Raw genomic sequence first — 144,179 nt, forward strand, 5'->3', positions numbered from 1 at the left:
GCATTTAGCAAAGCTGCAAAGCTGGTCACATATATTCAGTGAGCAAATATGTATTGACTGCATTTTGCCATTGTATATGGTATCAGCGGTTTCAATGGAAGTCTATATATCATTTGTTTAAGCATCTCCTGAGAAGCTTGTTAAAAATACAAATTTCAGGATTTTACCTACTGAAACTCTGAATCAGGTTGTACAGGGTGGTAGAATTTCTATTTTTAAAGGCTCCACTAGGCCCTTCTGTTCAATAGCCTGGTTTGGAAATATGGTTCAAAAATGACTAAGTCCTGGACTACTTTTCAGTGTTTATAGAGACATGAAATTATCTAACATGCTCTTTAAGTTAAACTTCTTCTCAATGAAAACAAATTAGTGATGATAAATGTATTCCTAAAGACCATAGCAGTTAATTCCACGCCTTCATAACCATTTCAAACATTTGTTCTGGGCAGAATAATTTATGGTAGTTTTTAGCAATAATGAAGGAACCATTACGAAGTGAACTACTGACTGAAGAAATAATACTGTAATACTAAAACAAAATCCAGTTTTCAGAGAATAGCACACTGATGTTCATAATTCTTCTGATGGGAAAATATGACAGAAATTAATATTGTAAAGACTTTTAAGAATCAGCTCTACTAATCAAATACTTAATATTGGGGAAATACAGTATTACGCATATGTGTTGTGTAAATTTGTAGATGCTTTCTCCTCTCCATCTATTCCACTTGTAAAATATTTTAATATGAATTTGATGTTGTTTTATATTCCTCACTTCTCTGCCTCATAATTTGTTTCAGAGATTAATTGTCCATACTCCTGTTCTACCCTGGATATCCGGACAAATATATTCCTCTCTTTTACCCATGAGATATGACATAATTTACCTGATTAACTTTTTAAGTCTTGTTTTGATCAGCAAAAATTAACTTGCACCAGATCCTTGCACCATCTCAATTTCTGCTGAGAAACCTTTCCCCATATTAACCCTGACATCCCATCCTGTGTACCCAAATTTGTGACAAGTCTTCAATTCTTGATTATGTTTTCATGACTTAAATGCTGGTCTTATTTCTACAGCAGGTTATCTAAATAGATAGACAGACTGAGTGACAGATAATTCACAAATTCACTCTTTTTCATCCAACAATTACAGTGTACCTACTATAGCTAGGTATTATTAGGGACACAAAGACAAGAGAGAGAGTCCCAGCTACAGAGAGTGTGCCATATGGTGTTATGACAAACACCATAATATAAAATACTTACTGCTATAAATGGAACACATATACAGTGTAGAAATACAGAAAAATAGATGTCAATATCTGATGATGATTGTGTATATGTAGAATCTGTCCAAAAAGATTTAATGTAAAAATACATTTTACATTGTGAATCAACACATTAGGCCATATTTATTCTCCCAAATTTAGACACTAATATTCTTGGAGACTTTGTAATTTGGACTTCTCTCAGACCACCCTTTTGTTCAAAATGAGTCAGACTTCTATAGAATTTCATGGGTGGTGGTTGGTGATAAATGGCTATAGGTCAGCAGGGGTAGCAGTTGTGGAAGAAAGCTGGCTGTGAAAGGATAGAGAGCAAGGAAAAACTAGAAACTGGGGTGTTTCTCACAACCTCCAATCTTGACAACTCAGGTAATTTGCAGAAGAAAATGGCATCCATGGAAGGGTCCAATTCAGTCCACCTGCTACCAGGTGGCTAATTAATGCCCTTGTGCAATGGTGTCATATTTGGAGCTAGGTGTTAGTATCTGTTATTGACTGGTTGGAAATTTGCCAAGTCAGACCATACTTGGTGAATCTATATTACTGACTCTATGTATAACATTCATCACTTGTTGTAAAAGGACAGTCTATAAGGACATGGGTGGCTGGAGAAAGAGGGTAACTGATAGTCACACAGCACATCATCTTGTTCACTTGAATACAAAGGTCTTGTTGTGGTGAGGCTATCTTTGGTGAGAATCATAGATGGAATGAAAAATATGTCGACATTCTGTGTTTCTTCAGAGAGGTCTATTCAAATATTTCTTCCCCATTCTCTTGCCACCAATTTTCCAAGTGTGTCTCTTCCAAGTCTCTGACATTTAGACACGAACTATAAATCAATGAAGATTCTACTTCTGACAATCTCTCATTAAAAAAAAAAGAATTCAACAAAACAGTTATACTACTCAAAGTTCTGCCTAATGGGAGTTTTCTTCACTTTATTCTGGAGGTCCTGGAGTAAGCTGAAGTTGTCTACTTTTGTCTACAGAATCATTTGTAAATAAGGCCTGATTTTTTTTTTCATCTTGTTAACTACTCATAGGAAATTCCTAATGAGACTCTAGGTGAAGATTGAGAGAGATGGGCAAAGGAGCTGGAGTAAGGGCCATAGGCATTTTAGCTATTTGCTTGTGTGCCTCAGTCTATGCCTCACTCAAGTCTGATCGCTTATGTGTTGCTATCATTTGACTATGGACTTCTGCCCATGCCAAAAATACCAGTTCATGAAAGGTAACTCAGGTTGTATGGTAACTTGGTGGCTCATGTGAAGTGTTCAGTCTCTACTAGAGACCTGTAGCAAGCCAGAATCTATTTCTTAAAAGGAGGATAATAATCTGAAGAGGATGGCACAGCTTTGCTCTAAAATTTTAAAAGTCTTCTTTGTGATTCATTAACAGGAGTCTGTTCATAAGTGCCACACAGCATCCCTATATGCTACAATCATTTCAAACATAATTGGATTAGTATTCTCTTTTGGCCCAAGTGGTAGAGGCTCTTATGCAGTAGTCTAAACCTATTGCAGAGGTTTTTTCTTTTTCTGAGTCCTAATAAAAATAATAAAAGCCCTAATAAAAAACAGACCTTAAGGTTACTCAGTAAATGGGTTGGAGTAATGAACCTAAACAAGGGGTATGTTGTTTCTACAATCCAAAGAGACATAATGCTCCTTCTTTAATGATAGGAAGGACCCGATGCATCAAATTTTCCTTCACCTTCACAGGAATATCTCCACGCCCAGGTCACTGAACCCCTAGTAATTTCATCAATGTGTAAACAAGGCCCTGAATTTTTGTGGAATTCTTTTCCCGCATTTTGGTAAGTGTGTGTCTTACCAAGGTGTCTAGAGTAGTTTCTTCTTCCTGTCCGCCAGATCCAATCAGAACGGTGTCGTCAACTTAATGGAAGAGCATGATGTCTTATAAGATAAAAAGACAGTCAAGGTCCATTTAGACTAGACTATGTCACTGGCTGGATGTTTGATTTAGCCCTGAGGTAAGTCAGCAACAGTGTATCCTGACCCTCTCCTCTGAAAGTAAATGTCTAATGAGTTTCACCACTGAAATGTTTGCTACACATCAGGTATCAAGAGACTCTGGGAACTACAGTAATAAAAACACATCTGGGATAACAGCTGCAATTGGAATCATTACCTAATTAAATTTTTGATAATCTACTCTTATTCTCTTATACCCATCTGCATTGTGTATAAGCCTAATAGACAAACTAAATGTATCTTTAGTAAGAAGTACCACTCCTTCATCTTTTACGTCCTTGGTGTGGCAGAGATGTAGCATTACATTTTGTTTATTATATTGGTACGCAAAGAGAGTCCTGGGGCTTTTCTTGGGTTTTTTCCCCACAGGTCAAAGAATTAATTTGGTATTCTACAAGTTGCTGAGTATGTCCCTCACAACTATGCATTGTATACCTGGGATAAAATCACATGATGGGTTCAGGTGCACGCAGGCCTACCTTGGAATCACCCCAAACCATAAATCATCTCATCTCTATAGATGTCTACTATGGCTACACTGGACCACAGTGGCATTTTGGATCTCCAGGAATTGCTGTAAATTAAAACCAGGGCCTTATAATCTCAAAGAATCTGGTTATTCAGCTTCTACAGTCACTCTGATAAATGGTGGCAGGACTTCTTGGAGGAAGGATAGGACATAAATTTACAGAATAAATTTTTGTCTGTGTAGCTACAATCTTCCTTAAGCAAAACCCATCTCCCCTTCATTAAGAGGCTCTAGACTCAAGACTAGAAACTGGTTTGAGGGGCTTGAACTCTTTTGTGATAATGCAAATCACATCTTTCTTCACTAGACCTAATGCTTTCCTGACTATACACATCAGTAAGGTTCTGTAGGCTGATCATCTACTTCAGTTCCAAGGACACCATTATCATTTAACAAACACCAAAGATCTCTGCAGCTCAGACTATGCTGATTACTGTGCTTCCTCTGGTGTACATTTCTGTACCCATGCCCATCATTACTCTGGTGATTAAGTGCCGCCACTTGACCCCTGATATTCTAGGATTTTATCATGCCCATTGAATACAGAGAATCCCTGAGATCCCATTATCTCCATTGGATCTGGGAATCCAGTTTGATGGCAGCATTTCCCACTATCATCTCTGGCCTACAGACAATAGCCACCCAAGAGCTCTTCAAGGCTGCTGGAGGTTCCCTGATGAATACATTAAGGGAGTGTGCTTGGACAAATGTAGGGGCATAGATTGGAGTTGGCGAGCAGGACAAATCCATGCCAACATCTATTTATTCTTAAAACTTCGGATACCTACTTTTCAGTATCATGGATGTTTTAACTTCATAACTTGCTACTTTTGGGTAAAGGATCAGTCAGCCATTAAAGCAAACTGCTAGAAATACTCTTGATTAAACATATTGAATCCAGAATCTTCGCTTAGTGGAATGTACCCATTTCAACGCATTTTGACCCACCCAGCATTATAATCCTTCTACCCTGATCCAATATACTTAGAATTTATTTTCATAAAGGCTCCCCAGATTTCTGTCAATAAGAACAATTCTTTTGGTGTTCATGACACCTCCTTGTGGTCTAAAAGGAGACTTGAGGACTATAAATGCTTTTCTGGTACATACATGTTGTCACTGCATACTTTGTTGGACCAAGAGCTATTGTAAGACAAATTAGGGAGGAAATATGCAAGTAGAAGGACGTTCTCTCTCTGTGGAGCTTAAATGGCCATGGGAAACTATATTATTCTTTAGCTGCTAGTCAAAACCATATAAATAGACATATTGCAGGCTATTAACTAGATGAGTAGGGAGTTAGGTACTAGATAGGACCCATTCAAAGATGCCCTTGGGGCTGGGGCATTTCAATGCCAGTCCTGCTAGTGAGACTTTTTAAAAATAAAATATATTAGGCCATATACAAGGTGAATGAGTAATTGATATAAAGCTCCATCAAGATCTTTAAGGTTTTCATTAAATGTCAGGCTTTGATATATCTCCAAGTGCTGTACCTTTTCCTGTAAGTGTCTCATATTCTGAACAGGACTGTATTCCTTTGAATCATGGCTGCTAAAGGGTCATTCTTCAAAAACTCTTTCCCACCTTTGACATTTTTATGGGATGGCCCTTTAAAGTAAAATATGGAAGGTTTTCATGACAGTGATGCCCTGGTATGTAGTCACTAAAATAACAGTGTTGGTTAACCTGAGGTGGGAAAAGGTGTCCTGGGCAGAAATATAAATTATCTTCTTTAAAGCAGAGATCATGACTCATCTGTCATCGTAAAGACAATATCACGTAGCAGCTCAAACATGGGCTCTGAACCCTGACTCCCTAGATTCAAATCCCAGCTCTGCCACTTACTTGCTGTGTGACCTGGGAAAGTTACTAAATCTACTAGATCAATTTCCTCATCTATAAAATAAAGGGATTATAATAGTAACTGTCTCACAGAATTGTTTTAGGCTTTTAATAAGTTAAGATATCCAAATCAATTAAGATATCCAATGTTTAGAAAACTATGAGGACTATAAAATGGTTAGTTCTTGATATTTTGTATTTCCCTGTCATACCTTCTTTAATTACTATACTTTTGTACTGATCATCAAAAAGTAATAACAGTGATATCAACAACTAATATTTCTATGTTGTTTAATAATTTACAAAGAGTTATAATAAGGTTATTGTATTTGATTTTCATACCTATTTTGATAGGGGTTGTCATCTCCATTTTGTAACTGAGAAATCTGAGGTTCAGAGAGATGTGGTTTGCCAAAGGTCAGAAAAATAATTAGTGTAGACAGGATTTAAATTTATGTTAGCTGACTCTACATTCCTTACTTTTCCAAATATAATTTAATCATATACTTCCTGATGTTTACAAGAGTTTACCCACCTGATTCCAAATCTTTTCCATATATTGAGGCCTATTATGTGCTAGGCATTTTTGTTTTATCTAATACTATTACATCAACACTGCAAACTGTATATGCAATATATATATTGTATATATAGCTTAGGAAATAGACAAGATTACCCAATGTGAAAGTGTGGTGCAAAAAGAAAAGAAGTTGAACTCATATTTGAGGAGCTTAAAAATGTTAGGGTCTGGTAGAACAAGCATGCAAAGAAGTCTAAAAAGAGTTAGCAAAAGGTTCATAAGAAAAACCAGGAAAGCATGGTATCCTGATATTGAGTGTTTTGATAAAGAGAGTCAACTGGATCCAACACAGATGAAAGATCATACAAGGTGATTATGGGAAACATCTACCGGATTTAGCAACCTGGAGCCATCAGTGTCATGGCACAGAGGCCACACCCCTAAGTTTGGTGAGTGAATGGATGGTGATGAAATAGAGAAGAATGGCTATTAGTGGGAGTAAGGAATAGGCATAGAAGACAGAGGGGGTAATAAGGTTAATGTAGTATATGTGTAAGGTTTAATGTTATACATGAACATATTTGTATGTTGGAGAGGAAATCAGCTAGAAAAGAAAGCATGAAAGATACAAGAAAGAACAGAGATAACCAGTGGCAAAAGGTCAGATTCAGAAAGTACTATACAGAAACCAAAAAATGGGATGGACTTAGATGCTTTAGATCCATGGCTGCCTGCCACCAACGATCAGTACTCCCTCTCTTTGCTGTACTCTAGAGGCCAGGTACAGGATTAAGGAGATTGAACAAAGAAAGGGTGTGTGTCTTCAGTTTTGTGAAATCTCTTTGAGCTGGACCTCTCTTTTGTTTGATTTAAATAATAATCTTATTGCATAAATTAAAGTGCTTGGGTTTGTTAATTTTTATCATGGCAATATGTAAATAGGAAAAATAGTTAATTCCCATGGTGTGATAAGAAGGAATAAGTCAAGCAACAAGGTCTGGATTTTGTCTAATTAGAGATGGGCACTTGGAATCTATGCTGTTGAAAGAGATCCCTTAATGGCTCCAGAAGTATATAAAAGGAATAAAGCTATGCATGTGTTTATTTATTTAATTATACACTGAATACTTATTCATTCTACAGATATTTATCGAGTACCTATTACTTGCTAGCCATTGCTTTGGACAAAAGGGGTGAGTGGATGAAAACAAATGAAATCCTTGACTTCACAGAGCTAGATTATAGGGACAGAAAGGTACTGACCAAATGTACACGTAATATTAAATATAGACAAGCTATAATAACAGTAAATATATACATAACAATACACGGTTTGCTAAGTACTATAAATTTTTAATATATAAAATTTTAAAACACAGAACTGATAATTTGGGTAGAAATACAGATACTTTTAAAAAATGTGTTATGTTCTATGATACAAATATGAAATGGTTGCTTTAAGTGGAGAGAGTATTACATGCACCTATAATGTAGAACCATTAAGAATAATGCCTGGTGACACATAGTCAGAACTCAATAAATATTAACTATTATTATAGGACAGACTGTACCACAGACTAGCATGCAGTGAACAAGCAATAAAGGCTCCTTGGGGGAAAAAATGACACCTAAACTTAATCAGAAAGAATGAAGAGAGACGAGGCAGATGAAGAAGAGGGCAGGGCCTTCTAAACTGAAGGAATAGCATATGACAGGACAAAACAAACAAACACACAAAAGTATGATATTGAGTGATAAGTTTAGGAACCTACAATTGGGATTTTGACTGAAGTATAGAGTTTGTGGAGAACTAGAAAATGACTCCAAATGTCCTCTGGAGAAGCCGGGTTTCAGGACAATGTTGAGGGTGGGGTGAGAACATCAGTGTCTCCTAATCTTCTCCATTCTCCCTGTTAGACTGTACATTCTAGAAATTACTACTCTGTGCCAGATTCTGTAACCAAGCACTGGAGTGAATGAATTAGATTTGAAACCTACTCTCAACAAGTAAACAACAATGACAAATAACATTTTTTGAGTGATCTCTATTATCCATGTACTGTTTAAAGCAATCCCCATGTCTTCATCCATTTGATCTTTAAAACAACTCAGTAAACTAAAAATTCTTATAACCTTTCTATAGATGAAGAAAGCAAGGCAAAGAGTGGTAAGTCTTGTTCACCATTGTATTCTCAGTGCCTGGTACAGTGTCAGACATCATAATTTATTCATAAATATTTGAATGAATACATTAATAATGGACAAGTGAATCATATTGAAATCTAGCTTTGCTAGGCCAGGGTTGCACATTCATAATCAGGTCACTGTCTCACTGGTCATTTTGTGGGACAATTATAGGACAATGGTTTTCAAATGTTTTGATGCATGAGAACCTCCAGAGGTTCTTGCTAAAGATTCTAATTCATTTGGTCTGGGGAGAAGCCCATGTCTTTGCATTTTTAATAGATACTCCAAGCATTTTATTCTAAGGTGATACTTGGATACGTTTTGAAAAAAATGCTGTGAAATACGAGTTGATAATCATTACAACTAGGTATGAAATTAATGAATAATGGTTATGGCTCAGCCTGTCAAAGGAAGGAGAAGGGGTATGGTGACTTCAATGACAATATGAAGAAATCATCAGCTGCAATGGAATCATTCTACTGATCCTTTTCATCCATATTGCAGGGCTTCTCATTTTGGGCACTATTGAGAGTTTGGACTCGATAATTCTTTGTTGTGGGATGGCTTTCTTTTGCATTTTAGAATGTGTAGCAGCAACTCTGGACTCTACTTACTAGATGCCAATAGCTCGTCCATCCTCCAAGTTGTGACAACTGAAAATATCTCCAGACATTGAAAAATGTCTCATGAGGTCAAATTGCCTAGAATTGGAAACCACTGCCATAGTGGAAGACAGAGAGCTGTCTCCAGACACTTTCCTACAGCAACTTCTGGCCTTCTAATCTAGATTTGTATACAGTATAAGACACCTGATCTGTTTCTCCATAAGTGTTCCTCTGTGAGACACTATGGCTTGTTTGATGAGCACAGTGTACCTTCTTGGCTTTTTTTCAGAGCTCACACTATGTGTCACCCCCCCTCCCACCATACACACACACACACACAACTGATTTAGTAAATCAAGTGAGACAGACTGTCAGCGTCAAGACATGGCTGATATACAAAATCATCATTCCTTCTTCAGGTTCCAGAGGGCTCAGATCCCTTTAACATAGTTTACAGGGAATTATAGTTAACTACGACAGCAGAATAGGATCAGTTTCCCAGAAGACAAATATTATAAGAAGGAAAAATAAATCAAAGGAAGAGACACAGAAATAAAAAGTCAGATAAAATTTCTTGAAAGAAAGAATTTAAATAAGTTTGAACAATTTCAGCCCCAAATTGGCAAAAACATATATTTCAGAAAATACAGAAACTTTCCCAGTTTGGAAATTACTCCTGTCCTTTATTTTTACAAGAATAAACAGACAATGTGTAACTGCCTAAGGATATATCCTTCACCTTTTCTCTTCATTAATTTCTCTTAACAGTTCTCAGCATCTTTCAGTTATGTATGAGAACAATAAGAGTAAAACCTTGTTAACAATTTTTGATGGGAGAACTATAAACTACTGTTGTATAAAAATATGCAGTATCATATTGCCACTGATTAGATGCAGAAAACTTACCTAATCTTAGCAAAATGCAAAGAGTACCTAGACGAGTATTTGTTATTCACTACATACGTCTAGTGAATTCATTCCTAGTTCACTGGCTAATCAGAACGGTGATTTAGTGTGTGCACCCAGTGAAACAGTTAAATAGCTATGCAAAGCATATTCTTAATTGGCCAGAAAAAAAAACAACTATCCAGATTCATATTGAAATCAACTTTAAATTTATTCACTTCAAAATCTATCATAATGAAACTTTATTGTTATACAAATTATTTGGTATGAGCTACCTTGACTAACATACTTTGTGTAAGAGAATAATGCTTCCTAATTAACTGGTAGTAGAAGAAAAACAAGGAAGTCAATACCTATTTTCAGAGAAGACTAAAAAGATGCAGAATCAAAGAGAGGGGAGAAAAGCCCAGCACTGCACCATCTGTTATTCTGGGCAAGAAAATACCTGTAACCTTGTTACCTCCATCCAGTTCCTTTAAGTGATTTCAGACGGCAGGGTAGCAACAACTACTCATGCACAAACACTGTTACTTCTACCTTGAACTACTTCCTGGGAGACAAGTACTCTAAGGTAACTCGCTGGTAAATTGCAGTTCACCCCTGAATCTGGTCAATTCCAGGTGGTTGTGAGATGATTAATGACAGCCAAAGACCCCAACCCCAGGGCTTCGGTGGGAAGCAGCGATTTAGGAGGGCATAGAGGCGGAAGATGGCTGGGCAGAGCAAGCCTGTTTCCACCACCACCACCACTGTCTTAGCCTGTACAGTTTGTTCGAGCTGCCAGAGGCTTTCTAGTTGCCATGGCAACTGTTGGGCTCTGCTGCAAACTCAAAGCATAGCCTCTGAAGTTAGGTACCAAACGCTGGAGCTCAACAAACGCAAAGGGGAGAACAAGGATTACACATGTAATCGATCTCCAGCTCCTATGACTAAAATAACCTTTTTAAAATCGGATTTTTGTTTATGTTTTTGTAAAAGGAGATTATTCTTGTCTGGTATTGTTCATTAGTATCATCTTCTGGTGCCCAGAGAGAGGAGACTGCAAATCCTCTCTTATAAGACAGCGGAAGGGGGGTGGGTAGGAAACGTGATTACCAGGAATGCACCCAGCCCGCTCATTCATTCATTCAGTCATATATTTCAGCATCTCCCGAGAGCATATTTGTGCTGGGCATCGTGCCAGGTGCTGGGTCTGCAAAGAGAAATGAGACACCGCTCCCTCTCCCCCCCACACACAAAATTAACAATAATTAACAAAACTTAGCAGAACCTTCGAGAGCCTGGGGAAAACCAATTAGGCACGGCAGGCTCCCCACGGATCCCTCTTGGAAGACAGATTCAGAATACAAACACGGGAGAGGAAACAGATCCCCGAAATAGAGTCAGGCAGGAGGGAAGGCTAGAGGGAAGAGGGAAGCCGTCTTTCCCTAGGGAGGGAAATCTGTCAGGGCCACTCAACTGTTTCTCTGAGGCTGCCAGGGAGAAGAGGTTTGTTTTTCTTTCAGAAAGACAGAGCCCTTTTCCCTACTGGGCTCGATTTCTAGTAGGGGAAGCCCCGCCCTTTTGGGCCGTTGATTGGCCCAACTTCTTTTCGGATAATTTATGCCAGCATCCTCTCGGAATGATTGGCTCCCTTGCTCAGTTCCCCTGGGAGTCGCATCCTACCTGGTTGGGAGGTGTACTGCCTTCCCACACTCTCCCTTCTGTACTCACCAGGCTGCAGCTAAGGTGGGAGAAAAAGTCCTGGCTTGGAGAACTGAGCGGAAAAAGCGATCCCAATGGGTTCTTGGAAAACTCTTCTCTTCTCCCCTTTTCTTCTGTGGAGTCAAAGGAAAGGGTTGAGGTTGATGTTCCTGTTACTGACCCTGCACCTGGGAAACTGGTGAGTAAATTCAAGGACTCAAAACTATTCTTTGGTATCTACCCACTCCCCCCTCATTTCTCTTTTCTTTAAAAAATCATTCTAGGTTAAATAATTTGCATTTCCCTGGGCACACGTGCAACATTTTGCCATCAGTTTATTTTTTGATTAGATCTACTCTTTTTCTGATAGAATGAAATTAGCCTATGTGTGAAGTATGGAGATTAGCTCAGTTGTTTTTGACTTGAAGCACAGTAGAAACTAGTAAAGATTCAGTTACTGGAAGTGGGGAGGGGAGTAGAAATGTTTTCGCTATTACATTTAGTGAATGAATGCCACTGATGAACTTTCTGGATGATTCTGCATTTTAAAGACAAAGTTATTTTAGAAACTTGTTACAGAACATGGCATGTATGATGCTTTTTATACACTAATATTGCCTTTTCCCTTACCTTTTTGCTATTCTAAAAAAAAAAAATCAAAGTTTTACATCAAGAAAGATCATAAATATGGCTAAAAATCCATCAGGGTTGAAACTATGTTACATTTAAGTTAGAAGTAACCATGTATATTTTACTGAGCCGGCTTTGAATTTCTTTTTTTTAACTTGGCTGTGTACAAGTAAATAAATATTGTAAGGTGATGTGAATGTCCCGTGTGTGTGTGTGTGTGTGTGTGTGTGTGTGTGTGACAGAGAGGGGGAGAGAGAGGGAGTGCTTAGAACTCAAGAGTAAAATGTAATCACTATAGAGATGGAAACATGCCTTTTTAAGTACTTGCATCACTGCTAAAATTTATTATTATGACGATTATTTTTAGCATATAGCTAGAGTGGATTTTTGCCATTACTAACAGATAGAACAACTGTATTTTCTCTCCAAAAATAGAGAATAAAGTATGCTAATTAATATTAGACTTGCCAGAATATGTTTGACACCCAATGTTTTTTAAGTATTAACAGTTTTAGTTTATTTACCCTTTTCCCTTAGAAACGTAAATGTTCTGCATGAGCACAAACATTCTACTTGATTAATTATTTCTTATATTTAAGAGCATCGTAATGGTTTATTTCTTTGAATATATTATAAAATTATGGAAGATATTTTGGTAGGCCATGTATTAGTGCTCTCATGCATCTTCATAATATCGCAAATGAATCTGTGTTCTCATAAGTAAAAACAGACTAACCCAGTGATTTTCTGAAATAACAACCTGTAAGCTGATTTATCACTGTAAGTGCAAGTTTCTCTTGCAATCTAATAGACAAGCTGCTTACTAAAGGGCATACTGTCTACTTAAAGAAATGTTTGGTTTTAAATAATACATTTTCTTCTTGAGGATATTTACATTATGAGAATCATGATGGGTCTCAGACTCTCTTCAAGCTGCTCAGAATTAACAAGTTGTGTGGTGTAGTGGACAGAGATGGGCTCTGGCAGTCTGGAGACATGATTCTATGTGTCAAGGGTCCTTAACCGCTCTGAACACAGTTCCTTCATCTAGGAAATGAAGGGCAGTAGTAGATCACTTATGATTTCTTCCAGTTTTCATATTCAATATTTCTAAGATTTGAACGGAAACATAAAATAACTCAATAGCTGCGTCACTGGCTTTTCATAGCAGTTTTCAAGAGAGAAATTCTAATTGGAAATGCCGTGTACTTTTTTTTGTCATATGTATGAGTGAGAGAGAGAGAGATGCGTTATGCAGCTAAAATAAATAAATCATTTTATCATAGTACTATAGAGAATATGGATTATTCTGGCCAGTGAAAAAATACATATTAAAAAATAAAGCTGTATGTTGCTGTTGTAATTAACTCTTAGGGCCTCAGTTATGAGAGTGTATGTCTTCACTTTTCAAAGTTAGCTACAGTTGTGATGAACTTTTTATCCTTTTAATATTTAGTTGAAGATAATTGATGTCAACATGTATAAACCATTTACATTCAAAATTTCTTCTTCCTTTCTTCTCCTTTTGAGGGACCTTTCTAAAACTAATCACAGATGGTTCTATTTGTAAGAATTTTGATGTCTGATGCCAGTTTCTAAATTAAAATTTCAAAGTCACCTATTTTGGGATTTACCGAATTGGAAGCTATTATTTTTTGTATCTAATCAAAGACAGTAGCTTGTTTACTCATTAGTTTTCATCAAGAGCATAAAGGAGAGACACTTTATTGATTTTTACATTGCTGAACTATGAAAACCAATCCTGTTGTTGTAACTAAAAGCTGTAGTCATGGTTCCTATGTTTCATTCTCTGTGAGGCTCTATGGCATCTTGGCAAGTTGGTTAAGATCTCTCAAGCTTGATTTGACTTATTTGAAAAATAATGTTTTGAATTTAATGTTGAAAGAAATATAATTATAATCAGACTTTTGAAAAGAATTGAAAAAATGCTTTGAGATTTTACATAGTCTAAAATGTAATTTACGGTAAGCTTTGACTAAGAAGTTGTACGTTGAGAGAGCTAAAGGAAGATAACTCATTTTTATTTCTAAAAACAATCTCGAGTCAATAATCATACAATTTAGCAGTCAGTTGCCCAAATGACAATATTCAAGTACAATTACATTATAAAATATATTATTTTTAAATAATTTCAGTAATATATTTTGTGGAGATGGTAATGCATGATTTTTCTTTAGGCATTCAGAGCTTTGGCTTCATTTTCTAATAAAATATAGATGTAAACGAGTACAAAATGACTAATGAAGCTCCATGATAATTAAATATTCAAAGAAGAACTGAGAGACAAAATGATTTTGAAGTTAAAATGCAAATGCTATAATTGATAAATCCCCTGTGTATAGAGTCTTTTTGGTATACTTTTCTTCCTTTTTATCCCATTATATACTATGAGTCACATTTTTGGCTTATCAACAAAAGGAAATGCTTGATTTTTTCATCTTAAAAATGAAAGAGACAAATCTAGTATTTTATATTTATATATTTATATAAAGGTGATTAAAATTTGTCTAAGAAAATAATAATGAAGGTGGGGTCCCAAAGAAGAGGAGACAGGCAGGGTGAAAAACTGAAAAAAAGGGCTCTTGAGATATTGTCAAAATATGATGAAATGACTGCCACAGGCCTCAGGAGAATAATTCACATATATGCATGCTACCAATTGAGAATCCTGGACTTGACCATTAGATGTAAATTCTAGTTTCAGCTCCAGCACTTCCCACTAGGCTGATTTCAGGCAAATCTTTGAGGCAGAGAGTCCTCGTTTGTGAAAAGTAGAACTGACACCTACCTTTCCAGCTTGTTTCAAGACCAAGAGAGAAAATTTTTGCAAAGTACATGGCAGTTAAAGTTTTAAATGAAAAGTCATAACAACAGATATTCTTGGAATCACAGTTATTCTAGAATTTTTTATTCTAGTAAAATTTAAGTGCAGTAAACTCCTTGAATCGTTTGTGCATTATTAAATATCTTTTGGATTATGGGAGAGATCATTCAACGAACATTTATTGAATGCCTGCTATGTGCTCTACACAGTGCAACTTGCTGGGTTTACAGTGGTGAATAAACTAGACATGAGAACTAACCATATGGATAGTACTTGTGTCTAGTGTTCTACATGAGTACTACCATTATGCACACTGCTAAGGCTGAGGTTTATGGTATTAACCAAAGGAAAACATCTTGTAGTCAAAATAAGGAAATATACCTTCACAACTCCAAAGATAAACAGAGGAGTCTAAATTTTTAAGGTTAGTGGGTACTGATAGAAAAGATCACAATCAGGGAAAGAGAATTAGAACACCATGAGATTACTCATCTACAATACCAGAAAACCATGGAGGAAATGTCTCCAAAATTCTAAAGATAAATGTTCAACCTCAAGGTTATACTTAGCCGAACTACCAATCAAAAATGAAGGGAAAATAAAGCCTAGATACTGTTATTCTCCCCATTTCACAGATGGAAAAACCAGGGCACAGCAATTTTTACTAACTCACTAAAGATCATCTTACTGATAATGCTGAATCCAAGACTCAGATCCCATGTGCTCTATGCCCAGAGCCTGCATTTTTAATCACCTTTCCTCTAAGATTACAAACGCCATATAAATCAAAGCAATTAACATAACTGTGGATGAGGGGGTTGGAAAGTAAGGGAGGGAGGGATAAAAGGAAGAAAGGAAAGGAAAGAAAGGAAAGGAAAGGAAAGGAAAGGAAAGGAAAGGAAAGGAAAGGGGAAAGGAGGAGAGGAGAGACAGTAAAATTGACAGAAGCACAGTAAGTTACAGTCCGCTGTGTATTTATCACATAATCTAGAATATTATGTGTAGTGCTGGATTAATTATTTTAGGAAAAACTTAAACGAACTGGAGTTCTTGATCTAGAAAAAACACCACTGGATAGAGAGTTAAAAGCAAGAATTTTGAATTCAGGTAAATTTTGTTGAGGAATCATATATTCTTAAGGATGCTAGAGGAAATCATTGTTGAATTTATTATGTATAGATGTTACAGACAAACCATAAACAAGTAGTGAAAGCTATGTGAAGCCAGATTTTCATCAATACAAAAGCACTCTAACAAAATAATGAATGTCTTGTCACTGAACTTCAAGCAGAAGCTTGTTAGAGTTCTTGTACTCTGTGAGAGCCAGATGAAATTTATGTTTTTTTCTACTTTTAAATATCTCAGAATCTAATTCTATCTGTACTAAAATGGTTTAACCAACTGAAGCCCCATGTTTCAGGAAATAGTCTTAGCTATTAATTCATTCAATAAACAGTTATTAAGCATTAGCATTCATTCAACAAATATTTACTCAGTGCCTACCATGTATTAAGCAGAGGTCTGGGAACTGGAGATACAGTGGTAAGCAAGACATAATCTTTGCCCTACTAGTGTTTGTATAGTTTATACAGGACACATATGTGATAGTATACGTGCTGGACAAAGAAGGCAGAGCCCCTGACCCCAGTGAACTTAAACTCTAGTAGTTAATGTTGAGACGGCCTATCAATATAAACAAGTAAAGACAATAAGTTGGTATAACAGCTACTTGCAATTCTAGATGAGCTCTAGTGGGGACACTAAGGAGACTGGCATCAATTGTAACTCTGGGAAAAGACTGAATGCTCTTAGCTGTCATAGGCATAAGTTCAGGTCAGTGTTAGTGAAAAATATACATAGGAAGATAACACTACTATTCTGTGGCCAGAGGTATGGTCTCACGGTTTGGTGGGCCTTTTGAAAACTATATTCCTAGGATATCCTTTACTTTGGTCATCTAACATATGACATTAAGATAGCAACGTCCTATTAAAACCTATATAACTTAGTTTAGTAGTAAATTTTTGAACTGTAGGAATTCTTTCCTTACAAATACAATTCATTTAGAGATTTAACATTTCTCCCTATTTTTAGACAAATATATTGAGTGACAAATATTTTGAGTAACACAGTGGTAGAGACTGTGCTAAATATTAGGGATATAGAAAGGAAGTTAACATAGACCCTGCACTCCAACCTGTAGGTAGATGAGCATATCAGAAGATCTATGATTAGAGTATAATGGGTTAAATATGAAAATTTTAATATTGTTGTGATCAGGGTGTGATGTGGTTCTCCACATAGCTGTAGGGCTGCTAGAATCAAGGGTTCTGGAAAACAAGTTAATCTTTGGGTAGATTGCTAGGACCATGACTTGTGGTTGCAGAATTTGTGATCCATTTCAATATAGGCAGGTCATTTACCTCTCAGTCGGCCTAGATGTGTACCACTATTAGAATAATTTTCCAACACATGCAGTAGAGTGTTTTGAGCAGGGATTACTTTTCTACTAAATAGCCACATTGACTAGAACAACGTAGCCCTATTGGTTGGATTAAATTTAAGTTTTAATCAGACATCTGTGTTCTATAAACTAATTTGTTACTCTGTGCAGGTGTCTTATGAGTGTATATTTGTTTCTGTCATTTCCTTAGTAACAATTCTTTCTGAAAAACCTGCAAATTATCATAACTGGAGTTGACTAGAAAGAGTGTTTTGTTGTTTCTGTTCTACTCATTTGTATTCTCTCCCTTTTGAAGTGAAAGTTCTGAGAGGATACTTATGTCAATGAAACTATTTTACCTCTCACTTTATGGTCCCAAGACTTAGGGAAAAGGTATATCTTTTTGCATTCAAAAGAACAGACTCCCATTTCTTTCTTCCATTTAATTTTAAGATCTTTTCATATTGTTTATAATTTAATAAGTCTCAATATTTGCCTTAATTCTGCAAAAATTTTAGCAGCCTGATAGAATTTATCTGATGCATAAGTGCATCAAAGGCTTAGAGAATGTGAATGTCATGAAGTGTTATATGTTTCTAAGTCTAATTTATGTTCCGTTATGTTCTATGAATATAAAGTGGAACAATGGAAAATTTGGTGTTCATTTTAATATACTTTCAATCCAGCGGTAATTTTTTAATGGACTGTGAAGAAAATTATGGTTTCTTTCCCTTCCTCCAAAAAATATTCACATGGAAACAGTTTCAAAAGAACATTTATAATCTCTGTGTATTCATCATCCCCCTAAAGACTATTCTTTGGAAGCACGGTTCCCAATTTTCTAAACTCTGTTTTAACAAAATAACGTTGGCCTGCCAAAAAAGCAAATAAAAAACTCCAAAAACTGGCAAAATATATTGTTTTATTATTAGTACTAGTTGTTATTTTAAGGATCAATCACTAAGCTATGAGCAAAGATGTTACAAAAAAATAATCTGCTATATTTTATATTTTTCTGTTTTTGTTTTCTTTCTAAAAATATGTCACTATACTAATTTTTAAAAATCGATTCTGATATCAGTCTGTCCCTTTTCTCATTAACTAATATAACCCTACACTCCTATATCCTATCTAACCAGATCAAACTATGTTCTACTAGATTTAGGAATTGGCCATACCCCTTTTGAAACTAACAGTGAAGATCTCTGTGCCCAAAGTAATCTCTATTGCCATTAATTTCCTAACATTAGTGTAATTTTAAAGATGCTATGTATTCTACCTTACCAAGGAAGCTACATAAAAATCACAGTGGATGAAGATGTCACATTTTATTTTTTCTCTGAGACTAATATTCCACGTCTCAAACTGTAGAATCAATATATAATCCAATTTCTGTTCTATTCTGTGGACATAAAATATTTTAAATTTTAAGTTTTTTACCACAAATAGTTTAGACCTTATTTTTCTTTACTTGTTTTCTTAAACAAACAATTTAAGTAATCTCTAAGTGATATACATATATATGTTGTTGAAATATATGGGAAAAACAAAACTTTTTCCCCTAATGTCATAATCGTTTTGATCATATAATGTAAATAATAATGGAGTAATACTTAGTCCATTCTACTCCTCAAAATTACTTAGCAATTTGGAGCCTATACTTCCAGATTTTTCCATAAGTTTAAACAAATATGTATATACACATTTGTGTGTACATTTTTTATACAAATGAAATCTAACACTTGTTTTTGTCACACAGCTAATATCAAAGATATTTTTCTAGATTTGTACACATACTTAGTTGTACCTCCTTTTTAATGATGATATGGCATTCTATATTAAGGAAGTGTTATAATTTATTAAATTATTCTATTACAGATTCTCTGTCTTTTTTTGTTTATTATGAATATTGTTACTGTGTATATATATACATATGTACATGCTTTTAATTTCAATATTTCATCAATGTTGCCAAATTACTCAATTTATTCTATTAGAGCAATTTATTCTATTAATGGTTATAAAAATGTCATTTATCTATATTATCAATAGTACTGAATGTAATGAATCTTTTAATATTTTGCCAATGTGATGGCTAAAATTTGTCACATTTTAAAGTTATTTTCCCTTGCTACCAGTAAATGTTAGCAAGGTTTGTTATTTTTATTAGTCTTTTTTTCCCTCTGAAATTTCTGTATACCAGTTACATTGTAAATATCTTTGTCTCAATCTATCCTTTGTCTCCAGTCTTTGTCTAAACTGTCTTATGTCCTCCATGAGTTATTTTTCCTTTTTTTGTCATTTTTTTTTTTTTCCTTTCCTGGTTTGGTTACGTGTTGCATAGAAAGACCTCCTCATCTCAAAAGTTAAAAAACGTTTTCAACATTTTCTTTAATAGTTTTATACTTTATTATATTTTGATCTTTAATATATCTGCAATTATTGTCTAAGTAGTAATCTAATTTATTTTTTCTAAATGGCTTGATAAACCTTTCAATCTAATTTACTGAATAATTCATCCTTTCATTTCTAAACTGACTAGTCACGTTTGTTGTATACTGAATTTCTAGACACTTGGGATCTGAATTTGAAGGTTTGATTTTGTTTTCACTGATTTCTTTATGTGTTATCACAATATGGTTTTGATTACAGTGACTTTATTTTGTTTTCTTTTTATTCTGGCAGGGCAAATTTCATCTAACAATCTATTTTTCAATAATTTCTTGTAATTATTATATTGATTCTTCTACTTAATTACAGTATAATGATTTTAATCTGTTACATAGGAACTGTGGATTTTAATTAAAACTTTATTAAATTTAGAAACTAATTTGAGAATTATGTATTAATAATATTGTTTTATAGCCAAAATATTTATTTGCCTTTATTTTGTTCTATTCTTATATTCTTTAATTGGTGTTTTAGTTTCTTCACATAAGACAGATCTTCCCTGCTATATTTTTTGTAATTGTTTTATAGATTGTATTGTCATTGTGAAAGAAGTCAGTTTTTTTTTTTAAGTTTATGATGGATGAGTACTAGAATCAGAAAGCTACTGCTACTATGTTTTAAAATTTATATTAGGTTAACTACAATCAATTCTCTGATTAAGACCAATAATTACAGTTTTTAGTTGTTTATTTTCTTTATTCACTGTAATTTTACCTGTAAACAGCAAGATGATTTCTAATATTCGGTCCATTTATTCATTTACTTAGTGAATTTTTTTTTTATTTTATACCTACTATATGTCAGGCTAAGTGCCAATGGTATCACATTGAAAACCTTAACCCTGGCTTTCAAGGAGCTTACAGAGGGTCATAAATAAATAAAGTAAATAGCTAATTAAGATGCAGTGTGATCAATTTTATGGTAACGTTAAGCACTGGACAGACTGGAACACACTTATTTAATATTCTAGGCATGCTTCCCTTCCCCCTCCTCAAATTTTCAAAGCATTCCTCTCTGTGCCTCACGTGATGGGTCCCAAATTCTTTTGTGTTAAGAGGATAATCACAGAATTGAGTGGACTATCACTTCACCTCTCTAAAACTCTGGAAGTTCAAACCTGTAACTCTATTATCTATCACCTTTTACTTGTTTCGCTTCCCTACCAACTTTTATGAGCAATAAAAATGATTCAGCATTACTACCCTAAAAAGAGCTTTGTACAAAAGAATTAAGCAAGTAGAATATAAAGGCAAAAAGAAAATAAGAAAGTTTTTTAATTTTAATTTTATTTTCTTTGACTTTCAGATCTAAATTCAGTGCCTATACATACTCTTTAAAAGTTAGCTCCTGTAGGCTTTGACATTAAAATATAGTCTACTCAGAAACATTAGAACAGGTATGTTTCTTCCCTGGAACTTGTCATTTGACTTATAGAAATGTATCTGATGTTCATAAACAAACACTAATTTGTCATGAGCAACAGATCACAGATGAGGCCTTGTTTGGAGCTTCAGCTGCACTTTTTTATTTAAATAACCCATTTTATTTATCCATTCCACTACTGATGCATATTTGGATTTTTTTTCTGAATTGATGGTACATCCACTAATGCTTCTCTGAACATTGTGGAACAAGCGTTTTGGTGAACATACTATGCAACTGTGTTGAGTATGCACCTGGGGGTGCAATTACTGGGTCATAGAGTGTGTGCACGTCCATCTTTAGGAGATAACACCAAGGAGTTTTCTAAGTGGTTTTAACAGTTTGCCCTCACAGTCCTGTACAAGAGTTCCAGTTGCTCCACAACCTCATCAACACTTGGTGTTGTCAAGGTTTTTTATTTTAACCATTGTGGTTTATGTATAGTGGTATCTCGTGTTTTTAATTTATGTTTTCCTCATGAGTAATGATGTGGAGTGTCTGTTCATGTACTCATTCTCATTTGGTTATCTTTGTGAAATGCCTAATCAAATCTCTGCCCATTTTTTTTTTTCTGATGGATCATCCATCTTTTTCTAAATAATTTATGGGAGTTTGTTACAATCTTAGAGATGAGTCTTTTTTTTTTAAGTTTTGCTATATGATTTAATATTATTTATTGCCTTGTCCTAAACAGCTTGAAATTCAATTTTGTAATCATAGCATCAGCAATATGTATTGTATTTTTTTTTACATCTTTATTGGAGTATAATTGGTTTACAATGTTGTGTTAGTTTCTGCTGTATAACAAAGTGAATCAGCTATACATATATCCCCATATCCCCTCCCTTTTGCTTCTCCCTCCCATGCTCCCTATCCCACCCCTCTATGTGGTCACAAAGCACCGAGCTGATCTCCCTGTGCTATGTAGCTGCTTCCCACTAGCTATCGGTTTTACATTTGGTAGTGTATATATGTCCATGCCACTCTCTCACGTTGTCCCAGCTTACCCTTCCCCTTCCCGGTGTCCTCAAGTCCATTTTCTACGTCTGCATCTTTATTCCTTGTTAGGATACGGTATTTGTTTTTCTTTTCTTTTTTTTTAACATCTTTATTGGAGTATAATTGCTTTACAATGGTGTGTTAGTTTCTGCTTTGTAACAAAGTGAATCAGTTATACATATACATATGTTCCCATATCTCTTACCTCTTGCATCTCCCTCCCTCCCACCCTCCCCATCCCACCCCTCCAGGTGGTCGCAAAGCACCGAGCTGATCTCCCTGTGCTATGTGGTTGCTTCCCACTAGCTATCTATTTTACGTTTGGTAGTGTATATATGTCCATGCCACTCTCTGACTTTGTCCCAGCTTACCCCTCCCCCTCCCCATATCCTCAAGTCCATTCTCTAGTAGGTCTGAGTCTTTATTCCTGTCTTGCCACTAGGTTCTTCATGACCTTTTTTTTCCCCCTTAGATTCCATATATATGTGTTAGCATACTGTATTGGTTTTTCTCTTTCTGACTTACTTCACTCTGTATGACAGACTCTAGGTCTATCCACCTCACTACAAATAACTCAATTTTGTTTCTTTTTATGGCTGAGTAATATTGCATTTTATATATATATATATATATATATATATATATATATATATATATACACACCACATCTTCTTTATCCATTTATCTGTTGATGGACACCTAGGTTGCTTCCATGTCCTGGCTATTGTAAATAGTGCTGTAATGAACATTGTGGTACATGACTCTTTGAATTATGGTTTTCTCAGTGTATATGCCCAGTAGTGGGATTGCTGGGTCATATGGTAGTTCTATTTTTAGTTTTTTAAGGAATCTCCATACTTTTTTCCATAGTAGCTGTATCAATTCACATTCCCACCAACAGTGCAAGAGGGTTCTCTTTTCTCCACACCCTCTCCAGCATTTATTGTTTATAGACTTTTTGATGATGGCCATTCTTATTGACCAGTGTGAGGTGATACCTCATTGTAGTTTTGATTTGCATTTCTCTAATGATTAGTGATGTTGAGCATCCTTTCATGTGTTTGCTGGCAATCTGGATATCTTCTTTGGAGAAATGTCTATTTAGGTCTTCTGCCCATTTTTGGATTGGGTTATTTGTTTTTTTGATATTGAGCTGCATGAGGGGCTTGTATATTTTGGAGATTAATCCTTTGTCAGTTGCTTCATTTGCAAATATTTTCTCCCATTCTGAGGGTTGTCTTTTCATCTTGTTTATGGTTTCCTTTGCTGTCATCTGCACTGCCTTAATAGATTGATGGAAGAGTCTTCCCTAGGTGTCAGAACAAGGGCATTTTCATTGCAGTAAACTTTATATGAACTATATCCAGTGACTTTACAATTTATCATCCAAATTAGGCCATTTTGTGAGTGAAAGAGGTTACTATTAATATTGTAATTATTCTAGGACAACAGGTGTAAATCAAGATTGTCCTGGGAAAATCTTGATGAATATTTACCCTATGTATGAAAAATAGTTTATATTGATTGATTGACTTGCTATAGACATATATATATATATTTTCTAGCTGTAAAGATGAATTCTCCTCATGATTATATGGCTTAGCATGCCTTGTCTTCACTTAACCTATCTCTTAGTTACCATTAGTTTAAAACTTTTGCTTGTTATATTCAGAAGTGTAATACAATCTTTAAAGTACTCTTTTACATACAATAATTTACTATGTAATCAGATGGATTTGTCAAGGTATTAAAATAAGTTAGTAAGACAAAAAAAAAAAAAAAACCAACACTGATACAGGTGACTCAGAAATTTTCTTTAGTAACAAGTTACAAGTGTCAATTAAAGAATATGAGAAGCAAAAGCCTCAGAGAAACAGATGCCAAGTTGGGATTGGACATGTAAGAGATTTTCGAGAGAAATGCCTGCGCAGGGTAAACGAGAGGAAGTGGAAGTAAGCAGAGAGAGCCTTCAGATAATAATGGAGGTCTGATCCCTGTGCAAGTATAAGCAAAGAGGATGTTTGGGTTAAAAGAGTCTCAGACTAGAGAGCCTTACTAAACAGGCTTTGGCCAGGCCAGCAGGATTCATCCAACACAAGTTGCCCTGTAGAGGAGGCCCTAGTCTTGCAGGAACGGGTCTGTACTACCATTGCCACAATGTTCATTTATTGCCTGAAAGCAGCCTGGGGAAGCTTGGATCTGGTACAGATGCAGTGCTGGTCCAGAGGGCTGGCGCCTGGGCTGTCAGTCAACCATGTTCTTACCCAAGGAGAATCGAGTGCCAACTTTTTAAGACTGCCAATTTCATTTTCTTGGCAGAGTGTAAAGCTCTACTTGTCTCTATAAAAACCTCTACTTAATTACTTATTTTTTATGATTAGAAATTTATTTCAGGGCACTATCTGGTGTATAGGAAGAGGCAGTTCATTTTTAGGTAGGCATTAATGTCAAATTAACTCCTTTTCATGTAGTTATGTTACAAAATTATGCAGAAAAATTGTAGTATACTATTAATATACAGAAAAAAATTTTCTGTAGCTCCACTAGCATAGAATACTTAGTGTATTCATTATACTGCTTTCCGGTTAAATCTTTAGCCATTTATACCTAGGTTTTGATCAAGGCAAATTATTATATGTTACTTTGCATACAACATTAAATTATGAAAATAATTTAATATTTTTACAGACTTTTCATAATCACCAATTGAATGGATGCATCAATCACACCATATGGACATATAATACTTTACTTAAACGTGCTCTTTTGTTTAAAATTTGTGCTACTATAGAAAACGCTGTGATAAGCATCTTTGTACATGACGGTTTTTTGTATCATTTGAATAGTTTTCTCCTTCATTAGAAAATAAGATCAAATAGATCAGGAATACAATTTTACTTATCTTTTTGTTTTCAGCAATTAGCATATTTGTAATACATGGTATTTCCTCTATAAATGAATTAAAGCATTGGACTGAAGATTGAGCACACACTTCAGAAAGTCTTTTTTATCAGAGAGAGTGTGTGTGTGATTCCTTGAAATTATTATTCTAACTTCTCAGAACTCAAAGGCAGAGACTAAGCATTCTACCCATGCACAACCCAAATGCACTTGCTAACTACTTACCAAAATGTTGTTATGTTCTTATAAATTAGAAAACTCAAAATCTAACTACCCCGGATTGTTTAACAAAGATAAAGTAAGATACCATGGAAACTTCAAAGAGAAAAGGAGTCTTCAAGCTAAATCAATCTTGTTTCAAATCCTGGCTCTATTATTTAATAGTGTGGGTCCTGCAAATTCTATAAATCTATTTTTTTCTAATTTGTAAAACAGGAAAAGTAATGTTTATTTCATGGGATTACTCTGGATTAAATGACATACCTTAATATGGAAGAAACCTAGCACTCAGTTCATGAAACATGGTAGGAAATTACTCAACAGCTGATAAGAACAATAAAAACATCAATCATCAAAATAAACATTTAGTAAAATTATATACCAAGGAGTATATTTATTTCCAATAATGATAAAATTATACTCATTCAAATTATTTAAGAGAAGCGCTCGCAAATGTCTACAAATTCCCAGAATATTGCCTAAGAAAATAATACTTGTTTCCTCCAAATGAATGTTCACTCAACATAGGTAAATGTTACAAAACTTCCAGTCTATGAATGATAGTGAAACATCAGATATGCTATATGAACTATCTTTAAGATTATAAGTGTTTTTTAATCACCAAGATAATACCAATATGAAATTAAGGTAGTTAATGAATATTCTGAAGGTAATTCAGAAAGTGTGGAGGAAAAATGAAGAAAATTAACTATAATGAAATTTCCTTTCTGTTATTGCCAAAAATGAGGAAAGTTAGTTTGTGATGTCATTGAGGTCAATTTTTATGTTACGTCTGAGATAGCTGGGAAAAGGGGGATATAAGTCAATATAAGCATGTGCTTCCTATTTTTTCTGGGAACTTCCATTTGACTACAGTTGTATTTCAAAGCTAGACGGATGCCCTAAATTTTGGTTGTTGACAATATCTCAGCAGTTCTAATTAGATAAAATTTTCCTGGAAGACACATGAGCAGGATTCTTAATATTTCAGTACTTTTAACGCTTTAGTTTATAAATGAATGTATGTATGTACATATGTATATATATTATTGAGAGAAAATAAGAAATTAATTAAAGGAAATCATACAACTGTATTTCAGTAGTATATATTTTTGAAGTTAAATACAGCAAAACAATTAATATAAATGAGCACTTCATTAAAAATCTGTTAAATAAATGTACTCCAGGAGTTCACATATGGATAAAATTTGTATACTGTGGTAATAAACTACCCACAAATCTCAGTGGCTTACAATACTAAATGTTTATTTCTCTCTCAGGCTACATGTCCATTGTAGGTCAATTGTGGCTACGTTCATGTTGCCTTCACCCTGAAAGTGAAGTCATGGAGTAGTAGCCTCTGTCTGAGTATGGCTGGTCTTCTGGCAGAAGGACAGAGAGATATGGTGAACCATGCACTGACAATAAATCTTCTGCTTGGTAGTGATCTATGTTACATGTATTCCATTAACCAAAGCAAATTTCAGGGCCAAACCTGAGTTTAATGGGACAGGGATGCATTGCAGAAAGGAGTATTTCAGGTCACATGACCAAGTTAGAAGTCAGTGGAGTGAAAAGAATAGTTCTCTGACAGGAGAAGAGGGAAAATATTGAGAAGAATAATGTACTCCATTATCCGTGAACTCTCCGTTAATAACTATCAATACAATTATTGTAAAGATAAAATGAGGTACAAATACTTAAAGGTTAAGTTTTAATTTACAATGTTAATTTATACTCTTTAAAAGGATAAAGAGAGTGGATGTTAACTAAACTTATTGTGGCAATCATTTCACTATATATACATAGACCAAATCATTACGTTGTACACCTTAAACATGTACAATGTTATATGTCAATTATATCTCAATAAAACTGAAAAATAATTTGAAAGGATAAAGTGGGTAAAGGCTGCATTAGCTAAGATGTTTAGGTTCACAGCAAAAGAGATTTGAATGAATAGTGTAGAAATATCAACTAAGGCTGTTAAGATAAACTTGAATATCTACTGTGGGAGGGAAGCTCATCTCTCAAATAAATATATGTAAATAAATAATATATTATAGATTTACCTGATTTTACCAGTATAAAAGTTTATATATACTTTTTCAGTGGAGGACTAATATTTACTAAAGTTGGGTGTAAGTCTAGGTTGATCTCACTCAGATGAAGGGGGGTTACTTACGGGTAATAAAGTAGTTTGTTACTTTTGGTGAATTATAGATGAATATCTATATTACTATATGTTTCTACCACAATTCATAAGTAAGCTGAAACTTTATGCTTGTTAAACACACAGGCGTAGCAGGAAGCATTAGCTATAGGACCAGGGTTTGAGTCTCAGTTTTGAAAATAAATGAGTTTGTGCTTTGGTTGATTCCCTACTGACTTGTTTCCTCATTTACAAAATAAAGGCAGTGGGTTATTTGATCCCTAAAGTCTAACTTCTAGTCCTAAAATGTGATAATCATGCTTTCCATATATATATACACATATATATATATATGGAAAGCATGATTTTATATATATATGTGTATATATATAGACATGTATATATAGATACATATGTGTATGTATATATAATATGTATATATATGTATACATGATTATATATATATGTATATATATGAAGAGTGAGTCATCCACTCATGATTTGGTAAGACAATCTTTGACAGACTTCTTGGAATAGATGTCTGGGGTCTCGGTTCTTCTGACTTAAAAGGAAGAAGCATAGGTGTGTTCAATACCTTTTCCTTTTTTCTTTGAACACTTCCTCACTCATCTTTCATTAAGTCTTCTTTTCTACACGTGCATTTAAAAATACATTTTACCAGACTAATGATTACGACTTTTCCTGCACTTATTTACTTCTTAATTTTTAGTTTAGGGTGTGGTGGTATAGAGTCACTTACGTATGGTTGTGCAGATTGTGTACCGCACAAATCTAGGGCCACTCCTCACATTATCAGTGCATAATCTCTATGGCCTTAAATGACAGTTGTGGGAGTGGCAAAACTTTATTACATTAATATTATACGATATTTCCTTGCACTGGATTCTTCATTTTTGAGTATTATTAAAACAGGACAGTTCATATGATGTAGGCGTTAGTCTAACCGAATGTAAAATATTTCTAATGCTTTTTTCCCCCTATTATTATTCTCTTACACAATTAGAATAATCTTAAACTATTTTTAAAAATACACTACTTGGTTGAACTTTCTATCATACAATTTTCGTTTTTGAATTCTTTAGTGTTGATAAAGCAGATGATGAAGATGATGAGGATTTAACAGTGAACAAAACTTGGGTCTTGGCACCAAAGATTCATGAAGGAGATATAACACAAATTCTCAACTCCTTGCTTCAAGGCTATGACAATAAACTTCGCCCAGACATAGGAGGTAAGTTCGAGTAATCATTCTGGGATTTTGGTGACTGTGAAAGCCACATTTGCTGATGTTATTTTATCATATTTCATATTCCTTGAGTGTCCGATGCGTGTTAGAGACTGCGGGTTTGGCAATTATTATTTGGAATGGTACTGTTTTGAAAGCTTCACAGTTTGACTTGGGAAGAAAGACATCTAAACATTTTCGATGTAATTATTTTACAATTGCTACAACAGAGCAATTTTTGATAAAACTGCCTGAAAAACTAAGAGATATTTCATAAAAGGGAATATTTGAAAGGTATGTAGGCGTTCCAATTTTGTGCAGTGCTGCACTGTTTTAGTTAATGTAGAATTATAAGCCTTGAGAGTATATTTAGTGTAGACAATCCAACATTGTTCTTCTTGGTCAAAATTGTTATTCTCAGTTTTGAGCATTTATGTATACATTTTATAACATAAATAACCTCAAAGTTTCCCACTGCAACACTTTAAAACAAACAAAATATGTCAGCCAGATTTTTATTGGGATTGCATTAAATCTATAATCAATATAGGGAAATTGAAATGTTTACCATAGTGAATTTTTACTGTACCAAATTCATGATCATCATATATTCTTCCACATATGTTCAATTTTTTATTAATGTCTTCTGTAAAGAAGTGCTGAATATATTTTACTAGATTTAATTTTCTACATTTGAAGTTTTAATGTAAGTATAAATAGATTTTTTTAGTTTTACTTTCTAAGTTTTTATTAGCAGTGTATAGAAATACAATAGATATTTTGTTAATTTACTCTGTCCTCAGCAGCCTTGCTAAATTTATCAACTTTATTTATTGTTATATTAATGTAGATTTTCTATAAACACAGAGAGTAATGACTATTACCAATAATGACTACTTTGCCAATAGAGTTTATTTTGCAAATAATGAACATTCTAATTAATTTTCAAAATTATACTTTTTTCATGACATTGCACTAAGACTAGAGATCAGTGTTGAATAGTCCTGGTTTGTTCCTGATATCAGGGAAAACAGTCTATATTTCACTATTAATTATGATGTTTGATGTAAGCTTCTTTTTTTTTTAAGATGCTCTTTGTAGTTCCTTTACCTTCTTATTTTGCTAGGGTTCTTTTTGCCTCCCTACTGGTTCAAATGACTTCTGTTCACCTATTGAAACAATCATATTGATCATATTTTGCCCTTTATTCTACTAACGTTTTTTCTGTAACTAACTTTGGCTGATTTTTAAAACTTAAACAAAATTTGCGTGTCTGTAATAAATGTTACTTAGTTGTGACATGGTAATATTTTAAAAATATCACTAGATTCAGTTTGATAATATTTAGTTTTGGAATTTTATATCTATGTTCATAAAGGGCATTAGCCTGTTATTTTACTTTCTGTAATGTCTTTTTCAGTTTTGGCGTCAATATTATGCTAGCATCTACAAATGAGCTATATTTCCCTCTCTTTTCATCTCTGAAAGAGTTATCTAAAATGGATACTATTTCTCCCGTAAATATTTGGAAGAATTACTTGGTGAAGTCATGTTGGCCTAGAGTTTGTATTTTGGGAAAAAATTTTAGCAGTTCAATTACTTTATTAGTTTTGGTTAGTTTTCAAGGAATTTAAATTTTAAAATTTACTTGAGTTAGATTGTTTCATAACATCTCTTATGATATTTTTAATGTTTTTCGGATCTGAGGGCTTTTCTCCTCCGCCATTCCTGATATTAGTAATCTATTCTTTCATTTATGAATAAATCTTGAAGGGCTTTAAAATTTTTATTAGTTTGTCATAAAATCAAATTTTAGCTTTGTCAAATTTCTTTGTTGAAAATTTTCTTAAATTTTATTATTTTACACTATTTTGTTTATTGTTAATCTATTTTCCATGATTTAGTTTTCTGTTTTCCTAGATTATTTTAATTATTTTTTCAAAATAAAATTTAGACTTAATAAAATATTATCTATCCATGAAATTCCCAGAAATCTTTCAGCCATAATGTTAATATTTACATAATCATAGACTCATTACCTAAATCAATAAATTAATATTGATACAATACTATTAACTAATCTACAGACCTTATTCAAATTATGGCAGATACCTCACTGATGTCCTTTTCTTCTGTTCAGAATCCCAACCAAGATCACACATTGCATTTTGTTCTCATGCCTCCATACTCTCCTCCAACCTCGTATAGTTTCTCAGTTTTTCTGTTTGTTTCATGAACATGATAATTTTAAAGTATACTGGCCAGTGGAACGCCCCTCAATTTGTCTGATATTTTCATTATTGGGCTGTGTTTGTGCATTTTTGCCAAGAACACCGCAAAAGTGATATTTTGTGCTTTCAGTGTATTGTTAGGAGGTATGTGATGTTTATATATCTTATTACTGGTGATGTAAACCACACTTTCGTTAAGTGTGGTTTCTTCCACGTTTCCTCACTGTGAAGTTATTATCTTTCTTTTTTTTTTTTTTTTTTTAACTTCTAGCCCCAAACTGTGAAAAGTCCGATTTAGCAACTCAGTTTTCCTTCTCTTCTTTTTACATCAAACAGAATTATTTCACACTACCGGGCAGTTTTTTGTTTTTTGTTTTTTGTTTTTTTTTTTTTGGCTGTGTTGGGTCTTCGCCTCCGTGCGAGGGCCCTCTCCAGTTGTGGCAAGCGGGGGCCACTCTTCATCGCTGTGCGCGGGCCTCTCACCGTCGCAGCCTCTCCCGTTGTAGAGCACAGGCTCCAGACGCGCAGGCTCAGTAGTTGTGGCTCACGGGCCCAGCCGCTGCGCGGCATGTGGGATCTTCCCGGACCAGGGCGTGAACCCGTGTCCCCTTCACTGGCAGGCGGACTCCCAACCACTGCGCCACCAGGGAAGCCCCTTATCTTTCTTTTTGATGAATAAATATGTTGTGAGGAGATACTGCACTGGGGAGAAATATGCAGATATTTCTCAGCACACTTTTGTCCATTCCTCTGGTCTCTATCAATGATTCTTACTTGCAAGAGTATTACTGTGATGTTTGTCAAGTGGTAAGTCAATATTATCATCATTCCTTCTACACAAATTAATTGTAATTCTGCAGTAAGGAGGATCTATTACTTGTCCAATTGTTTATCTATTCACTTATTTATTTACTCAGCGTAGACCTCTAGATATATGTCTTATCTTATAGTTTATTATCCTTTACCATCATTATTTATTTTATTGCTCAAAATGAAAACTTGACAACTGGTACGTCCTATAATTTTATTTCTCTGTTCTTTTATGTTTCTATCATTTTCTGAGCATATCCTTACTTTCTAGCACATAAAATTTTCCAGGGTCCTCTTGATCCAGCAATGGAATTCATCATTTCTCCAAGAACCCTGGTTCCTCTTTTTGTAGAATGGTATTTAGAAACCAAGATGTGAGCACCAGGTGTATTTCTTAATATTGGGTGTCATTGCTTCTTGACCTTCTCATTGCGCAGAAGGAGAAAATATATGTTCTACACATACATTCACAGGCATCTATATTTCTATGTCTATCCCTGTGTATACGTATTATAAACCAGAAGTCGATACTGACAACCCTGATTCCAGTCCAAACACCATAGGGTTCATTCTAACCTTTCCCTTTTCCTTATCTGTAATTTATTTTTCCATCAGGGAGACACCTGGCTCTCATTTACCCATAGTATATGTTATTATTTGTTCAATTCCAGTAAATACATAAAGTAATTCTATAACTTTAACACATCTATAAAAAATTAACTAGAATAAAATATTCATATACAATTTTTTTTGCCTTTATCTTTGCAGTATGTAATCAAAATACTGTTCCTCAAAGTAACTTAGGTTAGTTCTTTTCTTCCCTATCCCCATTCAATGTGGTTATGTTAACCATTTTTTGACAGTTTCATTTCCATGTTACTGGTTATATTCCACTTTGAATGGAATTCATCTATGTTTACTTTTAGCATTTGTATGATTTTATTTCTTTTATTTAATTCCCTGATGCATTTGAATTTTATTCCTGTGTATGGTGTAAAGTATGAATCTAATTTTTATCTTTTTCAAATGGCTTTTCTGTTGACTCAGCATGAGTTTTTAAAAAGTCAATCTTTGCTTCCATTATTTGAGATGTCAACTTTATCATATATTACATTTCCTTATGTACTTTTGTGATTTCTGTCCTTTCTATCCCATTCTTTTATTTGTTTTTCTATTTATTTGCCACCACACTATATTAACAGTAGAGATTCAACAGTATTTTGAGACTAAAACATTTAGTATTAATATCTTATAGAGCTGGCCCCACCTTATATTTTCATTTTCTTTTGGTTTTCCTTTTCAGTTTTCCTGGCTATTGCGTGTCATTTTTTAAAAAAAAAGGAGCTTTATTATCAACAAGTTTAGTTACATTTAAAAAAGAACTGTTGGTATTTTTATTGGGATTGTGTTAAATTTGTAAATTAACTTTGGGAAAACTAACATCTTTATAACATTGTATCATCTAATATGGGAACATGGGCTGCCTTTCTAAATCTTCATGTTAATTTTGTATCTCTCTGGAATGTTTTAAGATTTACTCATAGATTTTTCACATTTCTTAAATTGAATCCTAAGTATTTAATTTTTTCTCCTGTAAATATTTCCTCAACTGTAATGTCCTCTACCTGATTTCTGGTTTTGTATATCAATGTCATTGATTTATGAATGTTCATTTTATATCTTACTACCTTCCTGCTGCCTTCTGATTTTTTGGTTAGTTTAAGCATCATTTGTTTTCAAAATATGCTATCATACCATATACAAAAAGTTATTTATTTTATTTACCAACTCATATGCAACTAATCGAATTTTCTTGTCTAAAAGCGTTATGATGTTTCATTGTCTAATAAGTCTAACATAATAATGAATAGTAGTGGAGATAATGGGTAATTTTGCCTCATTTTAGTTCTCATGGAAATGACTCTAGTGTTTCTTCATATGAATATTCACATTAAGAACTTATCCCTTGATTTGCTTGATTTAGTTTTAAAATCAGGAATTGGTATTGAAATTTTTCAAAGCCTTTTTCAACATTTCTGGAAATAATTTTGAGTTTTATCCTCTTTAAATCTATTAGTATGGTGTATAGTATTAATTGAAACAATCTGCATTCTGAACTAAAGCTCTCTTGGTCATGATATATTATAAACTTAATGAGGTATTGGATTATGCTTGCTAATATATTATTTAGTATTTTGTATTGGTATTTATAAGTGATATTCATCTTCTATTTTATTTTTGAGTACTGTCTTCATTTGTTTTAGCCATCCTTTTACATTTGTTTCATGAAAAGGTATTTTCCTTCATTCTCAAAGGTCTAGCACTTTATCCAGGTGTTAGCATCATCTGACTTTTGGAGGTTTGATGGAATTCCATTATAAATTCATCCAGGTGTTGTGCTTTTTGGAAATAGTTAGTCACTTTGATCACTTTTTTTTCCTATGAAAATTGGTCTGTTTGTGCTTTCTACTCATTTTTGGTAATCTGTATTTGCCTAGGAAAACTGTCTCTTTTATTTAGGTTTTCAAGTTTACTTGCAAAGAAGTCTTCAAAGTAATTTCTTAGGATTAAAAAAGCAAACTTTTTCTGTTTCAATGTTTAGTTCCCATTTGTTATTTCCTATTTTATATTTTGTATTATTACCCCCTTTTTTCTGATCAAGAAAATTAAGAGAAGTGGATTTTTTCAGAATTTCCATTATTAACGAATGAGCTCTACTGTTTTTCTATTAACTACCTTGTAATTTCTACTTTGTCTTTATTATAACCTTCATTATATTTTATTTTGTTTTGCTTTTTTTTTTTTGAGTTGGAAATTTAATGATTTCTTTTCCCTCTTCAATTTTTGGTGTGTTACTCTCTGTATTTCCCTTTTTCTCCTGTAGATTTTGCCTCATAAAGGTAAATGCATTGTTATTTGGTGTATAAATATTTTGTGTTATATCTTCATAATGACTCTCAAGGCTTTAAACATTAAAAAGTTGTTTTTATTGAGATGGTTAAATTGATGCCAATTACTTATCACAAGAAACAGAAATCTGTACTTCCATTTTACTCGTCATATTTCACTATTATTATTTGACACTCTCTTTTCTTTCAATTAATGTCAGTTCCCTGAAGGTAGAAAGCACCCTATCCCTCGTTGCTAAAACAATGTCTGAAACATAAATTATGTTCATTTAATACTTACTGAGTGAACTTTTCTGAATAGAATCTAGCGTGTATAATCTTTTAATTTCATGTGTAAGTATTTTGACAGTTGTCCTACTTCATGAATTTAGCATTTTACCTAAATTATTTCAGATCAAGATTTGGACTTTCAAATGCTATATACATCTGTGACATCACATCGTTTAATAGATTAGACAAAACATGTCCTAAGTACCTTGATAATTATACCATGCATAGCAGCATTTGTATCTGTGCATCTCAGATTATACAAAATGAATTATTTAATTGTTCACATGATTTGTAGGCATTCCTTTCTGTCCAAAATTTGTGTTAACATCTTTCTTCTTCATTAATTATGAAAATAAATTTAATGAATTTACTGAGGACTTCTGAAATTAATAAGGAATTAATATTAAAAGGCTTTGTAATTCTAGTAAAGCTTTAATTACTTTATGTTGAATTTTGTTTTTTATTTCTTAACAACTTTTCCGGTAGAGTCTACGGCTTTTCAAACAATTTCAGTGATTTAGATAGTTTGATTTAATCTAAAAAATTACTATCCCAATAGATTTAAAGCTATCCCTCTCCCAGAATAGATGATAGACATGTACCACTAGACAGGGACTTGGGGTGAGAAGGGGAGGATCTGCTTTTTTATTCCATCTGTTTAATTCTTCTAAGTTTCTAGTGATGGTAACATGCAGGAGATATGAGGAGTTAACTAGGTGCAGTTTGAAACTTTTGTCTTCTTAGTTTTTATTTCTTTTTGGGTTAACACCAAATGGCCCTTAGTACACTTTGAGAGGCAAACATATAAATAGTGAGGGTAGGAGGGTAGGAATAGAGTAGAAATGCTTTATGTTGTTGTTCATAGGCATTTTATACTGCTCACTTCCTTGACCTGGGGAATCTAGAGGCTTCTCTATATCTTCCACCTGCCTTAGCTCCTTTCATCAACAATCTAGTCTGGAGATATGTGCTGCTGGTGGCCAAAAAACTGGTAAGATGCCTCTGGTCCAGTTATTTTCTTTTGATGTGAATTGTACCCACAAGAAAATAAAATATCCTAGACATTCCAAAGAGTGGGTGTGCAGATACTCCATTGCTTCTCTTTCTTTAAATCTCCTCTCCAACTTTCTTTTCCCCTGATCAGGTGTAGGAGCAGGAGCAGGTTGCTAAGTCTGCTGTCTAAAGAGACATTGAACTACAGAATAAGAGATCAGTCTTTCATTCTCCTAAGAAGAAATTCGAAATAATTAAATTTACATATATTTAATATATGTTATATATACTAAAAGCAGTCATACATTTGTGAGTATTGAATACTTGAAATTGGTTATTGACTATTGAGTACTTGAAATGTGGTTAGTATGGCTAAATTTCAATTAAATTTAATTAATTTCTATTTAAATATAAGTAGTAATATGTACTGTGCAGAGTAGCATTTTATCTGTTCATCTCAGAGTATACATAATAAATGACTTAAGTCTCTTCAAAAAGTGATGTTGGGAAAGCTGGACAGCTACATGTAAGTCAATGAAATTTGAACACTCCCTCATACCATATACAAAAATAAACTCAAAATGGCTTAAAGACCTAAATATAAGACATGACAACATAAAACTCTTAGAAGAGAACATAGGCAAAACATTCTCTGACATAAGTTGTAGCAATATTTTCTTAGATCAGTGTCCCGAGGAAAAATAAATAAAAGCAAAAATAAACAAATGGGACCTAATTAAACTCAAAAGCTTTCGCACAGCAAAGGAAATCATCAACAAAACGAAAAGACAGCTTATGGGATGGGAGAAAATATTTGCAAACGATGCGACCAACAAGGAGTTAATATCCAAAATATACAAACGGCACATACAACTCAATATCGAAAAAACAAACAACCCAATCAAAATGGGCAGAAGACCTATATAGACATTTTTCCAAAGAAGACATACAGATGGCCTAGAGGCAGATGAAAAGATGCTCATATCACTAATTATTAGAGAAATGCAAATCAAAACTACAATGAGGTATCACCTCACACTGGTCAGAATGGTTATTATCAAAAAGTTTACAAATAATAAATGCTGGAGAAGGTGTGGAGAAAAGGAATCTCTTGTACACTGTTGTTGGGAATGCAAATTGGTGCCTCCACTATGGAAAATAGTACGGAGTTTCCTTAAAAAAAAAAAAATAGAGCTACCATATGATCCAGCAATCCCACTCCCTGGTACATACCCAGAAAAAACAAAAACCTAATTCAAAAAGATACATGTACCCCAGTGTTCACAGCAGCACTATTTATAATAGCCAAGACATAGACACAACCCAAGCGCCCATCAACAGATCGGTTAAAGAAGATAAGATATATATATATATATATATATATAAATATATACAAAGGAATATTACTCAGCCATAAAAAGGAACAAAATATTGCCATTTGCAGCAACATGGATGGACCTAGAGAATATTATACTTAGTGAAGTATGTAAGACAGAGAAAGACAAATACTATGTGATATCACTTATATGTGGAATCTAAAAAATAATACAAAGACTCTATATACAAAACAGAAAAAGACTCACAGGCATAGAAAACAAACTTATGGTTACCAAAGGGGAGAGAGAGGGGAGGAGGGACAAATTAGGAGTATGGGATTAACAGATACAAAGTACTATATATAAAATGCATAAAATAGTTAAGCAACAAGGATTTACTATATAGCACAGGGAATTGTAATCAATATCTTGTAATAATCTGTAATGGAATATAATCAGAAAAAAGTAACTGAATCACTATGCTGAACACCTGAAACTAACACAAATACTATTGTGATTTATAGTATGATTTATACTAAATCAAATATACTTCAATAAAAAATTTGAAAACAAACAAATATGAATAATTATTAAAGTGATCTTTTTAGGCATTCTTTTCTGTCCAAAATTTATGTTAGTATCTTTTCTAGGTGTCTGTGTTAGTATCTACTAGCTAAGGTATTAGACAGCACAGTCTTAAGTATCTATTTATCCATATCTACCTTTTCTTCCATGTGTATCCAAGTGTCTATTTGTCCATATGTAACCTGGGGAAGGAGATGGCAAATGTTAGTTGACATTCCTTGTTAGTAAGGCCTGGGAAGAAGTATCTGGACCCAAATATAACATCTTTGTGTTGAGAACCCCTGCTGTCTGTTCTAGGGCAATAAGACATATTAGTCATAGTTCTTTCAAAATCTGTATATTATAACTGCAATATCCAGATCAGTGGGACTATTTCTTTTTTAATACCATTTAGGGGCAATAAGAAAAGACCATTAATCTTATTTTCCAGGATTAGAGTTTTTGACTGACTTAAATTAATTTTAATATCCAAAGTGACCCAAAAGCTACATATTATGCTAAAGATATCTTAGACAATTGGAATACAGCATGGTTAAAAATAAGTATGAAGAAAATATTTTTAAAATTCATTTTAGTTTATATCTTCTGATTGATAACCAATTACTCACCCAGAGTGGGCTCTCTTCAGTTTTGCCTTAACTGCCTGGAAACTCGATGTTGAGCTCCCTGTTTTTTTCTTTCTTTCTCTTTTCCTTCCTCTTTGTATTTGCTGGATTACTAAGTTGCCCGGAATGTCTATTTCTATATACTCACTTCCACTAGGAGTCTACTTATATTCTGGTGAGATACTTAAAGCAAAGTACTTAGAAGTCACAGCACAGAAAGAGGCCTTGCAAAAATAATTCAGTGTCATCTTTACCTGTCTTCCCTTTATCTATCAAAAATGTAATTTGCTGTGGCAGTACATGCTTTTCTCAGTCATTGTTGTACTATCACAAAAAACAGATCTTTGTTCTCTGTGTGTATTGATGAATTAAACATAGTGTGCCCACTTTCTAAATATCATTTAATAAGCTTGGAATAGCAATTTTCTTTTAGTTTCATTTTTCTACTTTTGAATTGAAGTATGGTGTTTTCCTTTAAAATATCACTGAAATTCTGCAATTGGACAAACCTTCTACTGAGAAAATCATAAAGCCAAGAAAGTACTTACTCAATTACTAAGAATCCTGTATTTTAAGTGATTTCACCCAAAAGTATTGTTCATAGCATAAATCAATGAAAGCAGTAATAAGTCATTATTAAGGAACAATTACAGATTTCCATTGTTTTCCTTTTTATATTTTGAAGCATATAAGCACTAGCTGTAGTTTCAAAATTAATCTGAAATATTTTAATTCACTTTCAGGTTTATTCTACTTCGTGTTTTGGGGATGAAGTTTAAAGGATTGGATCAAATGAAAGCATCTCAAAGTTATAAAATGATATACATAATAACTCAAAAAATGCTCATAGTTTGCAAATATATAATCATTGTGTAATTTATTGAATATCTTCTCTGTGAATAGCAATGTTCTACGTTGGACTTACTGATGTAATATATCTTTTGTCCCCTCTCAGAAGGACTTGATGTATGCGCATCATGAAATATCTCAGTATGGCTCAAGCCCTAATGCCAGAGTTAATATTTTTGTAACATACATATATTTGCCTTATAGTTAGCTAAGGAAATGTTGATATCAAGAAACCAGGACAGATCACTCATATCTACAGCTTTCTCTACTGTAAAATGTGAAATGTATGTCCTCTAAATAAAAATGTCCTCAAGAATATTACTCAGCCATAAAAAGAAACGAAATTGAGTTATTTGTAGTGAGGTGGATGGACTTAGAGCCTGTCATACAGAGTGAAGTAAGTCAGAAAGAGAAAATCAAATACCATATGCTAACACATATATATGGAATCCAAAAAAAAAACAAAAACAAAAACAAATGGTTCTGAAGAACCTAGGGGCAGGACAGGAATAAAGATGCAGACGTAGAGAATGGACTTGAGGACACGGGGAGGAGGAAAGGTAAGCGGGGACGAAGTGAGAGAGTGGCATGGACTTATATATACTACCAAATGTAAAACAGATAGCTAGTGGGAAGCAGCCACATAGCACAGGGAGATCAGCTCAGTGCTTTGTGACCACCTAGAGGGGTGGGATAGGGAGGGTTGGAGGGAGACAAAAGAGGGAGGAGACATGGGGATATATGTATATGTATAGCTGATTCACTTTGTTATAAAGCAGAAACTAACACATCATTGTGAAGCAATTATACTCCAATAAAGATGTTAAAAAAAAATCATTTAGTTCTTGGCATAAGCAGTGTTCAGCCCCAAGTATCATGCAATAGAGAGCAGGCACTCAGCTTTTGTTGATTTATCAGATGAACTGAAAAAATCTAATCAGATAAGACTGGTACGTTGCACTTAATTGCTTATAACTGGTAATAAATATACTAAATGATACTAATAAACCTATTGTTATTAATTGACTTTCATAAAAACCACTCTGTAAATCTAGTTATAATTAGCTTAATTATATGATATTTATTGGTTACAATTCATAGCTAGTCAAACATAAATGGCAAATGATTAAAGCAACTCATCTCAGAAGTCGTCAGCTTAGGTTAAGCTATATAACCTTCTATAAGTCATAGAAGCTACTTTTATTTAAGAAATCTAATTGTTGGCTACTAGATCGAATTACATTGTCATGTATCATGTAAATCTAGAAACCTATAGTTTTGCATACTAAAACTATTTCTAACAAATCCCATTTATTTTTCTAGCTAAGAAAATATGTATGTCATGTAATAAAATATTTGCTTGAGGAAAAACAAACTAAATAAATACTGTATGTTTTTCTAAGTGTAGGGCTTTTTATAATTTCAAAGATTAAAAATAAATATGGTTTTAAAATAATACAGGCACTGTTTTCCAAAATGCCCCAAGTTTTCCATGGAAGCTTACCAGCCTGGAAGCTCTGACAGACTAAGTTACTAAGATAGGGAGACTTGAGACAGGATAGGGACTCAGACAGGCAGATTCAGCTATGTACTAGAGGAGGGGGTTCATCCTGCGAGGTCTAATATAGCGCCTGCATTGTAAGAGTGGTAAGTACTGGGTCAGAAAGGGAAATCACATAAACTTAGCCAGAAAGGATAACTGAGTATACAGTACTGGAAACATGCTTACTTTAGCACAGAAACTTTCAGTGTACAAGGTGGTTTTTCTGCTTTATTTTATTTGCATTATCTCTATGTAAATCTCCATGAGATCTATGACAGATTTTCTTCTCACAATGTCTTTTTCCCTTCTTGTCTACTTTATGAAACCTTTATATGCATTCCTCAACAAGTATTTGCTGAATCAATAAATGAACCCTTTACGCTTTATATGGCAGGGGGGTAGGGAGTAAAAAGAAACTATGTGAAAATGTTTTTCATAGTGAACAAAAAAATCTCATGACTATAAGTTATCATCATTATGGTAAATCTCATTATAGCATGCCAAAAATACCTGACAAAGGTTCAAAGCCCAAATCACAAATATGCACTATTGCAGATATTAGTTAATCATATCATTCGATTAACATTTAAAAGGCTGACCTGTGCTGCACATTTTGATAGAATATAAGAATACAGCATATACCATTTAAACACTAACTTGGAAAACACAAATGGTTATGTACAAAACACAACAGATGAAGTCCACAGGGATGGCTGTACAATATACTCTGAGAATTAGATGAAAATACACCTTTCACTGGAACCAGCTATAAACAACCCAAAGGAATTTTGTTAACAAGAGAGGAAGGAGGTGTGAACAAATTTAGTGAAGCTCCTCACAAGAATCAGATCTGGATGTAGACGCTTCAGATCTATCACCTCCTTTAATCATCATAACTATGCTTCAAGCTCTAGTGTGTGCCGGAACTAGCTTATACTGGCTCACAATAACGACACATTATATATTGTCCCGACTCTGTATTCAGTGACTTCACACTGGTATCTTTAAATCATTCATTGTGGGAGTATTTACAACATTGAAATCAGCAAAAGGTACAAATTGGGGCTTTTTTTCTCCCAGTCCAAGAGCAAGTTTGTTAATATTTGCTAGCGCATCATGATATGCACTAAGTAGGATAACACAACAATGTTTAGGCTCTAAAATCCATCTAATCCTAAAATTCTATGACTATTGCAGAGCAAATTACCTAGCATTTTTAACTGAATAAACTTCCTTAGTTTTAATGGATGACTTAGACAGTTTTAGGCTGTACACTGGGAGGTTTTTAGTCAAAAATGGTAATTTTTAGTTACACAATTTATTTGTAAAATGAAAAGGTTTTTGTGTTTATATAATGGGCCATGCTTCCTCATTTAATAATGAGAATGTTTTATTATTGAAAGTGTAAAATAGTAATAGTTATTAAGATTTATTTAAATAAGATTTATTTAAGACAACCTATGATTATATCTTTGACCATTCTTTTTCTTTTTTTTAACATCTTTATGTTATGGTTTTCTCAGGGTATATGCCCAGTAGTGGGATTGCTGGGTCGTATGGTAGTTCTATTTTCAGTTGACCATTCTTTATATTGGTATTTTGCAGTGAGGCCCACAGTAATTGAAACTGATGTTTATGTAAACAGCATTGGACCAGTTGATCCCATAAATATGGTGAGTAACGAATATTAAAAATAGGTATCTGGCGTAGAGTTCTGGAGTATATATATACCACAATAATGGAAAGAATACGTGAATAATTTCTGATAACTAATTCTGAATGAGTTCAGGGCAACAGGTGCAATTAGTGATTCGTTGGTTGTGCATAGTCTGACTCCAAGATATAGAGATGACTTTGCAAATGGCAGAGTCATTTTCTGAGATAGGGAATATAGCCATATGTGCCCTCAGATGCTGAAGGCACATTCAGGAGGAACTGTCCAGTAATGATTTGGATTTTAATTTCCAGGAAGAAGTTAGGACTGGAAATAGATGTAAATTGGGGAGGGAAGAGGGACAAGCAGCATAAAATATAGCTTAAAGCCTCAAGAAATGATCCAAGGAAGATGCAGATTAAGAGGAACACAGATCTGAGAATCAGATGGTATTTATAATGAGGTCAATGCATGTAAAATACAGGTGGAAGAAAGAGAAATGCAGAAAAGGGACATACTCAGAAAAGTCAGAGGGCAGGAGAAGAACCAGGGAGAAGATGATATTGTATAATCTGAGGAAGAAAAGAGGATGGAAAAGAAGGAACTAATAATCAGTTGTCAACATACATCAGAATCCAGTGATAAATGGAATAAATTGGGCCCACTGGTGTTGGTTATATGGTACTGGTTATCTCTGCTAGATGAAATTCAGTGGAAAAGTGAAAGAAAGAAAAGAAACAGCTGAATCGTATGTCTCTCCTCCATCCTCAAAATCGGTCTCCTATCCAACTTCTTGTCACAGAGCTAGAAATAAGGGTTCTGCAGTGATAGACAAGCAATCATGTGTGGATTTCAAGGTGATGGTGAGTAAGTGGGAATGCAGGTTAATTTTATGAACTACTATTTTGAGAAATTTGACTTAGAAGAGAATGAGATAAGAGTTTGGTGGTAGAGAGGGAAGAAAGAGAGTAAAAGAGAAATATGAGCAAGAGAGAATATGAGAAAATGTCAAGGAAAGGTCATTTAGGATGGAAAATGGAAAAGTTTGTAACTATGCTTTACCTCTTATACACAGAATAGTTTTCATTACCATTTGAAAGACATAATTAATAACTCCAATATAACCCACAGACATTATTTAAAATAGGATGAAAATGTGCTGTTCCAAACCCTAATGATCCCATTTCTGTGAGTCAAACTACTTGGTCCCATTCAATGAGCTCAATCATGTGTTATGTTCATCTCCTTTGATTTGGCCACCTGTGTTACTCTCTCAGGCTGCCATAACAAAGTGCCAGAGACTGCTGGCTCAAACAACAGAAATTTCAGACATTTATGTCTCCAGTTTTTAAGGACAGAAGTCCAAATCAAGGTGTCAGCAACTTTGCTTTCTTCTCAGGCCTTTCTCCTTGGTTTGCAGATGGCCACCTTCTCACTGTGTCATCACATGGGCTTTCTTCAGTGCATGTGTTTCCCTGGTGCTTTTTGTGTAACCAAATTTTCCCTTCTATAAGGACAGCAGTCAGATTGGATTTGGGTCCACCCTAAAGATCTCATTTTAACTTAATCATCTATTTAACTTTAATCATCTAAATCATCTATTTTAACTTAATCATCATTTTAACTTAATCATCTATTTAAAGGCCCTATCTTCAAATACAGTCACATTCTGAGGTACTGGGGGTTAGGGCTTCAACATATGAATTTTGGGAGGACACCATTTAGCCCATAACATCATGCAAAGATAATTCTCTAACACTTTGATGATTTTTCTCCCTAACTTCATTTATTCATTATTACAACAAATTGTCTCTTTATTACTGAGCTTAACCACTTTATGCCTGAATAACCATTATTATGTACTTGTCTGTGTCTGCTTATTCTTATAGTATTACAGTCATGCTCAGTTTTTCTCTTACTCAATATGATGTTCACATGATTGTCATTAACTTTCACAGCTGCCTATATTGATTACCGTACTGACAGCATTTTGGCCACACCATAATGGACATCTTTGTTGCCTTAGTGCAAATGATATGAACTGGCTTGGGATAAGTTGAATTTGAGAGTCTGAAAATAGGAGCCAACTGCTCCAGGAGGAAGGGCTGGAGCAAATATTTATCAGGGATTAGCTAAACCTCTGAGGAATTGGAAAAACAGTGTTAAAGAAAGAAGGAAAAAGAAACAAATATCAGACCTTGAGGAACATATATTGGGTTGGCCAAAATGTTCATTCGTTTTTTCCTGTAAGATGGCTCTAGTAGCTCTTAGTTGTCTTTAACTTAATTTGAAACAATTTTGTTAGATTGTATTGTGACAACTGTCATATCAGCATGCATTAAAAAAAAAAAAAACTTACCAAACTGAGGAATTTTTGTGTAGCCATTTTAATACTGAAGATGGAAGAAAAAAAGCAACATTTTCAGCATATTACGCTTTATTATTTCAAGAAAGGTAAAAACGCAACTGAAACGCAAAAAAAGATTTGTGCAGTGTATGGAGAAGGTGCTGTGACTGATCAAACCTGTCAGAAGTGGTTTGCGAAGTTTCGTGCTGGAGATTTCTCTCTGGACAATGCCCCACGGTCGGGTAGACCAGTTGAAGTTGATAGGGATCAAATCAAGACATTCATTGAGAACAATCAACGTTATACCACGTGAGAGATAGCTGACATACTCAAAATATCCAAATCAAGCATTGAAAATCATTTGCACCAGCTTGGTTATGTTAATCACTTCGATGTTTGGGTTCCACATAAGTTAAGTAAAAAAACCTTCTTGACCGTATTTCCGCGTGTGATTCTCTACTGAAACGTAATGAAAACATTCCGTTTTAAAAACAAATTGTTGCGGGCGATGAAAAGTGGGTACTGTACAATAATGTGGGACGGAAGAGATCGTGGGGCAAGCGAAATGAACCACCACCAACCACACCAAAGGCCGGTCTTCATCCAAAGAAGGTGATGTGTATATGGTGGGATTGGAAGGGAGTCCTCTAGTATGAGCTCCTTCTGGAAAACCAAACAATTAATTCCAACAAGTACTGCTCCCAATTAGATCAAAGCAGCACTTGATGAAAAGCATCCAGAATTAGTCAACAGAAAATGCATAATCTTCCATCAGGATAACACAAGACCACATGTTTCTTTGATGACCAGGCAAAAACTGTTACAGCTTGGCTGGGAAGTTCTGATTCTTCTGCTGTATTCACCAGAGACTGCACCTTCAGATTTCCATTTATTTCAGTCTTTACAAAATTCTGGAAAAAATTTCAATTCCCTGTAAGACTGTAAAAGGCACCTGGAACAGTTCTTTGCTCAAAAAGATTAAAAGTTTTGGGAAGATGGAATTATGAAGTTGCCTGAAAAATGGCAGAAGGTAGTGGAACAAAAGGGCAAACACGTTGTTCAATAAAGTTCTTGGTGAAAATGAAAAATGTGCCTTTTATTTTTACTTAAAAAACCAAAGGCACTTTTTGGCCAACCCAATATATTTAAGGACCTGAAAGATGAAATTGAGGTAGTAAATTAAACAGGATAGTTGGCAAGAAAATGAAGATAAAGCAAGGGAAGAGAAAGTTTCAAAGAGTGTTTTAGTATTACTTCTACCCCAAACAAATTTGTATACAACCTCTTGGTTTTTGTAAAGATAAAACATTCTATATACCTGTGTGTATTGATTTAACATTATGCAAATATAAGATTTCATAAAGTAATGCCTTACTAAAATGTTAATTTTCTCTTTAAAAAAATCATAAAATATTCAGTCTCTAATTAACCAATACTTAGATAAGCCCATTTGGGCATGTGGAAGTCTAAATTTTCCTGCATTGTATGTTTTATTTGGGGCTTTCGTTTTCAATTTGAATGAATTCATTAAAGAAAAATGTGGTCATTAAAGAAGAAGTAGAATTCAAGACTGAATTAGTGTTCCAGAAATATTTTGACAAGAATGGCTATCAAGAGGCTTCTATGATGATCTTCCTATATAAAAGTTTCATGGTATTAAATATTTAGTTTTCCCAGTGGGGCAAATTACACACTTGTAACCTTGGACAGTGATAGTTTTTTAAAAAGCTAATTAAGTGAAATTACTATTAAAATTGGTGATACTAAAGCACATATAGGAAAAAAAACTGTGGAATATTTGATAGTGTTTATTAAAAGAGAAGCATTGTCATACTAGGGATTAAGGAACAGTTTACAGAGAGGACTATTTTAACTAAACAATGCAGGAAAATTAGAATTCAGTTATTATAAAATGAACAAAATTGCTTTGACTGTGAGTGTAATAAAGCAAGCAGACTTGAGTTTAATTAAGCAAGCAAGTGTTTTTTTCCTCTTTACACAGACAACTTAAGTTACTGATAAGGAACAAAATTAATACATAGGTTTAATGTTTTTATTTTTTCAAATGAGGCAAAATTTTGTTTGGTGCAAAATGGTTGTTTCATTTTAAGCTTGGCTACATAGAATAGTATCTGTAGATTACTGATAAGACTTAAAGCAATATCATTCTACAATAGGATATGTCTTTCTTTTCTTTTCTTTTTAAATCCAGGGTTAGATGAATGGCTTCAATCCTGGTATCACTGTCAAAAATTAGATATTTAATAATTGCATGTTGAAAGAATGAATAAATCAGTCAATAAATAGATCGTTCCTATAATTTCTATTTTGGGAATTTAAGTGCAAAGTGAATAACAGATGCACTAATGAAGATTGAAAAACTAACTTGGAAAGAGGCTGTTCAACTATGCATCTCTAAATAAAACTATCTAAATGTAAACAGAACAGAAATATACAATCAAAACTGAAGGCAAAAAATGTTAATAGAGGTTATTAGACTGGAATTAAAGTATTTTAACCTCTTAATTTTTCAGGTTTTGAGGAGATTATGTATTTTCACTCTTTCAAGTAGATGTCTCAGGATAATTAAACAATTGCACTTATCCTCTGGTAGCAAATACAACATTCAAGGGTTATAGTGATTCTCTGAATCAAGTCAAAATCAATGAAAGCTCCAGAGAATCCAAGATGATATTATAGGTATATAACACAAGGGTAGTAAGTAGAAAACAGTTATAATTGAAAATTCCAGGTATAATTTGGACATGGGTTTACTCATAGGAACTGGTACACCGTTATATAGTCCAATACTTAAGAGGTTATCAATATACGCATTTTGAAAGTGTCAGACCAGAGAGAAAAACAGCTATAAAAAGCTGTTCAAGAACAAGATTCCATTTCATGTCTGTAGGACTTAAGTTTATATCATCCTAACTGCCAGGGTCAGAGGTCACATGGTCTTAGAATATGCTTCCGAAGCTGAATAGATTCTTCCAGCGTGAAATTGCGATTGGTTTTGGTAATGGAGACAGGGCTGAAGAATGAAAACACAGGTTATGAGGAAGGCAACTTAGAAAGGAGCCAGGGCACAAGCTGGGCTAGGCTCCAACGTAACTACCTGCTGGAGATGACAATGCTGGGGAGAGCAGTACACAAATAGGATTAAATTAATTTAGCAAAAGACAAGTTGTTTTCTTTCTGTCCAGTATAGAAATATTTAACAATAATGCCCCTTTTCAGACTCCTTTTACCAGAAAAGGAAAAACCAACTGCTCCCTATAAAAGAAAAAATATTCTTTAAAAGCGTAGATGGAACTATGAAAGCTATAACACTAATCGTTATTGTATGGAAATACAGTATGGGATATGAGAGATTTTCCCAGAAACCAAATTTTGTTCCATCATTCAAATGGAATGGCCAAGCATCAAATGTGTGTATAGGGGGTGAGGTATAGTTAAATAATCTATTTGAGAATGGTGAGAACTGAAGTTTAATATTTTTTTATTTTCCCTTATTTTATCAGACTTGTTTTTGATAATAAACTCCCTAGACATATAACTTGGATTTAAACTTTCTAGATATATTGAGAAAGCTGGTGCTCAGAGAGAACTTTTTTCTCCATGAATTTCTTGCAAGGAGCACATTTCTTCAGCATGGTTCATACAATCGGTGCTAATGTTCATAGGTTCATCTTTCCATCTCTCTTTGTCTCTGTCTCTGCCTTTCTCTCTCTCTCTCTCTCTTCCCTCTCATTCCTCTCCTTCCTTTTCTCTCTTTTTTGTTTCTGCTGCTTCCAGATTTAAGGAAATAAAGCCTCAAGCATAGCTTCTACATATCAAATTAACCGTGTTTTTTCCTCTTACTATATTAACAGGAAACATTCATTCCTTGCCAGCTATATTATTTTTAGGAATTATGAAACAGCAAACACATTAAGTTTATTTGTTTGGTTTGTACAATATTTTAAAGTTTGTTGCCATAGTTTTAATTTCTTTTCTTTTGCATATTATGTTAAGATTTATTGTTTTCATTAAATACTCTAAAACCTCTTTCTTTTCACAGGCTTTATTTTAAAATAAAATAGAATTTAGGTAAGTTTTGATTCAACACTAGCAGAGATAAAATTAACAATTATAAATAAATGTTATTTTCAACTCTGTGCTTCTTTGATCCAGAATGCTCACTTGCCCCATGAATAGGAAGTTAAAGCTCTTAGAATAAAGAAATTAAAATAACCTCTGAACCTCCAAAAATTATTAAAATAATTTTACTATTTCTTGAGTTGAAAAAAACACATTTAAATTTTTATTTTATGGTCTTATTTGTCTTTTATTTATGTAAGACTTGTATTGTGAAAGTTGGTACATTGGCTACTAGTTAGAATATATATGGCCTCTTTCCTTTGGAGAAGTATAAAACCTAGTGGGGAAGACGTTTAAAAAATAACAAGTTAGATCGATACAGAAGAGGAAGGGCCAGAAAAATTCTGTGTATGAACCCATACATATTTTAAGTTGCAAATGGTGACCCTATGCTATTTTTTTTCTAAAAATCTTTCATTAAAATAGGATTTTTTCCTTATTTTAAAAGAAATACATGACAAATATTGGAAAATTAGAAATTCCATTTAGGCAAAAGAAAAAATTAATATTCTAGATTATGATTATCCAGTGGTCACTATTGTTAACTACCATTTTAATAACTTCATGTACATAGTTTTCCCAAATGTTATACTATTAATATTATACATATTTTTATAACATTGTCTTTCTACTTATTATATCATGACTGTTATTCCACTTAATTACTTTTTAAAAATATCATTAAATGTTGCATGATATTAGGGGATGTATTTGTACCATAATCTATCTAATAATCCATTATCTAACATCTTGGTCAGATTTTGGAGGAGTCTATATTGAACTCTTCTTTAATGATCTGCCTCCCGGGTTAGTTACAATTTTGAGTCCTTCATGAATTGGTAAATAGAGAATGTTGTAGAATGGGCCTGTACTGCTTGGTAGTTCTGGCCTCAGGCTAGGATTAGGGAGAAAGTTCTGCCAGAATAAGGACCTAATCATACATGTGATTAAAAGGTAGGTAGCCTTGCTTCCTGCCTAGCTGATTCAAGGCACTATTTCATTTGTCAAATGTTATAGATGATATAACTATATCTTATGAGTATACATTTTTCACCTTTTTGTTTAAAATCAAATTATTTGAGTTATATGGTACCTACCAATGGCTTTCAATGATAAACTCAAAGTTATTAGGCAACCGCTTTGATTGCTTCACTTCTTAATAGAAAATTTATTTACACGAGGAGAATGACAAACGTTAATACGTTGCTAATAATACTCTTAAAAAAAAAAAAGAAAAACAATGAATATCTAAGTAAAAGCAGTTTAGCACATATGGTGATAATTAACATGGCCTAAGATAACTTCAGAGGGATAATATTTCACCATTTTTGAAGATTACATTTAAAATTCTGTTGCGGTACATTTATTAGTTGAATGTTAAAGTTTTCTTAAATACACACACACATAAACACATGTTCTCATAGTGTTTATATATAGAAATTACATTTAAAGAGATGACAGGTTATACTGTACAGTTTGAGGAATTCTGTACAAATCTCATCTGTGGATTTCTCTCTCTCTCTCTCTAACTCTCTTTATTTCTTTTACTTTTACCTTTATTTGGTCAGAAACCTAGTTATTGGATATAAATGCCTTGAGGAAGTGATAGAATTTTAAGTTGAAATTTTCCAAACTTTTAGAAACCCAAACTGCATTTAAGAAAAATGCAGTTTTTCAGTATTGCTTTGTGAGATTCTGATTCAGTAATCTGGGATGGGAACCTAGAATCAGAATTTTGAAAATGCTCTTTGGGGACTTCTGGTCAACCAGTTTTGGCAGCCACTGGCTTGAGCCATTTTCAACTACAAATTTAGCAGGAATTAGGTGGGATTAAATTAAAATAACAAAGATGCCTATAGATCAGAAGTATTTTTATGAGAATGGGTCACTGGACAACACCATGTCCATTGTAGCCTTTATTCTTGTTTATGTTTAGAACAAGATCACCAAACCTTAGAGATGGGAAAGATCAGAATGATAATTTCACGTAGTGCCCTGATTTTTCCAGTGAGAGAGAGTAAAGGACTTGGTCAGCACCCTACTCTAAGAAGTCACATAACTGGGACTCTGACATGATTTCCTGACTCCACCCAACCAGTAATTCTTTAGATTACATCATAACGTCTCACTACACACACTAACTACAACACACTTTTGATGTATAAGTATTAGTCATTGTTTACCTGAAAAGTATTTACAATTATGTATACAATTAAAGACAATGCCCTACCTCCTACTCAGTTGTGTTATTTTTATATTTGTTTCAGCCCAAAGGCTTTAAATAATATACTAAAGTTTTAGGTTTTAGATTGGCAATGAATTTGAACTCACATCAGTTACCCTGCAGTTTAATTAAAATCTGAAGTAGAGAAAACTTGTTAAATGTCTCCACTTTTAACATCTTGCTATAATGGAAATCATGACAAATCTCTATAATGGAAATTGTGCAAATCCTGCCACAGGCTTTGGCTTATCTGGGTAGAGCACTCAGCTTTGTGATATGCACAACTTGATCTAACCTACCGAAGTAAACGTCGGAAGCCAGCACTTCCAATAATAGTGTGAAAAATGCCATCCTAGTAGCATACTGATATGTCAGAAAATCCTCTGATTCTATTTTTGTGTTAGGATTTGAACTTGTAACAAAGAGTGGACCACAAAATTAACTTACATTTTAGAGATAAAGATCTCTCTTTAATTTTAGTATTCAGCTGTGTTTGAAAGTCAGTTCAGGTTAAATACAACTTCTGTCATGAAGTCTTTCTTAATTTCCCATAGCTGAAAATGATCTCTATTGTTTCTATTTCTGTCTCTAACTCTATCTCCCCTAAGCATTATTAATTTCCAATTTTATTATTTATATATTCATAACAGGAAGTCTTCATGTTCATCTTTGTAAACTGAGAACAATACAGAAGTAACTCGAACACTGAAAAATATTTGTTAAAAAGTTAAGTGATGAATGCACATGGTGTTATGTACCTTTGGAAATCTAAATTTAGAGACATAAAAATAGAACCCAAAGGGTTGATAACTGAACTCAGGATTTATGTCTGCTTTTGTAATATCTCTCAATGTACTACTGACTGATTTCAATGATTTAAGTACCTGACATAACCTCCTTCCTTATTTCTTTTTCATTTGAAAAAATAGAATAACACCAAGTTATTTTACTTATCTTGTGATAGTATCAAGAAGTTGGTGCTTTTACAATAATTGAGCAAAGTGGGGCAGAATCCTATGAAGTTTTATCACTAAAGCTATTTGTGCTGGGGATTAACTACACTTGTACCTTTTCTCTACATGTTTATAGCCTTAGTATCTGGTTTATTGCTAACCATTGGCCCATCATATTTTGGCCGTGTGAATAGATACTTTAGGGAGAGATAATGCCAAGGTGCTAAGATCAGATCAGGATCAACCCAACTTCATGATGTAATTATGCACCTAAATTAATTATTTAGGTCTGTATTTTGAGTGATGCTAATTCCATTACTAAAAAAAAAGTATTAAATTAACCAGTGCTTTTAAATGTTAGACACAGCACATAATTGCAAATCTGACAGTGAAGTAGAAGAATGCACTACATGAACTTTCATCAGTTATGGTTTGACTGATTGAGTTAGAAATCAAGGTGGCTCACTTCTTCACCTTTATTCACTAATGCTATTTTCTGGGCTAACTTGCAAGGAGGCAAAGTTTCATAGTGTACGTTGGATCTCAAATGTTAAATGCACTGTTCCTCATCTCAAAATGTTTATCCTAGAAGCTATTCTACTTGTTCTCAGTGAATGGAAGTTCCTTTTCATGTTTCTTTTGCTTATTTATTATGCAGGTAATTATAACCTCTAAATAGGAACATGAAGTACAAGAACACAGTTTGATTATTTTCTCGAAATTACACTAATACAAATGAGCAAACAAAATAGGATTTTTCAATTATGTATAAAATGGCACAGACTTTAATAACTTTTCATCTCAATGAGGCATTTATTAAGGATTAGTAATTTAAAAGAGCTTGGAAGTATTAGCCTTTGCAAAAAGTTTAGGAAGGGTGGATAATCAAGACAGGCTCTGTATCTTTCTCTTCTTGAACATAGATTGAGGGACTTGTGAGCAGAAAAAAACTTCACATTTTCCCAAAAATCTCTGCTTGGAAGAATTTGGCCCTTTGGAAGTTATAACTCTTCCAACAGTGATTAGCACATTTATAAACAGGTGCGCTAAAGAAGATCCTGCCAGCTGCTAAGCAGGATTCAGATGCTTGCTATATCCCAGCCCTATATGTTAGTTCTCAAGTGTAATCTTTAATGCCTTGTTAGTCAGGAATACTGAAGCCAAGTATACCTACTAAGTAGCTTGAGGTTTCCTCTACCAACCAATGTTGGATCTTTGCCAAGCCATAAACCTGGTGGGTATGTTAGCTTATTCCTTTATCTTAAGCAGTTTCTGCTGTTCAATCCCATACAAAAGTACAGTGTAATTCTGGTGTAGAATGTTGTTTAAATGGCAACCAAGACTATGTGAAGAGGGGGTCATGATGCAATGTTTTTGTGTACAGGGACCTCATGTCTTCACATCTATGCAAAACAATGAACAACACACTGTAGACGTTAAATATACGAATGATCACTAATTACATTATTATATGGGACAAATTATCCATAATACTTTATCTATGCATATTAGTCCCTTTATAAAACATACATTTCATACTCAATTACATAATGTCTAGGCCTGTGTTGGATTTTAAATAATTATTAATATGTATGTGGCTTTCCCAAATTGCAATAGTGTTCATACGAAATAGATAAAATAATGGTGTTTAAAGGTATAAACTTATAAGGAGTATTAACTAATCCATAGAAATCTAATGTACAGTATAATGAACATAGATAATAATATTGTACTATAATTAGATACTGTGATAAATATTACTATAATGGTAATCATATAACAATATATAAATGTACTAAAGTAACCTTAAACTTACACAAAGTTACATGTCAAATTTATTCAATTAAAAAAACCCACCAAAATAGATAAAAGGAGGTTTTCCACTCACTTTACTCTCTGTATTCTAGTCAAGTAAATTGTAATTATAAATATCCTGCCTGGAAATTAGGATTTGATCCAACTTCTCTATTGACAAGTTGACTCCTAATCTGTTTACTTATTATTCTCTCTACCATTTAAACATTTTTTTCATTCATTAGTCAAGCTCCCAATTATAATTCCATTTATTATAAATATTTCTCTCCAGGTAAATTGGACAAGAGCTAGTATTACATCAAGAGTGAGTAACCAATCTCTCCCATCTCAAGTGACTCATGTAAAACTTCATATCTTTCAATTTACTCTCTTCCTCCTCTTTTAATATCAAAGTTACACACACATACATATAATCACTTTCTTTTCTCAGTAGCATGGAATATGCATTCTTATTCATTAATTTTATCAAATAAATTTTAATGCTTATAATATGGTAGATATTCTGTCAGGATATAAAGGTAGATTATACCTAATCACCTACTCCTAAGAATTCTCTCATAACCATGCAATTTCCTACTTACAGTCACTTGATGATTATGGGCAGAGCCTTTGCTCTAATTATGGCATCATCAGGCCTCACTGTGACCACCATTATATGTGGTTGTTAGGTATGTGGATTTGGGATTCAACCTACAGTGTCTCAGTTTTCATATCATCTGCTCTTTGATGTGGGGAGAATTATTTTATTTCTCTATTAATAAATGTTCCTTAAAAATAAAGATTATAGTAGTAATTATTCACAGGGCTGTAGTAAGGATTTAATGACATGACACTTGCAAAACTCAACAGAATACTTGGCATATTATAAGTGCTTAATATGGTGTGTGTGTGTGTGTGTGTGTCTGTGTGTGTGTCTGTGTATGTGTGTGTGTATGATTGCTTTAAAATATTTGAAAACTGTGGATCTAAATAATTGAAATTAATTTTTTGGACAAAGGACAAGATAAGGGTTTTTAGATAATTTGGCGAGTGTTTGCATTTTGATTTTGTAGCTTGTGACTTTTTGTGTGACTTAAGCATTTGTAAATACCACAAAATTTAATATAATTGTTAACATGAAAATGATTGGCCTTTATGTTTAATAACTATATCCTACCTATTATAAAATCTTGAATACAATTTACAAAAAAATATGTAAAGCCACACTGGACAGCAGTAATTACGAGGAATCTTGGATTTTAGTTTACATGACTCATGTAAACAATGAAAAAAAAAAGGTTAACATAATGGCATACTTTTTTTCTACAAAAAAGACTGAGTTTAAGTGCTATTTACTTACAGAAACTTTATAAAAATTCAACCTGAAGAAAATATCTAAAATAGTGGCTTAACTATTATAAGTCATTACTCTTCTTTTTATCTTTTAGGAATACACAATAGATATAATTTTTGCCCAAACCTGGTTTGATAGTCGTCTAAAATTCAATAGTACCATGAAAGTGCTTATGCTTAACAGTAATATGGTTGGAAAAATCTGGATTCCTGACACTTTCTTCAGAAACTCAAGAAAATCTGATGCTCATTGGATAACAACTCCTAATCGTCTTCTTCGAATTTGGAATGATGGACGAGTTCTATATACTCTAAGGTACTACTGTTTAAAAAAACTTGTAGTTGCTCTAATTTATTTTCCATACTAATATTTGATCAACTCATAAATTTCCATTTTTCAAACTTGCAAAGTAAGAAATATGAAGTTTCTTTTATACACTAAAATCTAAAATGGTGAACTATTATGGAAACACTTGTTTAAGCTCGGAGTTACTAGTATGTGAAAAGGACTGAAAGCAAAGAGGAAAAACTCTTCGATTTCCCCTCTTTGAAGCAGATAGATTGTGGTACAAACATTATGTTTTTTTTAATCTATAGGGCAAGTGATTGACAGAGATTTTTCTCTAGGAGTTCATCCTGCTATAACATTTTAAAATACTCTGATTTTCAGTGGTGTAGTAAAACATCCCTAACATAAGATTAAATGAGGGTCGATGTATAAGATTCAAGTTTATTTAATTCATTGTCTTGAACATATCGACTCATTAAGAATCATCCCTTTAACGGAAAGATGTTTATGGTCAAAAGAAAAAAATTCACCATACTTAACCAGGTACACTCTGTTAATCTGCATGTGTGTGCACGTATATGTGTTTGTTGAGATCCTGAAGTATGAATTTTTAACTGTAAACACAGAGATCATACTTGGGCTAATTATGAGGCATCTTAGTTGGCTGGAGAGAAAAATGTCAAAATTTTCTTATTCATTTATGAATGTTATTATATTACTACTTAAGACTTTGAGACTTCAGAATTATTATTATTTTCTATATCACAGTCCATTATTGTAGGCCAAAATCACGTTTAAAAATTAGACAAAAGATTTTTAATGCCTGAAATTATTTCTCATTATTTAATATTTATTTTTCCATCTAAATAGATTGACAATTAATGCAGAATGTTACCTTCAGCTTCATAACTTTCCTATGGATGAACATTCATGTCCATTGGAATTTTCAAGTTGTAAGTGATAAAATACTTGATTTTTCATAGAATTTTATAGCCTCTGATCCTGTTTATTTAAAAATGTAAAATAAAATGAGATAAACTGCAATTTATACAATTTTCAGAAGTGTGGACTATGTTTAACAGTCTTAGATAAAATTACAAATGACATATTTGTTTTTGGCTTTAAATTTAAAAGTGGCAATAAATCCATAGTAAATATATATATTTTATCATTCTTTACAAATCTTAGTTATATCCATGTCCTTTTCTTATTTTGATTAAATAAGGGACTACTGAAGATAGATTTGTATTCAGATGTTTTTACACTGCCATGAATAAAAAGTTGATTCGAATTTTATTCATCTTTCTAGAGGCCAGATTTAACTTTATTACATTGTACTTTAAAATATATTTAATTGGTCTGGTGAAGAACATTTACTATATGGTAGCAAATATTTGAGAAAACTTTAATGAGTTGGAAAAACCAAGGTATAAATAAATGTATTCAAAAGAATGAATGAAACACAGAGAAATGATTAGAGAGAAATAATTTAGATACAAACACTTAGTATTTTGTTGCAAAGAAATAGTTATAATCTTTCTATACCAATATCAGTTTTGTTTTATATTTACTAACATATTTATCCTCACATATATCTTTATAAACATGTTTTTCTACATAATATATAATTGAGCGTCTTGAAAACCCATAAAATGACTTTAAAAATATTGCTTATGTCTATGAATTGTATAATGCTTTTTCCTTTTTTAAAATTCAATTTTTTTCAGATATCACATTCTAGAATTTATTCACAGTAGATTATAAGTATTTATAAGTATTATCCTGCTTCTTCACTTTAAAAATTCCCATATATCTCTTGCTGTCATTTATTAAGGATTTTCTTGACTTTCTTAATAATTTTAATCTCACTAAAATGTCCTTTTTAATTCATAGTCTCATCTCTCACTGCTCTGATTTTCTAACATTGACTTCTCAATGAATAAAACAGCCAAATAACAGCAAAGACTTGATTAAAAGGAACATTCAAGGACTAGTTGATATGCAAATATTTAAAGATGTAGCAATTACTGTATTCTCCTCTAGATATCATGCCTGAATTCTTGGTGTGATATCTCTTTAGCTTTGATTGTCATTATTGGGAATATCCTATCCCTGTTAGTGCAATTGGGTGTTACTGACATAAATATAATAATCATAGCTATCTTTTTTCAGGCACTCTATAGGGGTCCAGTAGAGGATACAGCCTTCTCCATCTAATATTTCACAACAAATGTATTTGGAAGATTTCATTATGGCTCCCATTTTACAAGTCAACATCATGAGATTTAGAGTGGTTAAGTAACTAGCTCCCTGTTTCTATTTGTGCCCACATTCCTATGTATTATGATTATACTCTATTACTTCTACAATTCCAATGAAAAAGAATGGGAAATATGGAAAAACAAGATGCTATACCTTTAGAACAAGAGAGAGAAGATGGAGAAAAGAAAGAGGAAACACATCCTTACACAGGCCAACAAAGATGAGAGCAATTTCATTGCATGGCTGATTAGGGGATCCTGGTGGGAAATGATACTCTGTTTTGGAACTTTTTAAAGTTGATAGTGAATTTCATTCCGGTAATATGGTAGATTAACCTTTGTGTCTAAAACAACTTAAAACATTTTATTATTAAAATCGTCTCAAAAACCTTTAAGTGATCACTAGGAAAGAATTTTCAGCCACAAAAATTCACATTACAAGTTGAAACCAGAAAGGCAAGAAGGTTTGTAGCCTGAGGACATTTGCCAAAAAAAGATAAAATTGAGCTTCGATTTTGACAGCCTTGTGGATTGGAAATGTAGTAAAACATGATCGCTACATACATCTGAGTTACAAAAGGCTGGACACTTAAAGTAACAAGAAGGAGCGCCCCCTCCCCCATACACACACACATGCACATACAAACACTAAGGTCTAAAAGGAAAGTTGTCTCTTCAATCAGCATACCAGGGTGAATTAACTCCTTGAGAGGATTTAACCACAAGCCCAGCCCCACATGGATTTTCCCAAATTTCCTTCGGTTGGTCCAAAAAACCCTTGTGGATTTCCAGGAAGTGTAGCAGAAACAAAATCATATCCTTTTTAAAAGAATACACTTCCATTCTAGACAGCTGCAGAGAAGGCAAAGGCATTTTCAACATAAATAACAAAGGTCTAGTATCCAGAATATACATAAGAATTCAGATAAAAGAAAGATAAAAAGGAAAACCCAATAAAATAATGGGCAATTGACAAGCAGTTATCCAAAGAAGAAACCGAAGAATCTAATAAACACATGAAAATTTTTCTAGGTTTTATTCATAATCAGGAAAAAAGTGAAATAAAGTACACTCTACAGTGAAAATAAAGAAGACTGTCCAAATAAACTTTAATGAGAATATAGATCCACATGTATTTTCATACTCTGGTTGGTGAGAGATGAGTATAGTATACTCTCTATGGAAAAAAAGATTGACGTTGTTTCATAAAGTGGCAAGTATATGTAAACCACGACCCAGCTACTCCATACCTAGGTATATATTCCAGAGAAACTTGTGCATATACATGTTTTGTGAGACATGTACAATAACATAACTAACAGCAGTGTTAGTAATAGCCAACAGAAAAGATTACAAGTGTGGACACAGTAAAATGGATAAATAAATTCTAGTACATCTTTACAATAGAACAAATTTACTACTACTACATAAAACAGCATGGATGACTAAATATGATATTAAAAGAAGTAAGATATAAAATAATGCATCCAGTATGTTAACAATCAAGCAGAGTTCAAAAAGAAACTAGACTAAGCTATATATTTCAGAATTGCCTATCAAAAAATCTATAACCAAAAAAACAAGGGGAGGATTATCACAGAAATCAGGTTAGTGGTTACCTGTGGTCGGGAGGGGAAATACTATATTGGAGTGGACACATGGTTTTTCCCAAGGCTGGCAAGATTTTATTTCTTGATTTAATTGGAGTCAACATGGATTATCATTATTTAATCATTATGATTATTCCTTAAACTATACTCATAAATTTTATGCAGTATTTTTTCTATATTTGACATATAATAAAAATGAGAAAGAATTTCAAAAGAATTTGTCTTTGGATGTTGGTATTGCAACAGTAACAGATTTGGATCTGCTAATGTATATATTTTTAATTTTAATTTTTACCTAGATGGATACCCTAAAAATGAAATTGAGTATAAGTGGAAAAAGCCTTCTGTAGAAGTGGCTGATCCTAAATACTGGAGATTATATCAATTTGCATTTGTAGGGTTACGGAACACAACTGAAATCTCTCACACAATCTCTGGTAAGAAGGAAATACAAATCAGTGATTAATGCTAGCATCAGTGGCATTTGCATTTAAATCTATGGTTTGGAATCCTATACTTGTATGTATTTTATAGCCAAAATAAAACATACTTTTTTCTTCCAGGGGACTATATTATCATGACAATTTTTTTTGACCTGAGCAGACGAATGGGATATTTTACTATTCAGACCTACATTCCATGTATTCTGACAGTTGTTCTTTCTTGGGTGTCTTTTTGGATCAATAAAGATGCAGTACCTGCAAGAACATCACTGGGTATGACATGTAATATATGCTATAGTGTCATATGACTTTTAGCAACATTTTAATGTAATAAAAGTTTACAGTTTAATATGTTAGAAATATTCTCTAACTGCAGTCTGACAAAAATGGACAGATACTCTAGTGCAATATGATGTTGAAATGAATATATGAAACAAGTAGGAAATAGAATTGTAAAGAGCTTGAAATCTCAGAAATGTTTTTAATAGAGGTCAAGGGAAGAATAAAAACTAAGTAAGAATTAATGCGTGAAAATCATACATAATCCCTGAATCTTAAATGTGATCAATATTTTCAATCACTTTTTATCAAGATTTTATTTTTTAGCCAAATCACTAATAGCCAGTATTTATTGACTGGTGTGTGTTTAGGAAGCTTTGAAATCCCCTTCTCTTACAATGGTGCTAATGAACAGTCAACGGTTCCAAAGGGCAGGTGCTGAAAGGAACAAGAAGTTTCCAGGCTTCTGTGATCTATAAAATGTGTAATTAGTCTGTGAATATTTTTGAGAGTTGCCTGTACAACAACACTGATTAAAAGGGTAATTTGTAATTCATACTTGATAAAATAGACTTTTCATTTTTTCTTTAGCAATGTGTTGCAATAAAGTCATAAGAAAATGTGTCTAATTATTATACATTTGTCTAAAAGAAAATGATAACCTAAATGTATGCATTGATATACAAAGATGAATTATTGATTAATTGATTAATTCCCAACATCAGTATAAGATATGAATCTCACTACTGATAATTGTGTCCTAAAGACATAAAGAAAGTTGGGACAGTTTCTAGTTTCAACAATAAAGAGGTTTCCATGTGGTTTCTATGGTAGGTGGTGACTAACTCCATTTAGTAAATATAGTAAAATGCAAATTACATAAAAGCAGCAAGATAAAACCTGAAGTACCTAGTTCTATACTTGGAAATGCAACTCCTTGGGAATCTAAATAGAGGTGTAGATATAGCTAGGGGACAAAATGCACTCATATCTGAGTTTTGTTTCCTACAATTATTTCAAATTATTTTATGTTCCAAGGTAATCAAATTACTTTCGTTTTTTTGTATGCTTCTCTGAGTATAACAAATATTATATTTTGTTCTTAAATATTATTCTTATATTTTTTCCCAAAGAAAATTTGGATGGATTATTTCTACCATTACGGTTATATGAAGCCAAAAGCCTATGCCATAGTGTCATGAAAGAGAATAGTCAATAGTGGAATTGTGTTTTTACATGAATTCATATTTTTAATATTACCACATCAACTATAAAGATAAGCCATAGCCAGATCTAACTTAAAGAATATCTCTTACAACTGTGGACCCTATATAGCTGGAGGATCAAGGATTTTTTTTAAAGTGTACATACATACATCCATACATACATCATTGAAGGACAATTTCCTGAGCTCATTTATTCAAGACTGTATTTTAACAAACATTTATCAAAAGCTTTATGTGAAATAGGCAGCATTCTAGGTGCTGCAGTGTTAACAGTGAACAAACTGTGATGTGCTCATGTTCATGTTAAAACATAAAACATTTATGTTTTAGTGGGGTGTACAGGTAATGTACACATATAAAAAGCATACAATAAAATGTCAGTGAGTATTAAAGGGTATGAAGAAAAAGTAAAATAAATGGCTAGAGAATGGCAGGGGATGTGGGTGAGTATACTGTTTGTTATGTTATCTTGTGGAGTCAGACTAGACCTATTTGAGGAGGTGGCAGAGACCTAATGAAGTGTGGGAGCTAGCCTGGTGGATATCTGGTAGAAAGATAGTCCAGACAGGGAGAACCACAAGCTTCTGAAGTGGAATCTTCCTTGCCATCCATGTTTGAGGTTCAGAAAGAAGACAACTGAGTCTAGAGGTGACTGAGTAGTGGTAGAAAACAAGATTGGAGAGGCAGCCGGTAGTTAGATCATATGTTTTAGTAGGTCATTTTAAGGGCATTGGGTTTTATTCCAAATGTAATGGGAGACTATTGTAAGATTTTGAGCAGGGGAAGCCACCGGGGAAATACCAATGAATCTGCTACGTATTTTAAACGTTTTCTTAATTTCATGAACTCAGAGATATTTTAATAGGAAATCCACCATATTATTTTTAAGCTAAACTCTGTGATAATAATTACTAAATTAAAGAAATAAATGTGTAGAAGCTAAGTTCTACTATAGTTTTCCTTAATTTATGCAATAGAAATGTAATAGTATTTTAGTAAAGTGAAATTTAATTCCATCATTGATAATGAAATCAAAGAACACATTGGACTTAAGATTTTTTTTCTACTTGAGATGGGACATTTTTATGGAAGTCAGGAGTACCTTGGGAAAGCTACCTTTGTCTGACTATGGGAATGTTATGATTTAATAAGTTATAAAAAAAATAGTGCACAAATCAAGGAAGAGAGAAGACTGGTAGTCACTGAAATTATTTCGCACTTACCATATGAAAAGCCTTTAAATATAATTTTGGCTTAAAAATAATTGAAGCAAAAACTGTCAGGAATAATGGGAGAAATACACAAATCTGCAATAATAATTGAACATTATAATACTCTTTCTCTTTCATTGATAGAATAACTACATGGAAAAATCAATTAAGATGTAGAAAATTTGAATGAAATTATCAAACTTAACCTGATTGATATTTATAAAACACTGCACCTAACTACAGAATACACAATATGTTCAAATGCATACGGAACATCAACCAAGATCTCAATAACATTCAAAAGACTAAAACTTTCCAGAGGATATTTTCTAACCAAAATGAAAGTAAATTAAAAATGAATAAAAATAACACAGATTAATAATGGCCTCATTCATTTGGAAAAATTTTAAATGACCTTTAGATAACTCTTGGGTTAAAGAAAAGTCAAAAGGAAACTAGAAAATATTTCAAACTTAATTTTAATAAGAATTTAACATATAAATATTTGTAAGATGCAGTTAAAGCATTGCTTAGAAGGGAAATTTTAAACACTAGTATTAGAAAGGAAGAAAGATTTTACATCTACTTTAAAAAATAAGTAAATACCTTTTATGTAAATATATTATACAAAATTTATTACATTACTGTGCCCGTTTTTTAGATGAGAGGCACAGAGGAGTTAAGAAACTTCCCTGAGGTCACAGAGTTAAGAGGGGGAACATCAGAATTTGAACCTAATTTGCCTCCATGACTTCCAATTCATTTTACGTGTATCATCTTTAATTTTTTCAATCCTAAGCGATAAAAATAAAAAGATGGGCATGTGAAAGGAATTATTATTAAGCCATGTTTCAGTGTAGACATGAGGGAAAGAGGTGGCTGTTGCCGTCACCATACCAGAGGCGCTTTCTATTTTTTTCAACCCAGATGTTGCCACTTTATAAATAATTGGCCAAATTAAGATTCATTTGGCATTATATTTAGTACTTTTTGGAGAGAAAACAATCCCACTAATGGTGCCTTCTTTCATGAGGCAAAGAATGAGAATTAAGGCAGTTTAGATCAGAAGAGATATAACATGTGCAGCTGTGAGTTAGGGGGCCTAAAATCAGCAGCGGTAAGAACTGCAAGAAGGCCATGGATAAAGAGAAACAGATACCCCCAAAGATCCATACACAGGGCTGGGGCCCAGGCGGGTATCCCAATTTTATATGTTGACTTCTTCAAAACATGAAGATTTACTCTGTCCTTTTCAAGTATTCCCTTGATATCATTTTGCCTGTATTGTTTACCGAGATGAAAAAAATAGGTCTAATTCAAGTTATAAAAAAAAAAAATTCTAGAGCAGTTTGGATTACTTTTAACTGTGTGTGGCAGGAAACTTCAAATCACTGTAGATTCAATTGGGTAGAGGTCTAAAATGGCTTCTGGTGCTCTGGCTATTGTAGTCCAGCAAAATGCAATTAGGAAGAGGGAAAGAAGGGCATTTCCTATCTTTCTAATGACATCTTCTGGTAGTTGTTTACACCCTTGACTTAATTCTTCTTGGCTAGATTTCAGCCTGTGGCCACACACAGCTAAAAGAAGCTGGCAAATAAATTTGTACTTTCAGGCAGGCGCAGACTAGCTAAAAATTGGATAGTCTATTATTATGGAGGAAGGGAAGAATAGGTATGGGGAGTCAACTACCTGCGGTCTGGAGAATTTAGATGATTAGAACTCACAGAGACACAAAGAACACATTGAACACAATGTAGCTATGGTTACCAGAATTTTTTTTTTCTGTAAATCACAAGTAATTATATGCTTTTATTTTCCATTGTTTATTTCTGCTCACAATATTGCCAAATCGGATGGAAGAATAAAAATGGTCTAAGTTATTTTTCATCATTTATTTTTCTTCCCTCCCTCCACAGGTATCACTACAGTTCTGACTATGACAACTTTGAGTACAATTGCCAGGAAGTCCTTACCTAAGGTTTCTTATGTGACTGCGATGGATCTCTTTGTTTCTGTTTGTTTCATTTTTGTTTTTGCAGCTTTGATGGAGTATGGTACCTTGCATTATTTTACCAGCAACAAAAAAGTTAAGACTACTAGAGAAAGAAAGCTAAAAAATAAGGCCTCGGTATGTTAAAAAAAATCTCTATTTTATAAGCAACAATTTACTGTTAGAGATACTCTTTTGGGTTCTCATGTTATACTTTCTTAGACTGATATGGTTGCTAGTGGTACCTTGACAAAAGATTAAAAAAATATTAAGATGAAACTGGAGTACCTAACATTGCCCACCAGCAAAAGTATTCTTATATTTTTCCCTAGAAAAGACTTTTGGATCACCTTTGTAAAGAGTGGTTATTATGCTGTGAAATTTTCCACAAGTAGTAAATTCTTTGTACCTAAAAATTATTTAAACTCTTTCTTTGAATCTATTTTTGTGATAGGATTTAGACTTCTTACATTGGTACCCCACAAAATTAACTTAATTTTTAGAGATAAAGATCTCTCTTTAATGTTAGTATTCAGCTGTGTTTGAAAGACATAGCTTTCTATGTCATAGAAAAGATATCTGTTTGGCTTTTGTATATTTGTACTCACTTACTCCCCCTTCCTAAGCATATATCTACCTTAATTTATATCACATCAAGTTGATAAATTAGAATTAACTCTACTGATTCTAAAATACTTAAGTATTGGATGATTAACTATAATTTCTTTTTATAATGGCAATTATAACAACCTTAAAGTAATATGTAACACTGAGTATTCCAGGAACTCCTTTATATGCATAATTTCATTTATGCTCATAGGCACCTTATATATACAAGTTCAGTAATTTGCACAAGGACAAACTTAGGAAGTGAAGGATCCAAGACTCAAACCCAGGTCTTTTACGGTGACAGAGGTCAAGCTTGTAATCCTTCCTTTATGTTGCCTGTTTTCATAGGACTCAGAAAAGTAAACATCTTTTTCTCCAATATTAACAAAAAAGACATTTCATTGCTAATTCCAATAAATGTTTTTAAAGCAGATTTTTTCCAAAATACCAATATACTTGAGAACTATATAAAACAGTTATGCATGAGTGGTAAGCTCGTAAACCTACCATAGCATGTACATGATGAGGCATGGGATTTTTCATGTTATGTCCTAAATTTATAAGTTCTAGGATTCAATGCTTTTTCTCCCTTCTCCCATTTTTCATTAGTTTCCTTATAAAACTTTACCATACTTTTAAATTATATTTTACTTTTTATGTTATACTCCAAGGACCAAAGCCTTGTGTATTTGGTTCCAGATTCCCACAATATCCCAAGGAAGGAGAGCACATTGTTGGTGGTACACATTTCAGAACTTACATGGTAGAATTAACATGTGACTCTCTCAACTTGACATGATTTTAGCTTATCCATAGGATTTATTATGGCCTCTGAGTGGACAAAGCATCAGGGGGCAATGATTTCAACTTTAAAATCCATTTGCTAATTTTTTAGGTAAAGAAAAACACAGGTTTTCTACTATCTGCCTTTAATCCAAGCCAAACATCCTCTCTGGATTTTCCATTTCATCATTTACTCACCCACAGCTATGCTTGATTACTACCTTGACAATTTTATTTTTGGAAATTGTGAATGAAAATGTTTAGAATAAAAATAATTAACATTATAAGCCAGACAATGTACAATCTCACATGGATTCTAGAATTTCATTCTAAGAATATGTAATATAGGTACTAATATTATCTAATGCTACTCAACCAATAAGTGGCTACTGTAGGAATACAGATAATCAGTTTGACTCCAGATCATGTGCTCTCAACCACATTACCAGATGTCTCATTTACTCAGGAAGCTGAAACATCGGAGTACAAGCTTTAAAATTATGATGTTCATTTAATCATTCATTCATCAAATATTAATTAAGGACACCCATGTTCTAGGCACTGTTCTAGAATAGTTATTTAGGGAAAAAATGTCTGTATGTTGAGTATTTAAAACTTAGCACCAAACCCAGAAGCAAAATATTAAAAATGAAAAATTAAGGAATAAAAAATAAATGAGAGCTTTGAAACATTAAATTGCAAATATCAAAAGTTAAATTGATATGTAATTGACTACCTAGGTAAGAAAAATATTTTTAGAGCCGTCCAAAATAAAATTCTATAGTAGTTTCTTTCTGTTCAGTTATGTGTTTCATGAGCTTTTTCAATACAAAATGACACTTTAAGTGAAAAATTGGATCAGTAATCAAATCTGACTCCCTGCCTAGTTCAGTGTTTAGCCATACGGTCTTGCCAACCAGGTAAATCAGAGCACACTTTTATGAAGAATAGGTAGCTCTGCTTGCTGTTGTCTCAAAATATTCTATTTAAGGGCTTTGTGGAATCTGTGTTTTTCTTCTGTTCCAGCCAGGAGGATCAAATGCAAGCTTAGACCCAGAAATCTTGGAGCATCTTGCCTTTACACCTGTTTTAATTGTTTGTGAGTTTATCTTCGTTATCTCTCTCTCTATCTCTCTCTCTGTCCTTCCATCTGCCCACTTTATTTTATAGGCTCAAAATTCTGAGTTGTTTAAAATCCAGCATTTCCCTTTTCTTCACCAAATTATTTATGGCAATAGGCCAGGACCAAAGATCTTGCCTAGAGTCACTGAAAAGTCAACATGTCTGTTATTAAAAGAAACTAAAATCCCCTTCTTGACATCTCTTTGACTGCTTAGCTGAGAATCCCAGAAAACTCCAATTTATTTTACTCAGGAAGAGATGATATTTGAACACAATAGATTTTTAGCATCAATGACCCCTCTAAGAAAAATATAAATTAATAAAGATGCTTTCTACCTTCCTCTCCACATGATATATTGGACCTTTTCTTTCTTTATCTTTCTTGCTCTCTCTCTCCACCTCCCTTCCTCCCTCCCTTCATCTCTCCCTCCCTCCTTCCTTCCTTCCTTCTTTCCATTATCCCTTTCTTCCTTCTGTCCTTTACATATGTCCATATTTCTTTATTTCTTTCTCCTTTATTTTTTATTGTGAATGTCAGTGACATTTTGACTTGGTCATATTACCATCCAATATATTTTATTGGGTTTTTATTTCTACTCATTAAGAATATGATTCAGGTGTGTTTGTATAAATATCTATTTTCAAGAGAATCTAGTAAGTTAACTATGTTGAAGTATAGAATCAAGATCCTTATGAAACATGTAAAGATCTCAGAAAAGCAATAGTAGTAAACCAGCTAACTAAAGAGTAGTTCTTGTTGAAACTCAAATAGCCCATTGATGATAAAGAAAATCTCAGAAAACCATGTTATACCTACATCAGGAGTCTGATCTACCCATTTGAGGTAGAACTTTTTTGTAATCTCTCAATTGGTTAAAATGTTAAATGAAGGAAGTTTATTTCACCAGCCACGAACAAGGCACTATGAAGAGAATAACGACAGAATGTGTTCTCTGCTTTCAGGGATATTTGAATCTAGTTGTGGAAAAATACATTAGAAGTGTAAATGTAAGATAATAAAGTACAGTACAAATAACAGTCCAATATAAAAATCAAAAGTAGACAAAGACACTATAAGGAAGTAGCAGTTAGGTGACTGGTTTCAAATACCTTTTCGGCAGCAAAATATTTTCTATGATAGATATAAGTTAAGAATATTTAAAGACGTTCTTATTGAAATAGAGATAGGTACCACAAAGTCCGAACTAAGTGGCCTGTCCTATGCACAGAGGAAATCTTGAGACATCATGTAATATGGTCTGTGAAGCACTAACAAGTACATAGTGTTGAGAAGAGGCTATGTCATTGTGAGCCAACAGTGCAGTGGGTGGCCTTTTTCATTTCATTGTAAATAATTTATTCAAAATGTATGTAAACTAACTCTTCCAAAGAGAATTTGATAGAGAAAATTACAAAGAAAGCATGGCATCATTGAAGTAGTTCTTTAAAGAATAAGTTGCAGTTTTCAGGAAAACAAATTATCAAGAATATTTAAGAGAGAAGGAACCATGTAAGCCAAGTTGAGGCATACATATAAGAATAAAAAGTAGATTTGTATATTTCTCAGGCTTTTTGTCTAATACAATAGCCACTAGCCAAATGGCTAGGTTGATTTAGATTAATTAAAATCAACCAAAATTTAAAATTTAGTATCTTAGTAGCATTAGTCACATTTCAAGTGCTTAATAGCTACATGTAACTAGTGGCTACCATATTGAACAATACTGATACAGAACACTTCAAGCATTGCAAAAACTTCTATTGGACAGTACTATAGAAAATAGGCATCTTAGGAAAGAAAATACCCAAGTTGAGGATAGAAAAGTGGTTTATTGCCGAGACATGGAAAGTCTCCAGTACCATGTTAAGAAATTTCGATTTTGCACTGTCAGCACTGATAAGCCATGCATGTTTTTAAGCAAGATGGCATATTTGCTTCTATGTTTTTGAAAGATAATTGTAAGTAGCATGGAGTATATACTTGAATGGCAAAAGAAGCAAGGAGATAAAGACTATTGCAGTAGTTCAATAAGTCATATATTACTGAGAGTGGAACTAGGGTAATGGAGTGGAAATAATGTGTGGAAGGTTTTGTTTTTTGTTTCTTGTTTGTTTGTTTGTTTTTGCCCACAATACCCAACCATAACCTTTTCTTCACACAAAAAAAATATCATATTTTCAGCCAGTGCATATCTATATGAATAAACATTCTTCTACCTTTCAGAGCACAAAAATAATGAAAAGATGAATCAATACACAGTTTCACAAATTATAAACCTTCTTTTCTGTAATGGTAATTGGCAAAGCTCCTAGGAAGGATTATTTGATATTGGTGAAATGTGAAATACAGTAAGAAGTTTACTTGTGCATGGTTGAAACAAATGAACAAATCAAACAGTATATAAATGTACAAGTGAGAATACAATTCTCTGCTTCACAGCCTTGGTCCCAACCCTCAGAATTTTTTTTTTTTTTTAACTTTCTATTTTTTACTTTCCTCTGATAATTATTTCCATTAACCTCTAATTCTTGGAGTACCAAAATTGACAACTCAGGATCACCAAAATCCACCTCATGTCTATTTTTAAACATTGATGTAGATTTTGTAATTTTTGAAATTCTGACTGATAAATAACTGGGATTTTGTAAAAGTTGATTGGAGAAAATCTGTGCTTAGTTTGGCATTCTCATGTGCCACTTTTTGAATGAGAAATTAATAGTGATATAAGTCAATATTTCATAGTATCAATAACATGACCTAATAATGTTTGCTAATCATATTGCTAATACTTAATATTATTAATTGTATTAGTATATGACCTAAATAGTTATTATATTATTGGTCTTGGTGCGTAAAATATATTTTGTATATTTAACTATACGATTAATCTATAAGTAAGAGTATTTAATATATAACCAGACACATGTATCTTTAATAGTGAGAATGGGATGGATTTCTCAAAATGTTAAGTTCAGCTATTCTTAGTGACTTTTTTAAACAAAAAAATGGCATATTCTCAAAACTACATCATTTGAAGTAAAAGGAAATTCTATTCAATTGTGTTGTTTCTTTTTATGTCATTTAAATGGATCTATTTTATTTTTTCAATGTTTGCTATTTGGGGGGCAGCAGGACTTTTATTTGAGAAATTGTAAGGTGGGTTTTGCTGTTGTACTTCAGATAAATAACGCATATAATGTTTATATTCTTCCAATTAATTTTTCAGTGGTTTCCAAGGTCACAAATGTGTCGAAAGTATTTTATTTTACTGATACTGTGTCAGATCTTTGGCTATTTTTCTCAATACATATAAAATTCATTCCTAGTCACATTCATCATTCAATAAAGAGTAGTTTCTTTCAATTTATGAATTAGTGGCGTTTTGGGGGAGGCAGCAGGAAACTAGAAAATTGTCAATCTAAATTGTCACTGCAATAAGAAGCTCTCCATGATTTTGACCACCAGGGATTGGTCCATGTTTTAAATGAACCATTTGTAGTTTTTCTCCATTTTTGTGCACTTTAATGTTTAATCATACCTCTCATGCACAACTGATATCTTCTAACAAACACACCATCTTCCCATTTATGGCAGTTCTGAATGATATATGGAACGTGTTTTATGCCATATAACCTTGAAATTGAGGACTAACAAACTTGCATTTTAACCACTTTTCACTCTGGTTAACATTGGAACATACGTTATTTAAGTAACAAGAAAATGAATACCAATTTGCCTCATTTTTATACATAAGTTTAGTGCTCCACTAAAATTTAGGAGTGTAGTCGAGTATCTCCAAGTGTCAATCTCAAAAGATCTGTCATTAACATTTAACAATATACTGCCTCTGTTTTTCATGATATATCTAGGCACGTGAAGTCATGCGTTTGTGTTTAGGGCATTGCTTCTTATCTTCAGGCTGCACATTTTCTTCCTAATATGGATGTTACGACTTGTGTGATGGTTTTATTTTTTTTTAAATATCACTAAATGTGATTATTTGCTTCTCTTTGCATCTACTGAATGTTTAATATGTAGTGGGTCAGATTCTATGTTTCTTTTTAGGAATGAAATGGGTTTGAATATAGGTCCAAATTTTTAAAAATTATCATTTTTTGTGTTTAATTTTTTTAATCTTTCTCATACAATGTTTAATTTTCATGGCTTTGAGATTTATTTATTTCAAAATTTAGGATGAAAAAATTTTATAAACATTTTCATTAGAATTTAAAATCAGGATAAAACAATTGTTATAATCTCAGCATTGTATTCAGTGTTTACATAATGACACCACTGATTATAATAAATTGTGAGGTTCACATTTTAAAATAATCCCTGTAATACGTGGAAGTCCTGAGAGATGAAGAGTTACTAAAACGGCAATCTTCACATATTTTACTTGCCTTTTTATTCAAGCGTTCATTAATGTATTTCTTTCCAGGAACATTTTTGATGAGGTCCAAGTTTTTGTTGTTGTTATTATTGTTATTATTGCTTGTTTTAGCACATATTTTATAGTCAATTATGATATATCCTCTCCAGGAATCAACAGTAGCAATGACAATTACAACACTATTATCAATTGGCAAGGGAATACTTGCTATGTTTCAAATATTTTGTTTGGTGTTTTATGTATATCATCTCATTTAATCATCAAACAGATCTATGTATTGTTATTGTGGCTTTGGTATGGCAAAAGACACAGACACAAAAGAGCAGTGACATTTCCTGTTCAAAGTTACAGGACTCTACTGGGCAGAGCTGGAATTTCAGCCTAAGAGATTGCTTTAATATTCCACAATATCCTGACTCCAAAGTGATTGCTCCAAAGTGATTCTTCCAAAGTGTTGGCTTTAATATTCCACAGTATCCTGGCCATGCTCGATTTTTTATATTTTAAAAAATTCTTCTTCTTTTTTAAGTATTATTCAGAACATGGTATCATCAAGAGTTAGTTTGGTATGTGTCCCAAAAAATCTTGGTAAAAATAGTAACTATTACTACTGGGCAAGTCGAAGCACGGATCATTTTACATGTTATGAAGTTTATTCATCACAACCATCACAAAAATTAGGTGGTAATATAATTTCAGCTGGATAGCCGGAATGAGCAGAATTTTGGTAGAATTAACAGAATTTTGAATACCAGTTGTTCCCCAACCTGAATTTTTACCTCCTGCACATTCTATCTCCCAAATATGATGCGTTGTGCCTATCCACAACTCCAGACCTCATATCTTTTTTATTCATTCATAGCTCCTCAAAGTTTTCTGCTTTATCAGAATGTCATCTTTACTATTTGTTCTCATTATTACTAAAATAAAGTACAGAATATAACCATAGCAAACCAACACGTTTATAGCATTGTCAATGATTTACTGTAAAATATCATAGAAAAATATAGTTTATTCTCATTTTAGAATTAGATTCATGGCTAACAATAATTCAGTAGAACAACTTTCTAAAGGTATAAAATATATTTAATTTTGAGTGTTTTTTTCCCTGCAAAATCTTTGGAATGTAAAATAATATTTTTATGTGCTACAAGGTAAATTATAATCTAAAAACATGTTAGAATTGGGTATTCATTTGATTTTTGGAAAATAAGATTATTTTTACTGCGTGTCAGTCTCTCAGAGTTTGCCTTGAGGGGACAAATTGATCTTTTTTGTGATTTTTTTTTCTCCAAACTCATTTATTATTTTACTCAGATGTCCTCTGGAGTCCATCCAGGATCTACTCTCATTCCAATGAATAGCCTTTCTCTGCCGCAAGGAGAAGATGATTATGGGTACCAGTGTTTGGAGGGCAAAGATTGTGCCAGCTTCTTCTGTTGCTTTGAAGACTGCAGAACAGGATCATGGAGGGAAGGGAGGATACATATACGCGTTGCCAAAATTGATTCCTATTCTCGAATATTTTTCCCAACAGCTTTTGCCCTGTTCAATCTGGTTTACTGGGTTGGCTATCTTTACTTATAAATTCTACTTACTAGGCAAAACTCATAAGAAGTCAGACTAAATCCAATATAATCGACTGTCCTTCAATAACATGAAGTTTAAATTTAAAATGCAGAGAAACCAATGGTTAAAATGTGAATAGTTATTTTAACTATTTTACAGCTTTCTTAGGTAAATAAAATAGCAGCTTTCAGATTAATATACATAAATTTATGTAAAACAGATTAGTCGCAAAATTCAGTATATTAAATCGTATTATATATTTGTACTTTAATTTTCTTTATTTTTACATATATCCTATTATGATTTTGAATTTATAAGTTCTGTGATTCATATTTCAAAGATGGAATAATTTTAATATATATTTTATTTAAACATAGCCTATCATTTGTAATGGTAGCTTAATCTAATGCCTAATATTTATGTAATATGTTTTTGCCTAGAAAATATTGTTAATTTGATTTTTTTTTTTTTTGCTTTTTATTTTTATGCTCTGTTTGGAATAGAGCTAGTTGAAAACATATGAAACATATGAAAACAATGATTTCATTGGATTGACTTCCAGGAAACTTTACTCCCCAAAAGAAATTAATTTATTTTTAATTTTTTTATTATTTAAAAAAGAAAAGGCCATTTTACCTTATCTTTGATCCAGTTCATTTCCTGATGAAACATTAAATAAAACTCCAGTTATATTTAGGTTTGGTGATTTACAAACTAAGATGGAAACCATCAAAGTAATTTAAATACAAGGTGAAAAAAAATGAGGAATATTACATTTAACCATTTTATTCTCTGCCGCATAGCATTTATGAAGAATGAAGAGATTAACACTGAAGTGTTTAGATCTACCAACCCTGAAATTAAATACAGAAAGATCTGACTTTTTCTTAACCCTCTACAAAAATGTTACATTCCTTAAATTAACCAAAAACATTGAGGAACAGGGCTTGTATTTGCTCATTGTGGCTAAAGAATTATTATCTAGCAAATTGATTTGAAATGCATATTGAGGATATGGTCTTAATTACGTACTATTAACATTTTTCAGACCAGAAATGTTCTGGAAACACAGTCTTAGGCTTGTGTTCTATATCACCTTTCCCAGTTCCTAAATTTGGACTTGGTCAGCTTTACGACTTTGTTATCAATTTTAATGGTATTCTCTTTTTTTAGAAGAGGTGAGCAGGCACAAAAATCATGTTAAAGGTGGAGTTCTGCTAGAGGCACCTCTAATGAACATGAGTGTGTGGGGCTCTCTCAATTCTGAGAGGAACAAAAATAGTCTTACTATAGTTTACAGCCTGTTGCTTAATAGTTTCCAAAATGTCTGTTTTGTTAAGAGGCGAGATAAATTTAGGCTTTAATTAATCTATTCCTGTAATGAGTTGGGCATATCAACTATTTATAAGAACTCCCTATTCATTCACCATTACCTAATTATCTGTAAAATCACCAGAATGATCTTGAAGATAGCCTTTAAAAATTGTTTCCATTGTCAAGAGCAACTATCAGGGTGAATAATTTTGTGATCAAGGCCTATCTTATGGTATGTGGAGGAAGCTATCACCTGTGCTCCTGACACCACGTGGATAGTGAATACATGTGTATGCTCTGGCATGGTTATACTTATGTTTTTAGAATATATAGTGGGGTTTTTTTTTAATCTAAATATGTTTCATTGTGTATCCACCACCTACATCTGAACTTTTTCACTTTGCTTATAAATCTTGGAAAAACATAAGCATGAATTAAATGATATTGCCCAAATATCCACCGACACTGGTTTTTTCTGAATGGAGAGCCAAATTAAACTTTGGCTATGTATATATTCACTTACAAAGTGCTCATGCATTCATTATTACAACATTGAGTATTGATGGATATTCTTAACGTAAACATTCATTTAAAGATACATGAAAAATGAAGTACCAATGAAGAATAAATCATTTCACTAAAATGTATCATGGCTATTTCCATGTTTTAAGCTATAGCCTGCTCATTATCATGGGGGCAATTTTAATTCTGGGATTCTTTCAAGTCTATCAGCATGACCCTATTTTAAAATTCTTAAAAATGCTTGATATTAATAGTTTTGATTTTCTCACTGGTGTTCCATTAACTTGGCTTTAAATGTTGACAGTATTTACAAGTGGAAATAAAATATGATATGATGATAAAAATATGACAGATGCTTTTCTATATACATTCATTGTATATATCATCAAAACTAGTGCTTTGTTTTCAAAGCCAGTGGCATTTTGAGCAGTTCTGTTTAAACAAGCAGATCAGAAAGGGAAGTGTGTAAAAATCTTATTATTTCTAAAAATGAGAATGAAAAGGTGAAAATGCAGTTAGATTATTTTTACAAGAAATCAAGTAGAGCTTACTTTCAAAGGGTATGCAGTCTAATCCCTGTTTCTCTCTTCTTTCAAGTATTAGTTTTATCATCTTGAGAAATAATTTTTTAAAAAATCCTCCTCTTTCTCCAGGTGAGTTATATCTTTTTTTTTTTAATTTTTTTTTTTTTTAGATTTATTGATTGATTGATTGATTGATTGGGTCTTCGTTTCTGTGCGAGGGCTTTCTCTAGACGCGGCAAGCGGTGGCCACTCTTCATTGCGGTGCACGGGCCTCTCACTACCGTGGCCTCTCTTGTTGCGGAGTACAGGCTCCAGACGCGCAGGCTCAGTAGTTGTGGCTCACGGGCCTAGTCGCTCCGTGGCATGTGGGATCTTCCCAGACCAGGGCTTGAACCCGTGTCCCCTGCATTAGCAGGCAGATTCTCAACCACTGCGCCACCAGGGAAGCCCCGAGTTATATCTTAATTTTATTGGATTCACTGGTACTTGTGTTTCCTGACTGATTTAAATGTTTTTAACACTAATATAGACCCAAAAAGTGGATATAGATGAGGGGAGAGATAATTAGAGCAGAGGGACTTAGAATAATTTGGAAAAGTGTTAATTCACATCGAGCCATCCTCTAAATATGTGACCAGGATCTAGAAGTATCAAGAAGGGAAATTGTGACTAGCATGATTTTATTCTCTTGGGTTTACAATTGCATGATAATATTTTATCTATTCTTGAATTGCATAGATAGACTCAATTGAAATCAATTCCTAAAAGGCCAAGTAGTTTCTGGAAAAAAAAAAAAAAAAAAAGAACTTAGATTTCCTGAGAATTCAGTAGGGAAAGGGCAAAATTAAAGAATAAATCTAACTAAATATAAAGTGTTAATGTAAGCAGAAATTAGATAATTCATTGGCTACATTTTATTTTAAAGATATAGATTTCATTAAGGAGTTTTAAAAATATTAACTTTAGGTTAAAGTACAATAAATGTGGGTAAATATACAAATAATCACCAGGGGTTTTTTCCCCTTTAGTGTGTTCCCATATTCTGACATCAAATTTAATCATAAAATATCTTATATTTCAGTTTAAGAACAAGATCAATATTGAGAGCTGCATTCTTTCCAATGATTCAGCATCAAAAAGAATGATCGACAGTACTCTCACATCAAGGGCCCATAATTGTAAGATGTGAAATTGTATTCCAAGTCAAGGTGTTGTGAAGAAATGCATCTCGTACTTTGATTACACAAGAGATTTAGATAGGATGATTTGTTTGAGTTTAAAATTTAAATTAATAACCAAAAATTGATTAGATATATAATAAATGAATAAATACATGTACAAAATTATCAGTTTTATACCAGTGTCTATTTTCACTCTTGCAAAATTCAGCAAGATACCATTCACAATTATTTCATTGATCTTAGCGCTGGAGTTTAAGTGATCGCTTCGACATTCAATAATTTAGCATATGTCCCACCAAAAACATTTTGAAAATAATTTCTGACCAAGCTATTTTTCTTTATATCATCAAATTTATTTAACTCCTCAATGTCACACCAAATGAAGTCTAGACATACTTGGTATTATGTTTCTGTTGGCCATTGTTTTTTACTGCTAGTGAGCCCTTGACAGAGCACTGTAAAGTCACAGAAACCATTACCAACCCTCTATCAAAACATTCCTAATGGAGTTTCCAGACACTGTTGACCACATTGCTGTAGTCAATGTAAGGTCAGTTCTGTCTTTTTTTGCTTGTGTATTTTGGAAATGACATAACCTAATTCAAATATTTACGCAGCACTTCTTACATATAAAGTACTGACTTAGATACAATAGGGAATATAAAAATGAACTCTGGAGGAGATTATAATATAATCAGAAGACTAGTTATACAATTTAAGGGATGGAGGATAACTCTGGGAAAGTTTCTTGGAGAATATAGGCTTAGAGGTGGGAGCTTGAGAATTCAATATGTCAATAGGCGAGGTTAACAGAGAATACATTTTCCAGTTGAGTGAACAGCTTGAATAAAGAAACAGAAGCATGGGCACAAATAAAAGTTCCATTTCAATTGAAGGTTAAGATTCATATAGGGAAGCAAAGATGAGGCTAGAAAGATAAGTCTAGCCCTATGGTAGAGAGGCAAGAATATGAACTTCAGAGGGCTGAGTGATATAAATTCTTGAAGCGTTCACAAAGATACATGAGTACAGAAGCACCATTATTAATATCGCAAGAGTTTCATTTATTGGTGTGTGATGTTTGGAGTAAGGAAAGCCAGTTAGGAAGCTACTATAATATACATGAGGTGAGAAAAAATGAAGGTCAGTACGCTAGTGATTGAAGTTCAATGTAGAAGGGGGAAAGACAGATCCTGAATAAAACAAGGAAAAATGGCAAACATGAAGCTGTGATTAACAGGCAACTGAGTGACATGTTGTGTGTAAGAAGAGAGGGGATCCTGTATTGCATAGTAGGTATTTGGGTGTAAATGAACACTAAAACACTGCAAGGAAATTCTGGATGTATTACAATCTTGTTTGCTGTTACTTTTAACATTTTAATCAAATGCTTATTTTTCCTACTGATCTATGTTTCCCACATTAGGCATGAAAAAAAGAATAATCTCCTGAAGTATAATCTGTCCAGATTATTATTATTTTGTGAGACTCTGTTCCTCACGAAAAGGGCTTTCTCTTCAAATAACTTTCTCTTCTTTCTTTCTAACTAAGAAAAAAAAATAATATATTTGGACAAAGAGAGGAAGGGAGAACTGTGAATAGAAATAGGCTGCTGTGTGACCAGACAAATCCAGGAAGTTGATTCTGATTCTCAACCAATTTCTGAAATATTTGCCTCAAAATAAATTAATTTATTGTTGGACAATGAAATATGTACCTGGAAGCTTTGAGTCTGGGAATAGTTAAGATGAGCCTGTAATGCAGTTAAGCTGGAAAGAGCTAATTAAAGGACTTTTAAGATATAGTTGACCTCAATAGAAATAGTTTGGATCTCGATAAACCACTGTAATAAGAGTTATTTGTGTCCATAAAGTGTATGTAGTCACATCGTATAATAAAGTTTTATGGCTTGTGATTGCAGTGGCTTCTGCTTCATCGTTTTGGGGAGCATTTTGTGTGTGGCAAAGCTACTCAATTTATCAAAGTATTATGTCCTTTAATGATCCTAAGTGCAAAATAAATTCAGTAACGTTATGAAATAGTTACATTCTCTTAAAATGTGTCTTTTTTATAGTTTTCATACAGATATGTCCCTTTTTAGTTTTAGAGTATGTAATCATGATTTTAGCATTGAAGTTAATTTATGATCAATGTTATTTCACATTTTTTCCAATTAAGAAAATAAATTTAAGAGTTCTCTTTGACACAGAGTTCTGAAAATGAATTAAACTAAATGAATTAAAAGGTTAAGCAAAGATAGTTAATATTTATGCATGATTTTCACTACCAAGACAATGAATCTGGATTATTCTAACAACTTGTGATTTCATCCTAATCGGAACTGCCAGATAGTATTCCCCAGGTGAATCAATGAGAAAAATACATATTAGCGAGGATTAATACTCGGGCCATTCCAAATACCTCGTGTTGTGAAAATGTATTATTTCATTTGAGGAAGCAGTTAGTGAAGGAAAATTGTCTGCCACTAAAATACAGTACTTAAAAAAAAAGAAAAGTTTGTGACTCTTCCTTCAGGTCCAATGCTGTTTTCAGTAAAAAAAAAAAAAAACCTGAATAAGATGAAGGAGGTTTTAGTGTTTATTGAGCACTTGCCATGTGTCTGGAACTTTAAGTGCATTATATATTAATAACTTAGACTTCAAACGAATGAGCTCTATGTAACAGATGGAAAAACTGAGGCTCAGTATATTAGATACATGCTCCAAGCTCATATACCTGTAACCTGAAATTAAATACAGGTACCTCTAGTTATACATACACTTCTCTTTCAGTTACAAGGAACTATTCTGATGACAATGTGATTGTTCATATTCCAAAACTAAAACAAGTTTCCTTCACAGAAGAGGTGTTTAGACTTAAAAAGCAACCTACTCAATTCTGTTCGAAGCACAGAAACCCTATATTATTCAGTAAGAGCGTAATCTTTGTTATCTCCTTACTTGTTATTTCCAGCGTGGACTCAATGTCAGCTGATATATTTTAAACAGGTACTATAAGAGTTCTGAAAAATTACTCCTGATATCCAATCAAATATAATACAGACTACCAGGCATGCCGCAGAGATATTGCGGTTCAGTTCTACGCCACTGCAATAAAGTGAATATCGCAATAAAGCGAGCCACACAAACGTTTTGGTTTCCCAATACTGAAGTTATTACAGTGTTTACACTATACTGTAGTCTATTAAGTGTACAATAGTTTTATTTCTAAAAAACGTACATACCTTAATTTTAAAATATTGCTGAAATATGCTAACCATCATCTGAGCCTTCAGCAAGTCATAATCTTTTTACTGGTGGAGAGCCTTGCCTAGATATTGATGGCTGCTGACTGATCTGGGGGGGGTGTTTGCTAAAGGTTGGGTGTCTGTGGCAATTTCTTAAGTAAGACAAAAAACGGAGTTCTCCTCATTGATTGACTCTTCTTTTCAAGAATTATATCTCTGTAATAGGGAATGCTGTTTGATAGCATTTTACCCACAGTAGACCTTCTTTCAAAATTGGAGTTAATCCTCTCAAACCCTGTCTCTGCTATATCAACGAGGTTTATGTAATATCCTCAATTCTTTGTTGTCATTTCACCAATCAAGTTTGCTGTCTTATATGGACATGGTTTGTGGTGCACCCAAAACATTGTAACAGTAACATCAAAGATCACTGATCACAGATTACCATAACAAATATAAAAATAATGAAAAGTTTCAAAATACTGAGAGAATTAACAAAATGTGACACAGAAACAGGAATTGAGCAAATGCTGTTGGAAAAAATGGCGCCAACAGACTTGTTCGATCCAGGGCTGCCACGAACTTTTAATTTGTAAAAAATGCAATATCTGCAAAGCACAATAAAGCAAAGCACAGTACAATGAGCTATGCCTGTATTTACTTTTTAGAAAAGGGAGTGGCACACTATGGCCACAGCAATAGTAACTGGCTCACAGCCATACCCCTTCATTTACATATTGTCTGCGGTTGCTTTTGCACTGTATCGGCACAGTTGAGTAGGTACGACAAAAATCGAGCAGTCCTTAAAGCCTAAATATTTACCCTCTGGCACTTTACAGAAAAAGTTTGCCAACCCCAGTTTTGGAATAACTTTATTGTGCTATTTAAAAAGGCACCACATTTTTTAAAATGAATTTTCTTAATTTTTAAAAAATAATACAGTTAATTGCTCTCCACTGTACTTTATAGTCTCAACTCCTCTCAAAGAAACATTAATCAAAGCTATGTTCTCTTTTTTAAATCTGCTAAAAAAACTGTTGTGAATCTGTTTTATTAATGAAAATGCATGCTTCATAATTATTTCAATGCTTTTTGAAGTAGATAAAGCAGACTAATCTAGAGAGAAGATTGCTGTTACCACTAAAATTGACACAAGATGCTTTAAGTAAAAGAAAAGTGATAAATGCAACTGCTAAAGTAATTTTAATATTTTCCCCCTTGAGACAGCATAAAGTATGTTTTCTCATTAAAATTGTTTGTGTCAGTATACTATCTTGCTTTTAACATTTTTCACAGTATTAAAATCCAAACAGCTTTTTCTGAATAATTTTATTGGAATAAATATTTAGTTCACTTTACACAGTACTCATGAGCTTTCTCTCTGCATTTCAGGGTGTGCACTTCAATAATTAAAATTTACAATTCAAATAGTCACAAAAAATTAGTTTGTTAAAATTTTTATGCTCAATAAAATAGGAAAACATCTTTAAGATAATACTATATAATAGGTAACTTTAGTAATGATACATTCAACATTTACCATAGATCAAATTTCTGAATATTGATTCAAGTACACTACTAAAAATTATTTATGTTCATACTAAGATTTAGATTTTTACTTTTTTCACTTTTTTAGCTTTAAACCTTTTAAATTATTGTGCTAAAATTTCAATTCTTCATTATGGCTTGTCTTTTTAAAAGATTACTCATAATAAAATTTCAAAATTGTGAAAACCTCACTTTGCATTGATAGTAATAATTAATATTAGCATATTGTTTTACCACACGTTTTAAAATTAATGATCTCAGCTGATGAGTAGCAAAGCCTGTGCCATATGAGGGACCAATAGGAAACATTCCGTTTGGCAAACTAGAAACCGTGAGCTTGGGTGACCCAGACAACATGACACACATCAAGTTCAGTCGTTTGCTTATAAAGTCTGTGTTTATAAAGTAAACTCTGGATTTTAAGACATATTATAAAAGAACTAGAGTCATTTGTACTGCGTGCATAATCCCTCCCATCTTTCCTGACTTTGTCTTCTCAAGGATGAGTAAGAAAGGTAAGAACATGTACTCTTTAACTCAGAGTGTTTTGATGTGTCTTTCAGTCATGGTCCCAGAAGGAGAATGATGGGATAGTTGAATTGTGTAACCTGAGGAGTGTTTAACAAAAGGACACTTTACAAAAGTATGGGAAAGAGTTAGGAAAGCCTCCAAGCATCTTCCAGGATCCTGAAACTAATTCCAGAAGGAAGAGCTGGTGCCAAAGGATCAGAGGGGAGGGAGTAGTTGCAGGGAGCAAGAAAGAAATAACTGTGGGCAAAAGGACATCTGACAGATGCTGTCAACTTGTGGCAACCCTGGCAACTTGTGGCAACCTTGTTGGAGGATCCTGTGGAATAAATACCTCAGTGACATCATTTCCCTTCTTCCCTCCAATCTTCTGCTAGTGCTCCTCAATGGCAAAACTTAACTGGAAGCCGAGAGCAAGGGGCATTTGATTTGATCCCTACAGGTCAGTTTTCTGGGACACAGAGCAGAGGGCAGAAGACTGGCGACATTTGGAGGGGAAAATGGTAAACACCCAGAACAACGTTTGAGGGCACTACTGAGAGATTTAGAACTGATTACAGTTAATGACCTTTATGGTCACATAATCACTTTCTCTCTGCCTGGAAAAACAGAGCTAGAGGCATCCGCTGGCAACTCGGAGCTCTGTGCCTCTCACTGCACAGTCACCAGCCATGGCTGGATCAGGATGCCTTGGCAAAGTTGACCTATGCATCAGAAAAGCTTCTCTATCTCTCCAGCTCTATTTTCTCTGATATAGGCAGGTATTATTTGGTGCACATTAATGCAGTAAATTTTTACGTATATGTTCGTTCTAAGAGCAAAGGGCTACTTTACAGATTTTTTTTTTAATTGACATTTGTTACCAAAATTCCAGTTAGAATGTTTTTCTTTTCCTTTGTCTCTATTACACACCTCTTTTTCTTGATAATTTGAATGGAAGAAGAGAAGCAGGACCAGGAAAGACAGGATCCAGGTCTTTCTAGCTCTTTCTTTTTTGCTAGGATTACAACAATGAATATGACATAGTTTCTGACTTCAATAATTATTATAAACTGAAGTGTAATAGTACATGCTGAGCTTTCACTATGTACCTAGAACTATTTACAAAAATTCAATTGCACATGAGGGTGAAACTTTCAAATGTATTGATGGTATTGACTGGTCTGCAATTGAACATCTGTGATACACAAGCACACCATAGTTCAATTCTGATTTAACCACCTTTGACAAATAACTGTAATACAGGAAATTGCAGGTGACACACTGAACTAAGTATAGTGAGAATGAGCCATGTTTTTCTATGAGGAATTGTGAGAGGGAATGGCTTCTGAGAATAAAAAAAAAAAGAGTGGGAGGTAAAATATAATATAAAAATAAGAAAAAGTAACTTTAGCCAGTACATAATGTATACTTGGCATTATCCTAAGAACTTTATTCATAATAACTAGCTTAATTCTTACAACATCCCTAAGAAGTAGTTACTATTTTATTTGTAATTTACACAGCGAAGCTGAGGCACAGAGTGTCTGATATACTTGCTCAAGGACACAGAGAAAGTGAGTAGCATACCTGGGATTGAACCCTGGCATGCCAGCCTGAGACCTGTTCTCTACATCACTCTACAAATTGCCTCTCTATGCATACAGGATCCACATACTGATGAACTGGAGAAACAAGATTATTTATATTAATATATAACTGAGAAGTCAAAGGCCAAATGTTAATTGTCTTAGCATGAGACTGCAGGGATAAAGGGTGAAGGAAAAAAAGGGCAATCTCCAAATGGAATATACAGATTTCATATTTTAAATCCTTTTATTAATTAAAATTACTTCTACAATGATTCAGCAATCCTATATATATCCCAAAGAATTGAAAGCAGGATCTTGAAGGGATAGTTGCACACCCATGTTCATTGCAGCAATAGCCAAAAGGTAGAAGCAGCCCAATAGCTATCAACAAATGAATGGATAAAGAAAATGTGGTATATACATACAATAGAATATTATTCAGCTTTTAAAAAGAAGAAAATTTTGTCACATGCTGCAACATGGATAAAACTTGGGACAATACACTAAGTGAAATAAGTGCATGCCTATGAAACATTTTCTAAGCCTAAACCATGTAAAGCGAAGAAGCAGTTACCTTAGGACACATCTTGCTAACAGATGCCCACAATAAATAGAAATAAAGTACATATGCTCACAAAGTTGAAAGCTATGGCAGATTGATGCTGAGATGTTGTGTAGTTCCTGCAGAAGGAGCTTGGTAGTGCCATTCTTGCTGCTCAGGCTGTGCACTGCCTCTATAAAAGCTTATTAAAAAACAAATGCTGAACACTATTTTAACTTTTTTTTCTTTTTTTTTTGGTAAAAGCAAAAATCCTCTTAGGATTTATTTCAGTTAGCAAAATCAGGTACCAATGTAGGTCTTTCCATAAGACTGAAGTGGCATAAAGTGAACTTTTGAAAAGTGGGGTGTACCTGTACTGCAGATTCCCCTTTATGAGGTATCTAAAGCAGTGAAATTCATAGAAACAGAAAGTAGGATGGTACTTGCGAAGGGCTTGGGGAAGGGAGAAATTGGGAGCTGTTCAATGGATATAGAGTTTCAGTTTTGGGGGGTTTTTTTAAGATCTTTTTTTTTTGATGTGGACCATTTTTTGAAAGTCTTTATTGAATTTGTTACAATATTGCTTCTGTGTTATGTTTTTTGGTTTTTTGGCCACAAGGCATGTGGGATCTTAGCTCCCTGACCAGGGAGCGAACCTGCACCCCTGCATTGGAAGGCAAAGTCTTAACCACTGGACCACCAGGGAAGTCCCAAGTTTCAGTTTTGCTAGATGAAAAACTTCTAGACAGCTGCTGCACAACAATGTATATATAGTTAACACAACTGAACTGTACAGATTAAGATAATAAATTGTTTTTAACCGCAATTAAATATATGTCTATATATCTATCTATAGAAGATAGATAGATATACAGAAGTTAAATTACTTCCACAATCTTCTTTGCAGACTAGATATAGATGAGTAGTATCAGCAATAGTCATTTATATTTAGGAAAATTAAAACCTTATTGTGTAGTAAAAAAGAGAAACAGCTTTGAAATTATGCAGAATTGGAATCAAATCCTAGCCCTCCCTTACTTCTGTGTGGCCATGGACAAGTTACTTAAATTTATAAGCTTTGGTGGTTTTTTTAATCTAAAAATTGGAGGTAACATATAATTCAAAGGATTCATAAAGATAACATTTATGGAAACACTTGGTGTCTTGCAGATGCTCCAGAATTGTTAATATCTGCCCTTGATGTTTACGTGAGGGGAAAGGCTTATGAAAGGGAGATTTCTTGAAATAATGACTTTTTGATCCAGGACTGTAATAGGAAACAACTTTATATAGCAGTTGAAAATGTGACTCTGAATTCAGATGCACAGTTTGTAGCCTAGATCCACTAGTTACTGACCAACCACATGGCACTAGGAAAACTGCTTAACCCCTTCAAGGGTTGAGCCACACTCATCTCAACCGTAAAACATGGATGATAATAAATGTACTGACTCTATAGAATGTGTAGCAGACACTATAAAGTGAGCGCCAAAAAAATATATTCCAGAGAAAGACAAATATAGGATATTACTTATATGTGGAATATCAAAAATGATACAAATGAATTCATTTACAAAACAGAAATAGACTCACAGATGTAGAAAACAAATTTATGGTTACCAAAGGGGAAGGGGGGAGGGATAAATAGATAGATATACAGAAGTTATGATGCTGAGCATATCCTAGAAGAAGAATGCATTGGTATCAATCTGCATGTAAGTCATAGTTTGGGATTAACATATACACACTAGTATATATGAAATAGATAAACAACAAGGACCTACCTACTGTATAGCCCAGGGAACTATATTCAATATCTTGTAATAATCTACATTGGAAAAGGATCTGAAAAAGAATATATATATGTATATATATAATTGAATCTCCTGTACACCTGTAACTAACACAGCACTGTAAATCAACTATACTTCAATAAAAAAATATTCCAAAACCCTATCTTTCCCTTAGGCTTTCTCTACTATAGAGGAAAATAAAGAAAATAAATATGTGTTTTCCCATACTTTCCTATAATTTAAGGGTGACCTGTGATCCAGTTCTCAATTATATGTAAGAAAGTGCCTGGGTATTCCTTCTAGCAAGATTTTCTTTTTCTTCTTAAGAAATAGACTAGTGTCTGCAATCAGCCCTTAGGCCTGTCAGCTTTTGGCCTTCCCCTTTTTCCTCTTAGAATTCAAACAGAAGACCTGGAGGTGCAAAAGTTGATATATAGAAAAAAATAATGATCGTTATACCACTGATGAGTTGCCACATAAGCCTTAGACTGCTTATCCCAGAATTTCTTGTCATTATGGATTAAAAAAACCCAAAAACCCTCTATTCTTTTAGACACCGTAGAAGCTTATCGCAAGCATTAAAGGAAGCAAAGGGAGGAAAACACTTAGCATGGTGACTTGCCTGCAGCAAATTATTATTGACAGGCATGTATGCCTAGATGAATGTGGATCTCACAAACCCTCTATTTCATATTCTATGATGCTGAGCATATGCTACAAGAAGAATGCATTGGTGTCAATCTATATGTAAGTCATATTTGAATGTTTTTATCACTTTCCTAACCTTTGCCAATAAATACATAATTATGAAAAGCCAATTGTATTACAGGCTTCCTCAATTTTTACAGAGTTACTTTCCATTATATTCTGATTGATTGGTTGAACAGTGAGGAAAATAGACATTCAAGAATGCCTGAGAATATATTGTAAAATCTTCCAAAGAGTGTGTAAAAAAATCATTTCTGGGATAGATTTTACTGTTGCATTAAAAAAAAAAATTGGATCTGCATCTGGTTTGGACTATTTTGATGAGCTTAAAATATCTTGGGGGGAGTAGAGTGTGTATACCATATGCTCAAGCCTTAGTTCATTGATTAGTTTACTGAGCTGAGCTGACTTCCTAGTGTAAAGCTGATTCATTTTGTGACTCATCATAGAGAAAGCTAATAAGTTGAAATGCTCTTTCTACTATTATGGAAAATGTATGTTTCTTAATGGGCTTTATAATAGTGTAGTTTTCAACCATGACTTGCTTTCCTTAAACTATCAAGATGAAAATTAAAGTAGCATTTAATCTAAAATGATACATTCAATGAAGTAAAGATGTGACTGGCTCTTTGAAAGCATATGAATCAAATCATATTTCTAGAGTTCCATTATTTACTGAACCAATTCCACTGTAGACTATGTTTTCAAGAAAAGGTTGCAACAACACTTCCCAGCATACATGATTTGTTTGTTTGTTTTATAATGTGATTTTTGACTTTTCCCCAATTAAAAGGTAGGACTTAATTCAGTTACTTATTTCCTAGAAATTCCTATGGTATCTGGCCTTGCCAACATCTACAAGTTTATCTAGTGCCATTTCAAAGACCCTGGGTGTTCACAACAAAGAACCTTGGCATAATTTTTTATTTTGGCTTAGATTATTCTTTTCCCTACAGTTTGCTTTGTTGGCCCATTCTTATATTGTAGATCTAAGCTTAAGTGTAATCTGAAAGAGGAATCCTCTGACTACTCTGTAAATGTGGGACCCCCTTCATTAGTCTCTGTTCTCTATATATGATTGATCTGAGGCCCATTATTCACTTTGTAGCACTTATTATAAGCAGTAACTTTTATAAGTATATACACACATATTTATTAATTGATTAATAGATCATCCTCTAAGTTGTAGCTTCAGATAGTCAGGGGCCAAAATAGCTACCACATAAGACAAAATTAATAACTATTATTTGAAAGAATCATTGAAATAATGATTCAAAAGAGAAGACTCATAATTATACCTTGTTACAATACAACAAATGTACAAAATTTTTCTTTTAAAAAAGTATGGAATGCAATATATATATATATATATAATCAGGTAAATGGGCAGTATTTAATGTTACCATCAGTTAGAAAAAAAAGGAAATGGATCGAATAAAAATTCAATTAAACAATACAACAAATGCAGGAAAACCAGAAAATAAAGAATAGTAAAGAAAAAATTAACGATTGATAAACATGACATGAATTGATAAACACAGGCAAGCAATTAAAGAATAAAAGAGAAAAATCACTTATAAAACAAGAGAGAATAACAAAGATAACTCATGTAACCAAAGTTGTAAATCTAAGGAAGATAAAACATCAACTAGAGAAATAATTGAGACATTTTAGAATACTTTGTGCAATTACACAATAGTAACAAGGCAACATGAAATAGGCACGATTGACATAAAAGTATTAGGTATGCCAACAACAATGTGAATCAAGGGGAAAAGGCACTGGAGTCAGAGACATATAACAAGGGATTATTTTACACTTCAAGGAATAGACTAGAAATAAGTTTTAAAAACCTCTCAATTTGACTTTTCCAGAAAATATATTTTAAAATCTGAAAAGAAAAAAAAAATAAAACTATAGGCCTATTGCATAAAATATATAACATATATTTTATATAAAATTCTAGCAAATAAAATTCAGCATTAATTGTTCCATACCTGACAGAGAATATTACTTGCTACATATGGCCAAGATCTTCTGAATGATAATTAACTCAAGAAGGTTGTGAGATGTAGCTTCCCAGAGGGTTTTCCCGAAGCTAAATTTCCATTTCCACAGGCTATTTGATATGCTATCTCATACATATGACAATTTAAAACAATATTTTTAGCTCAATAACTTAAGCAATAAATGTGCACATGCACAAATATACTTTTAATATTTCAAGGAAAATAACAATTGGAAAAAAAATGATTTATACATTATTTATTTCAGGCAATTTTACCATTATTGAAGTTATTTCAAACCAAGTTAAGTAATGAAGGAACATACACGTAACAAGGGGTTTTCAAAAATAGTATTTTTGAATTCATAAAGATTAATTCCAAGTTGAATATTCTACGCTTATTCAATCTTCAATTTTTCTCTACCACAAGAAAATTTTATGGAGTACATTTTATTCACAGTCATCTTGAAAAGCTTATTTAATGATTTTATGGATGCCTTAATTCTACTATCTGAAAAACTCCTGGCTATGAAGGTAGGAAATGGATCCATGTCAGGGAAGGAAATTCATTGTCAACATGTGCTTAAATAGTGGCAATGCTTGATGCATTATTTCATTTAATTCCTGCAGTCTCCCTATGAGGTAGTTATTTTATTTTAAATTAGGTACTGAAGGTTTTGGTACTAGAGTTATCTGTGCAGGTCATGCTGTTGGTAAATAGCAGAGTGAGACTTGAACTTAGATTAACCTGACTAAATACAGTGTGTGTGTGTGTGTGTGTGTATGTGTGTGTGTGTGTGTGTGGTGTTTCCATCTTTCATGGTTTGATATGGAGAAGGATAAAAGAAATGTGGTTAACTCTATTAAAAGCAAAATAAATTAACCACAAGTCACAGAAACATTAAGTATGGTAGCTCTCCAGCAAAGAAAACCATAAACAAGACAAAAAGACAATCCTCAGAGTGGGAGAAAATATTTGCAAATGAAGCAACTGACAAAGGATTAATCTCCAACATTTACAAGCAGCTCATGCAGCTCAATACCAAAAAAAAAAAAAAAAACCCAATCCAAAAATGGGCAGAAGACCTAAAAAGACACTTCTCCAAAGAAGATATACAGGTTGCCAACAAACACAGGAAAGGATGCCCAACATCACTAATCATTAGAGAAATGCAAATCAAAACTACAATGAGATATCATGTCCCACAGGTCAGAATGGCCATCCTCAAAAATCTACAAACAATAAATGCTGGAGAGAGTGTGGAAAAAAGGGAACCCTATTGCACTGTTGGTGGGCATGTAAACTGATACAGCCACTATGGAGAACAGTATGGAGGTTCCTTAAAAAACTAAAAATAGAACTACCATATGACCCAGCAGTCCCACTACTGGGCATATACCCTGAGAGAACCATAATTCAAAAAGAGTCATGTACCACAATGTTCACTGCAACACTATTTACAATAGCCAGAACATGGAAGCAACCTAAGTGTCCATCGATAGATGAATGGATAAAGAAGATGTGGCACATATATACAATGGAATATTACTCAGCCATAAAAAGAAATGAAATTGTGTTATTTGTAGTGAGGTGGATGGACCTATAGTCTGTGATACAGAGTGAAGTAAGTCAGAAAGAGAAAAACAAATACCGTATGCTAACACATATATATGGAACCTAAAAAAAAAAAAAAAATGGTTCTGATGAACCTAGGGCCATGACAGGAATAAAGACACAGACGTAGAGAACGGACTTGAGGACACGGAGGGGGAAGGGTAAACTGGGATGAAGTGAGAGAGTAGCATTGACATATATACACTACCAATTGTAAAATAGATAGCTAGTGGGAAGCAGCTGCATAGCACAGGAAGATCAGCTTGGCGCTTTGTGACCACCTAGAGGGGTGGGATAGGGAGGTTGGGAGGGAGATGCAAGGGGAGGGGTTATGGGTATATATTTAAACATATAGCTGATTCACTTTTTTATACAGCAGAAACTAACACAACATCATAAAGCAATTATACTCCAATAAAGATGTTAAAAAAATGGTGGCTCTCAATGTGAAACATTCTTATAAACATCATGAATTATTTTTCTAAATGATATTGTTTTAGAACAATATTTTATTTCCAAATTGCTGAAATACCACCATAAACATACTATCATTTTGAAAATACATTAACAAAGTAACAAAGTGAAGCCAAATTGCCCTCAGGATAGATGAGAGCAGCTATTAATGAAATAGGACTTTCAAAAATCATAAAAATAACAAGTAACAACAGACTTAAACATTTTCTAGTAAACTGTGAAAAATGGAAATAATCAACCTATTTGTGATAATCACAATCACAAAGTGCTTGAGGAATCTTACTATTGTTTTAATTCCTATTCAAATAGATTGGAGTATAAATATTATTTCTTTGGTAACAGCTTTTAATAGTCACAAGACAAACAAACAAAAACCTTGGACTCAGCTTTTCTCTTATTGCCATCATCACCTTTTCTACTGAATATTTCTAACTTTCTTCTAAATATAAAAAAATCTTCACTAAGTTTTCACCACAGAGTTTTGATGGATATTTACCCAAGGATATATTAACAACTTTCAGGTTTTAAAATGTTTTCTGTTCTGTTTGTTTGTTTCATGAAACTCTGACTATACTAATGGTAATCATTTGACATATGTTATACCTGGTCTTTTTATAGAAACAAACAAAAGAAAAGTGGTTTAGAGTCAAACAGCCCACTATCCATCTACTATATCCAATCGCATTAAATAAATCACCTGAGTTTTCCATTCATCAGTTCCAGAACAACTGAATATTGTCCAAGTATTCTGAATCTCATCTTGAATATCTAAGTCAAAAGTCCTTCCAGTATATGAAAAACCATTTGTTACTCATTTCTATTTCAAGGACTTCTTCTAGACACAGCATAATATTATATATTAGTCTTAAGAATTACTGTAGAAACATTTGAAGTGATAAGACCCAATTTTTGGAATTAAGAATCATCAATAAATTTCAAATATAGTTGATGTTACGGAGAGTAATAAGATGACCTCATCTCACCAGAGTCAATATTTTTCATTTCTATTACTGGTTTCCAAACTATAGGAATATTTTATCCATTCTTTCAATGTGACCTTTTTGAAGTAAACACTAGAGCTCATTCTCTAAAGGAATTCCTTCCTCGGTGCATGTGCAGTGGTGGGTGACATATGTAAATGTGCAATGGGATACCTGGGTTCTCCAAGAAGAAAGTCAACACGGGATTAGATATGTAAGAGCTTTACTGGGGGTAATTCCAGATGAATTACCATTACCAGCTTTACCTTGCATGATTTTCTGAAATAAAATTTGGAGATATTGTAGGTAAATCATATATTTCTACACTTAGATGATCAGTTTTTCAGGAAGTGATAATAATTACTCCTTGACTAAATACATCTTCCCCAGTCTGTCTTCTATACTGATGCTTCCAGTTAAGCAATAGAGGAGAGATACTGTCTCTGGAAGACCTTTGTTAAACACTCAAACACCTTTTCATAATGATGGGAGGTTCCAGGGAGTCGTCACTGCCTTCCTTCTGCTAGAACGGATGAGTTTTTCTGAACTGTAATATCCACTTATTTTTGTATGTTTTACCATTTATAAGGCATTAGGGGACCTTATTTCATTTGATCTTCGCAATGTCAAGAAGTAGCTAAAGAGTACCACTAGTCCCATTGCACAGTTAAGAAAACAAGAATTAGTTATTTTCTGAAAGTTAAAGAAGTACTCAATTAAGGCCAAACATATGAGCCTTTTCAAGGCTAATTCCAGAGCTCTTTCTAACACAAGGCCATTCCTTTCCGACTGGTGTTCCTTCACTTTGACCAGCCCAGACAATCTAGCCCTGTGGGATGTGAGGAAGGAGAGAGGGTTCTTGCTGAGAGAAGGGATTGATCCTACAAGAACAAATGTCCTTTGAATAAAGGAATATCTGAGGTCATTTGGCCTGGTGGGCAGTAAGGAAACAAAGGGGCAAAGAACTGAAGGTATTGAGAGTAGAAAGGGAAGGCTCCAGACTCCCTAGATGTGGTCTACCTGTTGCCACGTGGAAGATCCAATACATTTCACCAAGACATTACACAAATTTAACATCATAGTAAAGTACTGCAGGATTGAGTACTATACAGCACAATATATGTCATTTTTAACTCTACCAACTAATTTGATTACTGTAATAATGTTCTGACTAAATTAATTTTAGAGATTGAGGAAATTGGGACTCAGTGAAGTTTAGTGATTTTGATAGAAGTCATCAGCTAGCAAGCCAGAGCTGAAAATAGAACCAGCTTTTGACACCTATTTCTATTTCATTTCCTCTACATAAATCTCAGTGAACTGTATTTGTTGTGCCTAAGACATTCTGGTCCTTTGAATCCTATTGACAACATTAAGAATAAAAATAAGAATAATATTTGAATATCAAAATTCTTATGAAACATAAGGTATTAGGTAAAAGTTAAGCAATCTTCTTAATAGATATATTTCACTTTTCATGATGGTTCATAGTTAACTTTTTTCCTGTAAATCTAGGCTCAAAATGGCATTTTCTTTGAATTTCAGTATTTTATCTTCTCAAGAAAAACTTAGAATGTCATATATTAAATAATGACAGATTTTAATGTAGGTTAAACTTTATCAACTTTTATACCAAACAAGCAATAAAAATAAGGTTTTAAAAGCAATAAAAATAAGGTTTTAAAAATTGAGTAATTGTAGTTATGCTAAAGTAATTTGTAGTTACAACACCAAGATTGCAGCTTACCATTAATTCATTGGGGGTATAATTATTTAACAATGTTGATAGAAGAATTAGCAGGAGAAAGAGCCTAGTGAATGAAATATGATTTGTTTATTTATTTTTCAAGACATTAGTGGGAATACGAAAGCATTAACATAAGGCCACAGCAGTATTTGTCTATCAAAAAAAAGTGCCTATAGAATTTTTGTAATAACTACCTGAATATCAGGAAATGTTAAAATCATAATACATGTCAAGTGTAGGACAATACCTCAATATAAATTTAAGCTACACAATGTTGGTAAAATATATTGAATTTGTTTTGATAAAAATATATACAAGGATAATTTACATTGTCAGGAGCTGAACTGAGAGAGCTGAGCCATCAAGTGTCCGAGTAGTGCATTAAACAACAAACCCAAAATGAAAGAGTTAAACCTTTAACTACTTACTGCTATGATATAAGCTAGAGTCTGAAATAGGAAAAAGCTCCAACTCCCCCTTTCACTTCTCCAAAACGGCACATCAGTCTGGTGTCAAGTGGATTAACACAGAAGCGAGGGTTGGGTCACTCAGGGTTTGAGGAAGCCCTTAACAAAAGGCCCTGGCAGTTTCACGGACCCTGGGTTGGGAGGAGAGCAAAGATAAAGGACTAGGAGTGAACAAGTACTGGGTCAGACTGGGTAAAATTGCCTTCAAGTTTTCTGCCTCTTACTTCCTAAGGAGGTCACAGCAGAGGTACCTCTACCCAAGGCCCCACATGAAGACGTGGGAAAGAAGATGCCTGGGCTAGGAATGAAAATATGAGAAGACCACACCAGGTAAGGGGCTCTGAACCCTTGCCTGCAACTCCCCTCAGAGCCTGCAGTGCACTGGCTGTGCCCCGATTCTGGTGTGGGGAAGGCAGCTTTCCCAGTGAGGACTGCCAGGTAAAGCCTTTGTAATTGCCTATGGTTGGGCCTGAAAAATCATACATAAGTTTGTAAACAGAAGCCAGACTCCTCATACATAGTACTCTTGCTATGGAGCCAAAATATATTCCATTTCTTTTTATTCTAAAAAGTAAAGTGAAAGATACTTCATAATGAATACAAACAACCAACTATCCTTTATTTTCAAGATACATCTTTATTTTCAGTGATTGCAAGTATGGGACTTGATAGGTCTGATAAAGGAACTTAAAAGTTTTCTATTATATTTTTAAGGCATAGGAATTTTACTTTACTAATTCGCTCACTTCCAGGGTGATTTCATCTAGTAAACACTATCTAAATGCTAATGACTCCGCAGTCCCCATCTCTTCCATGAACTCTACCCCCAGCCACCAACTTAAAACATGTTGACTTGGTTCTCCAGAGGACATCATAATCTTGCCCCAAGCTCTTGATTTCTGTCTTCTCAAACATACTCCCTCTTTAGTCTTCTCCATTTTAATAAAACGTAACATCATCCTTCAGGTTTGCAGCTCAGGCTAAACACCTTGGGTGTATCCCTGACCAAACATTTAATTCAAGTGCAAATCTTGTTGGCTTTTCCTAAAATTCTACTAAGTTTATGGGTACTTCCTAGCACTTCCAAAGCTCTGTTCACAGTAACAATTCACCATCATATCCTGCCTGTACCGAATAGACTCTTCATTTTCCTCTTCTTTTCTCTGAGCCAGAGTGATCCTTTTGAAATGTATGCAAATAAGATCATCCCAATCCTCTGCTCAAAACATTTTAATGACTTCCCATCTCTTTCAAGTAAAAATCCCAAATCCCTAAAATGGCCTACAAGGCTACATGAACTGACCTGGTACTACCCTCCAGACTTTATCTACTTCCACTCCGTTCCCCATTATTCCCACCTTGGCCATTCTCATTTCCTTGCAATTTGCTCAAGTACGCCACTCACACTCCAGGCCACACTTTGTACTTGCTCTTCCTTCTGCCTGAAAAAGCCTCCTTCTGATATCTTCATGATTAGCCTCTTCTCTTTCTTCAGGTCCCTGTTCTAGTATCACCTTATCAAGGAGGCCTTCCCTTAACCTACTGAAATAGCAACATCTTTTTTCCCTTTCACTGAAATTGATAACCCCCTACTCTACTTAAGTTTTCTCCATGGGTTTTGGTGACAATATTAATCAAATAATTAATCCCAGATTCTTTTTCTAAATTTTCCATTAAAATGTTACTATAGTTAAGTATTTTTTACATAGGATTTCTAATGAACAAAATGGTTGTGTTAAAAATCAGAACTAGTGTTCAACAAATTCCTTTGAGTTTATGTTCTTCCAGTATACATTTTAACTAAGATGAAGCCATTTCTAATTTTCTTAGTGGTCAATATATGGAACTAAAGTTTACCTTTAAGTAAAATATAATTATTATAGGGAAAAAACTCATTTATGAGATATTTTGTTCAGTTGAAACAAACTCCTCAAACATTTTACTCATTCAGCTATTCATTCAACCATTTATATGCAGAATATTTTCATTATGTTCATTTTATATATAAGGTTCTAAGTTAGCCATCCCATATGCAAAGTTAAATAAAGCGTAGCCCTTGTCCTTACCTTTACCAGAACTTGATGTCTAAATCTAATCATAATTGTGATCTAATCAATAAAGCAGGCCCAGATAAACTATCCTTATTAGCAGCAGTATTTAAAATGACCTTATATGTTATGTTTTTTGCAGGAGCTGATTGTCTTTAAGTGATTTTCTAATGATTCTGATTTTTCAGCAATTCAGATGATGTTTCCTAATTCCACACAGTGAAGTTGGATATTATCCTTTATGTTTTTCCCTTGCTAGAAACTGCTTTGAGGCCATTTAGAAGAAGACTAATTTGTTCTTGCAATATCTTGCCAAGCTAGTTGACATAATTTTCTTCTACCTATATCTTTTGCAAGATGGATACATTCATATTTCAAGAACCTAAACTTACACAATATTTGCTGTAATTATTAAATCATGAAGAACAGAACTACTTGCACTATTTTTTTTAAGGAGGACTGAATTCATATCCAGTTGACTTTGCATGTATATATACTAATAACAGAAAATGTTTGCATTTTCTTCACTGATTAGATTTTCTATTCTTCTTCCATGGAGAATTTCTTTAAAGCAGTGATAAGTCCTAACAACTAGATCACTATATTAGGTATTTTAATGTACAAGAACATAAAGTTATGTTAGGTAGGTTAGGTATTTTATATAACATATGTTCTAGTTATAGAGAATATATTTTCAAGTGCCTTGACAGCTGATTCCCCTATTTTAGAGAAGACAGGAAATTTGGCAAATCAAGGAATGATCAATCAATTTTAATAACCATCCATACTGAAATAAGTTTGTTTAATTTATTTTTTTAACTTGTCAGTTTATATCTGTATCATCGAAAGATATCTCAAATTAGATTTTAAGTAGTGATGAAACGGATATTAATTATGACAAGATAACTTGACTACACTATGGTTTGAATCACATCAAAATTGAATATATTGATATATATATATAAATTTCAAAAAATTGCCAAATGACTTTCTATTTCTATAACTGACTTGTGGTTTTTAATCTCAAGTCAAAATTATCTCCTAGACTCATGATGCCTACTTGTACTTTCCCAGAAACTAAGAAAGAAGAGATATAAAAAAGAACGAAACACGTTCCATTAATTGTAGAAACTTACAATTTTGTTAGTTATTTTGACAGTCACCTAAAATATCACTAATTACTTTAGAATGTGAAAATTATATGATTTTTTTAGTCAGTATTATGAAAATGTGTTTAACTTAGAAAAAGTAATTGATAAATTTAGAAAGCTGCTAAGAATTTTTCTTATAAGATTATTATTTTTTATAAGTTTCCTTATTGTTTCCTTAATTTTCACCAACATATCAAATATAACCAACTGTTTTTAAAATTTTAAAGTAGATGTAAAGTACTGCACATTAGGTGGTTAGCAATGAAATATCTAATCAAAATAACTATATAAAAGACAAAAAAAGGAGTGTGTAGGTAAAATAGTCAATTTTATACTTTGATGTTAGCTTCGTTTAGACAAAATGATACAAAAAGGAAAATTGGAAAAGAACATATGGTACATCAGAACTCATCAAGAAAAACGTTAATGACTCTGAAGATTAGAGACAGAAGTCTAAGCTACCCAATTTAGATAACTGGTCAAAATGCTGCTAAGAATTCTAAATCACATCATTAAATTTGGGATAGTTTTGTGAAAAAAGAAAACCATCAGCACTGCATGCAGACTTTTAATAGAGCTTTTCTATAAACCTTATTCTTTTATATTTATGTAGTCTACACATTATAATTATTGCTCATAATTTCACTTACAAAGAGTTAAGCCACAGGTAATGTAGAAAAGACACTCTATAAAAGATCATTCTTGCCTGAATTTATTCTTACTATATAAGTTGAAGAATGGTGATTTTTCTAACTCTATCATTCTTTGACAATGATCAGTTGGCATTCTACTGTAAGAGTCTTCCCTTCTCCCTGAATTTATTTGTTTGCTTGGTTTTTACTGTTACTATGTAAATCATGAATTCTTTTATGTTTGTTGTGATTTTTTTTCATTGACCAGATCTCTTTTCATTTATTTTCACAGCATCCTTGGGTAGCAACAAAATCATTTAGAAAACTGTAATGAAGTGAGTCACTTACTCTTTTAAAATATAGAAATATTTAGTATACTGCATATAAGTAACAAATATAATTCTTCCCAATTATTTTTAATTTTACAAGAAAATATTCCCAGTGTTAACTTGATAGTAAAAACTGCTATATATCTGTATTGCCCTGCTGCACATCTCTGGTATCCACAATAATTTTTCTAAATACCCATTGTGTTTTAATCCATAACTGTCATTATTTTTTTTTTGAAGATATACGTTCCCAAATTTGGCCAACAGTGGGAAATTTTTCAAAACTGGTTCTTGTGTCATTTGGACAGGACCCCTCATTTTTGAGTGTTTGCATATTTTCTGACACAATAAGATATTCCAGAATCGTCTTCTACTTTCCCTGGAATTGGCCATTTCTCTAAGTACTCCTATTTTACATTTAATAGGGAACAGTATTTAGAAAACAAGATACAGTGGTAAGGTGTGCTCACTGTGGCTGTAGTTTCATTGTTTCTATCCTTTCAGAGTACAGAAGCAGGAATTATGTATTGTATGGCTGAGCAAATTTGTAAACACAGGGATATTTCTGGGAGCCAGAGTTCTCACTATGGGAGAAAAGACAAATAAATATAGAATGGGGAAAGAAAAAATCTTATTGTATTTAGTTGGCATTAGATATATCAGCATAAAATGATAACTTTTTGTCATTTGAATTTATTTTTATGTAAAGAAACCTTTAACTTTTGAACTCATCCCAGTTTTCTCAATTAATAGACTTTCCATTTCTGTTCCCATTAACATGAATGAAAATTTTACAATTGTTTTTAACAGAACACTACTCTCACAAGATGCTTTAGGGTTGAATAAAGATTTTGTAGTCATTAAGTTTGGAAAATACTGTATTCTCTATTTCCTTTCTGGTGATAGATGATACACAGTAGCATTTTAAAGCTCCTAAGAAGTCTAGCATTAAAAGAGTCTATCTAACCACTTTCCTTAAACTATTTAATCACAGAATCCTTTTCCCATTTAGAAAAAGGAAAATCTAATCAAACTGGTATTACACAGAATACATTTTAAGAAATGTTCTTCTATATCACTTCCACAGAAATATGTTCTTGAGTTTGTCAATGTGGCTTCCTTAAAAGGGAGCAAAACTAGAGGGAACACATTATTTTCACATGTGCAAACTGTACACAAGGATTATTTGCTGCCTTAAAAAAGGAGAAATCCAAGGATAAATTTTTCTGGCAAGATCCAAAGGAAATTTCAGCCAGAGTCTGCTGATGGGACTCTTCACTGCCTCCAGTTTACAGCTTATAGGTGATGATTCAATAAGGGAAACCCTCCTGCACTGTTGGTGGGAATGTAAATTGATACAGCCACTATGGAGAACAGTATGGAGGTTCCTTAAAGAACTAAAAATAGAACTACCATACAACCCAGAAATCCCACTACTGGGCATATACACTGAGAAAACCATAATTCAAAAAGACACATGCACCCCAATGTTCATTGCAGCACTATTTACAATAGCCAGGACATGGAAGCAACCTAAGTGTCCATCAACATATGAATGGATAAAGAAGATGTGGCACATATATACCATGGAATATTACTCAGCCATAAAAAGGGACGAAATTGGGTCATTTGCAGAGACATGGATGGACCTAGAATCTGTCATACCAAGTGAAGTAAGTCAGAAAGAGAAAAACAGATATCGTATACTAATGCATATATGTGGAATCTAGAAAAATGGTACAGATGCACCTATTTGCAGGGCAGGAATAGAGACGCAGATATATAGAACAAATATGTGGATGGGGGAGGGGGAGTAGGATGAATTGGGAGATTGGGATTGACATATATACACTACCATGTGTGAAACAGATAGCTAGTTGGAACCTGCTGTATAGTGCAGGGACCTCAGCTCAGTGCTCTGTGGTGACCTAGATGGATGGGATGGGGGTGGGGGTGGGAAGGAGACCCAGGAGGGAGGGGATATATGTATATGTATAGCTGATACACTTCGTTGTACAGCAGAAACTAATGCAACATTGTAATGCAACTATACCCCAATTTAAAAAATAATATGTGTTTACAGTACTAGTCAGTAATTTAATAATCCAAAAGCCTTATCCAAAGCCTCTTTTTAATACCAAATCCAGGAGACAAATAAATTGCTGCTTCCTCAGTCTTAAAAACAATTGTCTTTCCTTATTTAACTGCAACGATTTCAGTGTAGGAAGACTTGGAATTACAATATGACAAATATTACTATATGTCTAAGAGCCGTGTTCACTACACATCTACACATCTGTTGTTGAGAAATTGGTTTCATCCTTGGATAGATAAAGAGTAGTTGGAAACGTAGAAATTGAAGTAGGTATATGTAATATAATTATTGCTAAAGACTATACTCATTATTGTCTTTTTAAAAAATATTTATTTATTTATTTGGCTGCTCCAGGTCTTACTTGTGGCACGTGGGACCTTCATTGCCATGGGTAGAATCTTCGTTGTGTCATGTGGAATCTTTTAGTTGTGGCATGCTGGATCTTCAGTTGTAGCATGCGGGATATGGTTCACTGACCAGGGATGGAACCCAGGCCCCCTGCATTGGGAGTGCAGAGTCTTGGCCACTGGACCACCAGGGAAGTCCCTCATTATTGTCTTACACAAATTAAAACTCACAGAAATTCTTTGCACATCCTAGATAGACATACAATTTCTTTTGTTAGATGGATAAACCAGTTCAAGCCAGTATTTCTTAAAACTGCATAATACCTTTAATAAATGAGAGAATACACAATTTAAGTGATCCTGCTTCTTTTACTATTTTGTTTCTCTCCTGGTTTTATATAAAGAAATTAGGAACATATTAAAAGTTGTCTAAGTCATTTCTTCAAATTTCTCTCAGTTCTCAATATGCACAAAAGCTCTAAAATTAAGATATCTTGAAGAAATTCATTGATATATGTACTTTTTCATGATTTTTATACTGCTTTATTTAATATAGGTGGCACTTTATCTTCAGTTTAAAAAATAAAAGTGTTTGCTCTGCAACGATTCACTCAGCCCTTTCTATTTGCTAGATATAATCTTAGAGGTTTAGAACACAAAAAGTGAAGAATACATGCGCCCTGCTTATAGTATAGATGCTTGTAGTATAAAAGGAAGGCAGGCATGAAATGAAATATATGAGTGGAGAGTGTCAGTGGAACCATAAAAATATAATAAATGAAGCATTATGGAGCACAGCAAATGAAGAGATTGGTAATATCTATAACGTTTGTAAAAACTGACGCTTTTCTGAATTAATTTTCAACAATTTCACCTTAACCACCAGCTAAAATCCTGTGAAGACATGGTACATTGTATTCTAAAATTCAGGAAAAACACTAATACGTGAATTATAAAATTTCACGAACAGAAATACCACTGTATTTCCTTACATTAAATTCAGAATAGTGGCAAAGGTAAGGCCTCTGTGGTAATAGAAGGACCAATGTTCTGGAAGGAGCTGTATTCATTGAGAGACTTGGCATGTAGCATCCTTTTTCTATTTATTCAGTCCTGGTTCAGGAGAGGGTTGAGAAGGCAAAGAATGCCATAGACTTAAAACTCAGTTGCTTTAGAAGTAAGATAAAGATGTTGGGTTATTTGATTCTTAAAGGGCCCTTGAAGCTTAAGACTTTCTAATCCTAATTCCATTAAGTATGAAGAGGGCAGAATGCAGAAGAGGCAAGAAGCAGCAGGAGCTGGGCCCAGTAGATCGCAGGACTGAATAAATTCTGACAACCAAGTGGAAACTAAGGTGTATTGGCCCCTGTAGGCAAAGGACAGAAATTATGGGGGGCGGACAGAGTTGGGGAGAGGTGCATAAGAATGAAAAGGCCAGGTGAGGACTCCTTTCCAGTCCTTTCTCCATCATCACTAAAAAATGGCAAGAACCTGGATATTACATCAGATACTAAAAAAATCCTATCCTTACTCTGATTTTCCATGCAATAGCACAGGAAAGCCAAACACCTACACTTATACCCCCACTCCTTGTTGAACTGCAAGCACACAGAGCAAGGAGCTGAACAGTCAACATGGAGAAAGCACCCTCTCTAGACCAGATTACAGGTTTCTCTTTTTGCTTTGATGAAATGTTCCTGGGCTCAGGGGAAAACATTCCACAAATCTGAATGAAATCTCTTTGGTCTGAAATTTGTGCATAAACCTGGAAGGAGGTAGTTTTCATGGGGTTTGGGGTTTTCTGATGAAAATTTCAGTGTTCTGATTTGTTTCCCCTAGGAATCTTCACAGATAAGCCTGTGTGAAAGTTCCCAGCAGATATTTCATTTTATTTGCTTTCCTTCTTTCTCTTGTGGCTTATTTTTATCTTTCTCTTTCAAACTCACACAGCCTAGTCCCTCAGAGCTATGTGTTAGGTCAAAATGTTATTGCATTGCTCTGTGAATGTCCATGTGGGGATGAGATGCTTCTTTCGTTGTAGTACATGAGCTAAAAACTCTGGGGCACATTTTTCCATCAGAAAGCTAACTTGAGTCCATCTAGCCCAACATCTTTATTTGCTAGCAGATCAACCTGAGGCTCGGAGAGGTTAAGTAAAATTGACTTCCTTACTCTTATGACCCTAGTGACTCAAGGCTGTTGCTATCTCTTCCTTCGTTTGCTACACACCTACCTAAGTGTATCATTGTCTTTAGATTTGCCTTTTGCAATCCATTCTCCACATTAACAAATGAGAACTCATTCAAAAATGCACTCTTCATGCCATAAAATCTCTAAGGCTTCCCACTGCCTTAAGTAGCCCCGTAATTTCCATTCCAAGTCTGTGACTGATCTGACCACTTCTGATTTCCAGCTTGAACTCTTCTCACCTCTCCTTCTCAAGTGCTGTCCTCTACCTTATTGACTTCAGCATGTTCTTGCGTGCCCCTGGGTTTTGTATTGATAAATGCTGATTTCTTGCTCTATAGAAACTTCCACCTTATCCTTAAATCTAATTCTTACAGGTTATAGATTTGAACTCAAATATCACTAATACCTCCTGCACACTGCCTTAGTTCCTTGCACACCTCCCTCCCTCCCAAATACCACTTAGCAACTATAATATGTGTTGTAAATATTTTTGACTGTATGTTTATTCACTAGACTATGAGCTCCATCGAAGCAGGGTTTTTATTTGTTCTTGCTAATTGCTGTAAGTTATGCAATTAGCATAGTGCCCAGCATACGAAGGACTCAAGATATCTGCTTATAAAACAAAGTCAAAACTGGAAACAAATTTTCCTGCTTTTTAGTCTACTATTCTTTCCTCTACTCTATATATTTTAATCTCACTTGAATCACCTATAAATCCACAATGACAGTCTGTGTTTATTCATGTCCCCAGCCTTATTTACTACCCTTCAGCACGCTGTGGTTCCAGTTTATAGAATTACCTGCTGCTCCTCTAAAGTGCCACCTCATTTGTATCTTTCTTCCTCTACTTCGTCCTCAGTCTTGTGAAATCCTGTTCATAGATCACCACCTCTAGGAAGCCTTCCAAGATTCCCCAGGTTGACACCCTTGTGTCTCCACTGTACTTTCATTACACTGGCACACATTTTCAAAAGGACTTTTCCTACACATATTTGGCACATACTTCCAGGATGACATTTTTTATATTTGTTTATATGTTTGTCACCCTAATAACTTCAAGATCCATGGATTTAGGGATTATGATTTACTCACTTTTCAATGTCAGTTTTTACCACATAACCTAATGCATGTTAAGCTCAATAAATGCCTCTTGAATAAATAACAAAACTGGTATGATATTTTTCCCCATTCTTTTTCTCTTTAATTCCTGCAAATAAGAGACAAGTGGCACCTTACATACGATAAAGCAAGACACATTCATTTCATGTCAGAATACCCCTGGGTTCCAGTTTTACCATTGATGAGCTGAGTTACCTGAGGTCACTCCTTTTACCATTCTGAACTTCAAACTCCTGATCAATAAAATAAGTTGAAAATAAATAATAAATAAATAAATAAAGTCTAAAATTAAGATATCTACATGAAATCCATTGTGACTATTATGAAAATGAATGCAGTGTTTTTTAATCAGTGACATGATATTCTGATGTTATCTTTTACACTAGAAATATACAGATTAAAAATGAGATCTGAATCTTTCCCACAGCATTGAATTAATTTTATATCAAAATTTCTTTTTGGTAATTTAAATAATTATGAATGATTAATTAAAAGTAATTTAAATGTTTATGAAATATTATTTTTCTTCCTAAAGTTTGCTATTTTATTTTATAAATTGTACATGCTCAGTATATAAAATACAAAACATTTATGAAGATGTAAATAGTTAACAAATCATTTTTTATTTGTATCTATAAATAGCTTTTAATTATATTTTGTTGCATTTCTCTCAGCCTTGTATCTATGTGTAATTTTATTTCCTTGTTTCACATAACTGTGTTCCTTATCACATAGTCTGCATTGTATTCTTCTTTTTTAAATTACTCAATCATCATATAAGCAGAATTCATGTTATTTTTCACTAAATACATTTTAATAATTGAAATTAAAATAATATACTAACAATTACTTTTGTACTTTTATATTGTTTCAAAAATTTACAGTTACAAATTATGTTGTACTAACTATCATTTTGCCTAAAGTTTTTTAACCTAAAGCAAAATTACAAAATATTATTTTTAGGTCAAATAATAAAAGACTTTACCTTTCATTATAAATATTGTTAGATTGATTTCCAAAATGATTATACAAATTTACACTCCCACTAGCATTATGCAAGAACGTTAAATGTAAAAGTGTAAACTTCTTGCATAGTACATTCTTGTATTTTCCCATATCTATGCTACTTTAAAAAATAAAAATTATTTTTTATTTTTTCATATGTATTTCTTTACCAATGAAGTTTACTTTTCCCCTAAACAATATATGTCCTCCTTTTTGAATTATCTATTTATGTCTTTTATTCATTGATCTATTTTAAGTATTTCTAATAGGTTTATTGGAAAAAATATTGTCATATTATTGCAAATACTTATCCTACTTTGTTCTTCATATTGGCTTTTGAGTTATATTGGGTGCTTATTGCATATTATCACTCTTCCATGTGGTTTACCTGTATTAACACACTTAATCCTCACAGCAGCCCATCCACTGAGTACTGTTATTATCCTTACTTTAGGCATAAGGAATTTAATATATAGGAAGTTAAATAATCTGCAGTAGCAAGTTAGAATTATCACTCGATGTTGTGGCACTAGCACCTATGCTATTTGGCAGTATGTCATGCTGTCTCAAGAACTAAATAAATCATAAAATGTGATTACTTGAAAAAAAAGGATTTATTTGTTTTACAATTTCTTACCATTCTTGATGTGATTCAGGAAACCATTAACTCTTTTTTAAATAAATAAACTATGTGGTTCCACCAATTGAGATCGTTATACATTACTATATAAGGTAAAATGTATTTACGTTCCCAATTCTGAGCTCTTTCATTAGTCCCAGATGCTGTACGCAATTTCTAAGAATTCAGATGTCTGCAATAGTTTAAATTACTATAGAAAAGCAAGAATCTTTCAGCAGATATAGGGAATATGAACAAAAGAACCTCATCTAAATTCACCATGCACTCCAAATTTATATATAGATCTGGCTTTGGTAAAATAAATTTATACCTGTTCACAATGACCTGCTGAAATCTCATTTGACTTATACTCTCTCAGAAATGGAATTAAAAAATATCAACTATATATTTTTTTGAAATGACATTATTGATAAACATTGGGTGTACTATTTCACAGAGATTCTCTGATTTCCCATGAATTATCTGTTTGCAGTCTTGAGTAGCAAGAACCTTGTGAACATCAAACAATATGATTTATTAGATAATATGGTGACAGAATAATTTACAATGCACATTAAATAAACAAGCCAATGCACCCAACATAGGAGCACCTCAATACATAAGGCAAATGCTAACAGCCATAAAAGGGGAAATCAACAGTAACACAATCATAGTAGGGGACTTTAACACCCACTTTCACCAATGGACAGATCATCAAAAATGAAAATAAATAAGAAAACACAAGCTTTAAATGATAAATTAAACAAGATGGACTTAATTGATATTTATAGGACATTCCATCCAAAAACAACAGAATACACATTCTTCTCAAGTGCTCATGGAACATTTTCCAGGATAGATCATACCTTGGGTCACAAATCAAGCCTTCATAAATTTAAGAAAATTGAAATTGTATCAGGTATCTTTTCCGACCACAACGCTATGAGACTAGATATCAATTACAGGAAAAAAATCTGTAAGAAATACAAACACATGGAGGTTAAACAACACACTGCTTAGTAACCAAGAGATCACTGAAGAAATCAAAGAGGAAATCAAAAAATACTTAGAAACAAATGACAATGAAAACACAGCGACCCTAAACTTATGGGATGCAGCAAAAGCAGTTCTAAGAGGGAAGTTTATAGCTATACAATCCTACCTTAAGAAACAAGAAACATCTCAAATAAACAATCTAACCTTACACCTAAAGCAATTAGAGAAAGAAGAACAAAAAAAACCCAAAGGTAGCAGAAGGGAAGAAATCATAAAGATCAGATCAGAAATAAATGAAAAAGAAATGAAGGAAATGATAGCAAAGATCAATAAAACTAAAAGCTGGTTCTTTGAGAAGATAAACAAAATTGATAAACCATTAGCAAGACTTATCAAGAAAAAAAGGGAGAAGACCCAAATCAATAGAATTAGAAATGAAAAAGGAGAAGTAACAACTGACACTGCAGAAATAAAAAGAATCATGAGAGATGACTACAAGCAAGTATATGCCAATAAAATGGACACCCTAAAAAAAAAAAAAAAAAAAAAAGGACAACCTGGAAGAAATGGACAAATTCTTAGAAATGTACAACCTTCCGAGACTAAACCAGGAAGAAATAGAAAATATGAACAGACCAATCACAAGCACTGATATTGAAACTGTGATTAAAAATCTTCCAACAAACAAAAGCCCAGGACCAGATGGCTTCACAGGTGAATTCTATCAAACATTTAGAGAAGAGCTAACACCTATCCTTCTCAAACTCTTTCAAAATATATCAGAGGGAGGAGTACTCCCCAATTCATTCTATGAGGCCACCATCACCCTGATACCAAAAGCAGACAAAAATGTCACAAAGAAAGAAAACTACAGGCCAATATCACTGAAGAATATAGATGCAAAAATCCTCAACAAAATACTAGCAAACAGAATCCAACAGCACATTAAAAGGATCATACACTATGATCAAGTGGGGTTTATCCCAGGAATGCAAGGATTCTTCAATATACGCAAATCAATCAACGTAATACACCATATTAACAAATTGAAGGAGAAAAACCATATGATCATCTCAATAGGTGCAGAGAAAGCTTTCGACAAAATTCAACACCGATTTATGATAAAAACCCTCCAGAAAGTAGGCATAGAGGGAACTTTCCTCAACATAATACAGGCCATATATGACAAACCCACAGCCAGCATCATCCTCAATGGTGAAAAACTGAAACCATTTCCACTAAGATCAGGAACAAGACAAGGTTGCCCACTCTCACCACTATTATTCAACATAGTTTTGGAAGTGTTAGCCACAGCAATCAGAGAATAAAAAGAAATAAAAGGAATCCAAATTGGAAAAGAAGAAGTAAAGCTGTCACTGTTTGCAGATGACATGATAATATACATAGAGAACCCTAAAGATGCTACCAGAAAACTACTAGAGCTCATCAATGAATTTGGTAAAGTAGCAGGACACAAAATTAATGCACAGAAATTCTTGCATTCCTATACACTAATGATGAAAAATCTGAAAGTGAAATTAAGAAAACACTCCCATTTACCATTGCAACAAAAAGAATAATATATCTAGGAATAAACCTACCTAAGGAGAGAAAAGACCTGTATGCAGAAAATTATAAGACACTGATGAAAGAAATTAAAGATGATACAAATAGATGGAGAGATATATCATGTTCTTGGATTGGAAGAATCAATATTGTGAAAATGACTCTACTACCCAAAGCAATCTGCAGATTCAATGCAATCTGTATCAAATTACCACAGGCATTTTTCACAGAACTAGAACAAAAAATTTCACAATTTGTATGGAAACACAAAAGACTCCAAATAGCCAAAGCAATCTTGAGAAAGAAAAACGGAGCTGGAGAAATCAGGCTCCCTGACTTCAGACTATACCACAAAGCTACAGTAATCAAGACAGTATGGTACTGGCACAGAAACAGAAATATAGATCAATGGAACAGGGTAGAAAGCCCAGAGATAAACCCATGCACATATGGTCACCTTATCTTAGATAAAGGAGGCAGGAATATACAATGGAGAAAAGACAGCCTCTTCAATAAGTGGTGCTGGGAAAACTAGACAGCTACATGTAAAAGAATGAAATTAGAACACTCCCTAACACCATACACAAAAATAAACTCAAAATGGATTAAAGACCTAAATGTAAGGCCAGACACCATCAAACCCTTAGAGGAAAACATAGGCAAAACACTCTATGACATAAATAACAGCAAGATCATTTTTGACCCAACTCCTAGAGAAATGGAAATAAAAACAAACAGGACTTAATGAAACTTAAAAGCTTTTGCACATCAAAGGAAACCATAAACATGACGAAAAGACAACCCTCAGAATGGGCGAAAATATTTGAAAGTGAAGCAACTGACAAAGGATTAATCTCCAAAACATACAAGCAGCTCATGCAGCTCAACATTAAAAAAACAAACAACCCAATCCAAAAATGGGCAGAAGACCTAAATAGACATTTCTCCAAAGAAGACATACAGATTGCCAACAGACACATGAAAGAATGCTCAACATCATTAATCATTAGAGAAATGCAAATCAAAACTACAATGAGATATCATCTCACACCAGTCAGAATGGCCATCATCAAAAAATCTACAAACAATAAATGCTGGAGAGGGTGTGGTGAAAAGGGAACTCTGTTGCACTGTTGGTGGGAATGTAAATTGATACAGCCACTATGGAGAACAGTATGGAGGTTCCTTAAAAAACTAAAAATAGAACTACCATACGACCCAGCAATCCCACTACTGGGCATACACCCTGAGAAAACCATAATTCGAAAAGAGTCATGTACCAAAATGTTCGTTGCAGCTCTATTTACCAGGACATGGAAGCAACCTAAGTGTCCATCGACAGATGAATGGATAAAGAAGATGTGGCACATATATACAATGGAATATTACTCACCCATAAAAAGGAATGAAACTGAGTTATTTGTAGTGAGGTCGATGGACCTAGAGACTGTCATACAGAGTGAAGTAAGTCAGAAAGAGAAAAACAAATACCGTATGCTAACACATGTATATGGAATGTAAAAAGAAAAAGAAAAAAAAAGAAAATGGTCATGAAGAACCTAGGGGCAAGATGGGAATAAAGACGCAGACCTACTAGGGAACGGACTTGAGGATACATGGAGGGGGAAGGGTAAACTGGGACAAAGTGAGAGAGTGGCATGGACATATATACACTACTGAATGTAAAATAGATAGCTAGTGGGAAGCAGCCGCATAGCACAGGGAGATCAGCTCCGTGCTTTGTGACCACCTAGGGGGGTGAGATAGGGAGGGTGAGAGGGAGGGAGATGCAATAGGGAAGAGATATGGGGATATATGTATATGTATAGCTGATTCACTTTGTTATAAAGCAGAAACTAACACACCACTGTAAAGCAAGTATACTCCAATAAAGATGTTTAAAAAAAATAAAAATAAAAAAAATAAACAAGCCAGTGCATAAAATAAACCTTCCAGCTTGAATTCTTGTAGAGGAGACAAAGCATATGTAACGAATATCAATATAAAAGATACAACTTACACCTCTTAATAGAAAAGAAGAAAGAAAAAAAAACACCAAAGCAAAATCCATCCTGATTACTGTAAATGCTGTCCTCAGTTTTAAAAGAAGGGGCAAACTGCATTAAACACTCCAACACGGGAAGCAATGTGTCATGTTATTCTCTTCCATAGCATGATGTGATGGGTATGGTGTCTTATGACCACTGGTAATGTCCACCACAGGAGATGTCAGAAAGAAATCTTGTTGTGAAATGTCAGCTCTAAAGCCCTGAATAGTGTGTTCACAGATAGAGTGCTTAGATCAGCCAGCTTCAATGAAAACCCACAGGAAGGTGAAAATATTCTCCCCTACTACTATCAAATACATAACTCCTGAATGAGTACAGTTAACATCACATTACACTTTTTTTGCTTTCATAGTTTAATATGAAGTTGTGCTGAATATTTTCTCTTACACATTGTATAGCACTGTAGTATGTATTGATAATCATATATAACATGCATTAAGCACTTAATCCATGTCAAATTTAACTCTCATAGCAATCTTCAGTGGTAGGTGGTGTCACTATCTACTGCGAAAGAAATTAAGATATGCTTTTAACACTTTCTGTTGATCCTAAGATACGATATTTCAACATCAAAAGCTATTACTATTACGGTACTTTCATCAGTGCTATCATTCCGCGATTAGTCACTGATATGCATATTGAAAGCATATGTGGTAAATTTAATTATTGAGTCAGATTTATGCAGTAAAGAAATTTCAAAACCATTTTTAACAGTTTTAATAAATGCACAGGAAGAGTAAGATGAGATAAAAAGATTGTTAATGTTGACGTTTTATACAGTACAAAACATTTTATCATTATGTATTATTGAAGTGACTTTTAATGGGAAGACTCTCTGAAGTTTTATCTCCTTCAAATACTGGGGACAATGATTATTCTCACTAGGGAAAAAATGCAACTTATTATAGTTACATATCAAGACAAACGTATTCATTGGCATATGTTCTGTTTTAATTAGCAGGCAGAGTTCTGCTGGGGTTGCTTATCTTTGATAATTGAAAAGAAAACTTTAGCAGACACATTTACAGAGACAATTTATCATGTTACATGCAGACCCAATCACAAGTCAGTATGGGAATCAGGCAGGCAGGAAGAGGGGAGTGACTTGGGAGTTGACATGACCAAAATTTGAACTGACAGTTCCAGGACCAGAACTTTGCACCCACAGATGTGGAATAAAAAAGCTTTGTTCTGATTCACACCGACTAAATATCTAAGGGCACTGGTCTGGGAGCTAGTACCCACCATAGCAGACTCTAAGCACAAATGGGGCTGCGGGGGAAATTAAATCCCTTTGAGGTCATAGTGAGTAAGTAGAGTGTTGTCAACCACGGAGAAGACACTTATGAGAATATAATTAGTTGTTATAGTTCGCAACAAATTCAGGATGAAATGAGGGCATAATCTCAATGATGTTGCAGAAATCTCATCACTCTGACTTGGCAGAGAGGAGGAAATGGGGAGCAGTTAAGTTCAGGCCTGAAGCCTCACTTTATCCATTTTAGATAATGGGCTGAAAACAGAAAACAAAGTGCTGACTCTATCCATTGCATCAACGGCTTCTAATATGCTACCAGGGTCATTGTCATTGGCCTGGGGACAGAAGGGAACTGTATCTGCATCTGTCAGTCTTCATTAATTGGGCAACTCAGCACAGGCATGGAGACAGATCATAAAGCATTATGATTCTGTTTCTTATTCGTGAAGTAATGACAATTGGATCCCTAGGAGAGAATGAGCTCTTAAATATGCAAGCAAAATCCACCAGTTAGAGAGGGGTAAATATCTCTGATTATAATATCTGTTCATTAACTCAGCAGATAATAATTGAGAGCCTACTAAGTGTCAGGCATGTGTATAGTTGCTAGGGTTAAAGATATTAAAAAGTAGTAGATGCTTATACTCTAAAGGGCAAACTCAATTTTCCTTTCCCTTTCTACAAACCGGAAAATAATTTATTTTACCATCAGAAGTTCCTATGTATATACTGTTGTGGTGAGATTGAGGAACTTTGAATTTTGATAGAGTGTCTTTATATTATTTCCTGTAAGGTTTTAGGATATCACTCCCTAGATACATAATTAAATATGAATTTTGCTGTTAAGGATTTTTGCAAAAATTTTATTCCAACTAACTGTGACAAGTTGTTCTGGAAAAGCTTGAATACAGTTGAAGTTAAAATAGCAGATTTGGTGGCGCAGTGGTTGAGAGTCTGCCTGCCGATGCAGGGGACATGGGTTCGAGCCCTGGTCTGGGAAGATCCCACATGACGCGAAGCAACTGGGCCCGTGAGCCACAGCTACCGAGCCTGCGCGTCTGGAGCCTGTGGTCCGCAACAAGAGAGGCCGCGATAGTGAGAGGCCCGCGCAGCGCGATGAAGAGTGGCCCCCGCTTGCCACAACTAGAGAAAGCCCTCGCACAGAAACGAAGACCCAACACAGCCAAAAATAAGTAAATAAAACAAAATACTTAAAATGCAAATTTTGAAAAAAAAAATAGCAGATTTGTTTTGTTTAGATTTCAACCGAGGATAGTTTAGTTCATCATACTCTTCCATTCATGGGACTCTATGATTATCAATCTTTACAAGTCCTCTCTCATATTTTATATTTTATTTTATTTATTTCCTACATTTTATACCCATCCTGCCCTTAACTACATTCTCACTTTCATATATTATCAGGGAAATACAGAGATAGATCTTTTCAAAAATATATAGTACTGGTGGGTGTATGTATATATTTTAAATACATCTTAAAATAAATAATAAACAGTTTTAAGAATTGTTCAGGTCTTAATATGTGTGAAGCACTCTTCAAAGTGTTTTTCATATATTGACTCATTTAATTCTTACAACAATTTTATGGTGTAGGTACTATTATTTTCTCCATTTACAGATGAGAAACAGAGGTACAGAGAGGTTATGTGATTTGCCCTAGGTTACACACCTAACAAGAAGTCATACCCAGATTATCTGGCTCCAGAAACTGGAAGTTTTAACCCATCTTTATGTATTTTGCCTCTATGTATGCCACATTGTGTTGTAGATCTATTTTCCATATCTTAATTTTCCACTTGACACTACAATTTTCAGTCCACATTAGCGTATAAATATCATTCATTGTTTTGAACTGCTACTGCTGCAGCCTGTTCTATAGTACAAGGAAACTATATTTTATTTAACTGTTCTCTTTGTTGGAGACACCCAGATTATTTCCAGCTCTCTGCTTCTACAAAAAATACTGCAGTAAACATTCTGCGAATTTCCCTTTTGAGCCCATTTTTGTTTGGATGTGGAGTGGAATTGCTGGGTCATGCTATACATTTACATTACATTTTAACACGTCGTGTTAAAGTACTCTCCAAAATAGCTGTACCGATTTTCATTCCAAGAGGAATGCATGCAGGTTACTATTTTTTCACATAATACACAACCCTTGATATTTGTCTATGTTTGCCAGTCTGATTGAGGGTATATCACTGTGGTTTTAATTTGCCATTTCTATTTACTAGCAGAGTTAATTGTCTTTTTATATAGTTTTAGCCATTTTTTCTATAACTTAATTGTTCATATTCTTTGTCCATTTTTCTAATGTGTTTACTTATTTTATTTGAAGTAGTTTCTTGGACATTTTTTATATTAATGTAGAAGTCTTTTTAAAATTTTTTAATTCTTTTTGATTTTTTTTTTCAATCAACAGTTTCAGTGTTACCTAGACTAGTCACAATCATAAACTGCAAGTAGGTATTCTTAATGGAACCAGGAAATTTGGTGATACTCACAGATTATGGTGACTGAAACAAAAAGAATAATGACAATGACAGAAAATCCACAATAGAATGTTAGTGAAAAAAGACTAACACATTACATCAGAAAGTTAAATAAGCATAACAACCCAGTGCAGTAGGTGTTGTTATCCCCATTTTAATGATGATTAAACTGAAACTCACGACAATTAAGTTACTTATACATAGGATTGATAATTGAAGGTCAAAAGTACTTGAGTAAAGAAAGATGCAGTGGGCCTCAAATCTTCATTTCTATCAGCAGAACAAGTGATTCTGATGGATTTACTTCTTTGCCAGCACTTCAAGAAAGACTGTCTATCTAAATCCTACATTTGTCAAATTTTGTGACTACTGCTCTATGTGCAGAGATGAAAAAGAATTATCAAAGTGTGAATAAGGAAGAAATCCAGAACTTTTTTGCCAGTTGTCACCCTTCCTTTCTCTATAGATATAAATGCTCATGTATCTCTTGGTACACATATAAAGAGAAGGTGTTTTGGCAAAATATATTTGAAAACAAAATCTGTCAATTCAGAAAATTTCTCCAAAATGTGGAGAAAGAAAACAGTTTATTATTGAGTAAGCATTATCAGAATGTGATATGCATCACAGGTAATCTGCTAAGAGGTTTAGGTTTCCAAGACAGAAAGAAATCTCAACCTTTTTATAACCAAGCAGATACAACCCATTGCATATATATTCTCAAGATAAACAATAACTAGTCCTCGAGTAGGGGGACATGACAGCATCATTGACCACACGTAGTGTGATCGCCTACAATACCCTGGTAATTGGGATTACCATCTGTGTTAGTTACTTAGCTAAATTCAAAGGAAAAATAATCTTTTCATATCTCTATGACAGGAAGCAGTTTTGTAACTTGCAGCCAGTTGAAGTTAGGCTCCTATTCTCCCACAGAAACTGGGAGATAGGGACCCTATCTTCCTTGGATGTTTACATTACAATGAGATGGTTTCCAGGTCCTTGAGAAAGCCATTCCTGGGTATTCAGATAGCCAACAAAAACCTTCTTTAGCTTTTACCAAATGTAAAACTGACAGCTAGTGGGAAGCAGCCACATAGCACAGGGAGATCAGCTCGGTGCTTTGTGACCACCTAGAGGGGTGGGATAGGGAGGGTGGGAGGGAGGGAGACGCAAGAGGGAAGAGATATGGGGATATATGTATATGTATAGCTGATTCACTTTGTTATAAAGCAGAAACTAACACACCATTGTAAAGCAGTTATACTCCAATAAAGATGTTAAAAAATAAATAAATAAAAATAAAATGTTTTACATACATTTCAAAGAGACAGAGAAAGAACTTACACTTAGAAATTTTCTAAAGCAAATGGTCTAAGAAAAGGGAGGAGAGGGAATTCCTTTCCCTTATTTTTAACATAGAGAATTAAGCCTCCTGTTTTTAATTTGTATTTGCCCTTACAGATGCTAATGTATTCTGCAGTTAATATCCATGGATTTTCTACAATGTCCTGAGTGTCTTTTATCCACTGGTAATTTTAGGGTAACAATAAACATAGCAGGGTTTGTTAACAAAATAAACAAAACAAGGCATATGCCTTGATAAAATAGTTTATATGTATTAAAACAATTAGTACTCACCACAAACTATGAGAGCAATACTATTATCCTCATTTTTAGATGAAGAAATTGACAAACGGAACTGAAATAACTCAAGGTAGCGTGGTTCTGAAGTCTAGACAATTAGCTACACTTATAACCTGGAATCTGTTCTGCATAAAATTTTCTCTCTCTCTCTCTCTCTCTCTCTCTCTCTCCCTCGTACACACACCTCCTCATATCTTCCACTTCTCGTTAAGAAAATTTTGATGACAAGTTTAATTCTGAAAAGCACTAATAGTTTCCTTCCAGACAATTTTCTGAAGGAACAAGACTACTCTGACAGCAAATGGCTGCTAGTTATTTTGAATGTTTGGAATTTATGCTTAGTTAATTCCTGCTTAATAAAACAAAAACTTATAAAGCATTAAGACAGGGGATACAAAAGAGAAAAAGAGCTTGCCTCATAGTCTTTGTTATTTCTCATTATAAAGTATGTAGCATGGCCTCTAAAAAGCTGAAATAGTTTATTATATTTCTATCAAAACAAAATTTATTTGTATAAGACAATAATGCCCACAAGCATATAGCTACCAAAGCAAAAATCTTGCCTGCCAAATATGTTTTCTTATTAAATCTCCAAGTAGTGTAAATTAAGTGTAGGTATTAGGCTAAACACTGAGAATAGTTGAGGAGGTAAGGTCTTGGCCTTCAGAAATTTACACGCTAATGGGTAAGGTGGAACCATTAACATTCCAAGCCCTGTCACAGTTACAAAACCTCTTTTGCATTTACTACCTCATTTGGTCTTCATTACAATTAGTGATGTATGTCTTATTTTAATTCTCACTTTGCAGGTAGGGAAATTGGGGCTCAAAAAGGTTAATTAATTTGTCTAATTTACATTCTAAATGAGAGGCTGAAACTAGAACTTCTTACTAAATGTTGTGCTCATTCCACTCCACAATAGCTGCTTAATTTACTAATACTGCCTTTAAAATAGAGTGAAGTTAAGTCAGAAAGAGAAAAACAAATATCGTATATTAACGCATATATGTGGAATCTAGAAAAATGGTACAGATGAACCGGTTTGCAGGGCAGGAATAGAGATGCAGATGTAGAGAATGGACATGTGGACACAGGCGGAAGGAGAGGGTGGGATAAACCGGGAGATTAGCTTTGACATAAATACACTACCATATGTAAAATAGCTAGTGGGAACCTGCTGTAGAGTACAGGGAGCTCAGCTCTGTGATGACTTAGATGGGTGGAATGGGGGGGAGGGAAGTCCAAGAGGGAGGGGATATAGGTATACATATAGCTGATTCACTTCATGTACAGCAGAAACTAACACAACATTGTAAAGCAACTATAAAGAAAAGAACCCTCACAAAAAAATTTAAGTAATAAATTCAGATAATTAATCCACTTATTAATTTTAATAAAATAATTAAAATAAAAATATATATAAAATCAAGATTTCTAATACTAACCAATTTACCAATATTTTACTAAAAACTTTTCTGGTTCATTTCCAAAATCTAATTTGGAGAATCTCTTGTTTTGTGTTACTCAGCATTCATTTCACCCATATTCTGGTAGCCACACCCTGATTTTCATGAGAGTTAGATCCCTAGCTACCACTTGACCTTAGGGTTTGTAGGGAACACTGTTACTCCAATCCTTTTGAATTCCTGTGAGCCCTCGCCCGGCTTCCATGTGCATTTGCTTCCAGTGGTCTGCATTCAAGACTCCTCTTCAGGAGACTGCCCTCAGAACCCTGGATCCACTGTACCCTCATGCACAGGAGATCTGGAGATCATGTTTATTCAAGCCCAGTCATTGAAAAGGGTAGGAATAAATCACACACCAGCTTTCCATGCAGGAAAAGGTAGAAGACATCCCTTTCTCGACAGTTCCTGAAACATACCCCTTTTCTGGACTCTGCCTAAAATTACATCCTTGCTTGTTTTCCTTCGCATCCCTGTCTTCCTTTCTGGTTTCTTCTAGAAATACTGCCTTACTCACCTACAAAGGAACCTGGGGAACCTGACCTAACACAGAGTGTATCATGTGACCTGACCTTACACCAATTGGTGACTCATGTTCTCCTGCCGTAGGTTTATGTTTAGAGTTGATATACAATTTAAACCAGTGAGAGAGAATAAGATCCCAGGAATCCTATGGGAGAGAACACTGTCCCTTCTTAAGGAAATTGGAGCTAAGAGAATGTAAAGTTTTCACCTTCTGCAGCTAGTTTTTCTGAGCCTGTTGGAGAGTGGAGCCAAAACATTGAGTCAAGTTGAGCCAAGTGGTGGGGAAAAAACAGATGCTAAGGATCTCATTTACGCCAGTACATCAAGCTTTGCCTGAAGGCAGCCTTACCTCTGGACTTCTCAGATACTTGAGCCAAAAAAATTCCCCTTTTTGCTCATGCCAGATTGGCTGAAGTTCTCTGAAGAATAACAGACTATTTCCTTATTAGTAGAGGAAAATGAGATACATTTTTCAATTGATGTAATGTAAGGAGTGTTGAGTCCATTTTTTGGTCAACAATGAAAAACTACTTGAAATCATTCAATATGCTCAAATTTTAGGATTATGTATTTAAAGATAGAGAACAGGCCACTGCTTTTTTAAACTGTTTTTATAAGTATTTTCCAGCAAAAGGGTCTCCCTGAAATATCATTTTTGTGCTAATAAAAATTCCATCTTTGACAGTAAAACCAGATTGTAAACAGCACATTAAAATTATCTTAGTAATTTTTCACTAAATTAACCCAAGGATTTACATACTCTACATGCAACATATACACTTTAAGTATTATACTATCGATTACTATTTATGAAAGTTGAGAGAGGAAAGGGTGGTATAAATAATTCCAAAGATAGCACATCCTCACTGAAAAGAGATTATGTTGTTATTATTATTACTATTATTATTATTAATTAAAAGCAGTGTATAACTAAGAGTATGGATTCTAGACCAATATGGGTTCTGGAACTGTATGCAAATTCTGACAGATTCTAGCTATCTAGCTGTTTGATTTTTGGAAAAAAATAGCTTTTCTGAGACTGAATAGCCTTATCTGTAAAGTGAGAATTATGATGGTATTTATATAATTAAGTTGTCTGAGGAATAAGTAAGATAATTCAGTTCAAATACTTAGCACAATGTTGGCCATATATTTATAGTAAAAATTTAAAATTAGCAATTGTTATTGTTTTCAACGGGGAAATCGTTTATTCACATTTGTCACATACACTGGTTTCAAAAGAAATACCTTTTCACAAAAAAATCTCTTTAACTTAGTAAATAAAAAGCTTACATAGCTAAAAGTAAAATATTTGATGGCATCCCATATCTATGGAGAGGTTCTCAGTGCCATAAGCACAGCGGTCAAATTATTTATATTTTATTTTTTCCTTTCTACTACTATTTAGATATTTTGTATACAATGGGATATTTTTGAAAAATTTAGCATGAATTTATCAAGGACTATTCAGACTTGGAGTTATGTACCCTAGATATTTTAAAGAAAAGAATCAGGTTAAAAGTTGTATTTTTAGTGAGGCCTCTTATTTGTAAAAATTCATAAATATATGTGAATAAAAATTTCTTGAAAGATAAACTCCAAAATTTTAATACTGTTCAATTCTGGGTTGTGAGATACTAATATTATTTTCATCTTTTTACTTAATTATATTGTCTATTTTTCATATCATTTCTATGATTTACTTTTCAAATTTAAAAAATTAGTTTTAAAAAGAAAAATAAGCAAAATAAAATAAAATTAAAATATGGCTAATGTTGCACATGCTCATCATAGTTAGAGAACACACATAAGTAGAAATTTGTTGTTTCCCTAATTTCTTGATTCATTATCTACACATGGCAGTTTTGCTGAAAATCATCTATCACTCAAAGTATGGGTTAAAAAAAAATACTTTCCCAAAATATTCCAGAGGAGCCTAAGTCAGAAAATCTCAAGTACTGCCAATAGCTTCATTCTCTATGGGTTAAAGCCATTCCCTTTAGCAAGTCATGGACTTAAATAATTTGGAATCCACAGCCTTCTCTTTTGTAGCACATAGGTAAGAAACTGAGTTTTGGGGTCATTTCTGTAAAGGGAGATATAAATAAAATCTGTCCCTTTAACAACATTTTTTAAAGTCTAGCATTCAGTTCCTTAGATTTTTTTTTTATTGTTTATTTTTTAATTTCCCCTTTCTAGTTCTAGTTTCAAAAAGTCAAAGTAGAGAGAACATTAGGCAAGACATATAGCAAACTGCCTACAAGAGACTTAAAAAATTTGGTCTTTGATTCAGAAGATCTAGGTCTTAGTTGAGTCTCTGAACTTGGGAGATTAGGTGTTTCCAAAGTCACTTCATCTCTCTGAGACTTATCTGCCTATATAATAATTAAAGTTAGGATTAGGTGAAGGCTGAAGCTTTTTCTGTCTCTAAAATTACATTTTATATGTTTACAGTTAATTCCTATAGTTAAAATCAAATTTTAAAAGTCCCAATACAGATTAATGTGTGAAATATATTAATTATAACTTCTCATATCTGTCAAGACCACATAACCAAAGTTTTCCCATACCCTACAATTTGACAGCAAATTTCCTAAGTAATCTTCAGATGCTTTTCTCTATTGAGAGTAAAAATATATATATTAATTTGGAGGTCATTTAAGATATTAGTTCCATTTAAAGGAAAAAAACAGCATAGCTTGTCTTTCCTCCAAATATACGTAAATTTATTTTGGCTCTTGCTAATTCATAGAATAGCCTAAAAATTAGTTATAAAATCTTAACAAGAAATGAAAAAAAGAGATAGTAAAAAATTAGGAGGAAAGAAGAAGGGATGTAGGAAGAATGGAAGATAAATATAATTGCTCTTGACACCTTAAGAATATTTAACTTATGGATGTCTTAGCCCAGATTCTCTAAAATTCAGAGCCTGAAATGAAAACTTATATGCTAACATTTTATGGGTGAGGAAAATTGAAATCTCAGGAAAAATGGAGTGAGGGAAAATGAGCCGAGGATAGAAGAAGACCCCACATAAGAGGGTGCATTTCTGAGCTGGCTGTAGCCAGGTAACAATCATAGACAACTTCCCAGTGTGAGGGGCATCTGAGAGAACCACTGTGCTGCAGAAAGCTTCTCTGTTTCTTATCTCCCACTGACCAAATTCCTCCATAGGGCTCTTATACCCAGACTTGCAAGTTTTTCAGTTCAGTCTTACTGGGCATCTTCTAGGGAAGCCAATCTCAAAGTAGCAGAGGAAGCCTCCAAAAGATCTAGTGGTGCCTTGTGTCTCAGAAGCAACAGGAGAACCTGTGGCAGAAGGCAACTGGTGTAGGTAAAGGTGTGAGGTGAAGTGCTGCCTATCTATGTCAATGAACAACATGGCAGACCAGGAGCCCCAGCCTGAATGTCTGCTGCCCAAGCAGGTATATTACCATGAACACCAAGACATGGCATCAGAGCTCAGTGGGACTTCCTCTCCAGAAGATTAAACCTACCAGAAGGAAGATAATTCCAAGTGATCTTTCTGGAAGTTCATTACAAACATAGTGCAGAAAGGGAGATGTGAGCAAACCTGGAGAGTTACCTAAACTGCGTCCAACACCTGGGTATAATAATTCTCCATTTCTGTACTCTGCTTTAGAATTATTATATAATAATATTTTTGTTAACCAGCATGCATTTCTAATCTATTCATTCTCTGAAGATAGATGGCATTCTGAAGGAAGCCAGTCCACTGTAAATCGGTCTGCAAGGAAGTTATTTATAAGAGGAAATAATAGCTCTCTTTAATAGCCAGGTGGATTTATTGCAGAAAACATTCATTGCCTGAAATATTATTTCAGGTTGTAAAGGTCAGCATAATAATATAATTTCCACCAATCAGCTTTTATGCAACTCTTAGGTAGCCAATGGTAAAGATTATTTTTAAATGATATCTAAGGATCAATTTCAACTGGCCACAGGCCTTTTGGCAATAGTTGTTTTTGTGTTTTAAAAATAATGTCAAAAGAAAAACACAACTAGCAACAGTCTCTCTTAAATTGTTTTTGATATAAGTACAAGACTGGAACATTAGTTCTTGGAAATGTCCAACTCTTTCAAAGAATTGAGCCTTTCTTGAAAGAGAAGAGAAACCAACACTTTGCTGAACAGGGATTTCCCTGCTGGTGCAGTGGTTAAGAATCCGCCTGCCAATTCAGGGGACACGGGTTCAAGCTCTGGTCTGGGAAGATGCCACATGCTGAGGAGCAACTAAGCCCTTGCACCACAACTACTGAGCCTGCGCTCTAGAGCCTGTGAGCCACAACTACTGAGCCCGTGTGCCACAACTATTGAAGCCTGCGCGCCTAGAGCCCGTGCTCCGCAACAAGAGAAGCCACCGCGATGACAAGCCTGTGCACCGCAATGAAGAGTAGCCCCCGCTCTCCGCAACTAGAGAAAGCCCGCGCACAGCAATGAAGGCCCAATGGAGCCAAAAATAAATAGATAAATAAAATTACTTTAAAAAAACAACAAACTTTGCTGAACAATCTTAATGGATGACTTGTTTCTCCTCATGAAACTGCACAGAAAGATAAACCATGAACTATAAATCTGTATTTCTTCCCTCTTTAATTTGTACTCAACCTTATTTCACCAATATCCTATAAGGTTTGTCATCATTAGGAGCCTGCAAGTGGTAATTCAGAAAAAATTCCTTGTGGGTAGGAGGATAGATGATAATTCAATCGATTGGTAGACTGCCTATTAATTAAAAATATATATTCTGGCGACACACAGGAAGTACTTCAAGATTACATTGAATCAGAATTTTTATTTATATCAGAATCCAGAAATTCAAACATTTTTTCTAAATATTAAATTACCTTAACTGATATTATATAATTTTGACCACAAATGTTGTGGCTGAGGCTGCAGTTTTTCTTTCAATTCTGATTTTCCCTTCCTTTTTTTTTTTTTTTTTTTTGGTAATAGAACTCTTAAATGTTAGCAAGGTACATGATTATCAGAATAAAGACCATATCCCCTAGTCTTCCCTGCAGGGAGGTATAGCCACCTCACTAAATTTGGCCCATGTCTTGTGAATAGAAGTGAGAGCACACCTTTTAGATCTTGGCTTGAGGGAGAGGAGAATACACTCCACTTCCCTTTTTATCTCTTCCTTCTGGCTGAAAGAAGCTATGGTGGTGGATGTAGAAAATGTAAGCTGTGACAGAGATAGTAATGCTCACCAGACCTTCTATGTATTTTCAATATATCCCAAACCCATGTATTTAGGAAAGGCCAGATGCCTACTTCTGTTCAGTGAACTGTGAGAGGAAGTGACCTCTAACACTTCCTGGCTTAGGTAGGGAAAATACCAGGGGGTAATCTGCAGTATCTCTCTTCCTCTGCAACGGTGACCAGTGAAGCTTCATATTCCATTTGTTGGTGCTATCAGATGATAGAGTCCCCATCATCCCATGTCCCTGAGTGACTTTGTGGAACAGAGCTCTTTGCTGATGATACGCTACAGAGCAAGTAGACAATAACCTTTCTTACTTTAAGCCTCTGGGATTTAAGGGTTAACTTGTTCATGCATAATAGCTTGTCCTAACTAATGAATGGATAGAGGCAACATTCTATGAAAGGCAGAACACAGAGCTGAGAGAACCTGGGTCTCCAGCACTGTGGAGCTTTCATACCAGTTTTGGACCTCTTAAAGAGTTAGGTAAGAGAGAAATAAACATCTTTCTTGTTTAAACTTCTGAACTTATGGCCTTATATATGAAGTTTCACAGTATCCAAAGAGTCATTTACCAAATTTGAATTTAAATTCTTTAATGTTTATATTTTCTAAAATAAGAATTATAATTGGTCACAATAAAATAACAAAATCATAATTGCTAGGATTGTTAAAAACCACTATTTGAAATCTCCTTTGAATAATGGTCTCTGAAGATATTCTCAACCAAGATTGTTGTATTTTTAAAATAAATACACATAACATACCTAATTCTGAACTTGCACACCATCTTTTACATAGTAATGAAATTTTATTGAACTGTTACTACATTCCACGAACTGTACTATTTATGTGCATTACTTTATTTACTCTTCACAACTTTATAAAGTAGATACTATAATTACAATCCGCATTTTATAGGTGAAGAAACTGAGATACAGAGAGGAAGATAACTTGCTAAAAATCACATAGACGATAAATGTCCAAGACAAGATTCAAACCAAGTTTTTAATGATTTAAAGAGCCTGGTCTCTGACATGATACTATATTTGTGTTCATGGTGAGATAAATGCACACAGGATATTAAAAGTCCTTTTTAAATTTTATTCATCTTAAATGTATTTTTTCCTCTTTCCCTTTCTTTCTGGTTTTCTTCCTCCCTCCTCCTTCCTTTCGTTCTTCTTTCTTTCCTTCCTTCTTCCTTACTTTTCTTCTTTCCTTTCTTGTTTTCTTGTGTTCTTTCTTTCACTTTTTCTTCTTTTAAGAATGAAATGCATGCGTGCCTTACTCAAGATTAGAAATCTGGGGATTGCTGCATTTGTCTCACACTATATGGCAATAGATCTGCATGAGAAATCATGAGCTTCCTCTACTTGCATCAAATCTCCTATTACTCCTGTAGACATAATTTTATATCTGGAAAATTACTTTTTTGAAAATAGCAAGTTCATTCTGGAGGATTGTTTTGCAGACAGTTCTAAGGGCAGGATCAATCTCGTTTTCATTGTTCCTTTCACTTCATTTAGTACAGGTGCCTGTGCTGCTCTTTGCTGTGTCCCAGCATCCCAAGTGGTTCGATAGGCAGTCCCTCGACATGGAGTGAGGAGCCTACAAACTGAGCTGGGGGACTGTTTCTGGGTAGGCTCCCAGGGTGGGTGTGAAACATATGGCAATGAGAGAAGAAAATTTCTGTGCTGGTATTGCTACTGACACTTCTAATATAATTTTGATATGTTAGCATAATGAAATATGTTATACATGCTAGAATTACAGAAATAAAAAGCATGATCTTGAAAAAGGTGTTTCAAGACTAGAAAAAAACAGAGAATATGCATGATTAAGGTTTAATAAAGATAGATATTCTGTACTGTGGTAGCAAGAAAGAGATGTGGAACAGAATTTAGTCACAAAAAGGAGAGGGTAAGGGGTTAGAGAAGGCTCTGGGAGCAAGTGATCGGTGCTCTGAATCTTAAATAATGAGTAGTAGTTAGCCAGGCAGGTAATAGTAGGAATATTATGTTGAGATGTACAAAATTGCTATTACACAATCATTTTTCAATTATAAAAATGACAATTTCTAATGGTTTAACCTAACCTAACAAATGCTTTTCATTGATCCAGGAGTTTGATAATTATTAATTTATTTAGTTCTCATAACAATCATAGGAGTTAAGTACTGCTGTTTTACGCTTAAGAAAATGGGCATAGAAAGGTTAAGTATATTCTAAAAAAAAAAAAAAACCAGTAGAAAAGCCAGGATTAGAACCCAAACAATCTGGCTCAGTCATTTTCTTAAAAGCACTGATTTGCAGTCAAGATAGTAAAGGACACTCCTTTCCTCTTTAGAAGTAGATGATTCTGTTCACATATATCTACATCTAATTCTCATCAATTTCCAGCATTCATGCTAGCTTAGGGCCCTCCTACTAGAGAAAAAGAGAATGATTATTTAAAATATTTATTCACAAATAAAAGTTTACCTCTTGATGGCCTCTGGATTAAAATATCAATAAAGTAATATTGTTAGGACTTTAAAACTTACATACTGCACAGCCAAATTTTACTAGATTCATTGAGTGTCTTTTTTCCAATTAAATATATCTGTTTTATAGACTTAAAAGTGTGTTAAATGCCAATTTAAATATTTATTGCGTGTGTATGTATATACAATCACAACCAGAACACTAACAAGAATTTTTAAAAAATATTATATAAGCCCATTTACAGAAAGGAGACAACTTTAATTTCTAATAAATTTTTTATAAAATAAACACACAAAAAAGCTCCATTAACTACATTAAAGGCTATGGCATCTTGGTGATTACCACATAATTTAAAATTAATTTAATTTAATTAATTAATTAATTTAATTTAATTTAAAATTAAATCAGTTGTGAATACATGATTTGAATATTAAGTTTGGGTATAATTGAATCAGTTTTTATTCTTATAACTAACATAGTTTCACAAAGTTATATAGGTCAAAATCAAAATATTTTAGTCAAGGTTTTTTTTTTTGTTTTTTTTTGAGCCAATTGCTAAGACTACAAAATTGCAGTTTTATTTTTTCAGGGTGCTTCATGTATATAGAACCATTCCAATATAAATGAAAACTCTTTTTAGTTAAGTTATATCACCTTTTACTTATTTTTTGTTTCAAATTTTTAAATAAAATATGTATTTATAGTTTAAAAATTCACCAAAACTATTAGTACTTCATAAACAAGGTCAGTAGCCAATTTAATACATTTTAATATTTTATTCATTTACTTTTATTATGTCTGAATAGTTTTAAATTAATAATTAAAACTCAATAAAGACAGATTTTTATGTTCATCCAACTAAAATAAAGTTATGTATGTAATCAGGGCAAAATCAAAATATGGCACTGTGATTGCTTATAGCATTGATTATTCACAGGCAGTTGCAATTTTCATATATATATCTAGAAATGGAAGAACAAAAAAATAATAATAAGATTAACAGTCGGAGGATTTTACTTGTTTTTCTTTTATCATCAACATCCTCATCATCATCCTCATCATCAATCTGCTAAGGTGAATGGCTAGCTTACTCCTTCCAGAGTAAAAATAATAGATATTTACTGTGTCCTTGAAACCTCTTTTAACTCTCAATGATTTACCAGCCCCTACTAAAGTCCTCTTCAGTTCTTCATTAACTCTTATAACTTGTGTGCAGTGTCTGCATATTTGCTTATCCTAATATTTGTTCAGTATAGGCTCTCCACCCATCCAAATTTGGTTGAAGCTGCTCACTACTACTACTCCTTCCGGAAAAGGTGAGGCCCAAGACAGGTTCAGTCAGTATTAAGTGGGGAAAGATTCTTAAAACATCTGCCTCCTCATAACTAACTATTCCAATAAACACCTCCAGGTAAAAAATAAGAGTGTTTTCCCTGAGTCAGGAGCATCTTCTCCTGCCATTTCTTTTCCTATTCCAGTTAGTTTTCCAAAAAGTTCCTCCCCGGGATGTGACCAGGAAGGACTGGGATGATGGGGTTGGTGGGTGGGGTTACATGCTCAGTCAACCCCACTGAGTAAATAATACCTCTTGGGTGATCACCATGAATATGAAGCTGCTGTGCCTGGCCATCTTACACCGCATTGAACTCACTCAAGTTTATTCTTCAGCCTGGGGGCAGCACTGTTACCAATTTTGCTATTTGTCACTCAAACTCCGACTTTGTGCCAGAAACCGTGCTAGAACTGGGTGTGTAGTGTTGAATCAGAAAGTCCTGGGTAATTGCTGAAAGCTGCTGTCAGTGTCACCACCCACTCAAAGACTCTTTTTATTTAGATTAAGGTGACCAGGTCACCCAGATTCTACATAGAGAGATAAAGCCCCAGCAAAGGCTCCCTCAGGCTGAGGAAAAAGCTTCTCTTTAGAGAAGTCTCTAAGACAAAGTTTTACCTTTTATAATTTCTTTTAAATGCTTCTTTATTTCTAGTGTATTTGTAAGAGCTTAAAATGTTTGGCGTAATTAATATGACTAGCCTACCAAAAAGAAGGAAAGAGAGAAACCTGTGGCATTCTCACCTACAAAAATGTTAAAGATTTAAGCTGTTGGCAATGTTGACATCACAGGTGTTTGAGAAAATCTGGATGATGTACCAGGAAACTGGATTATAGTTTTGGGAAAAGCAGTGTAGGAGATGTTCAGATAGGGAGGATGGATGTTAAAAAATGAATTTTCCTCTCTTTTACATGTGGAATGCTTATTACTCTTTGAATTTGTTCAAAGAGCGTGAAAACCCATCTCCTGGCTCAAAATGTGGAACTGTGCCTCAGGGACTACCTTTAGACTGAGGAAGTTCTCTTTTCCAACCCAAGAGGGCATGTGTCATGCAAAGTAACAAAACAAAGCAGAAAAAACAAAAACAAATAAAGAAATGCAGAGCACTAAATTTTGAACTAGGAGACCAGAGTTTGTCCAGCTGCTACCTATTAACTTATTTGTGACATTCAGCAATTTATTTAACCTTTCAAAACTCACTGCCTTCATTAGAAAAGAGTAATAATAATTCCTCATAGGGTTTTGTGGTGTTTCCATGAAATAATGTATGTAATATGTTTAGCCTAAAGCCTGGCATAACTTGAGCACCTCAGGAAATGGTAGCTGGAATTATCCTTCTTCTGGAGAAATGTGTATATATTCCAACTTGATAGAAATTATTTTTAATACCTCTAAGCCCCATATATTTTAAATATTACATCAAAGTTAAACTAGAAATCCTCTGTGCATTGAAGAGCAAGGGCACTTTTGGGACTCAGAATCCTATAATCAAATCAATGACGCATAAAATTATTTCTGTGTTTTGATATTATTTATCATACAGCTGCATTCTCAGTCAAGTAGAGGTGATGGGACATGCTAGACTATGATCTTATAATCTATTTCATCATCACATGTTTGGTCTATTTGCATGGTGTTAGGCAAAGGACAGCTTATAACACAAGTGCTTTTATGTTCCCAATTATGAAAGATTAGTTGGCCCTCTCATATCTCAGTTTCTTTTTGTCCTTGGAGAACACTTTTGCCATGCAATCAGAGTTTTTTGTCTAAACATCAGAAATCGCAGAGTTGATGGACTATATATCTGTAAATCAGGTTTTTCTTGATTGGTAGAAGCTAATTATCACCACTCTGACAGTGTTAATAAAAATGCAAATATAGACATTCTCCACAACCAACTTGTTCAATTCATATTAATGTATCTTGTTCAATCCAGGAAAATCATTCCTTGACTAGTATTTGTCCTTTATTTCTATTCATCTAAATTAAGAAAATTATATTTTATTTTAAAGTTTTCTTCAGGTAATAAAATATTTTTCATTAATAGAAAAGCTTGCTAGTTCAGGGGAACAGTTATTACGTGTCATCATTTTTATAATTCACTTTGCTAATATAATAAATAAATTAAAATGTCTAGATTTCAACAGAATCCTAAAAGAACTGTTCAATTATTTCAAAATTAATTTATACTCATAAACTTACTTTTTAGGTAGGTCTACCTGAATTTTAGAGCGAAAAAAGTCACTTAGGCGAAAAAAATATTGAGCTTCCTCCTGTAAGATGTTGTACAGAACTCTCCTTCTGTGATCCTTATCGCACTTGTAACTACTTGTTCTATGATTGTCTTACCCAGGAGGCCAGAGACTATTTCCATTCTGTTCTGTGTTATATTCTCCAATTTCTAATATACTGATTGCACATAGTAGGAGCTCAATAGATACTTTTTCACTGAGTGAATGGAAGTATAAATTAAAGTTATAGTTTTAATTACAAGTATTTCCTCTATTCATTAGATAAAATGACATTTTAAAATTGTGTTAATATGCTTTTCCTCTTCTATTTTCCACATAAAGATCTTGCTTCTGTTTCACCAGAGTACCCCCATTGTCTGAAGGGCAACTAGAATTGCCTTAGTAGGAATGCACAGAAGAGGAGAAAAATGGTGAATAGCTATTAACTTGTAAGAAATATAGTGTGTGGGTGTGTGGGTGTAAAGTGAGATAAAACCTTGAATGATGGGCTTTTGTAGAGAAACAAAGGATTTTCAGATTGCAAAGGCATTTTCATTTTTATGTCAAAAGCCAGGTCTCTAAAGACTATATAAGCCTCAATGAAGAGAGGACTCAAGATGAGACAGAAGAGAATTCTTACCCATTGAAGGAGAAAACAAAGAGCGCTTTTGAGACATTGAGAGAAGAAAGCAAGATAGAGGAGAGGGCAAGGAGTCAGATGACAGAAAGTCCTTGATTTTTCTTCTCTTCACTTTGGAGTTGAACTTCCAGAGGAACAACAGAAAGAATGCAGACAACTTGAGAGTGGAAGAGAGCTGAAAGCAGAAATGTTTTAAATTTTTTGTTTGTTTATTTTGAACTCAGGGTGTGTAGACCACTCCACCATGGCTGTTAAGATGATGGAAAGGAAGCATGCTGTGTCCAATCACAGAGAGGGTCTGCATTAGCCCTCTACCATCTCTTGGCCTCCACTGCTTACTCTTGGGTCCTTGTGGCATGCAAAGTACAGAGGTGCCTCTCATGGTCTTAGCAGAGAAAACAGAAAAGTAGGCTGGCACCAGACTGCCTGCTGTAGGGTTGTTGTGATGAGGGGATGGTGACACCGTGAGGATGACAGCATAGCTAGGAATGGGATAGAGGACAAAATGCAGTGCCAGTGACTGCTATGCTGGGACTACAATCAGTGATGGGGAGGGCAGACAACAGCCTCTTACAATTCACAGAGAACTGTTTTCTGAAGTTCCACCACGGGGAAACTATCAGCAAAGATCAGCAGAAGTGAATGTGCACAATAACATAGGAGATGATACATTTCTTGGGGAATCAGGATTCCAGAACTTCAGACCCGCTAACGTAAGCACCACTACAAGAACAAATTGCCCCATCCTTGCTGTCAGGAGGTCACCTGCTTGCTTGCTAACATCCAGGAATCTTCTTAGATAAGCGGATAGAAGAAAGGCCATCACTTGAGAAGATAGAATTATCCTTGTTAGGTAGATAACTTTGAATTGACTGAATATTTGTCCCAAAGAGATTGTTTTATATTGAAATAGATTGTTTACTTTGAGAAGAGACTAAATTTAGTTTTCTTGGCAAGTTAAAAACATCCTCCCCTCACCTCTGAAAGGGATGTGGACTTGATAATAAGAAAACATGGACTTTGTTGTATCCCATGATTAATATTTGGCATATATATTCTCCTTAAACCTTTAGAATAATTCTATATAAGAGACATCCTTATTTTGGAGATGAGGGAAATAACTTACTGAAGGCCACATCTATTAGATAATGTAATCAGAACTCAAAACCAGATTTGCTTCTCTCTACAAGCAACCCTTATGAATGTCATAATTTACTAGTTTAATCCTAAAGCAATGAAATTGTTAAGATCTCTAATACAGTTCATTATTCAAAGAGCCATTCATAATCATTTGACAGACCCTTCTTGTTTAACACTATAATGGTAGTTATTACTAGTATGATTGTTATTATTTTGTAGCACTATCTAAATGTCTCACTAAGCCAAATTTCCACCCTCCTATATTGTTACTGAATTCTTCCACCAGTGAGTTTTTGTAACTGTGTGCCCCTCCTGCTGTAAGAGCACATGCAGGCATTTTGTGGGGAACTCCTTATCCTATATGGTTTACTGTGACTCATCTAAACAACCGTATTGAAGGAGAGATCGTTCATAGTTAGTGTTCTTGGTTACAAACTACAGAAACCAAATCATATTAACTTAAACAGAACAAGGGATTCATTCAGAGAGTTTATAGAACTGATGGAACGTCCTAAGCCAGAACAGCTACAGACAAGGCAGAATCCGGATTCCACTACTGGTCTGGGATGTGCTGGTTGATATAGGTCAGGAGTCCTATACAGGTATAGGTCTAGCAAACCCTGGAGACTTCAGCCAGGTACACCGCTTTGATCAGCAGTGGAAATACTCTGACTCTTAACTCTTATTTCATGTTTGTATTAGTCAGCTAGGGCTGCCATAACACAGTACCACAGATTTGGTGGCTTTAAACAACAGAAATTTATTTCTCCCAGTTATGAAAGCTGGAAGTCCAAGATCAAGGTGTTGACAGGGTTGGTTTTTTATTGAGGTCTCCTCCCGTTATCTTCATTCTCTCTTTTGTGTGTGTGCACCTCTAGTGTCTTCCAGTTTGTCTAAATTTCCTCTTATTATAAGGACACTAGTCAGATTGAATTTGGACCCACCTTAACTTCCTCATTTTAACTTAATCACCTCTTTAAAGGCCCTTACATTCTAGGGTACTGAGGGCTTCAACATACAAACTGGGGGAGGGGAGGGCATATTTCAGTGCATAATATTCAGTTATAAGACCCAAAGTCCTGGGTAGGATTTTTGACCTATGTATGGATTTATTTTTTTAGCTTGTGCCAGATTTGGTCACATTCTTAAATGTTTTTGGACAATTCAGGCTAAAATATGTATAAATTTTACAATTACATATTATAACCAATAAAGCGTATATTCTTTTCCATTTTTTTCAAATTAAGCGTAGAAAATGATTTCTATTTGTATTGCTATGTAAGAGACTACCTGAAAAAAATAAATTACTACTTTTTATCGTTCTATGGGTTGATTGGACCTATCTGGGTAGTTCTCATTCAGGGTTCCCAAGTGGTTTTAGTCAGAAACCACAGGCTTGTGCTGCAGTCATCTGAAGGTATAACTGGGCTGGGGTTCAGATGGCTCTTCATTCATATGCCTGGCACTTAAGCAGGGATGGGTGGAATAGCTGGAGACTGACTGGCATCTCTTTCTTTCCATATTGCCTCTCCACATGACTAGTTTGGGCTTCCTCATAGAAAGGCAGCTCAGAATAGTTAAACATCAGATAAGACCACCAGCTTTACCCAATAAGCTTTCCAAGACACTCAGACAGAAACTGCAAAACTTCTACGACCTTGCCTCAGAAGTCGCTTTCACCACATCTTATTTATGACATAGGCCAGCCCAAATACAACCCAGGGGCTGGGGTGGGGAGGGGCATACAACAATGTGAATATCAGGGGCATTGTCCATTGATCCATTGGGAAGCCATTTTGGACACTAACTACAACACCTGTTTTATAATAGGATTAACAATAATGATTTGCAGTTAGATGGAGGGAAGGGGAAATTTCCTATTGATTATTTCCTGAAAAATATATCAGTAAGTATAGAATTCTCCGTGGCATAAGTAGGTTTTAACTAGTTATTAAAATAAACTGAGTAGAAAGTTTATTTTAACTTTCTACTCAGAAGAAGATTTAAATCTTCTTTGTTGATAACAACAATATCCAATATAATCATTTGCACTCTGATGTATTACCAAAGTATTCCCTTGTAGGTGTTTCATTTAAAGTAATCAACAGTCACTGGTGTGTGGCCCATGAAGGCTTTCCACCCAATATGAAATGACAACAAACAACACATACCATTAGCAAGAAACCTAAATCTACTCTATGAGATTTTGAAATGAATTGTCTTATTATATCCTCATTGCAGCCTTTTGAAACAGCTATTATTCTTCCTCTTTTATTGATGAGGAAGCAGATGAAAGAACAAGTGGAGATATTTTTTCTAGTTAACATAGCTAGTCAATGTCAGAGCTGGGATTTGATCTGTGTTTCATTGACTCTATATATTTAACTGTGTACCAAGTCTAGGCATCTTTAAGGTAAATCTACAACATGCTTTCTAACCAATCTACCATTTTCAGAATTAGTCGGATGGGTAATTTAATAAAAATCCATGGGGGTAAGAAGACCTGACACTTGTACCAACACACTGTCACTTGCCTTGCCAGTTATTGTTCAAGGGAACAGGAGCCTTGCCTTGGCAGTGACTTTGCTGAGACACAGAAGCAAGAGCTGGCAATTCTCTGACGCAAGCCAAAGTTAATGCTACCTCTTTTCTCTATAAACAATGGAGGAATATCATCATCTGAATAGTAGACAGGACAATATTTCTGTAAATGTTTTTGAAGCATCACAGCATCACATTTTCTCTTGCCATTAGTGATTTGACATGCTTTTAGTTACTGTGATATTAGGATCTGAACACTTGTTTACATGTTAACTTAGTGTTTGCTGATCATGGTGAACACTACTAAAGGAAAAAGTATTTAATAAAGAGTTAATAAGCAAAGCCATGCAATACTAAGAACACTTTTCAAATTATATATCAAGTAGGCAACTCCAAAATCGAGGAAAAAATAAGAAATTACCTCAAATATAATTTGAAACAAAAAATGCCGTTTAAATATTTTTTCAAGTATTAAGCATAAAATCCTAGGGTAAGTTTGTATTGTCAATTTGAAGTTTTACTTTTATAGAATGATATAATCAAACTTTTAAAAAAGATAATTACACTCTTACATTTTTGAAAAACCTACTTGAAGAGACAGTCTGTTAATATAGATGATATCTGAAAGCATAAAATATATACTATTTTCAATGAGCTGCTAACTCAGAGAGTACGTGGATTACTTACTATGGTCTATTTGGAGGAAATACAATTAAAAACAAAATTTCCTCTCAACCCAGAAAACCTCTCCCCAAAGGTAAAAGAGAAAGTAAACAGTTTTGCTATTGAATAAGCATTAAACCAGAATGGGATGTGCATCACAGGCAATCTTCTGAGAGACTGCAAAGACAGAAAGAACTCTCGCTCTTTTATACAGCCGAGCAGATTCACCCGTTACATACATGTTCTCAATTTAAACAATGACTGGTCCTCAAAAAGACTTGACAAAACCATTTGTCACACATAGCTCATCCTAAATTGACTTGGCAGTTGAGGTGATAATCTGTGTTGCCTAATTGATTTTATCCAGAGGAAAATAAACTTCTCATATTTTTCTGACAAGAGGTAATTTTAGAGTTAGGCACCTGCTTCAGTTAGGCTTCTATTATCCCACAGAAACAGGTAGGTAAGGACACCATCTTCTTTGATGATTACATTTTAAAGGGATGTTTCCCAGGTCCTGGAGAAAGACATTCCTGGGTCTTAAAGTTGACAAGAGGCTTATTTAACTTTTAAAAAGATTTGCTTACATTTCAAAGAGAGAAAGAAATAACTTACAATTACAAGTTTTCTAAAGTAAATGCTCTAAGGAAAGGGTGAGGAAGGGGAAGGAGTCTATTTCCTTATTTTTATCAGGGAGAATTAAACCTCTTATTTTTAATTTTTATTTGCCTTTACACTACTGTCTGTGACTGCTTCTGGTACTGAAAACAGTGAATCAATTTATGAAAGAAGACCCACATAGTGATTCTATGGGAATCAGGAATACTAGAAGCTATCTGAATTTTTAAAAGAACATATTTGATGCTTTAGATTTTATAATTGGAAAGTGATATTAGTTTTACGTTTAAAAGATATTAGTAGACAAGTCCTTGGAATTTACTTAAAATTATATTTTAAAAATTACTATACAAAACAATACTATATTTATGTGGTGTTATTATTTTAAAATGCTTATCATTTTCAGTCTGTCCAATCCCTGACCTTTCAAAACAGTAATATTTATTTCATCCAGTGTCTAAGTGAGTCACTAGTGAAAATGATGCCCTCTCAAGTTATGTTGTTAACTTCCTTTTATAGGATATCTATAATTTCAATTTATTGATATGTTAACTAAATTTCATTGCTTAATATAAAAAATGACATTTCCCCTTTTTTTCAAACAATTTTTATTTGTTTTGAAGTTCACAATTACCCCATGAGAACTAGCAATTTTAGGAGGACTTTTTTTTGTTGTTTGTTTACTTTAATGACTTCATGAGATTTCTCTCAATGGCTAAATGAATAAAAAACAAAACTGCATTAAGCTTGAATATTGGGAGTTTGGCAAGGCTCTCCTCCATTAGTTAAGAGACAATTCTATAAACATGTTTTTCATGCAAAAAAGTAGGATTCAAATAATCACTTCAGCAAAATGACAACTAGTAGATCTGAAATTTGGCTTGACAATAGAGTGAGTGTGTAGCTACTTTACACTCCATGATCAGGAATACCTCTGTGTGGGAGTGGACATTGAAGGTGAGGTTACCAGTGGAAAAGTCAGGGTGATGAGTACTATCCTGATTCTCTTAGGCTGATGGTGGGGAATGTTTGCTACATTCTCAGACCTAGAAGAAATTCGAAATGCCTGTGCTGGATAGAATAGTGCCCTCCCCAAATTCATGTCCACCTGAAAACTCAAAACCAATACCGTACATTAACGCATATTTGTGGAACCTAGAAGAAATTCGAAATGCCTGTACTGGATAGAATAGCGCCCTCCCAAAATTCATGTCCACCTGAAAACTCAAAACAAATATCGTATATTAATGCATATATGTGGAACCCAGAAAAATGGTACAGATGAACTGGTTTGCAGGGCAGAAACAGAGACACAGATGTAGAGAACAAACGTATGGACACCAAGGGGGGGGAAGTGGCGGGGGGTGGTGGTGGTGGTGGGATGAATTGGGCGATTGGGATTGACATGTATACACTGATGTGTATAAAATGGATGACTAATAAGAACCTGCTGTATAAAAAAAATAATAAAATTCAAAAATTCCAAAAAAATAATAATTGTAACTAATTCAATAAAGACTTAAAAAAGAAAATGTGACCTAATGTGGAAATAGAGTCTTCAGTAATTAGTCAACATAGATTAGAGTGGGTCCTAATCCACTGACTGGTGTCCCTACCAGAAGAAAAAACAGAGACCAAGAGACAGGGGGAGAATGCCCTGTGATGAGAATGGAGTGATGTGTCTAAAAGCTAGGGAACACCAAGGATGCTAGCAACCCAAGAAGCTAGGAAAGTGGCATGGAACAGTTTGTCCCTCACTCACTCCAGAAGGAACCAACCCTCTTGACACCTTGATTTCAGCCTTCTGAACTTTAGAACTGTGAGAGAATACATGTATGCTATTTTAAACTACCCAGTTTGTCATAACTTGTTACAACAGCCCTAGGAAACGATACAATGTGTTATCCGGAGGTTGGCAAATGTTTTCTGTTAAGTGCCAGATAAATATTTTAGGTTTTATGGGTCACATAAGGTCACTGTTGCATATTATCCTTTGCTCTATTTTTATAACCCTTTAAATGTAAAAACCATTCTTGGCTCTGTGGACTATACACAAAGAGACCCTGGGCTAGATTTGACCCAGAGATCACAGTTTGTCTCCCCTGCCTCATTCTCTCACTCCCTTGCTTTAGGAGAGAAAGAGATTAAATGGTCAAATATAAGGATATAATCAAGTCTCTATATTAGGAGGTGAAGTAGAGGGGGTTGAACAAGCATGAGTTTGGGAAACTCCTTTACTTAGTGCACATTTTGCTGGATTTTTTTTCCCTCACATTTATATTACACATTAAAGCAATGCCTTGTTCAGAGTTAAAGCTTAAGAAATAGAAAGCTATTGTTAGTTTTATATCTATGTCTATCAGCATAAGGCATAAACATTAGAGCACTGGCTCATAATGAAGGAAGTTTGAATTGCTAGAATGGTCAGAGGAGAGTCATGTTTGGACCGTTTTTATTATCATCTCTTTGTTTTGCTTTCTGTAACACATTATGCATCTCTGTTCAGTGTTTAATTGGACCTTTTAACAACTTAGCTTAGCTACTGATGATAGAGAATGGGTGAGGGTATTGTTTCTAAGATGATTTTTTGGCCTATGAGGTAAAATTAATTTAAGCAGTGCACTGACCCATTTAAGAGGTGTTATTGGTTGCTATAGGAATTGTCTTTGTTAGTGTTTTTGGTTTGGGGGAAAAGTCAAGTAGACATTCATAAAGTCTTGAGGATCTGGATTATATATTTCATTATTCCACAGTGAAAACACAGAGATCACTAAGAAGAGTAAAAGGCTGAAGAAGGGGTCCTCAAGTATAAAGCCTTGTTATATCCTGAAGAGACTATCAACGGCCCTAGTTGACATCGGGATTAACAGAGATTACTGGTTTCCTACCTTTAGAGAAACTCAAGAAACCTTCTCCCCTCTCTTCACTCCTTGAAGAGGAGAGAACCTAGGACTCATATAGGCCATCTTTCTACCAGGTAGTGCTTTATCAGGAGTAGGATAAATACATTAATTTGGGGGCCAACTTTCCCTTTTGGGAGGTTGGCTTTACTACGCTTTACTTTTTCTTAGATCTTTTTGTCTAACTGTCAAGGTTCTACTGTGGGCAAAAGGAAAAGGCCTGCCCCCCAAAATTCCTTTTGGCTCTTGTAGCTTACATAATGCACTGTGACAAGACAGAGTTTCCATATGTAAGTCTGTCTTGAATATCAGTGTGATTTTTGTTCAAAGTATCCCCTCTGGATATCTTTCTCCAGATCTCGTGGCTTCCATTTCTATTAATTATGTTTGGCTAGCTTCTCAAATTCAAATGATTAACAGAAAAGATTAAATCAGCTCTCATAAACTGCAAAAGCAAAGTTTTTTGAAGTTAAGAGATTTAAATTCTGAATTTTCTTATCACTTCATCCTTTCTTCCTTCTTTGCTTCACTGGTTGCTTACTAGTTAAAGGATTATGATAATTGAGTCAGTAAACTAGACTTTCTGCAGGAGTTATAGAAAAGGAAATTTTGCCCAGTTTAATGTACTCTGTAATGCCACTGAACATGGACAATGCAATCACAGTTTAAAAATAGTTACAAATTGATAAATACAATGTATTTTAAAGTTTCTTTCAAAGCCCAATATTCATTTATTTCAAAGCTCTCCATGTAGATACATTCCTAACACCAGTTAAAATGAAACAAATTGACCAAAGGAAGATTTTCTCTACTTTTTAATTAATGTATTTACTTATATTCTACCTTTTTCAAAGCAGATTTAAGAAGGCTCTGCAAATGACTTAACTCCTTTGCAGTGAAATGCATGAATATACAATATTGTTTTCCAGGCTTGAGTACAAAGGTGATATATAAAATTGAATACAAAAATTGAAACAAGATTGTTACATGGCTATTTAGATATGCTGCATTTATCTAATTAATTGTTAGGGGGAAATACTCTGAGTCAAAAATGAAGAAATAAACCTAATCCAACATTTTGTCTTTTGGGAGATTTATCTCAAATATACTCTGGACAGGAATGTCTGGCTCTTAAATTTCTCAAGAGGAAATGGATTTCATAGCATCCCCAAATAACTCATTCTAATACTTAAAAACCAACTGTCAGAAAATATTGGTTAAGCAAATTTGAAATCCATTCTGCTGCTCTCTCAGTTCAGTTCAGACTGAACTATGGAGAGGCAAAACAACAGAACTGTACTGTTCATATAAAAATACTTGTTATATGCATGTATGCTGTACAAGTAATATAATTCCTTCAACTCATGAGTCTCCAGATGCCCTGTGGGACATTGTGGGACATTGTGATGAATGAGGCCTCAGAAAATCTCCCTATATGAGGAAGAATGTTTGTCAGAGCTAGGGACATAATTCCGAAGTCAGTATGAATATATGTATTAAACATTGCTCCAAAGCATTATAGGGAAAAATAAGTGTGACCAGTATTCATTCCTAAATTCTTTGTCACATTCATATATCACAATCACATTTCTGCAGTTCTACAATGCTGCCATTTTTTGAAATGCAATCCTTTTTAGCTTGAATATATATATTTTCTTTCACCTTTCCTTTATTACTTTGTGCTTATTTCTGTACACTCCATCTGTGGGTTTTTAAAACTATATATATATAGTTTTATATATATATAGTGATATATATATCACTTTTATATGTATATATATATTTTTTATATATATAGTGATATATATGTATATACATATATATATCACTTGCTTGAGCAAGTGATATATATATATCACTTGCTCAAGCACACACAAATAAATGCAGCATTTTCATCCACTAATAAGGACTTGATGAGGGAGTTTTCAAAAACCAGAGATCTCTTTAAGACAATATGTAATTAAAATGTTGATTATTTAGTACACAGCCCAAGGAACATGGGGATTTTGAGAAGATGGAGATAAATGAGCACAATTTTCCTTTCTTTTCCTAATCCAGGTTGGCTGATTCAAAAAGTTGAACCTGGGAGCAATCCTTTTTCCTCCATGTTTGGGAAAACAAGAATGTCATGGAAGGGAAAAAAAATAAACAAATGAAGGCCTTTGAAACAAAACAGATCTGGGATTAAGATAATACTTTTGACATTTAGCTGTATGGCTTTACACAAGTCAATTAAATGTATTGTATCTTTATAAAATCAAGATAGTGTTCTCTCATATGGTTTATTTAAAGACTGGAGGTAAACATCAAACACTATATCTCTCATATAGAAGTTACTCAATACATAATAGCTACTAAAATTATTATAATTACTATGTAAGTCAGAAATAAATAAACTTTACCAACTCACAGTAACCTAAACTTTTACTCCTGAATAAAATTATCTCTTTTCATCATGCACAAAATTTGTACCCATTTTGGAAACACACATGAATCAGGTAAGTTCCATGTCAGACAAAGATATGGTACTAATGGGTTTTTTTATTTATTCTCAGCAATGAAAAAAAAATAATAGAAGTCAGGCAGAATCAATACATTGAGAGTTCTGTGACAGCAATAATTTTTTGTTCTGGACACTTTTGACAGGGGTATTTTAAATCTTAGTGAATAGCATCCTTTAGAATTGCTTTTAGATTTCTGTAATGTGAACTGTATATAAGGACTCGGAATTTTTTTCCAAGAAAATGAAGTAACTGTAAACCTGAAGAGATGTTTGACCTCTTGTCAGGTCAGGGGCTTCAAGGGAAGAATGGTGGTTCAGGGACAGAAATACTTGGCTGAAGTCTGCCTTTATATGACTTGAGTTTAATTAAATGAAGCTGATGAATTATGCAATAAGGAAATGGCACTCTGCTGTCAATGATTTAAAGCCAGAAATCCTTGTGTAGGAAAATGATAAAATTTCCCATAGTAGAAACACAGATATTAAGCCCTAAATTCTGCTCACCAATGTTAGTAAATTTACAGAGTGATACATATTTTCCTGCATTTTTAGGCAGTGAAGACACAGGTGTGCTAGATTTGTCCTAAGTCGCCATTATCCCTAAGGATTCATTATTATTCTCCAGATTTTATACATGCACATTTTAAGGCAGGGTTTCCCTCAGATTTTAGAGTCACAGGCTATAAAGCAAAACTTATTTTTATGCCTCAGTGATTTCAATTAAATGGCCCAGCCATCTATGAATGTCCATTCCTCTCTGCCTTGGTGTAAGACAAGGATATGTGCTTAAGTATCACAGAATTCCTGTCCTCTGCTGGGGTGGGAGTAGCAGCCCAGCGAAAGATGAATCAAAGCAAAAAATGGATGCCCCCTATTGACCACCCCTGGAACGTCTGATCTGTATATTTTACAATCAAAACGAATCTGTATACAAAACAGGAACAGACTCATAGATACAGAAAAGAAACTTATGGTTACGAAAGGGGAAAGGGATGGGGAGAGGAATAAACTAGGAGTGTGCGATTAACAGATTCAAGCTACTGTAAATAAAACAGATAAGCAACAAGGGTTTACTGTATAGTACAGAGAACTATATTCTGTATCTTGGAATATAGTTCAGATATATTCAGTATAATGGAAAATAATCTGAAAATATATATATGTATATTGTGAATCAACTATAATTATAAAAAAAAGAGATTTTGTTTCGATAGCTGAAAAGTGATCTCTAAACATTGTCAGATCATAGTCATGCTAGCTTCTGGGAAAGTTGAGGGGATGAGTACATGTCAGGGTCAGCTTTCAGAAGCCAGGGAAGTTTAGATGCATGGTTTCTGTGTTTCCAAACGTCTAGAAAGTTGCTCTCCAGCAAGGGTCAGCAAACATGACCTGCAGGTCAAATTTGGCCCACTATCTGTTTTTATAAAGAAAGTTCTTTTCTTTTTTTTTTTGGAATTTGCAGGTTATTTGGAAAATCAACAAATGATCACATCTTTCTTGTCCTAAACATTTTTAAAAATCTTACCAATCCATGTTTCTATCTATTTCAATATAGATAACAGCAGACATTCGGGCTTTGTTATATTCATAAAACATACAGAGTACAAAGCTTAGTAAACACAAAGAACACTGCTTGATTTATTTTCCCTGGTTAAGTGTGATTCGTGTTAAAAATCAAAGCCAAATTCTTATGAAACTATCATAAAATGTGGCCTAGTTCTCTTAAATAATTGCATTTTACAGGTGGCATTTCCATTTGACCTCTGGACCAAGCCAGGAGTGACTCAAGGGGCACTACAAATAAAACTCGAAAAACTAAGGGTAGGATTAAATAAAAACCTCATCCATCTTCTTCAGTCCAGAAACCAATGTGGTATATATTTGTCCTGAGCTAAACCTAGAATGTAACAAATCTCTTATTTGTAATCATAGCACAAACTTAAAAGTCTATAGAAGTGTAAGTAGATTTCCAGAAAGATTCCTTCCTAGATGGCATTTTTGATACAATATGTGCTAGTCCAGGTATCATGTATTCCTTTAAGCCTCTACTTCATTTCTAGTTCACCTGCTGTTCCATGTAAGAGGGATCATTATGCCTCATTTTCATGAAAGCAAGAAGCTAGGCAATATAATATCTGGAGATCATTTTCAGATCTGGCAGGAATATGGGAGGCATTCACTGAAAATTAAGCCACGTCCTGGCTATTGTAAATAGAGCTGCAATGAACATTGTGGTACATGACTCTTTTTGAATTATGGTTTTCTCAGGTTATATGCCCAGTAGTGGGATTGCTGGGTCTTATGGTCATTCTATTTTTAGTTTTTTAAGGAACCTCCATACTGTTCTCCATAGTGGCTGTATCAATTTACATTCCCACCAACAGTGCAAGAGGGTTCCCTTTTCTCCACACCCTCTCCAGCATTTATTGTTTGTAGATTTTTAGATGGTGGCCATAGTGGGAAGCAGCCGCATAGCACAGGGAGATCAGCTCGGTGCTTTGTGACCACCTAGAGGGGTGGGATAGGGAGGGTGGGAGGGAGGGAGACGCAAGAGGGAAGAGATATGGGGATATATGCATATGTACAGCTGATTCACTTTGTTATAAAGCAGAAACTAACACACCATTGTAAAGCAATTATGCTCCAAAAAAGATGTTAAAAAAATAAAATAAAATAAAGGGAGAATACTTTCAATAAACAAGCAAAAAAAAAAAAAAAAAAGAAAATTAAGCTAGTCATCATTTTATTTTCACTCTGCAGAATAGAATATAAAAATTAGGAAATTCCATATCCTGTTAAGTCTCTGGAATTCTATCTGGGAGGTCTTGCTGCTGCCCTAATAAGGGAAAAAAACACATACATACACACACACACACACGCACACACACATACCCATACACACAATTAAGTTTGCTTACATGATTGATTGGGACTACTGATGTGAACATGTCATTGCCAGAATTTTCTAATCCGACTTCCTAAAATTACCAGTTCTGGCAGCCATGGAGGTGTACCACTTGGATCTCCTATCATGAAGAAAGGTTTGTGTTCAGTGGTAAGGAATAAAGTTTGCTGACAGCCTCCAGTTATTAACACCTTCAGGATCACCTCAGCTTTCAAGATGCAGCCACATTCTTCTTGGTTAGTCCCCAGACAATTACTGAGCATGGTGGAGGCACTAAGACAATGTCATTTTCCTCCAATATGGGACGCTTACAGTAAGGAATTTTTGCTCCCGAGCTGCCTGTGGTTTGGTGAAGACTAACATCTTCATCACAGTTTGTTGTTCTTTCTGTCCAATCTTACTACTTCTACATTTTCCCCACTCATAAACATTACATGTCCAGTATAACTCTTGTAATGCTAACTGTGCCTCAGCATCTACTCCAACTACCTGAAAACACTGATGTTTGATGAGATATTAATATGGTTCTTGAATAAATAGTTCCATGGCCAAACAAGTTGATTTCACATAGATATGCACAAATATGCATGAACAATATAGAATTTCTGTGGCGATTACACTTGTTTAATGTTGTTTCAATCTGCATTTCTAGACTGATTTAAGAACATAGTGCTTTCTTACAAATTTTTCTTTCAATGTATCTATTGATTTTAATGTTCTACAGGTTTTGATATATTTGATATAATGATGTTACAGAAACATTTTTTGATGTTGGAAAGAGGAAAAACTCTGTCCAATCCTTCTTCAAGTCACGTCCTACTCCCAAATTTTGCTTCTTCGAAAGAGTTAATGCAGTTGGTAATATTCAATGATGACTACATGGTTCTCTTACTGGAGACCAGGGTCACTCAGAAATTAAAAGTCAGAGGCATAGAAGGTTCTTTCTCTTTCTTCTTTTACCCATACTCTTGTTGACCCTCATTTTTCTCTTGAGCTGTGTAAAGTACTGAGTTAGGATTGGGGCTTATGGTTTAAGGAGGTTTCATGATCCTTTAATCTGGGCTTCAATGAAGGTAGGCATACCAGAGAACTCTTCTGTTTGTGATGGGAGTAGGATTGGTGATAGGAGGACAGAGATCCAGCTAAAAATAATGCTAATTTGCTTTCCTTTGACATTGCCTCTTATTCATCTATCTCCTTATAGAATTTTTGGCCAAGAAGGATTTCAGACATTCCTTATCTCTCTGGCCATCTTCACATCACCAGAACTCACTTTGCTTTCTAATACTTGGCCTGGTCAGCTTTGACATTTAGCTGCAGTCTGGATCTTACTTTAAGACATCTTTATTTTTCAACCAACTTTTTCCAGCACTCTTGTACTTATTCATAAGGGGCATGTTGACTCAGAGCAATAATGAGGGATA

The 144,179-nt window shown here is 34.0% G+C and overlaps 1 protein-coding gene across 2 annotated transcripts; it reads left to right on the forward strand.

The window, feature by feature from the left end:
* Positions 1-11,655: 11,655 nt before the first annotated feature.
* On the forward strand, positions 11,656-73,251 carry GABRG1 (gamma-aminobutyric acid type A receptor subunit gamma1). 2 transcript variants are annotated; one of them, XM_068542239.1, is made up of 9 exons: positions 11,656-11,759; positions 28,726-28,874; positions 42,585-42,652; positions 55,543-55,763; positions 56,607-56,689; positions 59,907-60,044; positions 60,171-60,323; positions 64,683-64,894; positions 72,982-73,251. In XM_068542239.1, the coding sequence occupies exons 1-9, from the start codon at positions 11,656-11,658 to the stop codon at positions 73,249-73,251; spliced, it is 1,398 nt and encodes a 465-aa protein (XP_068398340.1). The 2 variants fall into 2 exon arrangements, with proteins under 2 accessions (XP_068398340.1, XP_068398341.1); XM_068542240.1 differs by lacking the exons at positions 11,656-11,759; positions 28,726-28,874; positions 42,585-42,652 and adding exons at positions 65,286-65,294; positions 65,860-65,880 and having other exon boundaries at positions 55,636-55,763; positions 64,683-64,898; positions 72,995-73,251.
* Positions 73,252-144,179: the final 70,928 nt, after the last annotated feature.

This window comes from Eschrichtius robustus, chromosome 4 (assembly GCF_028021215.1).
Source record: "Eschrichtius robustus isolate mEscRob2 chromosome 4, mEscRob2.pri, whole genome shotgun sequence".
In the NCBI taxonomy this organism is placed as follows: Eukaryota; Metazoa; Chordata; class Mammalia; order Artiodactyla; family Eschrichtiidae; genus Eschrichtius; species Eschrichtius robustus.

What these genes read in the sequence shown, in the direction of transcription:
- GABRG1 (XM_068542239.1), top strand. Translation starts at nt 11,656, where the DNA reads ATGGGTTCTTGGAAAACTCTTCTCTTCTCCCCTTTTCTTCTGTGGAGT. An exon ending in ACCCTGCACCTGGGAAACTG is followed by an intron (nt 11,760 to 28,725) that starts GTGAGTAAATTC and finishes TGAATTCTTTAG; the next exon opens with TGTTGATAAAGCAGATGATG. An exon ending in ACTTCGCCCAGACATAGGAG is followed by an intron (nt 28,875 to 42,584) that starts GTAAGTTCGAGT and finishes GGTATTTTGCAG; the next exon opens with TGAGGCCCACAGTAATTGAA.